The sequence below is a fragment of the Hemitrygon akajei genome, chromosome 7 (genome assembly GCF_048418815.1).
Source record: "Hemitrygon akajei chromosome 7, sHemAka1.3, whole genome shotgun sequence".
Lineage (NCBI taxonomy): Eukaryota > Metazoa > Chordata > Chondrichthyes > Myliobatiformes > Dasyatidae > Hemitrygon > Hemitrygon akajei.
In genome coordinates, this window is record NC_133130.1 from 10,291,693 (window position 1) to 10,435,871 (window position 144,179).

The 144,179-nt window shown below is 46.2% G+C and overlaps 1 protein-coding gene across 1 annotated transcript; it reads right to left on the minus strand.

The window, feature by feature from the left end:
* Window positions 1-26,885: 26,885 nt before the first annotated feature.
* On the minus strand, window positions 26,886-100,908 carry LOC140729955 (uncharacterized). Its single transcript, XM_073050126.1, has 6 exons — window positions 100,573-100,908; window positions 98,350-98,697; window positions 71,506-71,650; window positions 61,816-61,859; window positions 55,907-55,950; window positions 26,886-28,014 (listed from the first exon to the last, which is right to left on the minus strand). Exons 1-6 carry the CDS (start codon window positions 100,838-100,840, stop codon window positions 27,898-27,900), a joined length of 966 nt encoding a protein of 321 aa, XP_072906227.1. The 5' UTR covers window positions 100,841-100,908; the 3' UTR covers window positions 26,886-27,897.
* Window positions 100,909-144,179: the final 43,271 nt, after the last annotated feature.

Here is a 144,179-nt window from a genome sequence, read left to right on the forward strand (position 1 = left end):
TTAGAAAAACAGAGGGCTATGGGTAAAGCCTAGGCAGTTCTGAGGTAGGCACATGTTTGGCACAGCTTTGTGGGCCGAAGGGCCTGTATTGTCATGTATGTTTTCCATGTTTCTATGTAACACTCTCGGGTTGGAGATGAACTCTTCATACTTTGTCTGGGTAGCCTCCACCTGATAGCAGGAACGTCGATTTCCCCAACGTCGGTATTTTGCCCCTCCCCAAAGTCGGTATTTCCCCCCCTTCCCCTTCCCTCTTCTGCACTGCCCCACTCTGACCCATCCCACCCTGCCTTATTTCTTCTCTTCTCCTCATCTGTCTATCACCGTCTCCTGGTGCCCTTCCCCTTCCCTTTCTCCCTTTCTCCATGGTCCATCTCCTGTCATATTAGGTTCCTTCTCCAGCCTTTTGCCTTTTTCCATCTATCAGCTCCCAGCTTCTTACTACAGTGCCCCTCCCCAATAACCTATCACCTTTCAGACTGTCCTCCTTCCTCTCCCCCACCTTTCACCTTTTACTCATGATCTCATTTACTTGATAATTTACTCCACATTATTTTATATACCTATATTTATTTTGAGAATTATGACTATATATTTCCTATTGATAAAGAATTATGGGTAATTATGCAATTCCCGTGTAGAATTCCAGAATTCCTGGAGATATGTTATCATTATTTTCCCTTCAAACAATATTCCTCTGTTTACAATCAACCCATTTTATACCAACACCCTGTACAAGCTGTCCCAGGTATCTGGGGCTGAAATCCTGATCTGCTCCACTTTCAGACTGATTGACTTAAATGTAGTGAACTTCCAGGGGTGGCGCCCCCACGTACAATCGGAAAGATAATAACGGGGGACAAGGAGATGACAACTGAACTAAATGATTATTTTGTATCAGTCTGCACTGTGGAAGGCACGAGCAGTGCGCCGGATGTTGAAGAGTGTGACAGAAGGGAAATGACTACAGTTACTATTATAAGGGAGAAGGTGCTTGAAAAGCTGAAAGTTCTAAAGGATACATAAGTCACCCAGACCAGATGGATTGTAACACTGGTTCCGAAAGAGGTAGCAGTATATATTTTGGAGGCATTAGTAAACATCTTTCAGAAATCACTGGACTCTGGCATGGTGCCAGGGGACTGGAAAACTGGAAACGTCACTCCACTCTTTAAGAAAGGAGGAAGGCAGCAGAAAGGAAATTATAGACCAGTTAGCCTGACCTCAGTGGTTTGGAAGATGTTGGAATCAATCAGTAAGATGAGGTTATGGAGTACTTGGTGACACAGGACAAAATAGGACAAAGTCAGCATGGTTTCTTGAAGGTAAAATCCTGCCTGACGAACTTGTTGGAATTCTTTAGGGAAATTACAAGTAGGGTAAACAAAGAGGATGTAGTGGATGTTGTGCATTTGGACTTTCAGAAGGCCTTTGACAAGGTGCCACACATGGGCTGCTTACCAAGTTAACCCTAATTAGTGGCATGGTTAGAGCATTGTCTGATTGGTAGGAGGCAGCGAGTGGGAATAAATGGATCTGTGGCTGCCAGTGACTTGTGGTGTTCTGCAGGGGTCGGTGTTGGGACCACTTCTTTTTATGCTGTATATCAATGATTTAGATGCTGGAAACTTGGTTGCCGAGTTCGCAGATGATATGAAGATTGGCCAGGAACTGGACAGATTATGAGAGTGGGCAAAAAGGTGGCAAATGAGATGCAATGTTGGAAAGTGCATGGTCATACACTTTGGTAGTAGAAATAAACATGCAGACTAATTTCTAAACAGAGAAAAAAAATCCAAAAATCTGAGATGCAAAGGGACTTGGGAGGTGGAAGGTTAACTAACAGGTGGAGTCAGTGATGTGGAAGGCCAATGCAATGTTGGCATTCATTTCAAGTGATCTAGAATACAAGAACAGGGATGTGATGCTGAGGCTTTATAAGACACTGGTGAGGCCTCACCTTGAGTATTGTGAACAGTTTTGGGCTCCTTATCTGAGAGAAGATGTGCTGGCCCTGACAGGGGTTCAGACAAGGTTCACAAAGATAATTCCAGGAATGAAAGGGTTATCATACAAGGAACGTTTGATGGCTCTGGGTCTGTACTCGCTGGAAGTTAGAAGGATGAGGGGGGATCTCATTGAAACCTTTCGAATGTTGAAAGGCCTAGACGGCATAGATGTGAAAAGGATGTTTCCTATGTTGGGGGAATCTAGGTCAAGAGGGTACAGCCTCTGGATAGAGGGGCATACATTTAAAACAGAGATGCAGAGAAATTTCTTTAGCTACAGGAAGGTAAATTTGTGGAATTTGTTACCACCAGCAGCTCTGGAGGACAGATCATTGGATGTATTTAGCTTGATTAGTTCTTGTTATGTGGCATCAAACATTATGAGGAGTGAGACTGAGGAGGTGAGAAAAGGATCAGCTATGACTGAATGGCAGAGCAGACTTGATGGGCCAAATGGCCTAATTCTGTCCTATAGCTTATGGTCTTATGGTCCTGACACTTCAGAATGCAGATATCGCCCATGACAGAGTGAGATACAACCAGTTTATCATAGTTCCATACATTGCACGGTTCCATATTCTCTCCCTTCTTGCTGGATCTTGCTGTGTGTTAGGTGTTTGTGTTTTTACCAACAGCACTGACTGCACTTCAAAATCCTTTTAGAATCTTCTCATTGGATCTTCCTCTCAAACCATGTTTGTGAACGTTGTGTAGGTCGGGGGATTTGTTTAGTTGGCTATTTGATTACTAATTTATTTGGTTCAGCACAACATTAAGGGCCGAAGAGCCTGTTCCTGTACTGTTTTATGTTCCATTCTCCCATTCAGACTCTTCATTAATATTGTATTCTCTATTCTCACACCGTGAACTACCCATATATTGAAACCAATCTGCTCTGTGAGGAAAGATCTCGACCTGAAACGTCGTCTGTCCATTTCCCTCCCCCGATGCTGCCTGACCCGCTGAGTTCCTGCAGCACTTTGTGTGTGGCTGTGGTGAAGGGAAGTGTTTGTCATGTAGCACCACAACCACCAGAGGTCGCTGCTGGTCCATCATCCCACTGAAACTGGGCGGGAGGATGCATTTCTGCCCCGACAATGGTGGGACCCCTAGACACACTGACCCACAGAAAACCTCAACAGACCAATAGGACAAAGCAGCAGGATCAGAATCTGCTTTAATATCACTGGCTTAGGTTGGGAAATCTTTTGTTATGTGGCAGCAGTGCATGGGAAGCCATAATAATAAAAGTTGTGATTTATAGTTAAATTTAAAAAGTAGTGTAAAAAGAGACAAGAAAATAGTGAGGTAGTGTTTATGGGTTCCATGTCCATTCAGAAATCAGAAGACAGAGGGGAAGAATCTGTTCTTGAATAATTGAGTTGGTGCCTTCAGGCTCCTGGTAGCAATGAGAAGACGGCTCGTCCTGGGTGAGGGTTCTCTTAATAATGGATACTGTCTCTTTGAGGCATCGCTCCTTGAAGATATCCTGGATGCTGGGGAGGCTAGTGAACATGATGGAGATGACTGAATTTACAACTTTCTGCAGCTTATTCTGATCCTGTGCAGTGACATTCCCTCCCCCTCCCCATACCAGACAGTGATGCAGGTGGTTGGAATACTCTCCATAGTACATCTGTTGAAACTTGTGAGAGTATTTGGTGACATTCCAAATCTCCTCAAACTCCTCATGAAATATAGCCACTGTCATGCCTTCTTTGTAACTGCATCGATATGTTGGGTACAGGAGAGTCCCTCAGAGACGTTGACACCCAGCAACTTAAGATTGCTCACTCTTCCCACTTCTGATCCCTCCATGAGGACTGGTGTGTGTTCCCTTGTCCTACCCTATTGGAAATCCACAATCAATTCCTTGCCAGCTAGAAATATTCCAGTGGTTAGCGCTGCTGTTCCACTACATGCTCCTGTTTGATGTATTACTGAAGTTTTGACTTTTACACGTCAGCACTCACAGTGTCAAAGTCCTCAGACTCTCTGAGCCTGATCACACTGACAGCAGAACAAACAGATTCACAGAGTAATACAGCAAATCTGTGAACCTTCAGCCCATCTAGTCCATGCTGACCAGGATGCCCCAATCTACATGAATCACACTGGCCTGAATTTGGCCGATAACTCTCCAAAACATTCCTCTCCATGTACCTGTGTAAATGTTATTTTAATGTAGTAATTCTACCTGTCTGCTATTTGTACAGGGTGTTGGGTTGGAGATATATCTCCATCAAAGGAGGTGAAAGGCACTCCTTCCCTCCACTACCTACAGGTCACCCTTGGGTACGGTGTAGCACCTGCTTTGCCCTCCTCCCCCATCAGGGTCATGTGAACCCATGGGAGCAGGTGGCGGATGGTCGTATGAGCAGTGGTGTATAGCACAAGTCCTGGTTCTGTGACCATTGATGCCAGGCAGATAATCCCTGAAAAGTATTGATCATGGCTGGTGTCACCCGTCTTGCAAAGACACTGCCCAGGAGAAGGTGATGGCAAACCAATTCTGTAGAACAAAATTGCTAAGAGTAATCATGGTCATGGGCCGACAATCACCCATGACATACGACACAGTACATAATGATGATGGTGATGACAATGTCCCAGCAATAGCGTACAAGCTAAATGATCTAATACATCCCGTCCGTGCCCAGGAGTGTTTGATAGAACTTAACCCTGTATAGAATCTGTTTTATCCCGGCCATTTCAGAAGTGAGAGGGGTGTTCAGTCAGCAGGAGCTCCCCCCTTTACGGCCAAAGTCAAAGTTGAGTTTAATGTTGAACACACGAGTACGTGTGTGTACAGGTGTCATGAAAAATTGACTGGAAGCAGCATTGGAATCGATTTATGATTGTCTCATGGATGGAGATTCAGTGAGAAACCTGTCCTACACACTCTTCATTACATGACAATATCATGAACAGAATACAGAATAAAGTGTAACAGCTACAGAGAGAGTGCAGCACAGGCAGACAAAAAGGTCATAGTGAGGGAGATTGGGAGGTCAGGAGTCCATCTTCTCATACCAGAAAACTCCTGGATAACCACATCTGCTCCAGGTGCACCGAGCTGCAGCTCCTCAGAGAACGTGTTAAAGAACTGGAGCTCATCGGGGAAACTGAGGAGATGATAGAGCGGGGTTACAGGGAGGGAGTCACCCCGAGGCAGGTGAATGGGTGACGGTCAGGAGAGGGAATGGAAATGGGCAGCCGGTACAGATCCCCTGTGGCTGTGCCCCTCAATAACAAGTGTACCGTTCTGGATACTGTTGGGAGGGATGACATACCAGGGGTGAGTCACAGTGACCGGGTCTCTGGCCCTGTGTCTGGTGCTGTAGCTCAGAAGGGGAGGGTTCTGAGGAGGAATGCAGTGGCGATAGGAGATTCCATAGTTAGAGGAGCAGATCAGGGAGTCTGTCAATGTGATAGAGAGACACAAATGGCATGTTGCCCCCAGGCACCAGGGTCAGGAATGTCATCAATCATGTCCATGACATTGTAAAGTGGGAGTGAGAGCAGCAGATGACTTGGAACAAATTGGTACCAATGACAGAGGAAAGAGGGAGAGGGTCCGACATTAGAGAATTTAGAGATCTCGGTGGAAAGCTGAAAAGCAGGACCTCTGGATTGCTGCCTGTGCCACGTGCCAGTGAGGGTAAGAAAAGGATGATCTGGCAGATGAATGCATTGCTGAGGAACTGGTGCAATGGGCGCTGTTTCAGATTTCTGGATGATTCAGTGACGTATAAACCTCTATGGAATCATGGGTTACACCCGAACCTGAAGGTGACCAAAATCCGAGCAGGCAGGTTTGCTGGAACCTAATTTGGCAGGAGGATTTGAACTGGAGTGATAGGACTGAGGTTAGGGATGTTGGCTTACAGCAGAACCATTGTATAGTGAGACTGTCAGGAAGGCCAGGCAGATGAATAAGCAACACACACAATGCTGGAGGGATTCAGCAGGCCAGGCAGCAACTATGGAAAAGAGAACAGTTGATGTTTTGGGTTGAGATCCTAGTCCTTCTGAAGTTTCTCTGCCTGAAATATCGACTGGACTCTTCCACAGATGCTGTCTGACCTTCTGAATTCCTCCAGCAGTTTATGCGCGTTGCTTGGATTTCCAACATCTGCAGATTTTCTCTTATTTGTGAGATGATCGGGCCAAACTGCAGCCAGTGGGATGTGTTAAAGTATTACAGGTGGGGCAAAATCAAAAAGTGTGATGAATACAGGTGTGAAGGTGTTATATTTGAATGCAGGTAGCATATGGAATAAGGAGTATGATCTTGCAGCGTAGTTAGAGATTGGCAGGTATGTCATTGTGGACATCACTGAGTTGTGGCTGAAAGAAAATCACAGTAGGAGTTCATCAACAAAACAACAGCAAAATTATCCCCCTTCCTCTCATTCTCACTCTCACAATCACACCCTTACACATGTACACACAATCCTGCAACACCACGACAGCCTGTTTTCAGCCTCCAGTGGACTTGGGGAATCACAGACATTGTGTTGTCACTCCTCCAGCCAACTCCAGGCTGCCATCAGATTTCTGGTTGTCCAATCAACCTTCAGTGTTGACTACAGGACTTGCCGACAATGACGACCGAGGATCCTGGATGAAGACCCAAACACCAAGCCTTGAATTCTGGTCCTCCGGATGACCAACCTGGCTCTCAATGAATTTTAGGAAACCATCAATATCCATGAAACCTCTCACCCAGAAGCTGCTTTCATCATCGCTGGAGACTATAAATACACATAACCGACTAGCTCTTACCTGAAGATCTGCCAACACATTGAGATGAGCACATGGGGAGAAGCATAATCGACCACTGCTACTCTCCCATCTGCAATGCTTACAAAGCACTTCTCTGCCCTCCATTTGGAAAGTCTGATCATTCCTCCATCTTGCCCCTGCCTGCCTACAGGCCAAAACTGAAACAGGGAGCGGCCGTGGTGAAAACCATCCATTGTTGGTCTAACCAATCAGACTCAACGTTACAAGACTGCTTTGATAGCCTAGTCTGGGAGATATTTCAAGTTGAGAACATCTCCGAATACACGGAAGTATTTGGAAGTGCAATGAAGACATTGTTTTCCAAAAATTAGTCACAGTCTACCCAAACCAGAAGCCTTGGATAAATAGTTCAGTGCATTTTGCTCTCAGCGCAAGGGATAAAGCCTTCACCTCAGGAAATTCCACTATGATTTATATAGAGCCATCAAGGTGGCAAAACGGCAACACAGGGACAAATTCCAGTCACAATTCTGTGACAATGACACACACAGTGTTTGGCAAGGACTGCACACCATTGTGGACATCAAGAAGAGACACAGGAGTACAGCCAACATTGATGTCTTGCTCCCGGATGAGGTAAGTATTTTTTATGCTCGATTCAAGGTTGATAGGATTGAACCCCTGAGGAGAGCCATCATTGAAACCTGCTCCTTGGTTATCTCTGAGGCTGAGGTATGTAAAACATTCCAGCCGCGAGGCAACAGGGTCGGACGGCATCCCAGGGCACATCCTCGAAGTGTGTGCAGAACAGCTGGCTGGTGTGTTTACGGACATTGCTAATCTCTCCCTTTCCCAGTGTGTGTGCTTGTCAGGAACGGGGGCCGGATGGACCCAAACGCAGGACACAGACACTGAAGTACTAGGGGGAGGACAGGATGGGGATGCCATGGCATTTAAGGGTTAATGTAGGCGGGGCTGGATCCAAGAGTTCTGACGAGGCGGGCAGGCAGGCTGATCCCACTTCGGGGCGGGCGGGCAGGCAGATCCCACGGTTCGGGGCAGGCGGGCAGGCTGATCCCACAGTTCAGACGAGGCGGGCAGGCTGATCCCACTTCGGGGCGGGCGGGCAGGCTGATCCCACTTCGGGGCGGGCGGGCAGGCTGATTCCTCATGGCGGGTCGCAGGGATCCCGGGCAAGGCCGCCTCCCAGGCGGAAACACAGAGGCCTGGGCCAGTCGCGGACACCTAGGCGCTTAGGGAGCAATAGGTGGAAGGGGCAGAACCCCCGCCGGGCAGCGGCAGTACGGCCGGACCCGCCAAACGGAGGCGACGGGTAGGAGGGGGCAGAACCCCCGCCGGGCAGCGGCAGTCCAGCCGGACCCGCCAAACGGAGGGAAGTTATCAGGAGGAAGCTGGGTCCAGGGTGAGCAGCAGAACTACCGTGATCCACCGGGTACATTGGTAAAGGCAACCGAAAGCGCGGGCAAGACGAATAAGATGGAACAGTGGGGCCAGTGCACCCGAGAGGAGCAGGAAAGGCATGACAAACCAGGTAAAACAGGTACAGAGTGGGTTGCAGAGCAGAATAGAGAGCCGGTTGCAGAACAGGCAAAAGGCAGGATACGGAGCAGGATTCGGAGCAAACGAACCAGGTGTAGAGTAGCTTAAACCGACTTCTGAGCAGACCAGCAGTAGACGAACCAGGTATAGAGCTGGTTAAACCAGCTTCGGAGCTAACAGGACGCAGAACAAAATGTACACCCACCCAGTCTCCGTCCCACGGCCCCTTATAAACACCTGCAGCCGAATTGGCCACAGGTGTGCCTCCTTGATCCAGGATGATCTTAACAGGCTCAAAGGGGCCGGGAGGGACAGCTGCAGGACCCGGAGTCCGGAGCCTTCGGACCGGATCGAGACCCAGAACACGGATTCCGGATCGGACTGCACCCTGACAGTGCTGTCATGTTTCAAATTGTTCATTGTTGCCCCTAACCTAAGAAAACCAAGGTAGCAGGCCTGAAGGATTGACATCCTGTCGCACTCACCTCAATTATAAGCAAATTCTTTGAAAGGCTGGTTAAAGACTACATCTGCAGCATGATACCACCCACAGTGAACCCCTACAATTTGCCTACAGACGCAACTGGTCTAACAATGATGCCACAGCCACAACACTGCACACTGTCCTCACTCACCGGGAGAAGAAGGATGCCTGCATTGGAATGTTGTTCCTGGACTACAGTTCAGCATTCAAAACCTTTATGCCCTCCAGACTTGACAGGAAGTTCAGAAAGTCTGCCTTGTGCAGCTGGATCCTAAACTTCCTAATGGATCATCAACAGATGGTAAGGATGGGCTCCCTCGAGAGTTGTGTTCTGAGTCCCCTCCTCTACTCACAATGCTGCTGCCACACGCAGCTCCAATCTGATGATCAAATTCACAGATGACATGACATTGATTGGCCTTATTTCTAGCAGTGACGAGACAACCTACAGAGGAGAGGTTAACACCCTGACATAGAGGTGCCAAGATAAACTCAAAGTACACTGCAGATGCTGTGGTCAAATCAACATGTACAAACAAGCTGGATGACTCAGCAAGTCGGGCAGCATCCGTTGAAACGAGCAGTCAACATTTCGGGCCGAGACCCTTCGTCAGGACAAGATAATTACCTTTCTCTCAATTTCCAAAAATCAAAAGAGCTGATTGTGGATTACAGGAGGAACTGAAACAGTCTTGCCCTGATCAACATCAATGGGACTGCAGTTGAGAGGGTGAGTAGTTTCAAGTTCCTCGGTATACACATGTGGTGAACTACATATACCTGTCTGGACACGTCCCCCCGCCCGCTGACTGATCCTGTGGCTCCTCCCACAGACCATGGCTCCTCCCACAGACCCCCGCTGACTGCTCCTGTGGCTCCTCCCACAGACCCCTGCTGACAGCTCCTGTGGCTCCTCCCACAGACCCCCTGCTGACTGCTCCTGTGGCTCCTCCCACAGACCCCGGTATAAAGGCGATTGGAGGCACTGCTCCTTCCTCAGTCTCCAGGATGTTGTGTAGTGGTCGCTTGTTGCTTGTGCTTTCTTCCAGCCGACAAAAGCCTACCTTAGCTCACGTCTCCGAGAATTATTGATGGTGCATCAACACATCACCGATAATCTCACCTGGAATGTACGCACCAGCTGTGAGGCAAAAAAAAAAAACTCAACAGTGTCTCTTCCACCTCAGCTGACTGAGGAGAAGCAAATCCTAAAGACAAGGGCACCATTGAGTGCATGCTGACTGGCTCTGTCCCTGCCTGGAATGGGAACAACACCAACTTCGATCGCTGGCCACTGCAGAGAGTGGTACGGACAGCCCAGAACAACTGTGGGTGTGAACTTCCCTCCATTGAGGACATTTACAGCAGCAGGTGCAGACAGAAGGCCTGGAAGATCATCGGGGACACCATCAACCCAACCATGAACTGTTTCAGCTGCTTCTGCCTGGCAAACAGTAACGCAGCAATAAAGCCAGGAGCAACAGGCTACAGGACAGTTTCTTTCTACAAGCCATCAGACTCATATACGCGTACATTGCGATGGAGTCATAACACAAAGATTTTTACTCCGTCGTGTTGTGGGATGGATGTAAGATTAAAATTTAAAATGATGTGGCACTTTACACTGAAAAATTGAGCTCTGGACTTGCCGATGATGTGACCCTGAAAACGAAGTGTTGAACTCAAGACTCGCTGATGATGTGACCACCAACACAAACCCTCGGATGCAGGATTTGCCAACTGATGTGACCCTGAACACAAACCCTCGGATGCAGGATTTGCCAACTGATGTGACCCCGATCATGAAGCCTTGAACTCGAGTACACGATGTGACCACCAACAGAAAGCCTTCCATTCTGGAGTTGATTGAGTGAACACGAAGCCATGAATTCTAGTCTTGACGATGATGAGGGACCAAACACTCAGCCTTCCATTCTGGAGTTGATTGAGTGAACACGAAGCCATGAATTCTAGTCTTGACGATGATGAGGGACCAAACACTCAGCCTTCCATTCTGGAGTTGATTGAGTGAACACGAAGCCATGAATTCTAGTCTTGACGATGATGAGGGACCAAACACTCAGCCTTCCATTCTGGAGTTGATTGAGTGAACACGAAGCCATGAATTCTAGTCTTGACGATGATGAGGGACCAAACACTCAGCCTTCCATTCTGGAGTTGATTGAGTGAACATGAAGCCATGAATTCTAGTCTTGACGATGATGAGGGACCAAACACTCAGCCTTCCATTCTGGAGTTGATTGAGTGAACATGAAGCCATGAATTCTAGTCTTGACGATGATGAGGGACCAAACACTCAGCCTTCCATTCTGGAGTTGATTGAGTGAACATGAAGCCATGAATTCTAGTCTTGATGATGATGAGGGACCAAACACTCAGCCTTCAATTCTGGAGTTGATTGAGTGAACACGAAGCCATGAATTCTAGTCTTGACGATGATGAGGGACCAAACACTCAGCCTTGAACTCTAGACTTGCCAATGAAGTAACCACAAATGTGAAGCCTTGAATTCTGTATTGACGATGATGTGACAATGAACATGAATCCTTGACATATGGACTTGCAGATGATATGACACCTGAACACTGAGCTTTGATTTGTGGACTAATGGATATTGTGACCCTGAACACTAAGCCTTGAATTCTGGACCTGCAGATGACATGAAACCAAACACTAAGCTTTGAACTCTGGATCTGGGGCCTCTTCTGGGGGAGGTATGACCTGTACAAAAAGGACGGGTTACACCTGAACCCAAAGGGGTCCAATATCAGAGCGGGCACATTTAATAGAGCTGTTAGGGAGGGTTTAAACTAATCTGGCAGGGGGATGGGATCCTGAGTGATAGGGCTGAGGAAGGGGAAAACAGAAAGTCAAAGATAGCGTGCAACAGAGATTATAGAAAGAACAAGCAGGAGGTGAGGCTTAATCAAAGCTAGTGGCAAGTGTTACAGGGGCAATAGAGACATAGTGCAGTTAAAACAGAAAGCAACAGATTCTGGACTGACAGTGTTGTATTTGAATGCACGTAGCATAAGAAATGAAATGGACGAGCTTGAAATTCAACTACAGATTGGCAAGTATGACATTGTGGCCATCTCTGAAATTTGACTAAAGGATGGCTGCCATTGGGAACAGAATGTCCAAGGATACAGAGTGTTTTGGAAAGATAGGTGTTATGACCTCGGCCCCCTCCTTTGTGAGAATCGCAAGAGCCCTAGTCAAGGGGGCGTCAACTGACCCAAGAGGGGGAGAGACGTGCTGAATAGACACAGGAAATGGGAGAGAGAGAGAGAGACGTGTGGAAGATCACGTTCTCCCGAGAAGCAGAATAAAGGCGACATTGACTAGTGTCTCATGGAGACCACGTGAAAAGCCCTCGGGCAAAGTGGGCTGGTTGAGAGAGAGATCGCATCACCTGCAACCTGATTGACACCTGCTATCCCGTGAAGAAGTATAAAGGAGGGTCTGAGGGGGGGACAACCCTCAGACGCACCAAGGAGACACCAAGGAAGCACGATACCGATTCTCGTGGGAGCGGGAAGGCATTTTGAAGAAAGCCACGTGCGTTAGATTCCAAATTTTGAATCTGTGGCTAGAACCAACAGAAGACCGCTTTTACCTAACAATGGGGAAGCCTGCTCCCCTGATTCCAAGGATTTGCTCTGTAAAGACAACGGGCAAGTGTTTATCCTTTCTCAACCATCTCTCTCTCTCCACAACGTGAAACCCCAGCGGTTCCCAACAGGGAAAAGCCTGCAGCCTTCTGAGTGACTCTTTATATTTCAATTGGACTCAGTATTACCCCCTAGACAACTATAGAGCTTATTTCTGATTGATTATTATTACACTGGTGTTTTAGATTGAGTTTTGACGATGTATATGATCTGAATGTTTTGTATTAACCATACGTTTGTGCCCCTTTTTGAATAAAACGTTTGAAAATAGTAGCATCCGACTCAGCTGATCCCGCTATCTTCACTGGTAAGTTACCTGGTTATGAGGTTACGTAACATAGGTAAGTAGGCAGAGGGGGTGGTGTGGCCCTGTGTATAAGAAATAATATTAAATCATTGGAAAGAGATGACATAGGATTGGAAGGTGTAGAGTCTCCATGGGTTGAGTTAAGAAATGGCAAGGGTAAAAGGACTCTAATGGCAGTTGTGTACAGGCCTCCAAACAGCAACTGGAATGTGGATTACAAATTACAGCAGGAGGTAGAAAAGGCATACCATACCAGAAAGGCAATGTCATGATAATTGTTGGGGTTTTTAACATGAAAGCAGAGTGGGAAAACCAGGCCAGTACTGGACCTCAAGAGAGAGAACTTGTAGAATGTCTAAGGGATGGCTTTTTAGAACAGCTTGTTGTTGAGCCCACTAGGGGATCGGCTGTGCTGGATTGGGTGTTGTGCAATGATCCGGAGGCGATAAGAGAGCTTAAGGTTAAGGAACCCATAGGGAACAGTGATCACAATATGATCGAGTTTACTTTGAAATCTGAGAGGGAAAAAATAAAATCTAATGTGTTGCTATTTCAGTGGAATAAAGGAAATTACATTGGCATGAGAGGGGAACTAGCCAAAGTTGACTGGAAAGGGACATTTGCAGGAAGGACAGCAGAGCAGCAATGGTTGGAGTTTCTGTGAAAATGAGGGAGGTACAAGACAGATATATTCCAAATAAGAAGAAATTTTCAAAGGGAAGAAGGACACTACCGTGGCTGATAAATGAAGTCAGAGCCAAAGTAAAAGCAAAAGAGAGGGCATACAAGGAAGCCAGAGGTAGTGGAAACCATAGAACCATAGAACATTACAGCACAGAAACAGGCCTTTTGGCCCTTCTTGGCTGTGCTGAATCATTTTTCTGCCTAGTCCATATATGTCAAACTCAAGGCCCGCGGGCCAAATCCGGCCCACGGTGGAATTATCTTTGGCCCGCGAGATAATATCTAATTACTATTAAAGCTGGCCCCAGTAATCGAAGCGCCTATTGCGTATGATATGGCTAATGCTGAGTTTATTCAGGTACCAGGTTTTCAGGGTTTTTAGTGTTTATTCGGCAGTCTTGCTCGGCAGTCTTTTTCATAAGAAACGGAATTTGTAAAGTGAAACACTTTGTAGTTATAGCAGAGACTGAGACACATGAGAGCAGGCTGAAAAAATGGAGGCAATGAAAGCTGCGTTCGCACGCGTCCGACTGATCCGGCCCGCATGAAGCTGCATTTTGCTCAATCCGGCCCGTGACCTAAAATGAGTTTGACACCCCTGGCCTAGTCCCACTGACCTGCACCTGGACCATATCCCTCCATACATCTCTCATCCATGTAACTGTCCAAGTTTTTCTTAAATGTTAAAAGTGAGCCCGCATTTACCACTTCATCTGGCAGCTCATTCCACACTCCCACCACTCTCTGTGTGAAGAAGCCCCCCCCCAATGTTCCCTATCAACTTTTTCCCCTTCGCCCTTAACCCATGTCCTCTTTTTTTTCTCCGCTAACCTCAGTGGAAAAAGCCTGCTTGCATTCACTCTATCTATACCCATCATAATTTTATATACCTCTATCAAATCTCCCCTCATTCTTCTACGCTCCAAGGAATAAAGTCCTAACCTCTTCAGCCTTTCTCTGTAACTCAGTTTCTCAATTCCTGGCAACATCCTTGTAAACCTTCTCTGCACTCTTTCAGCCTTGTTACTATCCTTCCTATAATTCGGTGACCAAAACTGCACACAATATAGAAAATAGAGGATTGGTGAGCTTTTAAGAACTTGCAGAAGGAAACTAAAAAGGACAAGATGCATTATGAGAAGAAGCTGGAGACTAATATCAAAGAAGGTACTAAAAGCCTTTTTTTTAAGTACATAAGCAGACAGACAGACATACGTTATTGATCCCGAGGGAAATTGGGTTTCGTTACAGTCGCACCAACCAAGAATAGTGTAGAAGGGTAAAAGAGAGTTGAAAGTAGATATAAGACCAATAGAAAATGACACTGGAGATATGGTAATGAGAGACGCAGAGATGACAGAGGAACTGAATGCATATTTTGCATCAGTCTTCACTGTGGAAGATTTCTGCAGTATACCGGACATTTAAGAGTGTCAGGGAAGTGAAGTATGTGCAGTAAAAATTACGACTGAGAAGGTGGCCAGGAAGCTTAATTGTCTGAGGGTGGATAAATCTCCTGGATCTGATGGAATGTACCCTCAGGTTCTGAAGGAAGTAGCTGGAGAGATTGCGGAGGCATTAACGGTGATCTTTCAAGAATCGATAGATTCTGGCATTGTACTGGATGACTGGAAAATTGATAATGTTACTCTGCTATTTAAGAAGGGTGGGAGGCAGCAGAAAGGAAGCTATAGACCTGTTAGCCTGACATCAGTGGTTGGGAAGTTGTTAGAATCGATTGTTAAGGATGAGATTACGGAGTACCTGGAGGCACATGACAAGATAGGCCAAAGCAAGAATGGTTTCCTGAAAGGAAGATCCTGCCTGACAAACTTACTGCAATTCTTTGAAGAAATTACAAGCAGGATAGACAAAGGAGGTGTAGTAGACGTGGTGTACTTAGATTTTCAGAAAGCCTTTGAGAAGGTGCCACACATGACGCTGCTTAGCAAGATAAGAGCGCATGGAATTACAAGGAGGTTATTAGCAGCGGTGGAGCATTAGCTGATCGGCATAAAACGCAGAGTGGGAATAAAGGGATCCTATTCTGGCCAGCTGCTGGTTTCCAGTGGAGATCCACAGTGGTCAGTGTTGGGACCACTGCTTTTTACGATGTGTGTCAATGATTTGGACTATGGGATTAATGGATTTGTGACTAAATCTGCTGAAGATACAAAGATAGGTGAAGGAGCAGGTAGTGTTGAGGAAACAGAGATCCTGCAGAGAGACTTGGATAGTTTACGGGAATGGGAAAAGAAGTGGCAAATGAAATACAATCTTGGAAAGTGTATGGTCATGCAATTTGGTGGAAGGAATAAACAGGCAGACTATTATTTAGATGGGGAGAGAATTCAGAATGCAGAGATGAAAAGGGACTTGGGAGTCCTTGTGCAGGATACCCTGAAGGTTAACCTCCAGGTTGAATCGGTGGTGAAGAAGGCGAATGCAATGTTGGCATTCAGTTCGATAGGCATAGAATGTAAGAGCAGGGATGTGATGTTGAGGCACGTGTGAGACCACACTTGGAGCATTTTAGAAAGGGTCTACTGACATTGGAGAGTGTTCGGAGAAGATTCACAAGAATGATTCCAGGAATGAAATTGTTACTGTATGAGGAACATCTGGCAGCTCTTGGGCTGTATTCCCTGGAGCTCAGGAGAATAAGGGGGGATCTCATAGAAACATTCCAAATGTTAAAAGGCCTGAACAGATTAGTTCTTGGTAGGGGAGTCTAGGACAAGAGGGCACGATTTTAGGATTGAAGGACGTCTATATAGAACAGAGATGCAGAAAAATTACTTTCGTCAGAAGATGGTAAATCTGTGGAATTTGTTGCCATGAGTGACTGTGGAGACCAAGGCAGAGATAGTTAGGGTTTTTATTAGCCAGGGCATCAAAGGGCATAAAGAGAAGGCAGGGGAGTGGGGATGACTGGAAGAATTGGACCAGGTCATGATTAAATGGTGGAGCAATCTCACTGGGCCGAATGGCATACTTCTGCTCCCATATCTTATGGTCTTTGAACTCTAAGCTTCTAAGGACTTGCCAATGATGTTACATCAAACTTGAAGCCTTGAAACACGGAGTTGATGATGTGACCACAAACACATACCTCAAAGTCCAGAGCTGCCAGTGACATGTGCTGAACAGTAAGCATTAAATTCTGGACCTAATGATGATATGACTCCGAGCACTACACTTTTAACACTGTACTAGCTGAACATTAGACTCCTTGAAGTCTGGTCTTATTGATGATATGACACTGAACATTCAGCCTTAAAGTCTGGACTTGCTGATGATATGACTCTGAAAACACTGCCTTGAAGTCTGAACTTGTTGATATTATGACACTAAACACTCAGCCTTGAAGTCTGGACTTGATAATCTGACACTTAACACGTTGCCTTGAAGTCTGGATTGCCGATGATGTGAAGCCAAACACTCAGACCTGAACTCTGCCTTTGCCGATGATGTGAAGCCAAACACTCAGACCTGAACTCTGCCTTTGCCGATGATGTGAAGCCAAACACTCAGCCTTGAACTCTAGACTTGCCGATGATGTGACGCTGAACACGAGGCCTCAATCTACTTTCTTTGGAATTTGTGTACCCAGCGGGCCATCATCTCTCGTGCCTCAGTCCTTTGATCTTTACTGGGCACCACAGAGGTGAGGTACATTCTTGACACCCCATGTGTCTTTCTAACTTCGATTCAGATCTCTGTGAGACGTGTTTTGCTCTCTGCCTGTTTCCAAGCAGTGATCACCAGTTACTGAGTGAGAGGGTCTAGAGGGAAATAAATGAATGTTTGAACAGAGCATTTATTAGATCCATCCAGACGTGCTCAAGTACTCTTGTGTGCTTTGCCAGTGCCGGTCTGCTGATGGAGGTCACTGAGTAGGAGAAAGCGTTCTGCGAAAGAGCCGTCACTTTTCCTACCTCAAAACAAGAGCAGATCTCAAACCACACTATGTTCTATGTTCTAGGTACATGGATAGGAGGGGTTCAGACAGCTGTGGTCCAGGTGCAGGTAGATGGAGTTAGGCAGAATCCAGTTTGGCACAGAGTAGATGGACCAAAGGGCCTATTTCATGACTCCATGACACACAATTTCCAACAACAACAATGGCATTTTTATTGAGCTGCGGACAGAGAGGGCTGTTGGAACCTGCAAAGATTTGAGGACACAGCCTCTTTGGTGTGCACATGTGTGCGGGCACACATCTTTTGCTACTAGTGCAGAAAGGAATTTAAACAGCGCACAAAAGGTTGTCACTCTCCATCTCACCGACATGTTAAGTATATTTGAGGATCATACACAATCACATTTCCTTTTCCGGTTTCTGATGAGGACAGTGTGGACAAAATGGAGTTTGCGATGATTTGTCTGCAGATTTTAGAACTGGCTGATTCATGCTGTTTTTATGGAAGAAATGATTGATTCACTATGTCAAATTCCAAAGAAGCAAAGGGCAGGAAGCACAAAATAATGATTATTTCATTAAAAGCTGAGTGGCTTAATGAAAGGTAGAAATTGTTCCATCATAAGCTCAAGAGGTCAGGAATGTGCAGCTACAGTACTGTACAATACAGAAACCGGTGTTGCCTGTGTGTATTGTGTGTGAAAGAGCTTTGACCAGTAGCAAATCTGGACATTGGAAGTTTTGAGAAGAGGGGACTTCAATCAGGTCCATTGCCCGAGTACAAAAGGCAGCAATGGGTTGCTACAGTGAAAAAGAGCTTTGACCAGCGAACAAACATCATTTGCAATTGATTAGCATGAGCAAATTATAAGAAAGGAGGGACAAGCATACAGCAATCGTCTAAGCAGTGATCTTGAGGCTTTAGCTCTTTGAGATTTCGCGCAGAGAGTCTACAGTCAGAGAAAGCAAAGGAAAGGAAAGCTTTAGGTTGACCTAACATAGGGAAGTCACAGTGGTTGGGTCTAGCACTGAGTCTGCCTCTGGGACTATGAAGGGAAGTGGGGAGAAAAGGCACACTATGGTGGTAGGGTATTTGTTAGGGGAACGGACAGGAGGTTCTGTAGGTGAGAATGAGATTCTCGGATGGTATGTTCCCCCGTGTGCCAGAGTCCAGGATATCTTGGATTGAGTCCTCAGCATTCATAAGTGGAGGGTGAACAACCAGAAGGTGTGTCCCATGTAGGTACCAAGAACATGGGTAGAACAAGTGACAAGGTTCTGCAGAAGGAGTTCAGGGAGCTGGGTACTGAGTTAAAGGGCAAGACCTCCAGGGTCATGATCTCAGGATTACTCTCCTTGCCATGTGCCAATGAGACCAGAACTACAAAGATCATACAGTTTAATATATGCCTCAGGAGTTGTTGTAGAAGGGAGGGCATAAAATTTTTGGATCATTGGGCTCTCTTCCAGGGAAAGTGGAACCTTTACAGAAGGGATGGTTTGCACCTGAACTGGAGGGGGTCTAATATCCTAGAGAGAGGGTTTGTTAATGTTGCACGGTGGTGTTTGAAGTAGAGTTGTAGGGAAATGGAATCCAGACTGCCAGAACAGTTTGTGAAGAAGGCCAATGTTGGCAAGACCTCAGACAAAGTTAGGAATTGAAGGATTGAGCTTGGTACAGTTAATGTCCTAAGCATCTTATATTTCAATGCAAGGTATACCGTAGGAAAGGTGGATAATAGTGCTGAAGATGAGGTAATTGGTTTACAATGTTACATACTCTGTGGATATCTTGTGACTGTCTTATGACCATAATGTAATTGAGTATCTGGTGAGCATCATGTAATGGTCTTGTGATGGTGGGATGATGTAATTTCCCACCAGAGTGAGGTCACATGATGTAATTTTCCTGCCAGTGAGAGGTCATGTGATGGCCTGTTCCAACAGGTATAAAACAGGAAAGCTTTGCTGTGACGCAGGTTAGTTCATTGTTTAATTCGTCAGTTACTCCGTTATGTTGCGTATTCATCTCATGACAGAGTTTTGTTTTAAAGTGGGGTTTTACTTTCTATCTTAAGTCTCAAAGGTTATTGCCGGAAGTTTTGCCACAACGCTGCCGGTTTTAGTCCAGTCAGAGAGTGAAAAATTTACCGAAGTACGGAAAACCCAAAGGATCGAGTAAAGCTGGTGTTGTCAGCAGTAAAACAGGATCGAACTTATTGAATCCTCGTTCAATGAGATAGTAACCTGCATCCGAGATAATACCTGCTGTAAGAGCAGAAAGGATTAGGGCAGCATTATTCGCCAAGGAAAAGGTCAGTGCCTTTAAGCCATTTTTATTTCCTTCATCGTAAATCCTTTGGGCAAGGCATATTTTGGCTGTGATCAGCAGTAATGTCACATCGTTGAGGAATTCATTACTTCGGGAAAGTCTCTCCTAATTGACTGTCTAAATCACTTTTGCATTTACCACTTTTAAGAACTGTGTTCGCATTTATCGCTTTAAGAACTGTTCGAGTTGCCGTATAGCAGTTAACTTCCGGATAAGTTAGTTGTTTGTTTACTTTTCATTTTTATTGAGCAGTGTTTAATAAATGTTTTATTTGTTTATAAAATACCTGTCTCAATTCTATATTCATTTTTGCCATATCATAACAACAAACAGAGGTGATGTGTAGTGAGGAGAGGCTGTTGATGGGGCAAAATTACAGTCAACAAGATGAGTTCCAATGTAGAAGCTGGACAAAATTGAAAAGGGTGAATACAGGACTGAAAGTGTTGCATTTGAAAGTGCACAGTTTATGAAATAAGGTAGGCAGGTAAGTTCATTCCTTATTTCTTATTTATTTTTTCTTATTTAACTCTCGAGAGAACAGGAGATTTGTCCTCAGAGCTAGTGTTCCATTCTGGCTGTCAGATGAAGTATTTCCAGGAGACTTTCAGCCTCCCTGATTGCTACATCTACACCAGGTGCATTAAGATACAGCTCCTTAGAGACCGTGTTAGGAGACTGGAGCTGCAGCTCGATGACCTTCAGCATGTTAGAGAAAGTGAAGCAGTGATAGACAGGAGATACAGGAAGATTGTCTCCCCAAGGCTACAGGAGACTGATAAATGGATGACAGTCAGAGAGGGAAGGGAGAACGTCAGATAGTGGAGACTACCCCTGCGCTCATTCCTCCTCAACAATAAGTACTCCATCTTGAGAACGATTAGGGGATGCCTACTGTGGAATCAACAGTGGCCATGCCTCTGGCACTGAGTCTGGCCCTGTGGTTAATAAGGGTAGGGAAAGGAAGAGGATGGCAAGAGTAATAGGGGACTCTATAATTAGGGGGACAGATAGGCTGTGGACACGATAAGGAAATGCAGATGGTAGTTTGCCTCCCAGGTGCCAGGGTCCACGATGTTTCTGAACGTGTCTATAATATCCTGAAAATGGAGGGTGAATTTCCAGAAGTCCTGATACATGTTGGTACCAACGCCATAGGTAGAAAAAGGGAGAAGTTCCTGAAAAAAGAACATGGGGAGTTACGAAGGAAGCTGAGAAGCAAGGCCTCAAGTGTAGTGATCTCAGGATTGCTGCCTGTGCCACGCAACAATTGTGATAGGAATAGAATGAATTGGCAGATAAATGTGTGGCTGAAGAATTGGAGCAGGGGTCAGCGATTCAGATTTCTGGATAATTGGGACATCTTCTGGGGCAGGTGTGACCTGTTCCAGTATTCTTGTGAGCAGGTTTTCTAGAGCTGTTGGGAGTGCTTTAAACTCATATGGCAGGGGGATAGGAACCAGAATAATAGAGCTGAGGATGAGTTAGCAGGTTCACAAGTAGATGATGTAATATGAAATATGAATGTAAGCAAGGACAGGCCAATGACTGGGTACAACTGCAGGTGCAACTGTCTCTATTTCCTGAGGAGACTGAGGTCCTTTAACATCTGCCGGACGATGCTGAGGATGTTCTACGTGGCTGTGGTGGCCAGTGTTATCATGTTTGCTGTTGTGTGCTGGGGCATCAGGCTGAGGGTAACAGACACCAACAGAATCAACAAACTCATTCGTAAGGCCAGTGATGTTGTGGGGGTGGAACTGGACTCTCTGACGGTGGTGTCTGAAATGAGTATGCTGTCCAAGTTGCATGCCATCTTGGACAATGACTCCCATCCAGTCCATAATGTACTGGTTAGGCACAGGAGTACATTCAGCCAAAGACACGTTCCACCGAGAACGTCATAAGAAGTCATTCCTACCTGTGGACATCAAACTTTACAACTCCTCCCTCTGAGTGTCAGACACCCTGAGCCAATAGGCTGGTCCTGGACTTTATTTTCACTTGGCATGATTAACTTATTATTATTTAATCATTTATGGTTTTATATTGCTATATTTCTTCACTATTCTTGGTTGGTGCGGCTGTAACGAAACCCAATTTCCCTCGGGATCAATAAAATATGTCTGTCTGTCTGTCTGTCTGTCTGAACAAAAAGTTAAGTTGTACCACAGAGGCAAAATTCAAAAGGGTGAAGAATGCAGGACTGAAGATGTTGTATTTAAATATGGGTAGCATCCGGAATAGATGGATGATCTTGTAGCACAATTAAGGATTAGTGGGTATGAAATTGCTGACATCACTGAGTCATGGATGAAATAAGGAGCTTAAGATCAAAGGATATACTTTGTATTGTAAAGACAGGCAGGAAGGCATAGATGGTGATTTGGCTATGTTGGTAAGAATTGGTTACAGTTTGGGACCCGTTATCTTAGAAAGAATGTATTGTCATTGGAGAGAGTCCAGAGGAGCTTCACGTGAATGATTCTGGGAATGAAATGGCTAGCATATAAGGAGCGTTTGGCAGCTTTGGGCCTGTACTCACTGGAAGTTGGAAGAATATGTGGGGATCTCATTGAAACCTACTGAATGTTGAAAGGACTAGATTGGGTAGATGTAGAGAGCATGTTTCCTATGATGGGAGTATTCAGAACTAGAGGGCAGAGCCTCAAAATTGAGGGGTGACTTTTTAAAACAGAAGTAAATAGGAATTTTTTTAGCCAGAGAGTAGTGAATCTGTGGAATGCTCTGCCACAGACTGTGGTGGAGGGCAAATCCTTGGGTATATTTAAAGCAAAAAATTGATAGATTCATGATTAGTTGGAGCATCAAAGGATATGGTGAGAGAGCAGGTGTATGGGGGTTGAATGGCATCTGGGATCAGCCGTGATGAAATGGCAGAACAGACACAATTAACTGAATGGTCTATGTCTTGAGGTCTAAAATAGGTTGATATGAGTCTGTTGGGGGCAGTGATGGCAGTCACAGTGTCCCATCATGGAAGGTCATCCCGGGCTCAATCAGCGACAACAGTGTGGCAGAGGAGGCCATTCAGGCCATCATAGTGTCTGTTATCCCCAACACCCCATCACCTCCCAATCTCAACAGCATGTGTGTTTGTTATTCCACTTTTTCTCTGCTCGCAATTATAATTTCCTCTTGCTTTTGATTGTATAGGCTCTACATTTTCCATTGCTGACCATTCCTTCAGGTAAAAGCTGGCTGTGAAACCTTGTATCAGCATGATCCCTTTAAGTTTACTCCAGTATTCAACCCCAATAGATCTCTGAGCCATCAGGATGAGTTTTCAGTCACAGACAATTGAACACAGATGAACACAGCACAGGGACAAGCCATGCTGTTCCCCATGATACCAAATTGTATAATTCTCATTCTGCTGAACTGCTTCTCAACCCTTTCCAAGCCTCCACCTCCTTTCCGTAACGTGGTCTCCAGAAATCCAACTGGCCATCAGCAGGGGAATGGAGGATCACTGAGCCTGGGCAGAATAGCAGTTCATCATGGACTAGATGGGCCAAAGGGCCAGAGTGCTCTACGACTCCCTGGCGTCCTGCAATTGACTGTAAATGGCAGAGCTGCACAACTGTGCATTCCAGTATCAAAATCCCATTGTTTAATTCATAAATACACACAGAACTTTATTTTATCAAGTTAAGATACTTGACAGTAACATGAAAACAGACACTGCTTTTCTTGTCAAAATTAATAAATTGCAATTTTTACACAATACAAATTGAGGGAGTAAACTCTTTTTCTACAAGCAGGATACATGCCTCATTAGTAGGCAGCGTCGATCCCAGGGGTTTGTGCCTCTAGTGGATTGTGTCCTCTCAAGCCTGGGTGGGAAGATTTGAAGAGCCGGCTGTTGCCCATGCAGCGGGCTCCCCCTCTCCACGTCACTGACGTAGTCCAAGGGAAGGGCAAGCGCCAGTACAGCTTAGCACCAATATCGTCGCAGAGGTTGCCAGAGTGAAGTTGTAAACAACATCAAACTGGCTTAGGGACCCTGGCTCTGGATTTCTTCCTCAGGGCTTACTCCCAAAGCCTATCCCATGGGTGGGTATGGCCGCAAGGCAACAGAGATTTAAAATCAGAAGTTTTCGTTGCCCAGGCAGGTTGCTATCCAAGGCTGACGAGCCCCACCTGCCCGAACATTTCAGCAGTAATTGAGCTGAAGCCTCACCCACTTTCTCATAGGATCAGCAGTTGACAAGGTTTCACATTAAAGCAAATTGCAATCTGTTCTGTCTTCAACAAACGCTACCTTTCCACACACCTCCCCATTTCCCTGTAGGATGGAAGTTATCTGTACTTAATTCACAAAATGTCCTAAAAATTAGCAAATGGTATCCATTTTCCCGGGTTCCTTTAAAGTTGTCATAGCCAGGTGAGTGGCAGGGTGGGGTGGTGGTTTAGTGGGGATAAGCTCCCACTCCCTATTAAATGCTCCCAATATTGTGCATCTCAAATGGCCTCTGACAACCAAGTCCAGATTCTGGTCATTACCTGTGGCTTAGCTACTGAGCTCAGTGAAACCATTTCTACTGATAGGAGAAGGGGAAAGGGCAGTTTACTGCCTCCTTAAAACCAATCGCTTCAGGAAGATGGGACTTGTCAGCCATGGTTGACAGTTCATAGAGAAGGAAAACTCTGATCTCAAACCTCTGCTGCCTCACAACTGCACCCACTCATGGGGAGTAAATGTCTCCCTCTACTGAAGATAAAACTCATTACAGTCGACATGAATCTCAATATAATTAAATTGGAAGGAACAGTGTTTTGTTTTGTAGAACAAAACGACCTTCAATTTTAAAAGTAAGCTTCATAATATTAGATAAGGGAAGAAAAACACATCCAAAACAATTCTTGAAATATTTGCATAGAAGAAAAACAATCGCCATCTTTGAATTATCCAATCTATCTTTTGTTATGAAGGATGAACAGCTCTGATGGGCAGAAGGGTCCAGAGTTGCCCCTGTTCCCCCCCCCCCCCCCCCCGGGAGAATCACAAACCGTTACTGTTGCTATGCTGCTCATGAGAGAGAGAGATGTAAGAGAAAACATGCTGGAACTGGAACATCTGCTACAGATAAGAGAGAGATAAAGCAGGGGAGAGAGACTTGTTGATTCACCATATTATGACTTCTGAGAGACTTATGGCTTCTGAGAGGGTTGTTTATCTTAAACCATTCTGATCATTAAAATTCCTCAGTGGACAGCCGGAGTGGGCTGGTTTGATGGACATACCAATTCAAAATTGATTGACACCTGAGACCCCGTGAGTAGGGATAAAAGTGAGGTCTGAGGAGACACCCCTCAGACACACTATTGAGCACAGCTTGAGTGTTGGAATACACGTGAAGGTGTGGGGCATCGGAGACCGAACAAAGGATCAGTCAGTTTAACTCACAGTGTTATAGCAGGGCCGGTGGGGGCTTGTGTGTGTGTCCACTCATGCCAGAGTGACGGGTCCACCACAGAAGGTCGGTCTAGCTGAAGGACAGAGGGGTCATACCTGAATGGCCACAACAACAATGAAACGACGGATCAAGAACGTAAAGGAAGGTTTGCCTGCCTGTAGCTGTTGCTGCTCGCTGGCTCTCTCTCTCTCTCTCTCTCTCCAACGATTACAACACAACAACCAACATCTACCTCAGCACGTATGAACTGAACTGAATTTTATATTCACATATGACAATTCATTATGCCCTAGACATCGATAGAGCTTGTTTATTATTGATTATTATTATACCCACACTTTTAGGTTTATTATTACTAACGTGTATTATCTATATATTTGCATTATTGATACTGATTTGTGTATTTTACTAAAAAGCACTGTTTAAAAATAATACCACCAGACTCCAACGGATTCTTCTTTCTCTGCTGGTTTGACACCCAGTTACGGGGTACGTAACACTTTAAAATGTAAAAAAAAATACAAGCAATTACATAAAAATCTTTACAAAAGCATACGGAACAAAAAAAAAACAGTTAGTTCATTTAAATGCTGCAGAGAAACAAATTCTAGTTCAAAATTCTCTGCAGTCCTTCAACAGTTCTCCCGCTATGTCTTCTGAGGTTAAAACCATCCAAACCAGTCTTCTTCAGAGATAAAAATACATTTTAAGGTAAAGACTTTCTATAACCGTCAAATCTTCCAATTTCACCACTCTTCATGCCACGAGACAACCAAACTGTTGTAGATCATTCAAACTTCAGGCTTCAGATTCGTCATCAGACTCGTCAGACAAAGAGTTAATAAAACACAATGCTTTGGCTGGGTCATCAAAAATACGAGCTCCAGAATTTTTGACAGAAAGCCTTAATTTGGCTGGGTATTCTAACAATGGGAAGAACTTTTTTTGATACGCTAATCTCATAGCTGAGGCGAATCCAGCACGATTCTTGACAATTTTAGGTGGAAAATCTTCAGAAAAGCAAATCTCCGAACCCTGAAGTTGAAAAGAACCTTTGTTTTCTTGCAAGCTTAATAATGTGTTCTTTGTCTCTAAAATGGAGAAGACGCACAACAATATGCCTGTTTTTACCTTCATCCAAAAGATTTAAAGCACCACTTCTGTGAACCGTTTCAGTCTCCGGGAGTTGCGAACAAACCTCCGGAAATAAAGACTGAAACATTTTAGCAAAATAATCCAGTGTGTCAGCAGATTCTGATTTCTCTTTTAATCCAACGATTCGAAAATTATTCCGACGCGACCGAGCTTCCAGGTCCACAATTCCTTGTTGAGCCTTTTCCAAATGAGAAGAAAAGACAGCCACATTTTGACTAACTTCTTTAAAATCAAGGCTCAGGGAATCAATTTTTTCTTCAAATTCCTCTTTTCGTTGAGTTATTTCAGTGCCAATACTGCTGATTTGAGACTCTAATCTCTTCACCCAAGAAGGTTCTTCCAAGAGCTCGTCAGCTTTTTTAGACTTTCCGTTGGCTGGGTCCAGATTTCGCCTGATGCCTCTTAAAGTAGCCATAATTATAACTGCTGCTCTACAGATCCGACTGAATAAAGTTGCAATTTCAAAGTTTAAGTCGGAAAAGGGAGAGATTAAAGGCGGACAGAAAGCGACTGTGAGCAGGAGCAGGAGGTCCGTGAGCAGGAGGTGGCCGGATCAGGACATTTAGAAATTGTTTCAGTCCATTCTTTATGGAAGTAGGAAGCAGGATAAATCTGATCCTGTCTATTCAATGTATTTGGAGTTTCAAAAGCCATTCAATAAGCACAGCTGCAGCACAATTTTAAAGGATTGGCAGGTAGTGGAGACAGACATAAATGGGTCATTTCTGGAGGGAGGAATGTAGGTGTTGAACATTGCCGTTGCCCCATCTGGGCCTGTTCTCAGATGTAGAGGAGGCCCAGGTGCAACCACTAATGCTGGAGGAGTTGCAATAATGCCCACCTCATCGGGGAAGGGCTGTTTCCGGCCCTGGATGGTGGTGAGGGTGGACATGGAAGTGAAGCCACATTTGGAGTTTTGTTTTCAGTTTTGTTGTAGGAAAGGTGTCATTCAATAGAAAAGAGGAGATGGAGGATATTGTCAGGACTCAGGGGACTGAGTTATGGAGAGGGGCTGAGCAGGTTGGGACTTCATTCATTGCAGTAGGAGACTGAGAGGTATATAAAATCACAAGGAGCAGAGATACTCAATGTGCAGAGTCCTTTTCCCAGGATTAGAGAGCACAGGTTTAAGGTTAGAGGGGAGAGATTGAATAGGAACCTGAGGGGCAATGTTTCTATCCAGAGTGGTCAGTATATGAAATGAACTGCCAGAGCAAGTGGTTGAGGCAGGTACATTAATGATATTTAAAAGGGATTGTTTCCATTCCGTTTGACTGTGAATTTGTGACTAGGTTTGGTCTCCAGCAGTTGCAGGGGAAAGTCCCTGGGGATGGGAAGAAATGGGTGGGGAGAGATGGACAGACCAGGAAGTTGTAGACAGAGTGATCCCTGTGGAAAGCAGAAAGGGGTGGGGAGGGGAGGACGTGGTGATTGTAGGATCACGTTGTAGTTGGTGGAAGTAGAGAGGTGTGACATTCCGGAGTCCCGTGTGCTGATTTTTACCAGCAAGAAGCACACACATATTTAATAACCTGCTGCTGCTGAAGAATTATTTTTAGTCACTGGGTGCGTTTGATGATGGCATATTCAGTTGTTTCCTCAGTGACTTCAATTTTTGGAGCTGTCTTCTGCCGTTGGAACTGAATATCAGCATAAAACATCTCTGATTGCTCTGACTGGAACAGAAGAACACAGACGTTTACAGTACTGAAACAATCCACTCACCCCCTGGTTTATATCTGACCCATCCCCACAGGACATTGCTACATTTGGCTACTAAAGACACGGTCTCTGTTGTAACCTCAGGGATCTTAAACACCAGAGATACTGATGATGCAATTAGTTTGAAGCAACACACACACACAATCCTGGAGGAATTCAGTGGATCAGCAGCATCTATGGAGAGGAATAAACAGTCAATGTTTTGGGTTGTGAGCTCTTCATCAGGGCTGGGAAGGAAGAGGGCAGAAGCCAGAATAAAAAGGGTAGAAGGGAGGTGAAGGAACACAAGATGGCAGGTGATAGGTGAGTCCAGGTTCGAGGGGAGGGTGAGAGAGGTGGCAGTGGGGGTTAAGGGATGATGTGAGAAGCTGGAAAGTGATAGGTAGAAGGGGCAAGGGACTGAAGAAGAAGGAATCTGATAGGAAAGGATAGTGATATGAATAAAGGCTGGGGAACCAGGTGTAGGTAATGAGCAGATTATTATGTAATTGACTTCTAGTTCTCTTTGTTCTATTAGGGCTTAATATAACAATCGAAGTAGCAGGTTTGGACCTCATTCCTGATTTCCAAAGGAACTTTGGATTAAAGCATTAGAATCCGAAACCTCCCTTTCATCTCGTACGGTCATCGAGTTGTACGGCAGAGAAATACAGCCATGCTGACCTTTTCCCCATCGACTGAATTCCATTTGTTCCGTATCCCTCTCTGCCTTATCTATTTGAGCGCCTGTTTAAATGTCTCTAAAATTACAGATTGTGTCTGACTCGGGTGTGTTGAAGAACAGAAAGACCTAAGGGTACAAGTACACAATTCCCCGAAGGTGGTGACTCAGGTAGATATGATGGTGAAGAAGGATTTGGCACACCTGCCTTCATTGGTCAGGACATTGAGTGTTTGAGTTGGGCCCTCACAGTTGCTTGGTATAATTGGGAAGGGCTGATGAGGCCAAAGTTGGTGAGTCAAAGTTGCAAAGTTCAAGGGAAATCTATTATCAAAGTACATTTATGTCACCATATACAACCATGAGATTCATTTTTGTGGGCATTCACAGAAAATGCTAAGAAACAAAACAGAGTCAGTGAAAGACCTCACCCAACAGGAAGAAACAAAGAACCAATGTGTAAATTAGAACATGAGGCGAAGAGTCATTGGAAGTGAGTTCATAGCTTGTGGGGACAGTTCAGTGATGGGGCAAGTGACGTTATCCCCATTAGTTCAAGTTTAGAGTTTGAAGGCCCGTAAGATTGAAGATTGAAATCAGTGACTGCAGAGATAGAGGCCCAAAGGTCGAGTCTGTGTATGTGGGATAGGGACTGGAGGTTCAAGTCCTAACATCTGAGAGGTTGAGAGTCTGGGTCAACTGGACACCCAGGGGTTGCCTTTCCTGGGGTTGTCAGTGTGAGAGTCTGGGTCCAAGGACTGGAAGCCTGGGGTTGTTTGCCTGTGTGTGTGAGATGATGAGAGTGTAGATAAGGGGCTTGTTTTGCTGTTGCCTTGCTGCTATTGTGTCATTCAGTGTCTTGTCTGACTGCATCACTGTGTAGTATGGAACCTACAAGGCATCAGACCACAAGACCCTATGGAGGATACTGAAAACTGCCGAGAGGATCACTGGGACCTTCCTCCCCTCTATTTGTGACATTTATCAGGAGTGTTGCAGACAAAGAGCTTGAAGCATTGTTGAGGATCCCCATCACCCCTCCCACAATCTCTTTGACTCTCTACTGTCAGGAAGGAGGTACAGGACAATCAGGACTGGGACTGTCAGACTGGGTATCAGCTTCTTCCCTCAGGCTGTGAGACTAATGAATACCCTGTCACCACTGAGGTCTCGTCACCAGGACAGTGAGCTGTTTATTGTTTACCTGTGCTGTGCTCCACATGCATTCTCAATGATATTTTATTAACGCATTGATCGTAATGTTTGGTTTATGTGCTGTGTGATATATGTGTTGTGGGTGCACCGTGGTCCGGAGGAACAGTGTTTCATTTACTTGTAACAACATACAGTCAGATGACAATAAACTTGAACTTGAACTGAGTTTTGTTGAATGTTGTGGGCTGGTTATGCTGGCGCCGAATATACGGTAATACTTGAGGGCTGCCCCAGCACATCCTTGGTTGTTAATGTATGTTTTGATGCGCATTGATAAATAAATCTGTATGACAAAATATTTCCCTACAAGATTATACCTCATAATAGTTTGGCCCAGAACAGTTTACACGTGGATTTTTAAAAAATTGACATACAGTATGGAATAGGCCCCTGACCCCTCGACCATGAAACTGAGCATGCAGGATTTGTCCAGAATTTTGTGTGTATCATTCAGAGTTCAGTCCCTGTCTCTGTTTACAAAATGATATTAATGTTATGGGAACAGTTCAGAGAAGTTAAACAGGATAAAACTGTGAATGGGCATGTTGTCTCAGCAGGAAAGAGGGGGGCACACTAGGCAAGTTTCAGTTTAGAAGAGAGAAGGATTTTGACAGGCAAGATGTTCCTTTGAATGTGACTCAAAATCACTCAGCCCAACACTGAACAGATTCCATAATCAATAGACACATTTTCAAGGACTCTACAACTCATGTTCTCAATATTTATTGCTTAGTTATTATTATCATTATTATTATTTTCCTCCTCTTATATTATTTCCACTGTTTGCTGTATTTTGGACTTTGGTTGTTTGTCCATCTTGTTGTCTGTGGTTTGTCATCTTTGTATTTACTGTGAATGGCCACCTGAAAGTGAATTTCAGGGCTGTTATGGAACAGATGTGTACTTGGAAAATAAATTAATTTTGAAGGAAATTCTAGAATTAGCATCACTTGTTAAAATAAGAGTAGTCCATTCTGTGAACAGCACACGGACAGTCCCTTTGGCCCATCGAGTCCATGCTGAAACAATTTAAATTGCCTCCACCCACAAACCTGCTCCACACGGGATCATAGCTTTCCATACCCTTGTCATCCATGTACCTATCCAAACTTCTGTGAAACCACCTTCAACAAGTTATGGATCTGTATTCCCAGATCCTTTTGTTCTATCATATTCCTCAGTGCCCGATCATTCAGAGTGCAAGACCCATCCTGGTTGGTCTGACTGAAGTGCAAAACCTCGCTTGTCTGCACAGAATTCCGTCCGCCATTTTTCAGCACATTTTTCCAGCTGACATGGATCCTTCTGCAAGCCAATACAACTTTCCTCACTGTCTACTATACACCCAAACTTGGTGTCAAATTTGCCGATCCAGTTTATCATCCAGATCATTGATACAGATGGCAAACAACAAAGGAACCAGCTCTGATCCCTGCTACACACCACTCGTCACAGGCCTCCAGTCAAAGAGGCAACCATCTGCTACCACTCTCTGGCTTTGATCAGCAGCCAGTTTGGACATTGGAAGTTTGGAGAGGAGGGGACTTCAATTAGATCTGCTGCTCGAGGATAAAAGGCAATAGTGGGTCATAACAGAGAAAAAGAGCGTTAACCAGCAACTATTCAGCATTTGGGATTGATCAGTAAGAGCAATTTAAAGGAAGGCAGGGGAAGCACAGTGGCTGTTGTTGCAGCATCCGCCAGTCAGATTGGGCAGGGTCAGAGTGGTCAGGGTCAGAGTGGGTAGTGTCTGAGTGGGCAGGGTCAGATTGGTCAGGGTCAGAGTGGGCAGTGTCTGAGTGGGCAGAGTCAGATTGGGCAGTGTCTGAGTGGGCAGTGTCTGAGTGGGCAGGGTCAGAGTGGGCAGTGTCTGAGTGGTCAGGGTCAGAGTGGGCAGGGTCAGAGTGGGCAGGGTCGGAGTGGGCAGGGTCAGAGTGGTCAGGGTCAGAGTGGGGCAGGGTCAGAGTGGACAGGGTCAGAGTGGTCAGGGTCAGAGTGGGGCAGGGTCAGAGTGGACAGGGTCTGAGTGGGCAGGGTCAGAGTGGGCAGTGTCTGAGTGGGCAGTGTCTGAATGGGCAGTGTCTGAGTGATCAGGGTCAGAGTGGGCAGGGTCAGAGTGGGCAGGGTCAGAGTGGGTAGTGTCTGAGTGGGCAGGGTCAGATTGGTCAGGGTCAGAGTGGGCAGTGTCTGAGTGGGCAGAGTCAGATTGGGCAGTGTCTGAGTGGGCAGTGTCTGAGTGGGCAGGGTCAGAGTGGGCAGTGTCTGAGTGGTCAGGGTCAGAGTGGGCAGGGTCAGAGTGGGCAGGGTCGGAGTGGGCAGGGTCAGAGTGGTCAGGGTCAGAGTGGGGCAGGGTCAGAGTGGACAGGGTCAGAGTGGTCAGGGTCAGAGTGGGGCAGGGTCAGAGTGGACAGGGTCTGAGTGGGCAGGGTCAGAGTGGGCAGTGTCTGAGTGGGCAGTGTCTGAATGGGCAGTGTCTGAGTGATCAGGGTCAGAGTGGGCAGGGTCAGAGTGGGCAGGGTCTGAGTGGGCAGTGTCTGAGTGGGCAAGGTCAGATTGGGCAGTGTCTGAGTGGGAGGTGTCTGAGTGGGCAGGGTCAGAATGGGCAGGGTCAGAGTGGGCAAGGTCAGCGCGGGAGCCTGTCAAGGTGGGCAGGGTCAGAGTGGTCAGGGTCAGAGTGGACAGGGTCAGAGTGGTCAGGGTCAGAGTGGGCAGGGTCAGAGTGGGCAGGGTCAGAGTGGTCAGGGTCAGAGTGGGCAGTGTCTGAGTGGGCAGTGTCAGAGTGGTCAGGGTCAGAGTGGGCAGGGTCAGAGTGGGCAGGGTCAGAGTGGTCAGGGTCAGAGTGGGCAGGGTCAGAGTGGGCAGGGTCAGAGTGGTCAGGGTCAGAGTGGGGCAGGGTCAGAGTGGACAGGGTCTGAGTGGGCAGGGTCAGAGTGGGGCAGGGTCAGAGTGGACAGGGTCTGAGTGGGCAGGGTCAGAGTGGTCAGGGTCAGAGTGGGCAGTGTCTGAGTGGGCAGTGTCTGAGTGGTCAGGGTCAGAGTGGGCAGGGTCAGAGTGGTCAGGGTCAGAGTGGGCAGGGTCTGAGTGGGCAGGGTCAGAGTGGGCAAGGTCAGCGTGGGAGCCTGTCAGGGTGGGCAGGGTCAGAGTGGGCAGGGGCAGAGTGGGCAAGGTCAGCGTGGGCAAGGTCAGATTGGTCAGGGTCAGAGTGGGTAGGGTCAGAGTGGGGCAGGGTCAGAGTGGGCATGGTCAGAGTGGGCAGGGTCAGAGTGGGCAAGGTCAGTGTGGGAGCCTGTCAGAGTGGGCAGGGTCAGAGTGGGCAGGGACAGAGTGGGCAAGGTCACCGTGGGCAAGGTCAGATTGGTCAGGGTCAGAGTGGGTAGGGTCAGTGTGGGGCAGGGTCAGAGTGGGCATGGTCAGAGTGGGCAGGGTCAGAGTGGGCAAGGTCAGCGTGGTAGCCTGTCAGGGTGGGCAGGGTCAGAGTGGTCAGGGTCTGAGTGGTCAGGGTCAGAGTGGACAGGGTCTGAGTGGGTAGGGTCCGAGTGGGCAGGGTCAGAGTGGGCAGGGTCTGAGTGGTCAGGGTCAGAGTGGGCAGGGTCTGAGTGGGCAGGGTCAGAGTGATCAGGATCTGAGTGGGCAGGGTCAGAGTGGTCAGGGTCAGAGTGGCCAGGGTCAGAGTGGCCAGGGTCAGAGTGGTCTGCGTCTGAGTGGGCAGGGTCTGAGTGCTCAGGGTCTGAGTGGTCTGAGTGGTCAGGGTCTGAGTGGTCAGGGTCAGAGTGGGCTGGGTCAGAGTGGGCAGGGTCAGAGTGGGCAGGGTCAGAGTGGGCAGGATCTGAGTGGGCAGGGTCAGAGTGGACAGGGTCAGAGTGGTCAGGGTCAGAGTGGTCAGGGTCTGAGTGGGCAGGGTCAGAGTGGTCAGGGTCAGAGTGGTCTGAGTGGCCAGAGTCAGAGTGGTCAGGGTCAGAGAGGGCAGGGTCAGAGTGGGCAAGGTCAGCGCGGGAGCCTGTCAGGGTGGGCAGGGTCAGAGTGGTCAGGGTCAGAGTGGGCAGTGTCTGAGTGGTCAGGGTCAGAGTGGGCAGGGTCAGAGTGGGCAGTGTCTGAGTGGTCAAGGTCAGAGTGGGCAGGGTCAGAGTGGGCAGGGTCAGAGTGGTCAGGGTCAGAGTGGGGCAGGGTCAGAGTGGACAGGGTCAGAGTGGTCAGGGTCAGAGTGGGGCAGGGTCAGAGTGGACAGGGTCTGAGTGGTCAGGGTCAGAGTGGTCAGGGTCAGAGTGGGCAGTGTCAGTGGGCAGTGTCTGAGTGGTCAGGGTCTGAGTGGGCAGGGTCAGAGTGGTCAGGGTCAGAGTGGTCTGAGTGGCCAGAGTCAGAGTGGTCAGGGTCAGAGAGGGCAGGGTCAGAGTGGGCAAGGTCAGCGCGGGAGCCTGTCAGGGTGGGCAGGGTCAGAGTGGTCAGGGTCAGAGTGGGCAGTGTCTGAGTGGTCAGGGTCAGAGTGGGCAGGGTCAGAGTGGGCAGTGTCTGAGTGGTCAGGGTCAGAGTGGGCAGGGTCAGAGTGGGCAGGGTCAGAGTGGTCAGGGTCAGAGTGGGGCAGGGTCAGAGTGGACAGGGTCAGAGTGGTCAGGGTCAGAGTGGGCAGGGTCAGAGTGGGCAAGGTCAGCGCGGGAGCCTGTCAGGGTGGGCAGGGTCAGAGTGGTCAGGGTCAGAGTGGGCAGTGTCTGAGTGGTCAGGGTCAGAGTGGGCAGGGTCAGAGTGGGCAGTGTCTGAGTGGTCAGGGTCAGAGTGGGCAGGGTCAGAGTGGGCAGGGTCAGAGTGGTCAGGGTCAGAGTGGGGCAGGGTCAGAGTGGACAGGGTCAGAGTGGTCAGGGTCAGAGTGGGGCAGGGTCAGAGTGGACAGGGTCTGAGTGGTCAGGGTCAGAGTGGTCAGGGTCAGAGTGGGCAGTGTCTGAGTGGGCAGTGTCTGAGTGGTCAGGGTCTGAGTGGGCAGGATCAGAGTGGGCAGGGTCTGAGGGGGCAGGGTCAGAGTGGGCAAGGTCAGCGTGGGAGCCTGTCAGGGTGGGCAGGGTCAGAGTGGGCAGGGGCAGAGTGGGCAAGGTCAGCGTGGGCAAGGTCAGATTGGTCAGGGTCAGAGTGTGTAGGGTCAGAGTGGGGCAGGGTCAGAGTGGGCATGGTCAGAGTGGGCAGGGTCAGAGTGGGCAAGGTCAGCATGATAGCCTGTCAGGATGGGCAGGGTCAGAGTGGTCAGGGTCAGAGTGGGCAGGGTCAGAGTGGGCAGGGTCTGAGTGGTCAGGGTCAGAGTGGGCAGGGTCTGAGTGGGCAGGGTCTGAGTGGGCAGGGTCAGAGTGGGCAAGGTCAGAGTGGTCAGGGTCTGAGTGGGCAGGGTCAGAGTGGGCAGGGTCAGAGTGGGCAAGGTCAGCGTGGGAGCCTGTCAGGGTGGGCAGGGTCAGAGTGGGCAGGGGAAGAGTGGGCAAGGTCAGCGTGGGCAAGGTCAGATTGGTCAGGGTCAGAGTGTGTAGGGTCAGAGTGGGGCAGGGTCAGCGTGGGCATGGTCAGAGTGGGCAGGGTCAGAGTGGGCAAGGTCAGTGTGGGAGCCTGTCAGAGTGGGCAGGGGCAGAGTGGGCAAGGTCAGCGTGGGCAAGGTCAGATTGGTCAGGGTCAGAGTGGGTAGGGTCAGTGTGGGGCAGGGTCAGAGTGGGCATGGTCAGAGTGGGCAAGGTCAGCATGGTAGCCTGTCAGGATGGGCAGGGTCAGAGTGGTCAGGGTCAGAGTGGGCAGGGTCAGAGTGGGCAGGGTCTGAGTGGGCAGGGTCTGAGTGGGCAGGGTCAGAGTGGGCAAGGTCAGAGTGGTCAGGGTCTGAGTGGGCAAGGTCAGAGTGGGCAGGGTCAGAGTGGGCAAGGTCAGCGTGGGAGCCTGTCAGGGTGGGCAGGGTCAGAGTGGGCAGGGGAAGAGTGGGCAAGGTCAGCGTGGGCAAGGTCAGATTGGTCAGGGTCAGAGTGTGTAGGGTCAGAGTGGGGCAGGGTCAGCGTGGGCATGGTCAGAGTGGGCAGGGTCAGAGTGGGCAAGGTCAGTGTGGGAGCCTGTCAGAGTGGGCAGGGGCAGAGTGGGCAAGGTCAGCGTGGGCAAGGTCAGATTGGTCAGGGTCAGAGTGGGTAGGGTCAGTGTGGGGCAGGGTCAGAGTGGGCATTGTCAGAGTGGGCAGGGTCAGAGTGGGCAAGGTCAGAGTGGGCAGGGTCAGAGTGGTCAGGGTCAGAGTGGACAGGGTCAGAGTGGTCAGGGTCAGAGTGGGCAGGGTCAGAGTGGGCAGGGTCAGAGTGGTCAGGGTCAGAGTGGGCAGTGTCTGAGTGGGCAGTGTCAGAGTGGTCAGGGTCAGAGTGGGCAGGGTCAGAGTGGGCAGTGTCTGAGTGGTCAGGGTCAGAGTGGGCAGGGTCAGAGTGGTCAGGGTCAGAGTGGGGCAGGGTCAGAGTGGACAGGGTCTGAGTGGGCAGGGTCAGAGTGGGGCAGGGTCAGAGTGGACAGGGTCTGAGTGGGCAGGGTCAGAGTGGTCAGGGTCAGAGTGGGCAGTGTCTGAGTGGGCAGTGTCTGAGTGGTCAGGGTCAGAGTGGGCAGGGTCTGAGTGGTCAGGGTCTGAGTGGGCAGGGTCAGAGTGGGCAGGGTCTGAGTGGGCAGGGTCAGAGTGGGCAAGGTCAGCGTGGGAGCCTGTCAGGGTGGGCAGGGTCAGAGTGGGCAGGGGCAGAGTGGGCAAGGTCAGCGTGGGCAAGGTCAGAGTGGTCAGGGTCTGAGTGGGCAGGGTCAGAGTGGGCAGGGTCTGAGTGGGAGCCTGTCAGTGTGGGCAGGGTCAGAGTGGGCAGGGACAGAGTGGGCAAGGTCAGCGTGGGCAAGGTCAGATTGGTCAGGGTCAGAGTGGGTAGGGTCAGTGTGGGGCAGGGTCAGAGTGGGCATGGTCAGAGTGGGCAGGGTCAGAGTGGGCAAGGTCAGCGTGGTAGCCTGTCAGGGTGGGCAGGGTCAGAGTGGTCAGGGTCTGAGTGGTCAGGGTCAGAGTGGACAGGGTCTGAGTGGGTAGGGTCCGAGTGGGCAGGGTCAGAGTGGGCAGGGTCTGAGTGGTCAGGGTCAGAGTGGGCAGGGTCTGAGTGGGCAGGGTCAGAGTGATCAGGATCTGAGTGGGCAGGGTCAGAGTGGTCAGGGTCAGAGTGGCCAGGGTCAGAGTGGCCAGGGTCAGAGTGGTCTGCGTCTGAGTGGGCAGGGTCTGAGTGCTCAGGGTCTGAGTGGTCTGAGTGGTCAGGGTCTGAGTGGTCAGGGTCAGAGTGGGCTGGGTCAGAGTGGGCAGGGTCAGAGTGGGCAGGGTCAGAATGGGCAGGATCTGAGTGGGCAGGGTCAGAGTGGACAGGGTCAGAGTGGTCAGGGTCAGAGTGGTCAGGGTCTGAGTGGGCAGGGTCAGAGTGGTCAGGGTCAGAGTGGTCTGAGTGGCCAGAGTCAGAGTGGTCAGGGTCAGAGAGGGCAGGGTCAGAGTGGGCAAGGTCAGCGCGGGAGCCTGTCAGGGTGGGCAGGGTCAGAGTGGTCAGGGTCAGAGTGGGCAGTGTCTGAGTGGTCAGGGTCAGAGTGGGCAGGGTCAGAGTGGGCAGTGTCTGAGTGGTCAAGGTCAGAGTGGGCAGGGTCAGAGTGGGCAGGGTCAGAGTGGTCAGGGTCAGAGTGGGGCAGGGTCAGAGTGGACAGGGTCAGAGTGGTCAGGGTCAGAGTGGGGCAGGGTCAGAGTGGACAGGGTCTGAGTGGTCAGGGTCAGAGTGGTCAGGGTCAGAGTGGGCAGTGTCAGTGGGCAGTGTCTGAGTGGTCAGGGTCTGAGTGGGCAGGATCAGAGTGGGCAGTGTCTGAGTGGTCAGGGTCAGAGTGGGCAAGGTCAGCGTGGGAGCCTGTCAGGGTGGGCAGGGTCAGAGTGGGCAGGGGAAGAGTGGGCAAGGTCAGCGTGGGCAAGGTCAGATTGGTCAGGGTCAGAGTGTGTAGGGTCAGAGTGGGGCAGGGTCAGCGTGGGCATGGTCAGAGTGGGCAGGGTCAGAGTGGGCAAGGTCAGTGTGGGAGCCTGTCAGAGTGGGCAGGGGCAGAGTGGGCAAGGTCAGCGTGGGCAAGGTCAGATTGGTCAGGGTCAGAGTGGGTAGGGTCAGTGTGGGGCAGGGTCAGAGTGGGCATGGTCAGAGTGGGCAAGGTCAGCATGGTAGCCTGTCAGGATGGGCAGTGTCAGAGTGGTCAGGGTCAGAGTGGGCAGGGTCAGAGTGGGCAGGGTCTGAGTGGTCAGGGTCAGAGTGGGCAGGGTCTGAGTGGGCAGGGTCTGAGTGGGCAGGGTCAGAGTGGGCAAGGTCAGAGTGGTCAGGGTCTGAGTGGGCAGGGTCAGAGTGGGCAGGGTCAGAGTGGGCAAGGTCAGCGTGGGAGCCTGTCAGGGTGGGCAGGGTCAGAGTGGGCAGGGGAAGAGTGGGCAAGGTCAGCGTGGGCAAGGTCAGATTGGTCAGGGTCAGAGTGTGTAGGGTCAGAGTGGGGCAGGGTCAGCGTGGGCATGGTCAGAGTGGGCAGGGTCAGAGTGGGCAAGGTCAGTGTGGGAGCCTGTCAGAGTGGGCAGGGGCAGAGTGGGCAAGGTCAGCGTGGGCAAGGTCAGATTGATCAGGGTCAGAGTGGGTAGGGTCAGTGTGGGGCAGGGTCAGAGTGGGCATTGTCAGAGTGGGCAGGGTCAGAGTGGGCAAGGTCAGCGTGGTAGCCTGTCAGGATGGGCAGGGTCAGAGTGGTCAGGGTCAGAGTGGGCAGCGTCAGAGTGGGCAGGGTCTGAGTGGTCAGGGTCAGAGAGGGCAGGGTCTGAGTGGGCAGCGTCTGAGTGGGCAGGGTCAGAGTGGGCAAGGTCAGCGTGAGAGCCTGTCAGGGTGGGCAGGGTCAGAGTGGGCAGGGGCAGAGTGGGCAAGGTCAGCGTGGGCAAGGTCAGATTGGTCAGGGTCAGAGTGTGTAGGGTCAGAGTGGGGCAGGGTCAGCGTGGGCATGGTCAGAGTAGGCAGGGTCAGAGTGGGCAAGGTCAGTGTGGGAGCCTGTCAGAGTGGGCAGGGGCAGAGTGGGCAAGGTCAGCGTGGGCAAGGTCAGATTGGTCAGGGTCAGAGTGGGTAGGGTCAGTGTGGGGCAGGGTCAGAGTGGGCATGGTCAGAGTGGGCAGGGTCAGAGTGGGCAAGGTCAGCGTGGTAGCCTGTCAGGATGGGCAGGGTCAGAGTGGTCAGGGTCAGAGTGGGCAGGGTCAGAGTGGGCAGGGTCTGAGTGGTCAGGGTCAGAGAGGGCAGGGTCTGAGTGGGCAGGGTCAGAGTGGTCAGGGTCAGAGTGGCCAGGGTCAGAGTGGGTAGGGTCAGTGTGGGGCAGGGTCAGAGTGGGCATGGTCAGAGTGGGCAGGGTCTGAGTGGGAGCCTGTCAGAGTGGGCAGGGTCAGAGTGGGCAGGGACAGAGTGGGCAAGGTCAGCGTGGGCAAGGTCAGATTGGTCAGGGTCAGAGTGGGTAGGGTCAGTGTGGGGCAGGGTCAGAGTGGGCATGGTCAGAGTGGGCAGGGTCAGAGTGGGCAAGGTCAGCGTGGTAGCCTGTCAGGGTGGGCAGGGTCAGAGTGGTCAGGGTCTGAGTGGTTAGGGTCAGAGTGGACAGGGTCTGAGTGGGTAGGGTCCGAGTGGGCAGGGTCAGAGTGGGCAGGGTCTGAGTGGTCAGGGTCAGAGTGGGCATGGTCTGAGTGGGCAGGGTCAGAGTGATCAGGATCTGAGTGGGCAGGGTCAGAGTGGTCAGGGTCAGAGTGGCCAGGGTCAGAGTGGCCAGGGTCAGAGTGGTCTGCGTCTGAGTGGGCAGGGTCTGAGTGCTCAGGGTCTGAGTGGTCTGAGTGGTCAGGGTCTGAGTGGTCAGGGTCAGAGTGGGCTGGGTCAGAGTGGGCAGGGTCAGAGCGGGCAGGGTCAGAGTGGGCAGGATCTGAGTGGGCAGGGTCAGAGTGGACAGGGTCAGAGTGGTCAGGGTCAGAGTGGTCAGGGTCTGAGTGGTCTGAGTGGCCAGAGTCAGAGTGGTCAGGGTCAGAGAGGGCAGGGTCAGAGTGGGCAAGGTCAGCGCGGGAGCCTGTCAGGGTGGGCAGGGTCAGAGTGGTCAGGGTCAGAATGGGCAGTGTCTGAGTGGTCAGGGTCAGAGTGGGCAGGGTCAGAGTGGGCAGTGTCTGAGTGGTCAAGGTCAGAGTGGGCAGGGTCAGAGTGGGCAGGGTCAGAGTGGTCAGGGTCAGAGTGGGGCAGGGTCAGAGTGGACAGGGTCAGAGTGGTCAGGGTCAGAGTGGGGCAGGGTCAGAGTGGACAGGGTCTGAGTGGTCAGGGTCAGAGTGGTCAGGGTCAGAGTGGGCAGTGTCAGTGGGCAGTGTCTGAGTGGTCAGGGTCTGAGTGGGCAGGATCAGAGTGGGCAGTGTCTGAGTGGTCAGGGTCAGAGTGGGCAAGGTCAGCGTGGGAGCCTGTCAGGGTGGGCAGGGTCAGAGTGGGCAGGGGAAGAGTGGGCAAGGTCAGCGTGGGCAAGGTCAGATTGGTCAGGGTCAGAGTGTGTAGGGTCAGAGTGGGGCAGGGTCAGCGTGGGCATGGTCAGAGTGGGCAGGGTCAGAGTGGGCAAGGTCAGTGTGGGAGCCTGTCAGAGTGGGCAGGGGCAGAGTGGGCAAGGTCAGCGTGGGCAAGGTCAGATTGGTCAGGGTCAGAGTGGGTAGGGTCAGTGTGGGGCAGGGTCAGAGTGGGCATGGTCAGAGTGGGCAAGGTCAGCATGGTAGCCTGTCAGGATGGGCAGTGTCAGAGTGGTCAGGGTCAGAGTGGGCAGGGTCAGAGTGGGCAGGGTCTGAGTGGTCAGGGTCAGAGTGGGCAGGGTCTGAGTGGGCAGGGTCTGAGTGGGCAGGGTCAGAGTGGGCAAGGTCAGAGTGGTCAGGGTCTGAGTGGGCAGGGTCAGAGTGGGCAGGGTCAGAGTGGGCAAGGTCAGCGTGGGAGCCTGTCAGGGTGGGCAGGGTCAGAGTGGGCAGGGGAAGAGTGGGCAAGGTCAGCGTGGGCAAGGTCAGATTGGTCAGGGTCAGAGTGTGTAGGGTCAGAGTGGGGCAGGGTCAGCGTGGGCATGGTCAGAGTGGGCAGGGTCAGAGTGGGCAAGGTCAGTGTGGGAGCCTGTCAGAGTGGGCAGGGGCAGAGTGGGCAAGGTCAGCGTGGGCAAGGTCAGATTGGTCAGGGTCAGAGTGGGTAGGGTCAGTGTGGGGCAGGGTCAGAGTGGGCATTGTCAGAGTGGGCAGGGTCAGAGTGGGCAAGGTCAGCGTGGTAGCCTGTCAGGATGGGCAGGGTCAGAGTGGTCAGGGTCAGAGAGGGCAGGGTCTGAGTGGTCAGGGTCAGAGAGGGCAGGGTCTGAGTGGGCAGGGTCTGAGTGGGCAGGGTCAGAGTGGGCAAGGTCAGCGTGGGAGCCTGTCAGGGTGGGCAGGGTCAGAGTGGGCAGGGGCAGAGTGGGCAAGGTCAGCGTGGGCAAGGTCAGATTGGTCAGGGTCAGAGTGTGTAGGGTCAGAGTGGGGCAGGGTCAGCGTGGGCATGGTCAGAGTAGGCAGGGTCAGAGTGGGCAAGGTCAGTGTGGGAGCCTGTCAGAGTGGGCAGGGGCAGAGTGGGCAAGGTCAGCGTGGGCAAGGTCAGATTGGTCAGGGTCAGAGTGGGTAGGGTCAGTGTGGGGCAGGGTCAGAGTGGGCATGGTCAGAGTGGGCAGGGTCAGAGTGGGCAAGGTCAGCGTGGTAGCCTGTCAGGATGGGCAGGGTCAGAGTGGTCAGGGTCAGAGTGGGCAGGGTCAGAGTGGGCAGGGTCTGAGTGGTCAGGGTCAGAGAGGGCAGGGTCTGAGTGGGCAGGGTCAGAGTGGTCAGGGTCAGAGTGGCCAGGGTCAGAGTGGGTAGGGTCAGTGTGGGGCAGGGTCAGAGTGGGCATGGTCAGAGTGGGCAAGGTCAGCTTGGTAGCCTGTCAGGATGGGCAGGGTCAGAGTGGGCAGGGTCAGAGTGGGCAAGGTCAGTGTGGGAGCCTGTCAGAGTGGGCAGGGGTAGAGTGGGCAAGGTCAGAGTGGTCAGGGTCTGAGTGGGCAGGGTCAGAGTGGGCAGGGTCAGAGTGGGCAAGGTCAGCGTGGGAGCCTGTCAGGGTGGGCAGGGTCAGAGTGGGCAGGGGAAGAGTGGGCAAGGTCAGCGTGGGCAAGGTCAGATTGGTCAGGGTCAGAGTGTGTAGGGTCAGATTGGGGCAGGGTCAGCGTGGGCATGGTCAGAGAGGGCAGGGTCAGAGTGGGCAAGGTCAGTGTGGGAGCCTGTCAGAGTGGGCAGGGGCAGAGTGGGCAAGGTCAGCGTGGGCAAGGTCAGATTGGTCAGGGTCAGAGTGGGTAGGGTCAGTGTGGGGCAGGGTCAGAGTGGGCATGGTCAGAGTGGGCAAGGTCAGCATGGTAGCCTGTCAGGATGGGCAGGGTCAGAGTGGTCAGGGTCAGAGTGGGCAGGGTCAGAGTGGGCAGGGTCTGAGTGGTCAGGGTCAGAGTGGGCAGGGTCTGAGTGGGCAGGGTCTGAGTGGGCAGGGTCAGAGTGGGCAAGGTCAGAGTGGTCAGGGTCTGAGTGGGCAGGGTCAGAATGGGCAGGGTCAGAGTGGGCAAGGTCAGCGTGGGAGCCTGTCAGGGTGGGCAGGGTCAGAGTGGGCAGGGGAAGAGTGGGCAAGGTCAGCGTGGGCAAGGTCAGATTGGTCAGGGTCAGAGTGTGTAGGGTCAGAGTGGGGCAGGGTCAGCGTGGGCATGGTCAGAGTGGGCAGGGTCAGAGTGGGCAAGGTCAGTGTGGGAGCCTGTCAGAGTGGGCAGGGGCAGAGTGGGCAAGGTCAGCGTGGGCAAGGTCAGATTGGTCAGGGTCAGAGTGGGTAGGGTCAGTGTGGGGCAGGGTCAGAGTGGGCATTGTCAGAGTGGGCAGGGTCAGAGTGGGCAAGGTCAGCGTGGTAGCCTGTCAGGATGGGCAGGGTCAGAGTGGTCAGGGTCAGAGTGGGCAGCGTCAGAGTGGGCAGGGTCTGAGTGGTCAGGGTCAGAGAGTGCAGGGTCTGAGTGGGCAGGGTCTGAGTGGGCAGGGTCAGAGTGGGCAAGGTCAGCGTGGGAGCCTGTCAGGGTGGGCAGGGTCAGAGTGGGCAGGGGCAGAGTGGGCAAGGTCAGCGTGGGCAAGGTCAGATTGGTCAGGGTCAGAGTGTGTAGGGTCAGAGTGGGGCAGGGTCAGCGTGGGCATGGTCAGAGTAGGCAGGGTCAGAGTGGGCAAGGTCAGTGTGGGAGCCTGTCAGAGTGGGCAGGGGCAGAGTGGGCAAGGTCAGCGTGGGCAAGGTCAGATTGGTCAGGGTCAGAGTGGGTAGGGTCAGTGTGGGGCAGGGTCAGAGTGGGCATGGTCAGAGTGGGCAGGGTCAGAGTGGGCAAGGTCAGCGTGGTAGCCTGTCAGGATGGGCAGGGTCAGAGTGGTCAGGGTCAGAGTGGGCAGGGTCTGAGTGGTCAGGGTCAGAGAGGGCAGGGTCTGAGTGGGCAGGGTCAGAGTGGTCAGGGTCAGAGTGGCCAGGGTCAGAGTGGGTAGGGTCAGTGTGGGGCAGGGTCAGAGTGGGCATGGTCAGAGTGGGCATGGTCAGAGTGGGCAGGGTCAGAGTGGGCAAGGTCAGCGTGGTAGCCTGTCAGGGTGGGCAGGGTCAGAGTGGTCAGGGTCTGAGTGGTCAGGGTCAGAGTGGACAGGGTCTGAGTGGGTAGGGTCCGAGTGGGCAGGGTCAGAGTGGGCAGGGTCTGAGTGGTCAGGGTCAGAGTGGGCAGGGTCTGAGTGGGCAGGGTCAGAGTGATCAGGATCTGAGTGGGCAGGGTCAGAGTGGTCAGGGTCAGAGTGGCCAGGGTCAGAGTGGCCAGGGTCAGAGTGGTCTGCGTCTGAGTGGGCAGGGTCTGAGTGCTCAGGGTCTGAGTGGTCTGAGTGGTCAGGGTCTGAGTGGTCAGGGTCAGAGTGGGCTGGGTCAGAGTGGGCAGGGTCAGAGTGGGCAGGGTCAGAATGGGCAGGATCTGAGTGGGCAGGGTCAGAGTGGACAGGGTCAGAGTGGTCAGGGTCAGAGTGGTCAGGGTCTGAGTGGGCAGGGTCAGAGTGGTCAGGGTCAGAGTGGTCTGAGTGGCCAGAGTCAGAGTGGTCAGGGTCAGAGAGGGCAGGGTCAGAGTGGGCAAGGTCAGCGCGGGAGCCTGTCAGGGTGGGCAGGGTCAGAGTGGTCAGGGTCAGAGTGGGCAGTGTCTGAGTGGTCAGGGTCAGAGTGGGCAGGGTCAGAGTGGGCAGTGTCTGAGTGGTCAAGGTCAGAGTGGGCAGGGTCAGAGTGGGCAGGGTCAGAGTGGTCAGGGTCAGAGTGGGGCAGGGTCAGAGTGGACAGGGTCAGAGTGGTCAGGGTCAGAGTGGGGCAGGGTCAGAGTGGACAGGGTCTGAGTGGTCAGGGTCAGAGTGGTCAGGGTCAGAGTGGGCAGTGTCAGTGGGCAGTGTCTGAGTGGTCAGGGTCTGAGTGGGCAGGATCAGAGTGGGCAGTGTCTGAGTGGTCAGGGTCAGAGTGGGCAAGGTCAGCGTGGGAGCCTGTCAGGGTGGGCAGGGTCAGAGTGGGCAGGGGAAGAGTGGGCAAGGTCAGCGTGGGCAAGGTCAGATTGGTCAGGGTCAGAGTGTGTAGGGTCAGAGTGGGGCAGGGTCAGCGTGGGCATGGTCAGAGTGGGCAGGGTCAGAGTGGGCAAGGTCAGTGTGGGAGCCTGTCAGAGTGGGCAGGGGCAGAGTGGGCAAGGTCAGCGTGGGCAAGGTCAGATTGGTCAGGGTCAGAGTGGGTAGGGTCAGTGTGGGGCAGGGTCAGAGTGGGCATGGTCAGAGTGGGCAAGGTCAGCATGGTAGCCTGTCAGGATGGGCAGTGTCAGAGTGGTCAGGGTCAGAGTGGGCAGGGTCAGAGTGGGCAGGGTCTGAGTGGTCAGGGTCAGAGTGGGCAGGGTCTGAGTGGGCAGGGTCTGAGTGGGCAGGGTCAGAGTGGGCAAGGTCAGAGTGGTCAGGGTCTGAGTGGGCAGGGTCAGAGTGGGCAGGGTCAGAGTGGGCAAGGTCAGCGTGGGAGCCTGTCAGGGTGGGCAGGGTCAGAGTGGGCAGGGGAAGAGTGGGCAAGGTCAGCGTGGGCAAGGTCAGATTGGTCAGGGTCAGAGTGTGTAGGGTCAGAGTGGGGCAGGGTCAGCGTGGGCATGGTCAGAGTGGGCAGGGTCAGAGTGGGCAAGGTCAGTGTGGGAGCCTGTCAGAGTGGGCAGGGGCAGAGTGGGCAAGGTCAGCGTGGGCAAGGTCAGATTGATCAGGGTCAGAGTGGGTAGGGTCAGTGTGGGGCAGGGTCAGAGTGGGCATTGTCAGAGTGGGCAGGGTCAGAGTGGGCAAGGTCAGCGTGGTAGCCTGTCAGGATGGGCAGGGTCAGAGTGGTCAGGGTCAGAGTGGGCAGCGTCAGAGTGGGCAGGGTCTGAGTGGTCAGGGTCAGAGAGGGCAGGGTCTGAGTGGGCAGCGTCTGAGTGGGCAGGGTCAGAGTGGGCAAGGTCAGCGTGAGAGCCTGTCAGGGTGGGCAGGGTCAGAGTGGGCAGGGGCAGAGTGGGCAAGGTCAGCGTGGGCAAGGTCAGATTGGTCAGGGTCAGAGTGTGTAGGGTCAGAGTGGGGCAGGGTCAGCGTGGGCATGGTCAGAGTAGGCAGGGTCAGAGTGGGCAAGGTCAGTGTGGGAGCCTGTCAGAGTGGGCAGGGGCAGAGTGGGCAAGGTCAGCGTGGGCAAGGTCAGATTGGTCAGGGTCAGAGTGGGTAGGGTCAGTGTGGGGCAGGGTCAGAGTGGGCATGGTCAGAGTGGGCAGGGTCAGAGTGGGCAAGGTCAGCGTGGTAGCCTGTCAGGATGGGCAGGGTCAGAGTGGTCAGGGTCAGAGTGGGCAGGGTCAGAGTGGGCAGGGTCTGAGTGGTCAGGGTCAGAGAGGGCAGGGTCTGAGTGGGCAGGGTCAGAGTGGTCAGGGTCAGAGTGGCCAGGGTCAGAGTGGGTAGGGTCAGTGTGGGGCAGGGTCAGAGTGGGCATGGTCAGAGTGGGCAGGGTCTGAGTGGGAGCCTGTCAGAGTGGGCAGGGTCAGAGTGGGCAGGGACAGAGTGGGCAAGGTCAGCGTGGGCAAGGTCAGATTGGTCAGGGTCAGAGTGGGTAGGGTCAGTGTGGGGCAGGGTCAGAGTGGGCATGGTCAGAGTGGGCAGGGTCAGAGTGGGCAAGGTCAGCGTGGTAGCCTGTCAGGGTGGGCAGGGTCAGAGTGGTCAGGGTCTGAGTGGTTAGGGTCAGAGTGGACAGGGTCTGAGTGGGTAGGGTCCGAGTGGGCAGGGTCAGAGTGGGCAGGGTCTGAGTGGTCAGGGTCAGAGTGGGCATGGTCTGAGTGGGCAGGGTCAGAGTGATCAGGATCTGAGTGGGCAGGGTCAGAGTGGTCAGGGTCAGAGTGGCCAGGGTCAGAGTGGCCAGGGTCAGAGTGGTCTGCGTCTGAGTGGGCAGGGTCTGAGTGCTCAGGGTCTGAGTGGTCTGAGTGGTCAGGGTCTGAGTGGTCAGGGTCAGAGTGGGCTGGGTCAGAGTGGGCAGGGTCAGAGCGGGCAGGGTCAGAGTGGGCAGGATCTGAGTGGGCAGGGTCAGAGTGGACAGGGTCAGAGTGGTCAGGGTCAGAGTGGTCAGGGTCTGAGTGGTCTGAGTGGCCAGAGTCAGAGTGGTCAGGGTCAGAGAGGGCAGGGTCAGAGTGGGCAAGGTCAGCGCGGGAGCCTGTCAGGGTGGGCAGGGTCAGAGTGGTCAGGGTCAGAATGGGCAGTGTCTGAGTGGTCAGGGTCAGAGTGGGCAGGGTCAGAGTGGGCAGTGTCTGAGTGGTCAAGGTCAGAGTGGGCAGGGTCAGAGTGGGCAGGGTCAGAGTGGTCAGGGTCAGAGTGGGGCAGGGTCAGAGTGGACAGGGTCAGAGTGGTCAGGGTCAGAGTGGGGCAGGGTCAGAGTGGACAGGGTCTGAGTGGTCAGGGTCAGAGTGGTCAGGGTCAGAGTGGGCAGTGTCAGTGGGCAGTGTCTGAGTGGTCAGGGTCTGAGTGGGCAGGATCAGAGTGGGCAGTGTCTGAGTGGTCAGGGTCAGAGTGGGCAAGGTCAGCGTGGGAGCCTGTCAGGGTGGGCAGGGTCAGAGTGGGCAGGGGAAGAGTGGGCAAGGTCAGCGTGGGCAAGGTCAGATTGGTCAGGGTCAGAGTGTGTAGGGTCAGAGTGGGGCAGGGTCAGCGTGGGCATGGTCAGAGTGGGCAGGGTCAGAGTGGGCAAGGTCAGTGTGGGAGCCTGTCAGAGTGGGCAGGGGCAGAGTGGGCAAGGTCAGCGTGGGCAAGGTCAGATTGGTCAGGGTCAGAGTGGGTAGGGTCAGTGTGGGGCAGGGTCAGAGTGGGCATGGTCAGAGTGGGCAAGGTCAGCATGGTAGCCTGTCAGGATGGGCAGTGTCAGAGTGGTCAGGGTCAGAGTGGGCAGGGTCAGAGTGGGCAGGGTCTGAGTGGTCAGGGTCAGAGTGGGCAGGGTCTGAGTGGGCAGGGTCTGAGTGGGCAGGGTCAGAGTGGGCAAGGTCAGAGTGGTCAGGGTCTGAGTGGGCAGGGTCAGAGTGGGCAGGGTCAGAGTGGGCAAGGTCAGCGTGGGAGCCTGTCAGGGTGGGCAGGGTCAGAGTGGGCAGGGGAAGAGTGGGCAAGGTCAGCGTGGGCAAGGTCAGATTGGTCAGGGTCAGAGTGTGTAGGGTCAGAGTGGGGCAGGGTCAGCGTGGGCATGGTCAGAGTGGGCAGGGTCAGAGTGGGCAAGGTCAGTGTGGGAGCCTGTCAGAGTGGGCAGGGGCAGAGTGGGCAAGGTCAGCGTGGGCAAGGTCAGATTGGTCAGGGTCAGAGTGGGTAGGGTCAGTGTGGGGCAGGGTCAGAGTGGGCATTGTCAGAGTGGGCAGGGTCAGAGTGGGCAAGGTCAGCGTGGTAGCCTGTCAGGATGGGCAGGGTCAGAGTGGTCAGGGTCAGAGAGGGCAGGGTCTGAGTGGTCAGGGTCAGAGAGGGCAGGGTCTGAGTGGGCAGGGTCTGAGTGGGCAGGGTCAGAGTGGGCAAGGTCAGCGTGGGAGCCTGTCAGGGTGGGCAGGGTCAGAGTGGGCAGGGGCAGAGTGGGCAAGGTCAGCGTGGGCAAGGTCAGATTGGTCAGGGTCAGAGTGTGTAGGGTCAGAGTGGGGCAGGGTCAGCGTGGGCATGGTCAGAGTAGGCAGGGTCAGAGTGGGCAAGGTCAGTGTGGGAGCCTGTCAGAGTGGGCAGGGGCAGAGTGGGCAAGGTCAGCGTGGGCAAGGTCAGATTGGTCAGGGTCAGAGTGGGTAGGGTCAGTGTGGGGCAGGGTCAGAGTGGGCATGGTCAGAGTGGGCAGGGTCAGAGTGGGCAAGGTCAGCGTGGTAGCCTGTCAGGATGGGCAGGGTCAGAGTGGTCAGGGTCAGAGTGGGCAGGGTCAGAGTGGGCAGGGTCTGAGTGGTCAGGGTCAGAGAGGGCAGGGTCTGAGTGGGCAGGGTCAGAGTGGTCAGGGTCAGAGTGGCCAGGGTCAGAGTGGGTAGGGTCAGTGTGGGGCAGGGTCAGAGTGGGCATGGTCAGAGTGGGCAAGGTCAGCTTGGTAGCCTGTCAGGATGGGCAGGGTCAGAGTGGGCAGGGTCAGAGTGGGCAAGGTCAGTGTGGGAGCCTGTCAGAGTGGGCAGGGGTAGAGTGGGCAAGGTCAGAGTGGTCAGGGTCTGAGTGGGCAGGGTCAGAGTGGGCAGGGTCAGAGTGGGCAAGGTCAGCGTGGGAGCCTGTCAGGGTGGGCAGGGTCAGAGTGGGCAGGGGAAGAGTGGGCAAGGTCAGCGTGGGCAAGGTCAGATTGGTCAGGGTCAGAGTGTGTAGGGTCAGATTGGGGCAGGGTCAGCGTGGGCATGGTCAGAGAGGGCAGGGTCAGAGTGGGCAAGGTCAGTGTGGGAGCCTGTCAGAGTGGGCAGGGGCAGAGTGGGCAAGGTCAGCGTGGGCAAGGTCAGATTGGTCAGGGTCAGAGTGGGTAGGGTCAGTGTGGGGCAGGGTCAGAGTGGGCATGGTCAGAGTGGGCAAGGTCAGCATGGTAGCCTGTCAGGATGGGCAGGGTCAGAGTGGTCAGGGTCAGAGTGGGCAGGGTCAGAGTGGGCAGGGTCTGAGTGGTCAGGGTCAGAGTGGGCAGGGTCTGAGTGGGCAGGGTCTGAGTGGGCAGGGTCAGAGTGGGCAAGGTCAGAGTGGTCAGGGTCTGAGTGGGCAGGGTCAGAATGGGCAGGGTCAGAGTGGGCAAGGTCAGCGTGGGAGCCTGTCAGGGTGGGCAGGGTCAGAGTGGGCAGGGGAAGAGTGGGCAAGGTCAGCGTGGGCAAGGTCAGATTGGTCAGGGTCAGAGTGTGTAGGGTCAGAGTGGGGCAGGGTCAGCGTGGGCATGGTCAGAGTGGGCAGGGTCAGAGTGGGCAAGGTCAGTGTGGGAGCCTGTCAGAGTGGGCAGGGGCAGAGTGGGCAAGGTCAGCGTGGGCAAGGTCAGATTGGTCAGGGTCAGAGTGGGTAGGGTCAGTGTGGGGCAGGGTCAGAGTGGGCATTGTCAGAGTGGGCAGGGTCAGAGTGGGCAAGGTCAGCGTGGTAGCCTGTCAGGATGGGCAGGGTCAGAGTGGTCAGGGTCAGAGTGGGCAGCGTCAGAGTGGGCAGGGTCTGAGTGGTCAGGGTCAGAGAGTGCAGGGTCTGAGTGGGCAGGGTCTGAGTGGGCAGGGTCAGAGTGGGCAAGGTCAGCGTGGGAGCCTGTCAGGGTGGGCAGGGTCAGAGTGGGCAGGGGCAGAGTGGGCAAGGTCAGCGTGGGCAAGGTCAGATTGGTCAGGGTCAGAGTGTGTAGGGTCAGAGTGGGGCAGGGTCAGCGTGGGCATGGTCAGAGTAGGCAGGGTCAGAGTGGGCAAGGTCAGTGTGGGAGCCTGTCAGAGTGGGCAGGGGCAGAGTGGGCAAGGTCAGCGTGGGCAAGGTCAGATTGGTCAGGGTCAGAGTGGGTAGGGTCAGTGTGGGGCAGGGTCAGAGTGGGCATGGTCAGAGTGGGCAGGGTCAGAGTGGGCAAGGTCAGCGTGGTAGCCTGTCAGGATGGGCAGGGTCAGAGTGGTCAGGGTCAGAGTGGGCAGGGTCTGAGTGGTCAGGGTCAGAGAGGGCAGGGTCTGAGTGGGCAGGGTCAGAGTGGTCAGGGTCAGAGTGGCCAGGGTCAGAGTGGGTAGGGTCAGTGTGGGGCAGGGTCAGAGTGGGCATGGTCAGAGTGGGCAAGGTCAGCTTGGTAGCCTGTCAGAATGGGCAGGGTCAGAGTGGGCAAGGTCAGTGTGGGAGCCTGTCAGAGTGGGCAGGGGTAGAGTGGGCAAGGTCAGCGTGGGCAAGGTCAGATTGGTCAGGGTCAGAGTGGGTAGGGTCAGTGTGGGGCAGGGTCAGAGTGGGCATGGTCAGAGTGGGCAGGGTCAGAGTGGGCAAGGTCAGCGTGGTCTGAGTGGTCAGGGTCTGAGTGGTCAGGGTCAGAGTGGGCTGGGTCAGAGTTGTCTGGGTCTGAGTGGGCAGGGTCTGAGTGCTCAGGGTCTGAGTGGTCTGAGTGGTCAGGGTCTGAGTGGTCAGGGTCAGAGTGGGCTGGGTCAGAGTGGGTCAGAGTGGGCAGGGTCAGATTGGTCAGGGTCAGAGTGGTCAGGGTCTGAGTGGGCAGGGTCAGAGTGGTCAGCGTCAGAGTGGTCTGAGTGGCCAGAGTCAGAGTGGTCAGGGTCAGAGTGGGCAGGGTCTGAGTGGTCAGTGGGCAGGGTCTGAGTGGTCAGGGTCAGAGTGGGCAGGATCTGAGTGGGCAGGGTCAGAGTGGTGATGGTCAGAGTGGTCAGTGTCTGAGTGGGCAGGGTCTGAGTGGGCAGGGTCAGAGTGGACAGGGTCTGAGTGGGCTGGGTCTGTGTGGTCAGGGTCAGAGTGGGCAGGGTCAGAGTGGGCAGGGTCTGAGTGGTCAGGGTCAGAGTGGTCATGGTCTGATTGGTCAGGGTTTGAGTGGGCAGGGTCAGTGTGATCAGGATCTGAGTGGGCAGGGTCAGAGTGGTCAGGGTCAGTGTGGCAAGGGTCAGAGTGGCCAGGGTCAGAGTGGTCTCGGTCTGAGTGGGCAGGGTCAGAGTGCTCAGGGTCTGAGTGGTCTGAGTGGGCAGGGTCTGAGTGGTCAGGGTCAGAGTAGTCAGGGTCTGAGTGGTCAGGGTCGGAGTGGGCAGGGTCTGAGTGGGCAGGGTCAGAGTGGTCAGGGTCTGAGTGGGTAGGGTCTGAGTGGGCAGGTTCAGAGTGGGCAGTGTCTGAGTGGGCAGGGTCTGAGTGGTCAGGGTCAGAGTGGTCTGTGTCAGAGTTGGCAGGGTCAGAGTGGTCAGGGTCAGAGTGGTCTGAGTGGGCAGGGTCAGAGTGGTCAGGGTCAGAGTGGTCAGGGTCTGAGTGGGCAGGGTCAGAGTGGTCAGTGTCAGAGTGGTCTGAGTGGGCAGGGTCAGAGTGGTCAGGGTCAGAGTGGTCAGAGTGGGCAGGGTCTGAGTGGTCAGAGTCAGAGTGGTCAGGGTCTGAGTGGGTAGGGTCTGAGTGGTCAGGGTCAGAGTGGGCAGGGTTAGAGTGGTCAGCGTCAGAGTGGGCAGGGTTAGAGTGGTCAGCGTCAGAGTGGGGCAGGGTCAGAGTGGGTAGGGTCTGAGTGGGCAGGGTCTGAGTGGGCAGGGTCAGAGTGGTCAGGGTCAGAGTGGGCAGGGTCAGAGTGGTCTGAGTGGGCAGTGTCTGAGTGGGCAGTGTCAGAGTGGTCAGGGTCTGAGTGGGCAAGGTCAGAGTGGGCAGGGTCAGAGTGGGCAGGGTCTGAGTGGTCAGAATGGTCTGAGTGGGCAGGTTCTGAGTGGGCAGGGTCTGAGTGGTCAGGGTCAGAGTGGGCAGGGTTAGAGTGGTCAGCGTCAGAGTGGGCAGGGTTAGTGTGGTCAGCGTCAGAGTGGGGCAGGGTCAGAGTGGGTAGGGTCTGAGTGGGCAGGGTCTGAGTGGGCAGGGTCAGAGTGGTCAGGGTCAGAGTGGGCAGGGTCAGAGTGGTCTGAGTGGGCAGTGTCTGAGTGGGCAGTGTCAGAGTGGTCAGGGTCTGAGTGGGCAAGGTCAGAGTGGGCAGGGTCAGAGTGGGCAGGGTCTGAGTGGTCAGAATGGTCTGAGTGGGCAGGTTCTGAGTGGGCAGGGTCAGAGTGGTCAGGGTCAGAGTGGGCAGGGTCAGAGTGGTCTGAGTGGGCAGTGTCTGAGTGGGCAGTGTCAGAGTGGTCAGGGTCTGAGTGGGCAAGGTCAGAGTGGGCAGGGTCAGAGTGGTCAGAGTCAGAGTGGTCTGAGTGGGCAGGGTCTGAGTGGTCAGAGTGGGCAGGGTCTGAGTGGTCAGGGTCAGAGTGGTGTTCCTGAGGCTCCAGTGAAGAGAAAGCAAAGGAAAGAACAGATCAATTTTTTTCATTGTCTTCTTTATATCTGCTCAGCTTGGACAGTAGAGATGTCAGGCAGGATAGTGAAATGCTCCTCTTGGTAGATGTGGGAAGGCAGGGGAAGTCCAGATTCCCTGGGGTCTACAATGGTGAGAAGAGCATCCAGATGCAGCTTCTAACAAATGGCATTAATGAGCTGGAGCTGAACTGGATGAAGTCCAGATCATTTGGGAGGCTGATGGGGTGATAGATAGAACATATAGAGAGGTAGTTACACTCAAGGTACTGGACACAGGAAACTGGGTGACAGTCAGGAAAGAGAAGGGGTTAAGGAACCAATGCACAGTACGTCTGTGGCCGTCCCCCTCAACAACATGTATATCACTTTGGATACTGTTGGGAGGGAGGATGCAATAAAAATCTTCAGATACATAAAGTGTAAAAGTGAGGTAAAAGTAGATATTGAACGTCTGGAAAATCATACCAGAGAGGTAGTAATGGGGGACAATGAAATGGCCGACAGACTAAATAAGTATTTTACATCAGTCTTCACTGTGGAAGACACTAGTATGGTCGAAGTTCCAGGTGTCAGTGGTGATGAAGTGTGTAAAGTCACCATTATTGGAGAGAAGATTCTTGGGAAACTGCAAGTTCTGAAGGTAGATAAGTCACCTGGACAAGGTACTGTACACCCAAGTGTTTTGAAAGAGGTGGCTGAAGAGATTGTGGAGGCATTAGTAATGATCTTTCAAGAATCACTAGATTCTGGAATGGTTGGGTAAGGCTGGAAAATTGCCAATGTCACTCCACTTTTCAAGAAGGGAGAGAGACAGTTGAAAGGAACCTCTAGGCCAGTTTGTTTGACCTCAGTGGTTGGGAAGATTGTAAGAGTGAGGTTCCAGGGTACTTGGGGGCAGATGATAAAATAGGCTGTTGTCAGCATGAATTCCTCAAGGAAAAATCATGCCTGACAAATCTGTTGGAATTCTTCGTGAGAAATAACAAGCAGGATAGACAAAGGAGAATCAGTGGATGCTGTGTACTTGGATTTTCAGAAGCCTTTGATAGGTGCCACACATGAGGCTATTTAATAATGGTATTACAGGAAAGATTCTAGCATGTATAAAGCAGTGGCTGATTACAGGAGACAAAGAGTGGGGAAAAAAGGGAGTCTTTATTCGTTCAGTCCTGATCAAGAATCTCAGCCTGATACATTGGCTGTACACTATCTTTCTGCCTGTGACTTGGTGTTCCACAGGGGTCTGAGCTGGGACTGATTCTTTTTATTTCATTTGTCATTGATTTGGAATATGAAATTGGTGGCTTTGTTTCAAAGTTTGCAGGTGATATGAAGGTAAGCAGAGAGGCTGGTAGTTTTCTAAAGGGAAAGAAAATACAAAAAATCCGTGGTGCGAAGGGAGCTGGAAGTCTTTCTGCAGGATTCACTGAAGATGAATTTACAGGTTGAGTCTGTGATGAGGAAGACAAATGCAATGGTAGCATTCATTTCAAAAGCAGTATTGTGAGCAGTTTGGGCCCCATTTGTTAGAGAGGATGTAATGAAACTGGAGAGGGTTCAAAGGAGGTTCACAAAAATGATTCCAGGATTGAATGGCTTGTCCTATGAAAGGCATTTGATAAGCTCTGGGCCTGTATTAACTGGAATGCAGAAGAATGAGGAGGGATCTCATCAAAACCTATCGAATAGTGAAAGGCCTTGACAGAGTGGATGTGGTGAGGATGCTTCCTAAGGTGCGAGAGTCTAACACCTGAGGCTACAGTCTCAGAATAGAGGGGCATCCTTTTAGAACGCAGATAAGGAGGAATTTCTTTTGCCAGAGTGGTGAATCTGTGGAATTCTTTGCCACAGGCACTGTGGAGGCCATGCACAAAGCCATAAAGATAATTCTTAATTAGTTCATGTTTATCCAAAATATTTAAATGTCGGGTCCATTCGAAAACCTTCCAATCACTTTTCAAGTGATGTCTCTCTCACTTGCCTATAATTCCCTTGGTCATGCTTAGAGCTTTTTCATTAAACAGGCAATTCCCCAATCCTCTGGTACCTCTCCTGTCACCAACAAAGTTTCAAATACCTCTGCTAGAGCCCCGGCAACTTCTGCACTTGCCTCCCACAGGGTCTGAGGGAGCATCTTGTAAGGCTCTGGGGATTTATCCACACTAATTTGCCTCAGGATTTGGAGAGGAGTTAATTTTATTATTCTCTGAGCATTGAGTGTTTGGATCTCTCTTACTCAAAGGACACTGAAAGCAGAGCCTTTGAATCTTTAAAACAGTAAGAGATGGTCTCTTGATAATCAAAGGGAAGAGAAGTTACTGGGAGGAGATGGGATCTTGGAGTTGCAGTTACAATTGAACCACTATGACCTTAATAAACAATAGGGCAGGTCTGACGGTAAATTGTTAAATTGGTTTATCATCACCACATGTACTGAGGTAGACTGAAGAACATACACACTGTTCACACAGATCAAATCATTACCATAGTGCACTGATGTAGGACAAAATAAACCAATAACAGAGTGCAGAATAAAGTGTGACAGTCACAGAGAGAGTGCAGTGCAGACAGACAATAGGGTAGAAGGTCATAACGGGTAGATTGTGAGTCAAGGGTCTTATCCTACAGGGGATCCTTTCAAGATTCAAGATTGTTCAATTTCATTTCCATTTTACAAGTTGAGGGAGAACAAAATAATTGTTACTCTGGATTTCATACAGCACAAATACAGAAGAGGACAAAGTAAAATAAATATAAATACTTATATAAATAGATTTTATACATCGATTGATCATATGTCCATAAAGTGTTATTAGGTACAGGACTGTCTGTACATAAGGTGACTGACAGGAAATGATAATCAGTGGTGGTTAGGATGTGGAGGGGTGGTTAGTGGGTGGAGGTGTTGATCAGTCTTTCTGCTTGGGGAAGGTATCTGTTTTCGGATCTGGTGGTCCTGGTGTGGATGCTACATAGCCTGCAGCCTGACGGGTGTGGGACAAACAGTCCATGAGCAGGGTGGGAGGGATTCTTCATGATGTTCCTGGCCCTGTTGCAGCACCTTTCTGTATCTGTGTCCTTGATGGAGGGCAGATGATGCTGGTGATGTGTTGGACAGTTTGGACTGCCTGTTGTAGATCTTTCCTGTCCACAGCAGTGCAGTTTCTGTACCGTGCAGTGATGCAGTTTGTTAGGATGCCCCCTACTGTACATCTGTAGAATGACATGAGTATGGATGTGCAAAGTCCAGCTCTCTTCACCCTCCTCAGAAAGTAGAGGTGAAATAGACGAGTAGAGGAGAGTAGAAATAGTCTTATAACAGCGGGGCAGAAGGGCCTGTTCCTACTGCTGATTCATATTAGTGTCTAAGTAAAAGGGTAAAGAGGAAGTAATGGTGTTTATCTAACAGACTTTCAATACTTGATTTATTAGGAAGTACAAGTGTTCATGGAAAACATTCATCAATGTTATATTAAAGAAAGTTACTTACCACAGTAGCATTTGTAGCTGCCTGTGTATTCACCTTGGTTTCAGCTGAAATAAAATGAGAGTTTGTTTGAGGTTTGCTGCACACAAATAATAACTGAAACAAAATCACATTGTGATGAATGGTCTTCTATCCACCCTTATCAAGCGCATTCAGATAGGGGCAGCAAACTGCAGAACATGCCACGTGAAACATTTCCCATCAGAGCCTCCACAGGGGCATGGCAAGCAAGACTCACACGTGACTCAAAGGACAGAATTGATTGTTTTTGTGTTATTCAGGCTGCATCAAGCCTTATTTGGGGAATGAAGGCCAAAAGTGTAAACCATAAGACAGAGGAACAGAATTAGGCTACTCAAATCATCAGGTCGACTTCACCATTCCATCATGGCTGATTTATTATCCCTTTCAACCCTGTTCATCTGCTTTTCTGCACAATCTTTGATGCTATTATTAATCAGGAACATGTTAACCTTCACTTATCTATACCCAATGACTTGGCCTCCACAGCTATTGTATCTGTGACAATAAATTCTACAGATTCATCATCCTCTGCTGAAGGAATTCCTTCTCTAAGGGATATCCTTATATTCTGAGACTGTGCCCTCTGATCCTAGATTCCCATCACAGAAGGAAACATCCTGTCCACATCCACATTATTGAGGCCCTTCAATAGTTGATAGGTTTCAATGAGATCTCCCCTCATTCTTCCAAACTCCAGCAAAGTCTGGCCCAGAACTATCAAACTCTCCTCATACGTTATTATGTTCATGTTTGGAATCATTCTGGTGAACCTCCTCTGGATCTTCTCCAATGTAGTAATTTCTAAGGTAGGAACATGTTCAGCACAACTTTGTGGGCCAAAGGGCCTGTATTGTGCAGTAGGTTTTCTATCTTTCTATCCTTTCTCAGATAAGGGGCACAAAACCGTTCACAATACTCCAAATGTTTCTGTCCAATACCTCATATAATAGCCCAGCATTACATCCTTGCTTTTATATGCTAGTTCTTGCAAAATGAATGCTAATTCATTATGATCACCCTCTGCCGAATGAATTCCTCCTCTGAAGGGATCTTTCTGATCTAGATAATAATGTGGTAAATTGGATCAGCAAGTTTGCTGATGACACTAAGATTGGAGGCATTGTGGACAGCGAGGAAGGCTTTCAATGCTTGCAGAGGGATCTGGACCAACTGGAAAAATGGGCCAGAAAATGTCAGATGGAATTTAATGCAGACAAGTGTGAGGTGTTGCATTTTGGAAGGACAAATCGAGGTAGGACATACACAGTAAATGGTAGGGCACTGAGGTGTACAGAGGAACAAAGGGGTCTAGGAGTTCAGATACATTATTCCCTGAAAGTGGCATCACAGGTAGACAGGGTTGTAAAGAAGGCTTTTGGCATCCTGGCATTCATAAATCAAAGTATTGAGTATAGGAGTTGGGATGTTATGGTGAGGTTGTATAAGACATTGGTGAGGCCAAATTTGGAGTATTGTGTGCAGTTCTGGTCACCTAACTACAGGAAGGATATCAGTAAGATTGAAAGAGTGCAGAGAAGATTTACAAGGATATTGCCCAGTGTTCAGAAGTTGAGTTATAGGGAATGATTAAACAGATTAGGACCTTATTCCTTGGGGTGCAGAAGAATGAGGGGGGATTTGATAGGGGTTTACAAAATTATGAAGGTATAGACAGAGTAAATGTGAATAGGCTCTTTCCACTTAGATTAGGAGAGATAAATATGAGAGGACATGGGTTTAGGGTGAAAAGGGAAAGGTTTAGGGCATAGGTCGGCAACCCGCGGCTCCGGAGCCACATGTGGCTCTTTCATCTCTGTGCTGCGCCTCCCTGTGGCTTTGGAAAATAAATGATGAGTATTTAATTAGAATGTATTTTATGTTAGTTTGTTAGTTTTTGAAATGTAATTCTAAATTTGAAGATTATGGTGATCTTGTACAATCTAAATAAAACGTGTTTTTGTCGCTATTAATATACGTCACCACTGCCAATGCCTGACACCCGCCAGTGCGCGATTTCTTTAATTTTTCGATCCAAGGTAGCTAACTATGGAGAATTCTAAAAAAACAAAAGAGACTGAAGAAAACAGAACGTTTAATGATACGTGGGCAGATTCATTTGCTTTCACTGCTGACGAGACTGGTTTACCGGTATGCTTAATATGCAATGAGAAACTAGCAAACAACAAAAAGTCAAATGTCGCAAGACATTTCCAGAATAAACATGCAGCCTTTGCTCAAAAATATCCGGATGGAGATGAGAGAAAAAAAGCTGTTTCGGAACTGATGCGGAAGGTTGATCTGAGCAAAAATCATTTCAAGAAGTGGATGAAGTCTGGAAAATCAACTACATATGCTAGTTTTGTTGCTGCTCAGGAAATAGTCAGGCACGGGAAGCAGTTTTACAGATGGTGAATATATAAAAGAATCTTTCATTAAGATTTCAGAACATCTATTCACGGACTTTAAAAACAAGAGTGAAATTGTGCAGAAAATCAGGGATATGCCCCTCTCTGCAAAGACTGTCAAAGACAGAACCATAAAAATGGCAGAAGACATCACAAGACAGCAAATTAAAGACATCAATTCAGCTGTGGCCTACTCGATTGCCTGTGACGAGTCTAAAGACAAAGGTGATATTGAACAAATAGCGCTGTTCTGCCGGTATGTAAACTCTGCCGGGCCACAGGGAGAAATGATTGAGTTGATACCTCTAAAAGGCCAAACACGGGGGGAGGACATCTGTGAGGCTGTCTTGAATTGTTTAAGAGCCAAAGGAATAAAGACCACCCACCTGGTGTCAGTAGCTACTGATGGGGCACCAAGTATGACAGGAGCGCACAAGGGTTTTGTGGCTTTACTGCAGAAGTCGCTGGACAGAAAGCTGCTGACTTTTCACTCCATCTTGCACCAAGAGGCACTGTGTGCTCAACAATTTCCTCCAGAATGCACAGAAGTAATGGTTGTTGTCATTCAGATTGTCAATAAAATAATGGCAAAAAGTTTAAATCACCGTCAATTCCGTTTGTTACTGGACGAGCTGGAAAGCGCATATTCTGATCTCCTGCTGCACAACAAAGTCCGGTGGCTGTCCAGAGGGGAGGTGCTGAAATGCTTTGTCGCGTGTCTGGAAGAAGTGAAAACTTTCCTGGGCAGCAAAGGGCTCACCTTTCCTGAGCTGGAACAGCCAGAGTGGCTGGAAAAGCTACACTTCATGGTAGACATGACAGCGCACCTGAACACGCTGAACACAGCTCTTCAGGGGAAAGGACGCACAGCCCTGCACATGTTGGAGGATGTTTTGGCATTTGAGCGCAAGTTGACAGTGCTTGCCAGAGATTTACAGAAAGGCACATTGTCTCACTTCCCCAATTTGAAAGAGTTCAAACAAGCTCACGTCATGATAAATTCGGAGTATTTACATTCTGCAATCATCGCAATGCAAACATCGTTTGGGAAACGCTTCTGTGAGTTCAGAGAGGAAAAAAACACATTATCCTTCCCGGTCACTCCTCTAAGCATCAATCCATCCCTACTGAATACGACTGCATTGGCAGGTGTGAGTCAACCTGATCTTGAGATGGAACTGGCCGACATAGCCGACAAAGACATATGGGTGTCCAAGTTTAGACGCTTGACAGCAGACCTTGAAGATGTTGCCCGTCAGAAGGCCGTTCTTGCTCAGAATCACAAATGGAGTGATATTGAAAACCTCCCCAAACCGGACAAACTTGTATTCAAAACATGGAATGCTATCCCCGACATTTATGTAAACATTAAAAAGTATGCGCTTGGAGTCCTGTCGATCTTTGGATCCACATATGTATGTGAGCAGGTGTTCTCCAACATGAACTTTATTAAAAACAAACATCGTGCACGCCTCACAGATGACAGCTTGCGATCCTGTGTAAAGATGAAGGTGACGTCATACAGCCCTGATGTGCAGACGCTGTGCGCTGAGGTCCAGGAGCAGAAATCCCATTAACCAAGTATGATAAATATTTTAATTGCCTATTATTTTACGTATATTCATATTTTTTCATTGTTCAGTTAAATAGTCCTTTTATTTTTCAGGTTGACAGCTGGCTGACATTATTTTTGGTTTGCTGCTGGCGGACAATTTAAGTTCGGCGTTTTTCATAAATACAAGAAGGACTCAAATAGACATTGAGTATTTTACTTAAAAGTAACCTTCAACCCAACATCTTTTTTTCGGAGTTCAAAATGTTTTTGTTGCATGCAGAAATGTAATTTTGTTTTCTCTGCAGGAGTTCATCGATTTCATAAATGCAACACATTATAGTTTGTTTATACATAGCATAAAGGCAAAAAAAAACGTTGTATGCAGTGTTATTTCATTTTAAATGTCAAACGGGTTTTGTGGCTCCCAGTGTTTTCTTTTCTGTGGGAAACGGGTCCAAATGGCTCTTTCAATGGTAAAGGTTGCCGACCCCTGGTTTAGGGGAACATGAGGGGGAACTTCTTCAATCAGAGAGTGGTGGGATTGTAGAATGAGCTGCCACCTGATGTGGTAAATGTGGGCTCACTCTTAAGTTTTAAAAATAAATTGGATAGGTACATGGATGGGAGAGGTTATGGACTGAAGGGTTATGGACTGGATGCAGGTCAATGGGATTAACGGAATAATATTTCAGCACAGACTAGAAGGGCTGAATGGCCTGTTTTCCATACAGTAGTGTTCTACGGCTCTATGGTTCTAATATTGCATTTCGCTTCTTCACCATCGACTTAATCTGCAAGTTAACCTTTAGAGTATCCCAAACAAGGACTCCCAAGTCCCTTTGCACCTCTGATTTATGAATTTTCTCCCATTTAGAAAATACTCTATGTCTTTATTTCTTCTACCAAAGTGTATGACCATACATCATGTGTCTAAGTCTTTTTGTAGCCTTCCTGCTTTTTCAACACTACCTGCCCCTCCACCTATCTTTGTATTATTCTCAAACATTATCACAAAACCATCAATTCCATTATCCAAATTGTTGACAAATAGTATCATGTGTAAAGAATCAATCCCAGTACCAACCCCTGTGGAACACTATTCATCACCGGCAGCCAATCAGAAAAGGCCCCCTTTAGTCCCACTCTGCCTTCAGCAGTCAGCCAATGCTCTATCCGTGTCCTGTAAGACCATGGGCTCTTATCTTACTTAGCTTGTGTGCAGCACCTTGCAGACTAATTCTTCTGGGCAAAGCTGATTTCAGTTGTCTTTTCAATTGGGAGTAAAGGATTCGTCGAAGAAATTATTGTATGTCCTTTAGTTTGCTCAGAATCACAGGTGTGAGTTCAACCAAGGTCAAGTGGATGAGAATTTGAAAGTCTTTGCTCGTATTGGTCTTGGTAAAATTCTGCATTAATTCAACCATAAAAATGACCACCTTTAGGCAATTTGAATGAATTGAGAATTTTTTTAAGTCAGCTCAAAACTGATGGTATGCCAGTCTGTGTCAGTAGACAGAATGCACAGTGCACTCTAGCAGACCGTACTCTGGTTTGAAACAGTTGTTGAGTGCTTACATTTCGATTGTTTGGATACAGGATCTGATTGGAATTGAGGCAATAGTGTAGAGATTGTCACTCCATATCTATCGCTCGGTATGGTCTGTGTGTACGGGTGTCCATTATTTAGGACGACGTTGCAATGAATTTTCTTTAATGTGGCTTGTGAATCTTTACCCTTCTCTATTTCAGCGGTTAAGGAATGTTTATTTGTCTGCATATATTAAAGAGAAGTGAAAAGGCAGGACTGGAGTTGACGTTGAGGATGATAAAACAATTGATTACTCCCTTGTCCTGCACTGGGAATCATTGTTGAACATAATTATCATGTGAAGTAATTCCCAATCTGAGAACTGAAATGAACTTTTTACCTGTAACATTGGCATACACTGTGTTCTGATCTTCAATAGAGCACCTGGGGAAACAGTGAAGAAGATAATGTTAATGAATTAGTTATATGACAAATGTTAATGTCTTAAAAACAACTTGACAACTTTATGAGAAGTTAAAGAGGTCAGATTATCTTTTCCTGTATAATGCAGTTTTGTGAAAGTAATGGTTGTCTGTTTCCTGTCAGTTTTAGTACTCCTGATGGAGTTAGACCATAAGACCATAAGATACAGGTGCAGAGGTAGGCCATTTGGCCCATCAAGTCTGCTCCATCATTCAATCATGGGCTGATCAAATTTTCCAGTTATATCCATTCCCCTGCTTTCACCCCATACCCTTTGATGCCTTGCCTAATCAAGAACCTATCTCTGCCTTAAATACACTCAATTACTTGGCCTCCACAGCCACTCATGGCAACAAATTCCACAGATTTAGCATCCTCTGACTAAAGTAATTTCTCCACATCTCAGTTCTAAAAGGACATCCTTCAATCCTGAAGTTGTGCCCTCTTGTCCGAGAACCCCTACCATGGGCAATAACTTTGCCATATCTAATCTGCTCAGGCCTTTTAACATTTGGAATGTTTCTATGAGATGTGCCTTCATTCTCCTGAACTCCACGTAATACAACCCAAGAGCTGCCAGGTATTCCTCATGCAGTAATGCTTTCATTCCTGGAATTATTCTCGTGCATCTTCTCTGAACCCTCTCTAATGTCAGTATAGCCTTTCCAAAATAGAAAGCCCAAAACTGCACACAATGAAGTGTGGTCTCACAAGTGCCTTATAGAACCTCAACATCACATCCCTGTTCTTGTATTCTATACCTCTTGAAATGAATGTCAACATTGCATTTGCTTTCTTCATGACCAGCTCAATCTGGAGGTTAACCTTCAGTGTATCTTGCACAAGGACTCTCAAATCTCTTTGTCAAGTCAAGTCACTTTTATTGTCATTTCAACCATAACTGCTGGTACAGTACATAGTAAAAATGAGACAACGTTTTTCAGGACCATGCTGCTACATGACACAGTACAAAAACTAGACAGAACTATGTAAAAAACAACACAGAGTGAGAAAAAAAACAACTACACTAGACTACAGACCTACCCAGGACTGCATAAAGTGCACAAAAAAGTGCAGGCATTACAATAAAAAATAAGCAGGACAATAGGGCAGTAGGGTGTCAGTCCAGGTCTGGGTATTGAGTAGTCTGATAGCTTGGGGGAAGAAATTGTTACATAGCCTGGTTGTGACAGCCCGAATGCTTTGGTACCCTTTCCCAGACGGCAGGAGGGAGAAGAGATTGTATGAGGGGTACATGGAGTCCTTCATAATGCTGTTCACTTTACGGATGCAGCGTGTAGTGTAAATGTCTGTAATGGCAGGAAGAGAGACCCTGAAGATCTTCTCAGCTGAATTCACTGTCTGCTGCAGGGTCTTGTGATCTGAGATGGTGCAATTTCCGAACCAGGCAGTGATACAGCTGCTCAGGATGCTCTCAATACAACCCCTGTAGAATGTGATGAGGATGGGGAGTGGGAGATGGACTTTCCTCAGCCTTCGCAGAAGGTAGAGACGCTGTTGGGCTTTCTTTGCTATGAAGCTGGTGTTGAGGGACCAGGTGAGATTCTCCACCAGGTGAACACCAAGAAATTTGATGCTCTTAACGATCTCTACCGAGGAGCCATCAATATACAGCAGGGAGTGGTTGCTCCATGCCCTCCTGAAGTCAACAACCATCTCTTTTGTTTTGTTCGCATTCAGAGACAGGTTGTTGGCTCTGCACCAGTCCATTAGCCACTGCACCTCCTCTCTCTGTAAGCTGACTTGTCGTTTTTGCTGATGAGACCCACCACGGTCGTGTCATCAGCGAACTTGATGATATGGTTCGAGCTGTGTTTTGCAGCACAGTCGTGGGTCAGCAGAGTGAACAGCAGTGGACTGAGCACGCAGCCCTGGGGGGTCCCTGTGCTCAGTGTGATGGTGTTGGAGATGCTGCTCCTGATCTGGACTGACTGAGGTCTCCCACTCAGGAAGTCCAGGATCCAGTTGCAGAGGAAGGTGTCCAGAACCAGTAGGCTCAGCTTTCCAATCAGTTTCTGAGGGATGATTGTGTTGAATGCCAAACTGAAGTCTATCAACAGTATCCGAACGTATGTGTCTTTTTTGTCCAGGTGGGTTAGGGCCAGGTGGAGGGTGGTGGCAATGGCGTTGTCTGTTGAGCAGTTGGGACTTCTTTGCCCATTCCCCTAAACTGTCTAAGTCTCTCTGCAGGCTCTCTATTTCCTCAACACTACCTTACATGCCATACATTGTAAAAACATCAGTCCTAACACCGACCCCTGCAGAACTCCACTGGTAACTGCCAGCCAGCCAGAATAGGATCCGTTTATTCCCGCTCTCTGTTTTCTGCCGCCCAGCCAATGCTTCGCCCACACTAGTAACTTCCCTGTAATTCCAAGGGCTCTGATCTTGCTAAGCAGCCTCATGTGTGGCACCTTGTCAAAGCCCTTCTGAAAATCCAAGTACACTGCGTCTGCTGCATCTCCTTTGTCTATCCTGCTTGTAATTTCCTCAAAGAATTGCAGTTTGGTTTGTCAGGCAGGATTTTCCTTTCAGGAAATCATGCTGGCTTAGGCCTATCTTGTCATGTGCCTACAGGTACTCCATAATCTCACCTCTAACAATCGATTCCAAAAATTTCCCAACCACTGATGTCATGCTAACAGGTCTATAGTTTCCTTTCTGCTGCCTCCCACCCTTCTTAAATACTGGAGTAACATTTGCAATTTTCCAGTTATCCAACACAATGCCAGAGTCTATTGGTTCTTGAAAGATCATTGTTAATGCCTCTGCAATCTCTACAACTACTTCCTTCAGAACCCGAGGGTGCATTCCAGCAGGTCCGGATTTATCCACCCTCAGACATTAAGCTTCCTGAGCACCTTCTCATTCGTAATTTTCAGACAGACAGACAGACAAACATCTGCATATACTTCACTTCCTTGACACTCTTGAATGTCCAGACATCTTCCACTGTGAAGACTGATGCAAAATACTGTTACGTACCCGTGACACGTGACAGTGGTACCCTTGTCACGTGACTGGGATTGGAGTTATACTGGACTTGAGGTAATGGTCTTGTGATGGTGGAGTGACGTCATTTTCCCGCCAGTAGAGGTCATGTGACAGGTTTTTTTTACAGGTTATAAAAGGAAGACCCACCCTGTCAGGTGGGGCAGTTCGTGGCTAGATTTGCTAAGCTGACTTCATGTCACTGCGTGATTTAATGTGATGACGCAGTTTAGTTGAAAAATGAAGTTTTATATAATGCCTAAAGTTTAAAAGGTCATTGCCGGCGGTTTCTTTGCTGGTGGAGAGTGAAATAGAATTTGGAAGATAAAGATCAGGAGAATCGATTTTCGAGGTGGATCGGTTTCGACCTTATTTGATCCTCATTCGGAAGGATTTCGTTGACTGTTCTCGTGTTAATCTCCGCTGGGATAGCGGGAGATTGTGGACAGAGTGTGGAAGAAGAGGTTAGTGCCATTAAACCATTACGTTTCATAAAAGTATTCGTGGGAAAGTTCGACGCCGGGAATCGAAGGACAACGACGTGGAAGAGAATTTAAATCACCTTAAAAAGTCTCTCCTTTTAAATGGACTGTGAGCTTTTGAACTTTCGGCATACCGCTTTAAAGAACTGTTTTTTTTCAATACCGCTTTAAAGAACTTTTTTTTCAATACCGCTTTAAAGAACTTTTTTTTCAATACCGCTTTAAGAACTGTTTGAATTGCAACGCTATTAAGAACTGTGAATCTGCTGCACAGCAGCTGAGTTCCGGTTAAGCTAGTGTTTGTTTACTTTTGGGGGGTTTGTTTTCAGTGTTTAATAAATGTGTTATTTGTTATAAAAACCCTTGCCTAACTCATATATATTTATTGTTGCCTGAATACGTAACAATACGCATTCAGTTCCTCTGCCATCTCTGTGTCTCTCATTACAATATCTTCAGAATCATTTTGCATTAGTCCTATATCTACCCTCGACTCTCTTTTACCCTTTATATACTTAAAAAAGTTTTTAATATCTTCTTTGATATTAGTCCCAGCTTCCTCTCATAATTTATCTTTTCATTCCGAATGACCTTCTTAGCTTCCTTCTGCAAGTTTTTAAAATCTCCCCTATCCTCTGTCTTCCCACCAGCTGTGGCTTCCCTGTGTGTCCTCTCTTTGCTTTTACTTTGGCTCCGAGTTCATTTGTCAGCCAAAGTAGTGTCCTCCTTACATTTGAAAATTTCTTCTTATTTGGGTTACTCTCAACCCCAATGCATGATACAGCAGGGTTACCAGGATTAAGATAGGAATGGACTGGATGATTTCAATAAAAGGGGAGATCCTGCAGATGATGGAAATCCAATGTTATACACAAAAAATACTGGAGGAATTCAGAAAGTCAGGCAGCAGCTATGGAGAGGAATGAACTGTTGACATTTCAGGATGAGACATTTCATCAGGACTGGAATGGAATGGGGAAGACACAAGAATAGAGAGATGGGGAGAGCGGAAGGAGGACAAACTGATAGTGGAGGTGAGGTATCAGCTGGTCAACCCATGTACTTGGTCAGCACAGAGGCTGATGTTAATATGGGTATATTGGATAGAGTCTTACTGTACAGAAACAGTTCCTTCAGCCCACCCTGTACATACTGACCCATCTCTTCATCAATTCCATTTCCAGCCCTTTGTTGATGGTCCCAGTAATTCAAACACTCATTGATATTCTTCTCAATGGGAGTGTAGTAGTGAGCACAACACTTTACAATACCATCGACGTCGGTTCAATTCCCGCCATTGCCTGTAAGGAGTTTGTACTTTCTCCCCATGACTGCATGCGAATCATCCAGGTGCTCTGGTTTCCTCCAACTGTCCAAAGACATACTGGTTGGTAGGTTATTTGGTCATTGTAAATTGTCCTGTGATTAGGCCTGGGTGAGATTGGGGATTGAGCGTGGCACAGCTCGAAAGGCCAGAAGGGCCTATTCAGATTCAGATTCAGTTTATTGTCATTTAGAAACCACAAATGCAATGCAGTTAAAAAATGAGACAATGTTCCTCCAGAATGATATCACAAAAGCACGTGACAAAACAGACTACACCAGAAAATCCACGTAACGTTTGGCAATCCCCAATCCAGAGTCTGGAGAGGCTGCTGCATATTAATATCGCACTACCATCTTAGCACGTTCCCCAGAAAGGAGCTCCAAATCCACCAAACAAACAAGACCAAAAACTGAAGCTACAAGACCTGCACAAAACCACATAGTTACAACATATAGTTACAACAGTGCAAACAATAGCATAATTGATTAAAAAAAACAGACCATGGGCACAGTAAAAATAGTCCAAAGATGTTAAAGGACTATAAGTTCAAAAGAAATCACCACACAGTTTCCACAAGTCCCCAGGGTCCTGACAGACTCGCCATCCCACACTGGTGGCAGAAGGGAATACCTCCGCTATGGACTTCCACGGCGCTGCCCGACTCAGCCTCGCAGACGCAGAACACAGTGAAAGCTCCGTCAAACCCAGCCTCGCAGACGCAGCACACACCGAAAGCGACCTGACCGCAGCGGACTCCAAGTCCGTCAAACCTCCAAGCCGACGACCATCTCCTCCGGCACAGCTTCTCCGAGCACCATCCTCTGCCGAGCATTTTAAGATGGCCCCGCCAACAGCCATCGGCAATGAGACCCCGAGGACTGGGGGTCTGTTCTTCCCAGCAGAGTCCCGGACCTCACAGCAGCAGCAGCAACGAAGAAGGTCTTCCTGGAGATTTCCCGATGTTCCTCCATGCTCCCACGTCCGTTTTCAATCGATTATGATTGCGCAATTCTGTTCCGTATCTCAATAAATAAATAAAATGTTGTGAGAGGCTCTTCCTCCACCACTCTCTCAGGCAGAGCATTCCAATCTCCAGCTGCCCTCTGGCTGGAAAGGTTAATTTTATATCCCACTAAAATGTCTCAGCCGGAAAAGTTGATGGTTTATTCCTCTCCATAGATGCTGCCTGACCTGCTAAGATCCTCCAGCATTTTGTGTCCCTTCTTTCTGTCACACAAGTTATTGTCTGTCTCTCAAGGGAAAACAAATCTAGTCTTTCCATTCTTACCCCACAACTGAGGCGATAATATCCTGGTAATATCCTAGTGAACCTTCTCTGTACTTTTTACATCAATGTCCCTCCATTCCTCAATACTTGTTAGTGTCCTCACATTCATTGCGTATGCCCCACCCTTCTCCTGATGTTCCAAAATGAAGCATTCAATTCCATCTACCATGGCACTGCCCAGACGGCCTGCTGATCAACATTCCTTACCTTCCACACTGCCAAATTTGAGTCAAGTGCTAATTCCAGCAGTTTCTGTTCAGCAGAAGATGGCAAAGGTAAAGCAGCATTGATAATGATGGGACTGAGACACACGTGGAGATATTGGAGAAAAGGAGCAAAACAGCCTAACTGACTGGCTTTAGGGAGTGGTGATCCTCACAGGGACACAGGGAGATGGGAGTAGACTCTCACATGGTGGATTGGATAGTGGACTACTTGACAGATAGACCTCAGTATGTGCGGTTGGGAGACTGTAGGTCTGACACGGTGGTCAGTAGCACAGGAGCGCCGCAGGGGACCATGCTCTCTCCGGTCCTGTTCACCCTGTACACATCAGACTTCCGATATAACTCGGAGTCCTGCCATGTGCAGAAGTTCGCTGATGACATGGCCATAGTGGGGTGTGTCAGGAATGGACAGGAGGAGGAGTATAGGAAACTGATACAGGACTTTGTGATATGGTGCAACTCAAACTACCTGCGTCTCAATATCACCAAGACCAAGGAGATGGTGGTGGACTTTAGGAGTTCTAGGCCTCATATGGAGCCAGTGATCATTAATGGAGAATGTGTGGAGCAGGTTAAGACCTACAAGTATCTGGGAGTACAGTTAGACGAGAAGCTAGACTGGACCGCCAACACAGATGCCTTGTGCAGGAAGGCACAGAGTCGACTGTACTTCCTTAGAAGGTTGGCGTCATTCAATGTCTGCAGTGAGATGCTGAAGATGTTCTATAGGTCAGTTGTGGAGAGCGCTCTCTTCTTTGTGGTGGCGTGTTGGGGAGGCAGCATTAAGAAGAGGGACGCCTCACGTCTTAATAAACTGGTAAGGAAGGCGGGCTCTGTCGTGGGCAAAGTACTGGAGAGTATAACATCGGTAGCTGAGCGAAGGGCGCTGAGTAGGCTACGGTCAATTATGGAAAACCCTGAACATCCTCTACATAGCACCATCCAGAGACAGAGAAGCAGTTTCAGCGACAGGTTACTATCGATGCAATGCTCCTCAGACAGGATGAAGAGGTCAATACTCCCCAATGCCATTAGGCTTTACAATTCAACCGCCAGGAGTAAGATATGTTAAAGTGCCGGGGTTGATTGTATTTAATGTATTTAAGTAAACTACTTAAGAACTTTTTAAAAGCTATTATTAATGCTTTTTGAGAGAGTGATTTAGATGCATATCATATTTTTACTGAGTTAAGTATTGTATGTAATTAGTTTTGCTACAACAAGTGTATGGGACATTGGATAAAATGTTGAATTTCCCCATGGGGATGAATAAAGTATCTATCTATCTATCTATCTATCTATCTATCTATCTATCTGACTTTTACTCGTTTTCACCTTGTATCTAAATAAACAAAACGAACAAAAACGTCCTTAAATCAGACATGCCTGTATTAAATATTCATTCTTAGAGACCTAGTGAAGGGAGTTCACTGTCACGTTCAATTGCTACAGTTTGTCCAGTGAACAATTTATTTCATGTGAGGTGATCTGGGGTTCAAAGCCATTGACAATGAAGGAATGACATCGTATCTCCAAGTGAGGGTTGTGTTGGCCCTCTGCTGACATTCCATGTGCTCGATGTCCTTCTGGGTGACAGAGGTCAGGGCTTTACACAAGAGCTTTCAAAGGAAGTGATGAAGGGATCAGCAGTGGAAAGAGTGAGCAGCTTTACGTTCCTCGGTATCAGCATCTCAGAAGGTGGCAGCATGGTAGCACAACACTCTCCCCATGATGGTGTGAGCTTCCTCTGGATGCTCCTGATTCCTCACACAGTCTAAAGACGTACCGGTTGGTAGGGTAATTGGTTCTTGTAAATTATCCCATGAATAGGCTAGGGTTAAATTTGGGGGTTTGCTGGGTGGCATGGCTCAAAGGGCCAGAAAGGCTGATTCCACATGGTAGCTCAATAAATAAAACATCTATCTGTGGCGCAACACATCATGAAGTGGACAGATCAGCAAAAGTAGGAGTTTGAGGAGATTTGGTACATCACTGAAAGCTCTTGCGACTGTCTACAGATGGACGGTGCAGTGCATTGTGACTCGTTGTACAACAGACTGATGAGAGGTTCCAACACACACATTGCAAGAGGGTTGTAGACTCAGCCAGCTGGGGAACAGAACCGTCCCCGTCATCGAGGACTATTAAAGAGGCAGGGCCTCAAGAAGGTGGCATCATCATTCAGGACCCTCACCATCCAGACATCCCCCGGCTTGTGAAATCCATCATTCAGGACCCTCGCCATCCAGACATCCCCCTACTTGTTACCACCGTCAGGGAAAATCAGAATCAGGTGTAATGTCACTGGCATGTGTCATGAAATTTGTTGTGTTGTGGCAGCAGTACATTGTAATATCTAATAATTATAAACTTAATTACAATAAGTATATATATATAAAATTTGAAATTAACTAAGTTGGCAAAAACAGAACAAAAAGAATAGTGAGGTACAATTCATGGGTTCACTGTCCATTCAGAAATCTGATGGCAGAGGAGAAGATGATCCTGAAATGTTGAGTGTGTGGCTTCAGGCTCTTGTACCACCTCCTGTCATGAGTTCTTTGGGCCTGCGTGGTGCTAGAGAGCGTTGGGCTCTGAGGTTTCGTAAGCACTTGAATTGGTTAATTGTTGTTTAATGAAACTCTATAATCACTTCGAGTTCCTTGTGTTTTACTTGAACAAACTGCTCTTTGTAAGACTGTTTCCTGGTTAAAGTTAGGGATTCAGAAATGGTTTCTAAAGTCTGCCATCAGATTTCTGAATGGTCTATGGACACTGTTTTGTTATTCATTGTTTCAACCTTTTTATTTTGAATTTACAGTAATTTTATGTGTTTGCACTGCATGCCAACCAATATTGACCCTTCCATCAGTGACCCAGTTTCAGCCACTCTCTCGGGCAATGTGTTCTGGTACTCCCGCTCTCTGGTTGAAGAGGCCCTGGCATATCCCCTCTGAGTCTCTTCCTCCTCACCTTGTCCATGTTCTCAAATTTTATCTACCCCTGATATGGGGATGAGTTTTCTGCAGTCTATACTCTGTCTATGCTCCTCATAATTTTACACACTTCAATCATCCCCCTTGAGCTCCTGGCCAAGGGAGACTAGACTCGGCTTCTCCTGTCTCTCCTCATAACTGAACTGATTCATCCCAGACAACATCCTAGTGGAACTTCTGTGTTCTATGACTGTTTCATTCAGATTCAATTTGTTTTCCTTTGAATGTTTGATTCAGTATTGTTGAAATAAGATTCATAATAAAATTTTACTTACCCTTCTGGTGTTAATCTCTTTTGAAAACATGCCCATTTTTTCACATAGCATATTACTGTTACTAAGATGCAGAATAAAAGGATGAGTATGAGGATACTGGCGAGAATACTGGCCAAGACTTTCCAAGACCCACCTTCATCTGCTTCTGAAAAATAGCAAAGATTGATGTACAGTTTAACACTGGTAATGTGAATTGTCCTTTGAATGGCAGGTTTAATATGTGAACATTGGAGGCTGATAGTTCTCCCTTAGACATCTCAAAAAAATCAAACAAATGTGGCAAGAAAGATGGGACAGAGAGGGGAAAGGGAGGCATTTATATCAAATACAAAAGAGTGTTACAGGTACTAGGGTAGGCAGTGGATACAGAAGAGAGGAAACTGTGTGAACTAGGTTAAGGCTGGGGCACTGTGCACTAAACAAAACATTGAAAATGATAGGGAAACGGCAGACAGGTTTGTGTGAGGAATGTCAGGAAGAGGAGTCAGTAGAACATGTAATTTTAAGTTGCAGGAAGTATGGGATACAGAGAGAGATGATGAGAATTAATCTAATGGAATTGGAGGTACAGAAATTCACATTAAAAGGGTTACTGGGCATGGGTGAGAGGGTACAGGTCAGGGTACTTTTAGCTTTCTTAAGGGATACAGGGGTTTTTTACAGGATATGATGGATAAGCAGGAATAGGGTATTAGGATGGCTAAAGAAGGAAGGGTAAAGTGTGTGTGTGTGTGTGTGTGTGTGTGTGTGTGTGTGTGTGTGTGTGTGTGTGTGTGTGTGTGTGTGTGTGTGTGTGTGTGTGTGTGTGTGTGTGTGTGTGTGTGTGTGTGTATATATATATATTCAGAATGTAAGTCTATCGTCTGATCCAAACTCCGGAACAGAAAGTGGTGGTAATGCACCATTAAGCTGGGTGCCAACTGCCGTAAAACAAAAAGAAGAAAAAGACACCTCATTTACAGTCAGTAAGGGAGGAGAGCACCGTGCTGAAGGATGGACTTACTGTGCTGCTATTGTAGGGAAGGAAAGAAACATCAAGGTTATTAATAATAATAATAATCTATTTACAGAGCCCTTTTCATACAGACAATGGGACAAAGTACAAACATGACTATAAAAATAAATACATAATCATGAAAATTGATTAGAAGCACTGTTAAATAAATGGATTTTGATCTGATGTTTAAAAGTGTCAACTGAGTCTGCATCCCTTATAGCTTTCGGAGTTGAATTCCACAGTTGAAGGATGTAGTGATAAAAAGATGATCTGCTAATTATCTTTTGAGGGAGATTGTTTACATTTAACAGGCTGGCGGAAGAAGACCAGAGAGCTCGAGCAGGATTATAAAACAAAAACAATTCTGTGATGTACTCTGGTCCCAGACTATTAAGAGCTTTAAAAACAAGTAAGAGAATTTTAAAATAATTTCTAGTAGATACTGGAAGCCAATGCTGAGTAGCTAGGATGGCAGTGATATGCTCTCCCATCCTGGTTTTTGTTTAAAAGCCAGCCGTGGTGTTCTGAATGAGTTGCAGTTTGAACATCAATAACACTGGCTAGTTTCTACAATGACCTCCATCTGCAATGTTAATTTATTTCTCTCATTTTAATCAAAGGTGCAGGTTGTGAAACTCCAAGGGCAGTGATGTTAATGTTTGCCTCACCAATTAATTCCCTGGTGGCCTCCAGCACTGACCAGTATTGAGTGGGTAAAAAGGGACACCATTAGGGAATGTAAAGTCAGTCACAAGTAAATTGGACATGGACCTTGAAGAGTCTAAAGAATAACTTCATTCATGAATAAGGGAAGATGTGGCTCACTAACAGTACGATCACCAGTCTTCCAAAGAGCAATAGTCACCGTCTTTTTTTATACATTAATCCTGTGGAATTTATGGCATTCCACAAAATGTGCAAGACATCAGCCAGGAGATGTGTTGTTATGTCCCACTGCTTTTGTTATTTCCATAATTCACAGAGACAGGTTATTCATCTTGTTTCTACAGCTGTGTTATGCCCTACGGCAATGAGACTAACACTAGGTAGCTGGTTTGTTAATTAAACCAAACTACAGGAGCTAGCAACTCAGATATAAGACCATAAGACATAGGAGTAGAATTAGGCCATTCAGCCCATCAAGTCTGCTCCACCATTCCATCATAGCTAATCCTGGATCCCACTCAACCCCATACACCTGCCTTCTCGCCATATCCGTTGAAACTCTGACCGATCAGGAACAATCAACTTCCACCTTAAATATGCCCATGGACATGGCCTCCTCTGCTGTCTGTGGCAGAGAATTCCACAGATTCACTACCCTCTGTCGAACAAATTTCCTCTTTACTTCTGTTCTAAAAGGTCTTTTTCTCTTCTAGTTCTGGATATCCACACCATAGGAAACATCCTCTTCACATCCACCTTATCTAGTTCTTTCAACATTCAGTAGGTTTCAATGAGATCCCCATGCATTCTTCTAAATTCCAGTGAGTACAGGCCCAAAGCTGCCAAATGCTAATCATATGTTAACCCCTTCTTTCCCAGAATTATCCTCGTGAACTTCCTCTGTACTGTCTCCAATGACAACACATCCTTTCTGAGATACGGGGCCCAAAACTGTTGACAATTCTCCAAGTGTGGCCTGACTAGTGACTTCTAAAGGTTCAGCATTATCTCCTTGCTTTTATTCCCCTTAAATGAATAACGATATTGCATTTGCCTCTTTACCACAGACTCAATTTATGAATTAACCTTCTGGGAGTCCTGCACAAGGGCTCCCAAGTACCTCTGCACCTCTGAGTGCAGAGGTGCAGACAATAGTCTGCACTATTGTTCCTTTTACCAAAATGGATTATCATATATTTCCCAACACTGAATTCCATCTGCCACTTTTTTGGTCAAACTTTTCTAAGTTCTGCAGTCGAATTGTTTCCTCAATACTACCTAACCCTCCACCTAAATTTATACCATCTGAAAACTTTGCCACAAAGCCATCAATTCCATTATCTAAATCATTGACAAACAATGTGAAAAGCAGCGGTCCCAATACTGACCCTGAGGAATACCACTAGTCACTGGCAGCCAACCAGAAAAGGCCCCTTTGTTCCCACTTGCTGCCTCCTGCCTGTCTGCCACTCCTCTATCTGTGCTAGTACCTTTCCTGTAAAGCCATAGGATTTTATTTTGTTAAAAAGCCTCATGTGTGGCACCTTATTAAAATCCGAGTAAATGAGGGAAAACTTCTTCAATCAGAGGGTCATGAGAGTGTGGAATGAGCTGCCAACATAAGTGGTGCATGTGAGCTCGATTTCAATGTTTAAGAGATGTTTGGATAAGTACACAGATATGGAAGCCTCTGGTCCCGGTGCAGCTCAATGGGAGTAAGCAGTTTAAATAGTCTTGGCATCGTCCAGATGGGCTGAAGGGCCTGTTTCTGCACTTTACACATCTATGACTGGAGGAATTCAACATGTCAGGCAGCATCTATGGAAATAATGAAAGAACAGATTCTGCAGATGCTGGAAATCCAGAGCATCACACTCAAAATGCTGGAGAAACTCAGCAGCTTGGCAGCATCCGTGAGAGGGGAATAAGCAGTTGATGTTTCAGACTGAGACCCTTCATCAGGACTGGAAAGGAAGGGGGAAGAGGCCAGAATAAGGAAGTGGGAGGATGGGAATACACAGAACATCATGGAAACAGACCCAGTGAGTCCCAGCATCCATTGCCCACCCCTTCACTAAACCTAGCTTAATCCCATTTATCATCTCCATGTTCCCATCAAGTCACCCGAGGTTTGACAACTCACCCACCAGTGATCTGTCAACCAGCATGTTTTTGGACAGTGAGAGGAAACCATTGTAACCACAGGGAGAGAAAGCAAACGTTACACTGACTGCATTGAAGGTCACGGTTCAAGCCGGGACACTGTAACAGTGAGGCCGCTGTTCTACTCACTGTGACATTGTGTTGGTTTGTGGGTTGTGAGGTGACTGCTGACACTCTGTCACTGATGGGGAGGGGCAAATGGTCAGTTCAGGTTGTGTGTTTCTCCCTCTGTTTACACAGACGTTTGTACACTTCCTCTGCATGGACTGACGGTTCTAATTGTCTCTCTGTCTCCACTTTGACCAGTCAGTCATCTGCCAGTGACTTCCTAGGGGTCAGTGGGGACGCTGCACTTTACCAGGCGGTTTGAGTACATTCTTGATTCTCTGTCCTTTGTTTGCCTGGAATCTTTACCCATTACATAGCTCAAAATGGTTTCTCAGAGTCCAGGATGTTTCAGATTATGTCCAAGATATCCTGTGGTGGGAGGGAGAACAGCCAGAGGTTGTGGTACATATTGGGCTCTGACCAGGTGCATGACATCCTGGTACGAGAGGGAAAGCAAAGTGATACATGTTGGTACCAACGACATAGGCAGGAAGAAGGATGAGGTCCTGAAGTGTGAGTTTCGGGAACTAGGCAGGAGGCTGAAGAACAGGACCTCAAGGGTGGCGTTCTCAGGATTGCTGCCAGTGCTACGTGATAGTGATGGCAAGAATTGGAGGAGATGGCAGTTGAATGCGTGGCTGAGGAGTTGGTGCAGGGTGCAGGGTTTTAGATTTTTGGATCATTGGGATCTCTTCTGGGGAAGGTGGGACCTGTACAGATCAGATGGGTTGCACCTGAACTCAAGGGGGAGCAATATCCTGGCAGGTAGGTTTGCTAGTGTGGTTCGGGAGGGTTTAAACTAATTTGCAAGGGGGATGGGACCTGGAACAATAGAACAGTGAAAGAAGTGCATGGAGTAAAGCCAGATGTAACATATAGAGAGGCTTTGAGGAAGGAGAAGCTGAATAAAGGGTGTAAAGGTAGTAAGGTAGAAGGACTAAAGTGTGTGTACTTCAATGCAAGAAGCACCAGGAACAAAGGTGATGAACTGAGAGCTTGGATAGATACATGGAATTATGATGTAGTGGCCATTACGGAGACTTGGCTGACACCAGGGCAGGAATGGATTCTCAATATTTCTGGATTTCAGTGCTTTAAAAGGGATAAAGAGGGGGGAAAGGGGGAGGAGGGGTGGCATTTCTGGTCAGGAATACTATTACAGCTGCAGAAAGGGTGGGTAATGTAGCAGGATCCTCTTTTGAGTCAGTATGGGTGGAAGTCAGGAACAGGAAGGGAGCAGTTACTCTATTGGGGCTATTCTATAGGCCCCCTGGTAGCAGCAGAGATACTGAGGAGCAGATTGGGAGGCAGATTTTGGAAAGGTGCAAAAATAACAGGGTTGTTATCATAGGTGACTTTAACTTCCCTAATATTGATTGGCACTTGATTAGTTCCAAGGGTTTAGATGGGGCAGAGTTTGTTAAGTGTGTCTAGGATGGATTCCTGTCACAATATGTTGACAGGCCGACTAGGGGGAATGCCATACTAGATCTAATATTAGGTAACGAACTGGGTCAGGTCACAGATCTGTCAGTGGGTGAGCATCTGGGGGACAGTGATCACCGTTCCCTGGTCTTTAGCATTATCATAGAAAAGAATAGAATCAGAGAGGACAGGAAAATTTTTAATTGGGGAAGGGCAAATTATGAGGCTATAAGGCTAGAACTTGCACGTGTGAATTGGGATGATGTTTTTGCAGGGAAAGGTACTATGGACATGTGGTCGATGTTTAAGGATCTTTTGCAGGATGTTAGGGATAAATTTGTCCCGGTGAGGAAGATAAAGGAACCATGAGTGACAAGTGAAATGGAAAATCTAGTCAGGTGGAAAAAGGCAGCATACATGAGGTTTAGGAAGCAAAGATCAGATGGGTCTAATGAGGAATATAGGGTAGCAAGAAAGGAGCTTAAGAAGGGGCTGAGAAGAGCAAGAAGGGGGCATGAGAAGGCCTTGGCGAGTAGGGTAAAGGAAAACCCCAAGACATTCTTCAATTATGTGAAGAACAAAAGGATGACTGGAGTGAAGGTAGGACCGATTAGCGATAAGAGTGGGAAGATGTGCCTGGAGGCTGTGGAAGTGAGCGAGGTCCTCAATGAATACTTCTGTTCGGTATTCACCACTGAGAGGGAACTTGATGATGGTGAGGACAATATGAGTGAGGTTGATGTTCTGGAGCATGTTGATATTAAGGGAGAGGAGGTGTTGGAGTTGTTAAAATATATTAGGATGGATAAGTCCCTGGGGCCTGACGGAATATTCCCCAGGCTCCTCCACGAGGCAAGGGAAGATATTGCTGAACCTCTGGCTAGGATCTTTATGTCCTCGTTGTCCACAGGAATGGTACCAGAGGATTGGAGGGAGGCGAATGTTGTCCCCTTGTTCAAAAAAGGTAGTAGGGATAGTCCAGGTAATTATAGACCAGTGAGCCTTACATCTGTGGTGGGAAAGCTGATGGAGGATCTATGGGCATTGAGAGAATCATGGTCTGATCAGGGACAGTCAGCATGGCTTTGTAAAGGGCAGATCGTGCCTAACAAGCCGGATAGAGTTCTTTGAGGAGGTGACCAGGCATATAGATGAGGGTAGTGCAGTAGATGTGATCTACATGGATTTTAGTAAGGCATTTGACAAGGTTCCACACGGTAGGCTTATTCAGAAAGTCAGAAGGCATGGGATCCAGGGAAGTTTGGCCAAGTGGATTCAGAATTGGCTTGCCTGCAGAAGGCAGAGGGTCATGGTGGAGGGAATACATTCAGATTGGAGGGTTGTGACTAGTGGTGTCCCACAAGGATCTGTTCTGGGACCTCTACTTTTTGCGATTTTTATTAACGACCTGGATGTGGGGGTAGAAGGGTGGGTTGGCAAGTTTGCAGATGACACAAAGGTTGGTGGTGTTGTAGATAGTGTAGAGGATTGTTGGAGGTTGCAGAGAGACATTGATAGGATGCAGAAGTGGGCTGATAAGTGGCAGATCGAGTTCAACCCGGAGAAGTGTGAGGTGGAAGGGCAAAATCCAAGACAGAGTACAAAGTAAATGGCAGGATACTTGGTAGCGTGGAGGAGCAGAGGGATCTGATGGTACATATCCACAGATCCCTGAAAGTTGCCTCACAGGTAGATAGGGTGGTTAAGAAAGCTTATGGGGTGTTAGCTTTCATAAGTCGAGGGATAGGTTTTAAGAGACGTGATGTAATGATGCAGCTCTATAAAACTTTAGTTAGGCCACACTTGGAGTACTGTGTCCAGTTCTGGTCGCCTCACTATAGGAAGGATGTGGAAGCATTGGAAAGGGTACAGAGGAGATTTACCAGGATGCTGCCTGGTTTAGAGAGTATGGATGATGATCAGAGATTAAGGGAGCTAGGGCTTTAGTCTTTGGAGAGAAGCAGGATAAGAGGAGACATGATAGAGGTGTACAAGATATTAAGAGGAATAGATAAAGTGGACAGCCAGTGCCTCTTCCCCAGGGCACCACTGCTCAGTACAAGAGGACATGGCTTTAAGGTAAGGGGAGGGAATTTCAAGGGGGATATTATAGGAAGGTTTTTCACTCAGAGAGTGGTTGGTGCGTGGAATGCACTGCCTGAGTCAGTGGTGGAGGCAGATACACTAGTGAAGTTTAGAAGACTACCAGACAGGTATATGGAGGAATTTAAGGTGGTGGGTTATATGAGAGGCAGGGTTTGAGGGTCGGTCCAACATTGTGGGCCGAAGGGCCTGTAATGTGCTGTACTATTCTATGTTCTATGTTCTAAAGGGAGAAAAGGCAGGTGATAGAGAAAGGATGCGCTCAGACCGAAGGCTTAAGATGTGTCTAGTTTAATGCAAGGAGTGTTGTGAACAAAGCGGATGAGCTTATAGAGTGGATCAGTACTTGGAGATATCATATGGTGGCCACTACAAAGATTTGGATGGCTCAGGGACAGGAATGGTTACTTCAAGGGCCGGGTTTTAGATGTTTTTAGAAAGGAAAGGGAAGGAGGCAAAAAAGGTGGGGGCGTGGCACTGTCGATCAGAGTTAGTGTCACGGCTGCAGCAAAGTTGGACGTGGGGTCTCTTCTGGCAGCTCATGGAGTGAGACGCTTGTTGGCTCTTCTCTGCCCTTTTGCAATCTAATTTCCACTGCTACATTTGTTTGAACTTTGAAAATTTATTACTTTTAGTGAAGGATTTTCGATTTAATTATGATGGCTGGAACCCGAGCTGAAAAGGAATTAAGACGTGACAAAATTGTTTCTGAAACTAAACAAACTGAATTTACAAGGGAGGTAGAAGAAACCTATACTCCTGAAAGAATGTTCTTATTGATGCAAGATACTAATAACAAAATGAAATGGTGGATTCTAAAATCGAAAACTGATGAATGCTAATGAAGAGCTTGGAAAAACAGCTTCTGCTGTGCAGGAATCTCTGGGAAATCTGATATCTCAATATCAAATGCTTAAAATGGATACTAATAAAATTGGAAACCAGGAGACACTACTTCAAGTGATTAAAGAGCAGGAATTAAAGTTCTCTACCATGGAAAAGAGATTTGCTGAGGTTTCATTGGAATTATCAAGAATTAAGAAGAAAGCAGAAGCCGAAAGATGAATTTACGTATACTGGGTTTGCCTGAAATTATGGAATCCGGTGAACCATTAAAGTTTTTATGAGCATGTTATACTTACTTTTTAGTGAGATACTCAAAACCTCTCTGTTAATAGACAGGGCTCACCAAATCCCCCGCATCAAGCCATCTATTGAGATGAAACCGTGTGCAGTGATTCTGTGCCTGCACTACTTTGCTACTAAAGAAGCAATTCTTCGAGATGCCAGGAAGCAGGGGAAGTTAACTTACAACGGTGTGGAGTTTTGTATAGTTGAAGAATTTGCCCCTGAAGTTTATACAGAAAGAATTAAATATCAGGAAGTGATGGCAGAACTGTATAAGAAAAACAGTCGTCCCTCGCTGCGCTATCCTGCCCGGTTGATAATTTTTCGGCCTAACGCTCGTTGAGAACGTCTTGATTCTCCTAAGGAAGCTTGTAAGTTTCTCAATGAGTTTAAGACCGTTATGCAAGCAACTCCAACACTGCTGTTTTGCAAACAACGCCAACATTTAATACTTAGCTGATAATCATGTGTCGTTGAATCGTTGAAAGTTTAATCTATGTTCTATGTCTGTATAGCCATCATTTTGATTCTTGTATTCTTTTCTCTTTAAGATTTGTATAAAGTTAACATAAGTTGTAACATATTACTTGCTCTAATTTATCTTTTCTGAATATATAATCAAATTTTTAAAATAAATTTAAGATGGCCACTGTTAATTACGTGCTAACATCTATTAGGCATAATATTGAATTTAATTTAGCTGAGAATCGTCTACAGCTGAATTGTTGAAAGGTCAATTTATGTTTTTTGTTGGTCCAGACATCGTTTGGCAGTTTTACTTTTTTCTTTCTTCTGGTTTCTTCTAGGATCTGTAAGAGTTTAATATCAGTCATATCATATTATTTGGTTAGATTTTTCTTTTTTGAATGTATGATTAAATTTTATTAAACAAATTTAAGATGGCTGCTGTTAACTGCGTTTTAACCTTTGTTAGCCCTGATGAAGGGACTCGGCCCAAAACGTCGACAGTGCTTCTCCTTATGTTGCCTGGCCTGCTGTGCTCCACCAGCATTTTGTCTGTGTTGTTTGAATTTCCATCATCTGCAGATTTTCTTGTGTTTGCCTCTTAGAGACAAAGGGTTTAGGGTGTTTAGTTTAGCATACTGTCAGCCTATTGGATGGTTTTCATTCTGGCTTTGGAGGGGAAAAGGGATGGGGCTATTAGTATAGGTTTTCTCGACTGTGCAGTACCAAACGTTTTTTCTTTCAATCATGTTGTGTTTTTTCTTTCTGATCGAATCCATAATTTGTTCCTCACTGCGGGTTTGGTTTGTTTCGGCACACTAAGTCATTTTATAAATCCCTAAATTACAGTCTCAGAATGGATGTTAATAAAATTAATATAATTTCCTGGAACCTGCGTGGCTTAAACCAACCTATTAAGCATAGAAAGATCTTTAACCACAAAACCATATAAAACTTACAGCACGGTAACAGGCCATCTCGGCCCTTCTAGTTTGTGCCAAACACTTACGCTCACCTAGTCCCACCTACCTGCACTCAGCCCATAGCCCTCCATTCCTTTCCTGCCCATATATCTTTCCATTTTTTTTTCAAATGGCAATATCAAACATGCCTCTACCACTTCTACTGGAAGCTCATTCCACACAACTACCAGTCTCTGAGTAAAGAATTTCCCCCTCATGTTACCCCTAAACTTTGCCCCTTAACTCTCAACTCATGTCCACTTGTTTGAATCTCCCCTACTCTCAATGGAAAAAGCCTATCCACGTCAACTCTATCTATCCCCCTTATAATTTTAAATACCTCTATCAAGTCTCTCCTCAACCTTCTATGCTCCAAAGAATAAAGACCTAACTTGTTCAACCTTTCTCTGTAACTTAGGTGCTGAAACCCAGGTAACATTCTAGTAAATCTTGTCTGTACTCTGTCTAATTTGTTGACATCTTTCCTATAATTTGGTGACCAAAACTGTACACAATACTCCAGATTCAGCCTTACCAATGCCTTATACAATTTTAACATTACATCCCAACTCCTATACTCTATGCTCTGATTTATAAAGGCCAACATACCAAAAGCTTTCTTCACCGCCCTATCTACATGAGATTCCACCTTCAGGGAACTATGCACCATTATTCCTAGATCAATCTGTTCTACTGCATTCTCCAATGCCCTACCATTTAACATGTATGTCCTATTTTGATTATTCCTACCAAAATGTAGCACCTCACACTTATTGGCATTAAACTCCATCTGCCATCTTTCAGCCCACTCTTCTAACTGGCCTAAATCTCTTTGCAAGCTTTGAAAACCTACTTCATTATCCACAATGCCACCTATCATAGTATCATCTGCATACTTACTGATCCAATCTACAACCCCATCATCCAGATCATTAACACCACTACTCTCTGGCATCTCCCATCCAGCCACTGTTGAATCCATTTTACTACTTCAATATTAATACCTATCGATTGAGCCTTCCTAACCAACCTTCCATGTGGAACCTTGTCAAAGGCCTTACTGAAGTCCATATAGACAACATCCACTGCTTTTTCCTCGTTAACTTTCCTAGTAACCTCTTCAAAAAATTCAATAAGCTTTGTCAAACATGACCTTCCATGCACAAATCCACGTTGAGTGCTCCTAATCACACCCTGTCTATCCAGATAATTATACATACCATCTCTAAGAATACTTTCCATTAATTTACCCATCACTGACATCAAACTTACAAGCCAATAATTGCTAGGTTTATTCTTAGAACTCTTTTTAAACAATAGAACCACATGAGCAATATGCCAATCCATTTGAAATATGTCATTAGGTATTATTTCATTATTTTTGCGCAAGAGACCCTCATCTGTAGGGATGATGAAAACCATTTTTTAAAAAATTTTGGAAGGTTCACATTTTCACTCTTTGACAATATGTAAAAATAGACGGTTGTCTATTTTTATCAGTTTCAAAATCCCTTTTGTACATTTTAATAGTGTTAATGATTAAATTGGAAGATACTTAAATTTTACTGGTTTGTTATGTGGTCAAAAGGAGGCATTGGTGTGTGTGTATGTACATAATGTAGATAGCCCTGAATTTTTTAAGAGGTTATTTTCTGCACTGCCAAATTTAAATGAATATAAGTTCATTATGGGCGGTGATTTTAACTGCTGTCTCAATCTTTTGATTGACAGGTCATCAACCAATCCATGCCTTCCTAATAAGTCTGTGTCCTGCATTAATTCCTTTTTACTAGAATACGGTTTGTTAGATATTTGGAGATTTCTTCATCCTAAAGACAAAGATTTTTCTTTTTTTCACATGTACATCATAAATATTCAAGGATTGATTATTTTCTGTTAGACATGTGATTGGTATCTTTTGTTGCTAATTGTGCGTATGACGCTTTGGCGCTGTTGGATCATGTGCCCATGAGACTTACACTGAAGCTTCCTGATAACACACGGAATGCAGCTCAGTGGAAATATAATGCTGTATTGCTTCATGATTCAACATTTCTAAGTTTTATAAAAGAGCAAATCTCTTTATTTTTTGAAGTAAATACAACTGAGGATATGTCAAATTTGGTTATTTGGCATACAATTTAATCTTTTCTTAGAGGACAGATAATTTCATATTCAGCAGCTTTAAGAAGGAAAACTAAAGCAGAGCTTTTAGTGATTACTAACAGGATTAAAGCAATACATAAAGTTTATTCAGTATTACCTAATGAAGATCTATATAAGGAAAGGGTGAAACTTCAAATGCAGCATGACTTGCTATTGACTTATCCTATTGAGCAGCAACTCTTGAAATGGAAAAGTCAATTTTTTAATATGGAGATAAATCAGGTAGACTGTTAGCTGCTCAACTCAAAGTAACTTTGGCGAGAAGTCAGATTTTGAAAGTATGAAGACCTGATAGAACTGAAACACAATTGATTGTCAGAAAATTAATAAGCTTTTTGGACTTTTACTCTAATCCTTATCAATCTGATTTTCCAGACAATGCTTCTTCTATGAATGAATTTCTGCAAAGATTGAATATACCCCAAATTTCTACCCAAGATATGAATACTTTAGATGCACCCATTAATCAAGAGGAAACAGCAAGAGTTATGTTGTCTTTTCAATCAGGTAAAGCTCCGGGACCAGATGGATTTACAATAGAATTTTTAAAGATGTTTACAGATATTCTTACACCTCATCGATGCCAAATTTTTACTGAACCTATATCTTCTGGGACCCTCCCAAAAACATTTTATGAGGCATCAATTTCATTAATTCCCAAAAAAGGAAAAGATTTATTTGAATGTGCCTCATACAGACAAATTTCCTTATTAAATGTGGTTTCTAAAATCCTTTCTAAGATTTTGGCTAATAGGCTTGAGAATTCTTACTTAAGGTTATTTCTAAGGATCAAATGGATTTATTAAGAATAGATATTCATACTTTAATATTCAGAGATTATTAAACATCTCAATCTAAAGATGTTCCTCTCCATCTAAAGAATTTGAATGTGTTGTTTCTCTTGATGCTGAGAAAGCCTTTGATAGGGTAGAATAGCCTTTTTATTTCAGGTTTTAGAAATATTTAATTTTGGTCCAGGTTTTATTTTGTGGATTAAGCTGATTTATTAAGCCCCTATTGAGGCAGTTATAGCTAATAATCAGAAATCTTCTTATTTTAGGTTCTATAGAAGTACCTGGCAGGGCTGTCCTCTTAGTCCGTTGTTATTTAAACTGGCTCTAGAACCTCTTGCTATTGCTCTTCGGGACTCCAATAAGGTTCTAGGTATTAAGAGAGGAGATAAAGTGCATAAGGTTTTGTTGTATGCAGATGACTTGTTAGTTTATTTTTCAGATCCTAAGAAATCTATTCCTGCTTTGTTATCTATATTTTCTGAATTTAGTAGTTTTCTGGATTTAAATTAAACTTGCACAAAAGTGAGTTATTTCCTATAAACAACTATTTCGATCAATATGACCAATTTCCTTTTTGTATCGCTAAAAATAACTTTACTTATCTTGGTATTAAAATTACCGAAAAATTTTAATGACCTGTATAATTATAACTTTATTCCATTAATTAAGTATATGCAACAAGTAATTTTTAAATGGTCTCCTATGACATTATCATTAATTGGCTGTATTAATGCTACTAAAATGATAGTATTACTGAAGTTTTTATATGTATTCCAAGCAATCCACTCTTTTGTTCCTAAACAGTTTTTTGCTAGAATAGACTCTAAAAAATTATCTTTCATTTGGAATAATAAAAAATCCTAGATTGAGTAAACCTTTATTGCAGAAATTTAAAAAAAGTATGGTGGCTTTGCCAAACTTTAGACTGTACTACTGGCAATTAAGTCTGTTATATCTCTTTTTGGATTCATTTTTCAGATACACATGATTGTTCCTTGTGAGTGGATTTGGAGAAAAACTCAATGAAAGGGTATTCTTTGGCCTCTTTACTGGGAGCTCCTCTTCCTTTTTGCTTTTTATGATTGGTAGTTGAGACCTTAATCCTATTATTAAACATACACCAAGAATTTGGTTTCAATTTCGTAGATCCTTTGCTTTTAATAATTTTGTTCTTTCCAGTAAAATCCATCTTACTTATTTTTTCAAACCTTCAATTTTTGATAAAAACCTTTTCCATTTGGAAATCCAAAGGAATAGTAACTTTTTTAGATTTGTTCATGGGCAATTGTCTAATGTCTTTCACTCAGTTAGTGGATAAATATGACCTATCTAATCTACACTTCTTTAGATATTTACAAATTCGGAATTTTTGACGTAGTTTACTTCCAGATTTTCCTGTGGCTTATTCACCCAATATTATTGATTCTCTTTTTCAGGTCAAACCATTTCAAAAAGGACTGATAGGTATAATTTATAAATGGTGATTGAATTTGTGTATTTTATCTAATGATAATATTAAAGCTGCATGGGAATTGGAGTTTTGAAAGTCACTTTCTGATAATCAATGGGATAAAATTCTTTATTTGATAAATAATTCTTCTATTTGTGCCCATCATTTCTTGATACAGTTCAAGGTAGTGCATCAGGCGCATATGTTAAAGGACAAATTAGCCTGTATTTTTTCTAATAACCCTATTTGTGATAGATGTAATATTGAGGTGGCTACCTTAACACATATGTTCTGGTCTTGTATCAAGTTAGGTAATTTTTGGAAAGAAGTCTTTAAAACTTTATCAAAAGTTTTGAATTTGGATCTATAACCGAATTTACTTAGAGCAATTTTTGGGATCATTCCATCAGAAGTAGGAGATAATCCTCTTTCCACTCAAAAGATGATCGCTTTTACAACTTTATTGACTAGGAGAGCCATTTTGCTTAAATGGAAGGATTCTAATCCACCTACTGCTATTTATTGGCTTACTTCCATTATGTCCTGTTTAAGTTTAGAGAAAATAAGAAGTCGAACATTTGAGACATCCTCTAAATTTGAGGAAACTTGGTGACCTTTTATTCAATAATTTCATATGCTCTGACTTATGGCCCTTCCAGTTACCTTTTTGAAGTTTTGGCTTTGATCAGAAAGTTTTTCCTTTTTTTCTTGTTTTCACCCTCAGTTTGAGCTGCCCAGTTCTTTCTTTTTTTGTTATTTGGTGTTTTGGGTTTTTTTGTGTATGTTTCAATTATAAAAGTTTCTTTATCTTTTTTCTTCTTTTTATGGATAAGAGGAGAATCAATTATCTTTTTTCTTTATTATATACTATTAGATTAATACCATATACGATCTTGATCATGCTTATTTTCCTTTTATTTGAATTGTTAGAGATATAGATATTTGAGATAATCCTCCTCTTGTTTATATATATACATACTCTTTTAGTTAACTAATAAAAAGATTGATAAAGAAAGAAAGAAAGAAAGAAAGAAATAAAGGTGGACGCCATGGAGGGATAGTCTACGGACTATCTGTGGGTGGAGGTTAGAAACAGGGAGGGGTCAATTACTTTACTGGCTGTCTTTTATAGGCCACCTTAAAGTAACAGGGATATCGAGGAGCAGATAGGGAAACAGATCCTGGAAAGGTGTAATAATAACAGAGTTGTCATGATGGGAGATTTTAATTTCCCAAATATCAATTGACATCTCCCTAGAGCAAGGGGTATAGATGGGGTGGAGTTTGTTAGGTGTGCTCAGAAAGGTTTTTTGACACAGTATTTAGATAAGCCTACAAGAGGAGAGGCTGTACTTGATTTGGTATTGGGAAATGAACCTGGTCAGGTGTCAGATCTCTCAGTGGGAGAGCACTTTGGATATAGTGATCATAATTCTATCTCCTTTACAATAGCATTGGAGAGAGATAGGAACAGACAAATTAGAAAAGCGTTTAATTGGAATAAGGGGAATTATTAGGCTATCAGGCAGGAAATTGGAGGCTTAAATTTGAAACAGATGTACTCAAGGAAAAGTACAGAAGAAATGAGGCAAATATTCAGGGGATATTTGTGTACAATTCTGTATAGGTATGTTCCATTGAGACAGGGAAGTTATGGTAGGGTACAGGAACCATTGTGTAGAAAGGCTGTTATAAATCTAGTCAAGAAGAAAAGAAAAGCTTACAAAAAGTTCAGAGAGATAGGTAATGTGAGAGGTCTAGAAGATTAAAAGGCTAACAGGAAGGAGCTTAAGAAGGAAATTAGGAGAGCCAGAAGGGGCCATGAGAAGGCCTTGGTGGTCAGAATTAAGGAAAACCCAAGGCATTCTATGAGTATGTGAAGAGAAAGAGGATAAGACGCCAAAGAATAGGACCTATCAAGTGTGACAGCTGGAAAGTGTGTATGGAACTGAAGGAAATAGCAGCGGTACTTAATGAATACTTTACTTCAGTATTCACTATGGAAAAGGATCTTAGTGATTATAGTGATGACTTGCAGCAGACTGAAAAGCTTGAGCATGTAGATATTAAGAAAGCAGATGTGCTGGAGCTTTTGGAAAGCATCAAGTTGAATAAGTCACTAGGACTGGACGAAATATACCCCAGGCTACTATGGGAGGCAATGGAGGAGATTCCTGAGCATCTGGCAATGATCTTTGCATCATCAATAGGGATGGGAGAGGTTCCAGAAGATTGGAGGATTGCAGATGTTGTTCCTTTATTCAAGATAGGGAGTAGAGATAGCCCAGGAAATTATAAACCAGTGAGTCTAACCTCAGTGGTTGGTATGTTGATTGATAAGATCCTGAGAGGCAGGGTTTAATAACATTCGGAGAAGTATAATATGATTAGGACTAGTCAGCATGGCTTTGTCAAGGGCAGGTCATGCCTTATGAGCCTGATTGAATTTTTTGAGGATGTGACTAAACACATTGATGAAGGAAGAGCAGTAGATGTCGTGTATATGGATTTCAGCAAGGTATTTGATAAGGTACCCCATGCAAGGCTTATTGAGAAAGTAAGGAGGCATGGGATCCAAGGGGACACTGCTTTGTGGATCCAGAACTGGCTTGCCAACAGAAGGCAAAGCATGGTGGTAGACAGGTCTTAATCTGCATGGAGGTCGGTCACCAGTGGAGTGCCTCAGGGATCTGTTCTGGGACACTTACTCTTCGTGATTTTTATAAATGACCTAGAAGTGGAAGTGGAGGGTTGGGCTTGTAAGTTTCCTGATGACACAAAGGTTGGAGATGTTGTGGATAGTGTGGAGAGCTGTCAGAGGTTACAGCAGGACATTGATAGGATGCAAAACTGGGGTGAGATGTGGCAGATGGAGTTCAATCCAGATATGTGTGAAGTGGTTCATTTTGGTAGGTCAAATATGATGGCAGAATATAGTATTAATGGTAAGACTCTTGGCAGTGTGGAGGATCAGAGGGATCTTGAGGTCCGAGTCCATAGGATGCTCAAAGCAGCTATGCAGGTTGACTCCATGGTTAAGACGGTGTAAGGTATATTGGCCTTCATCAATCATGGAATTGAGTTTAGAAGCTGAGAGTTAATGTTGCAGCTATTATAGGACCCTGGTCAGACCCTACTTGGAGTACTGTGCTCAGTTCTGGTTGCCTCACTACCAGAAGGATGTGGAAACCATAGAAAGTGTGCAGATGAGATTTACAAGTATGTTGCCTGGATTTGGGAACATGCCTTATGAGAATAGGCTTGGGGAACTCAGTCTTTTCTACTTGGAGCGAAGGAGGATGAGAAGTGATCTGATAGAGGTGTACAAGATGATGAGAGGCATTGATCATGTTGATAGTCAGAGGCTTTTTCACAGGGCTGAAATGGTCGCTACAAGAGGTTAAGTTGCAGGGGAGTAGGTACAGAGGAGAGGTCAGGGCTAAGTTTTTTACTCAGAGAGTGGTGAGTGCGTGGAATGGGCTGCTGGCAACGGTGGTGGAGGCAGATATGATAGTGTATTTTAAGAAGCTTTTGGATAGGTACATTGAACTTAGTAAAATAGAGGGCTATAAGTAAGCTTAGTAATTTCTGAGGTAAGAACATGTTCAGTACAACTTTATGGGCTGAAGGGCCTGTATTTTGCTGTAGGTTTTCTATGTTTCTAAGTAGAAACACAGGAGATTCTGCAGATGCTGGAGATCCAGAGTAACACACACTACGTGATGGAGGAACTCTGCAGGTCAGACTGTATCTGTGGAAATGATTATGGTCCTGATGAAGGGTCTCAGGCTGAAACATCAACTGTTTATTCATTTTCATAGATGCTGCCTGGCCTGCTGAGATCCTCCAGCGTTTTGTGTGTGTTGTTCAGAATGTTTTCTGATTTGATTACGGTACTGGATTGAAGAGAGAGTCAACAGCAGGATGAAAATAGAAAATGTTGGCCATACTCAGCAGGTCTGTGAGGAGAGACATTTGATGTAGAAGACCGTTTGTCACAATGAGGAAGGAAGCAATGAAGACTGGTGAAGCTGCCATGTGGATAAGGGAAGGGGAGTGTCGGTGACTGTTATGTTGTCAGTTAGTGAGTGGAAGCAGTTTGAGAGTGACAACATAGAGAAGAATCTGTGAGTAGTGAAATAAAAAGCAAAAGGCATGACTGAGAGCTCAGTCTGTAACCCCCTGCACTGTTATAAAATAGATCAGAGCAGTCTTCAGTAAGAACACCACATCTGATGGGCTGGCCATATCCTCCACTCCAGGGGAAAAAAGCCAGACTAAAAGGAAAAGTAAAGCAAAAGCTGAGCATAAAAAGAAGTGGTCCCAATACTGACCCCTGCGGAACACTACCACTCACTGGTAGCCAACAGTAAAATCTCAGTACACCCAAGGGTTCTGAAAGAGGCAGCTGAATAGATTCTGAAATCATTAGTAATGATCGTTCAAGAATCAGTTGATTCTGGAATTGTCAAGAGGGGCCGGATGGACCCAAACGCAGGACGCAGGCACTGAAGTACTAGGGGGAGGACAGGATGGGGATGCCATGGCACTTAAGGGTAGCTGGGGTTCAGGGAGATAGAGTTCAGGCAGGCAGAGCAGAGCGACTCTCGAAGTCCAGGTTCAGGTAGACAGGCTCCCGGGATTCAGGCAGACAGGCTCCCGGAGTTCAGGCAGACAGGCTCGGGGTTCAGGTAGATAGGCTCCCGGGGTTCAGGGTGGCAGGCTCCCGGGGTTCAGGCAGACAGGCTCCCGGGGTTCAGGGTGACAGGCTCCCGGGGTTCAGGCAGACAGGCTCCTGGGGTTCAGGGTGGCAGGCTCCCGGGGTTCAGGCAGACAGGCTCCCGGGGTTCAGGCAGGCAAGCAGACAGACAGGTCTAGGTGGCGATAGGCTAGCAGAGAGCCCTCCCTGGGTGGGCCACATGTATCCCGGGTAGGGGCGCCTCCCAGTCGGAAACACCGGAGGCCTGGGCACGACGTGGACCCCTAGGCGGGTGCGGGCACTATCCCAGAGTTCGGGTGGAAAAGAAGGAGGGGGCAGAACCTCCGCCGGGCCACAGCCCATCGGCCAGAACCGCCCGACGGAGGCATAGGTCCAGGTCAACCAACACAACAGACATGACAACGGGAAATTTGGAAACGGCCGGCAGACAGCACGACCGCGCGAAAAACAAAACCGAGCGGAGAAGCGGGACCAGCGCATGGGAAGAAAGGTGGGGGAGAGGACCAACCTGGTAGTACTGGTATGGGGCAGAGAAGCATAATGAAGATTAGGTCTGAGTCCGGGCGGGATAACAGAATGCAGAGACGAGTTCGGAGCGTGCGGAGAAACAGAACAAAACGACCACCCCTCTGCTCCCAGTCCCAAGCCCCTTATAAACACCTGCAGCTCAATGAGTTAGAGGTGTGTCTCCTTGAACCAGGAGGGTCCTAGCTAGATCATGGATGACGGGAGGGACAACTGCAGGACCCGGAGTCCAGAGCCCCCAGACCAGATCAAAACCCGGAACGCGGTTCCGGATCGGACCCTGACAGGAATGGTTCCGGAAGACTATAAAATGGAAGACTGTCACTCCACTGTTCAAGAAGGGAGAGAGGCCTGACAAATCTGATGGAGTTATTTGAAGAAAAATCAGTAGGATTTACAAAGGAGAATCAGTTGGCGTTGTATAGATTGGTTTTCAGAAGGTCTTTGACAAGGTGCCATACATTAGGCTGCTTAACAAGCTATGGTATTATAGCAAAGATTCTAGCATGGATTGAGCTGTGACTGATTAGCAGGAGGCAAAGAGTGAGAATAAAGGGATCCTTTCTGGTTGGCTGTCAGTGACCATTGGTGTCCACAGGTCAGTGTTAGGAAGGATTTCTTTCACCTTACATGATAATAATTTGGATGATGGAATTGAGGGCTTTGTTGCAACATTCACTGAAAAGATGAAAATATGAAGACAGGTGGAGGAGCAGGTAGTTTTAAGGAAGTAAAGAGGTTACAGAAGGATTTAAACAGATCAGGAGAATGAGTAAAGAAATGACAAATAGAATACAGTGTCAGGAAGTGTATGCTCATGCACTTTGGTAGAAGACCATAAGACAATATGATATAGAAGCAGAAATAGGGGATTCAGACAATGGATTCTGCTCCGACATTCCATCATAGCTGCTCCCAGATCCCATTTAACACCATACAGTTACCTTCCCGCCATATATTTTGATGCCCTGACCGATCAGGAAATGATAAACTTCTGCCTTAAATACACCCACAGACCTGGCTCCACCGCAACCTGTGGCAGAGCATTCCACAGATTCACCACTCAATGGTGAAAAAACTCAACCTCAACTCTGTTTTGAAAGGTCATCCCTCAATCCTGAGCCTTTACCCTCTAACTCTGTATAACTTCACCATAGGAAACACCCTCTCCACATCCACGTTATCTAGTCCTTTCAACATTTAGTAGGTTTCATTGGAAACCCCACACATTTTTCTGAATTCCGGTGAGTACAAGCCTAAAGCTGCCAAATGCTCCTCATATGTTACCCCCCTCATCCTTTAGAACTTCCTCTGGACTCTCTTCAATGACAACACATCCTTTCAGAGATGTGGGGCCCAAAACTGTTGACAATACTCCAAGTACAGGTGCCTAGTGTCTTATAAAGGCTCAGCATTATCTCCTTGCCTTTATATTCTATCTTGCTTGAAATAAATGTTAACATTACATTTGCCTTCTTTACCACAAACTTACCTTCTGGGAGTCTTGCATGAGAACTCTGAAGTCCCATTTGACCTCTGATGAATATTCTCCTCACTTCGATAGTAGCCTGCACTATTGTTCCTTTTACCAAAATGCATTATCGTACATTTCCCAACACTATATTTCATCCTCCACTTTTTTGTCCATTCTTCCAATCTGTCCCAGTCTTGCTGCAATCACATTGCTTCCTCAGCACTACCTACCCCTCCACCTATCTTTGATTCATTCGCAAACTTTGCCACAAAGCCATCAGTTCCATTATCCAAATCACTGATGAACAATGTGAGAAATTGCAGTCCCAGTACTCACTCCTGAGGAACGCCGCTAGTCACAGGCAGCCAATCAGAAAAGGCCTCCTTTGTTCCCACTCACTGCCTCCTACCTATCAGCCATTCCTCTATCCATGCCAGTATCTTTCCTGTAATGGCATAGGATGTTATTTTTGTTAAGTAGCCTCATGTGGAGCACCTTGTCAAGTGCCTTCTGAATATTCAAGTAAATGACATCCACTGCCTTTCCTTTGTCCACGCTGCTTGTTATTTCCTTGAAGAACTCTAACAAATTTGTCAAGAAAGATTTACCTTCACAGAAATCATGCTAACTTTGCCATATGTTATCATTACCATCCAAGTGCCCCAAAACCTCATCCTTAATAATAGACTCTAACACTTCCCCCAAGCACTAGAGGTTAGGCTAACTGACCGATAATTTCCTTTCTTTTGCCTTCCTCCCTTTTTTAAGAGCATGCTAATTTGCAGTTCTCCAGTCCTCCAGGACCTTGCCAGAAACAAGTGATTACTGTAATATCATGACCAATGGATCAGTTATCTCTTCAGCAACCTCGCTCAGGACTCCAGGATGTAGTCCATCTGGTTGTGGTGACTTATCCCCCTTAAGACCTTTCAGTTGCCCTCACAATTTTGCCTTTGTAATTGCAAAGGCACTCACTCCTGCTCCCTGACACTCACGGACCTCTGGCACACTGCTAGTGTCTTCCAGTGAAGACAGATGCAAAGTACCAATTAAGTTCATCTGAGATTTTTTTGTCTCCCATTACTACTTCACCAGCATCATTTTCCAGTGCCCAATATCAACTCTCACCTCCCTGTTACTCTTTAAATAACTGAGGAAAACTTTTTGTATCCTGCGTTAATTTTGTAATCTTGTATAGTTTGCCTGCATATTTCACCTTTTCTCTTCTTAGTTGCCTTTCTTTGGATTTTAAAAGCTTCCCAATCATAACTTCCCACATGCTTTTGCTATCTTATATGCCCTTCCCTTGGCTTTTATGTAGTCCTTAACTTCCTTTGTCAGCCACGGTTATCCCTGCCATTTGAGAACTTTCAGCATGGCTTTGTGAAGGGCAGATCGTCAGGAGGCATGGGATCCAGGGAAGTTTGGCCAGGTGGATTCAGAATTGGCTTGCCTGCAGAAGGCAGAGGGTCATGGTGGAGGGAGTACATTCAGATTGGAAGTTTGTGACTAGTGGTGTCCCACAAGGATCAGTTCTGGGACCTCTACTTTTTGTGATTTTTATTAACGACCTGGATGTGGGGGTAGAAGGGTGGGTTGGCAAGTTTGCAGACAACACAAAGAGTGGTGGTGTTGTAGATAGTGTAGAGGATTGCCAAAGATTGCAGAGAGACATTGACAGGATGCAGAAGTGGGCTGAGAAATGGCAGATGGAGTTCACCCAGAGAAGTGTGAGGTGGTAAACTTTGGAAGGACAAACTCCAAGGCAGAGTACAAAGTAAATGGTAGTGTGGAGGAGCAGAGGGATCTGGGGGTACATGTCCACATATCCCTGAAAGTTGCCTCACAGATAGATAGGGTAGTTAAGAAAGCTTACAGGGTGTTAGCTTTCATAAGTCAAGGGACAGAGTTTAAGAGTCACGAGGTGATGATGCAGCTAAATAAAACTCTGGTTAGGCCACACTTGGAGTACTGTGTCCAGTTCTGGTCACCTTACTATTGGAAGGATGTGGAAGCATTGGAAAGGGTACAGAGGAGATTTACCAGGATGCTGCTTGGTTTAGAGAGTATACATTATGTTCAGAGATTAAGGGAGCTAGGGCTTTACTCTTTGGAGAGAAGGAGGATGAGAGGAGACATCCTAGAGGTGTACAAGATATTAAGAGGAATAGACAGAATGGACAGCCAGCACCTCTTCCCCAGAGCACCATTGCTCAGTACAAGAGGACATAGCTTTAAGGTAAGAGGAGGCAAGTTCAAAGGGGATATTAGAGGAAGGTTTTTCACAGAGAGTAGTTGGTACGTGGAATGCACTGCCTGAGTCAGTGGTAGAGGCAGATACACTAGTGAAGTTTAAAAGACTACTAAACAGGTATATGGAGGAATTTAAGGTGGGGGGTTATATGGGAGGCAGGGTTTGAGGGTAGGCACAACATTGTGGGCCGAAGGGCCTGTAATGTGCTGTACTATTCTTTGTTCTGTGTTCTATGTATGGTCTTATGATCTTATCATCTTAATAGTTGAGGTCTTCATTCCTTAGAATGTAGAAAATAGAAGAGAGATTTGCTAGAGCTATAAAAAATTGCCAGGGGTACAGATATGGTAAATACAAACAGGCTTTTTCAGAAACATAGAAAACATACAGCACAATACAGGCCCTTCGGCCCACAAGGGTTGCGCCAAACATGTCTCTACCTTAGAAATTACTAGGCTTGCCTATAGCCCTCTATTTTTCTAAGCTCCATGTACCTATCCAAAAGTCTCTTAAAAGACCCTATCATATCCGCCTCCACCACCATTGCTACCAGCCCATTATACACACTCACGACTCTCTGAGTAAAAAACTTACCCCTGACATCTCCTCTGTACCTACTCCCCAGCACCTTAAATCTGTGTCATCTTGTGGCAACCATTTAAGCCCTGGGAAAAAGCCTCTGACTATCCACACAATCAATGCCTCTCATCATCTTATACACCTCTATCAGGTCACCTCTCATCCTCCTTCGCTCCAAGGAGAAAAGGCCGAGTTCACTCAACCTAGTCTCATAAGGCATGCTCCCCGATCCAGGCAACAACCTTGTAAATCTCCTCTGCACCCTTTCCATGGCTTCCACATCATTCGTGTTGTGAGGTGACCAAAACTGAGCACAGTTCTCCAAGTGGGGTCTGACCAGGGTCCTATATAGCTCTGACATTACCTCTTGGCTCCTAAATTCAATTCCATGATTGATGAAGGCCAATAGACTGTATGCCTTGTTAACCACAGAGTAAACCTGCGCAACTGCTTCAAGTGTCCTCTGGACTCAGACCCCAAGATCCCTCTGATCCTCCACACTGCCAAGAGTCTTACCATTAATACTATATTCTGTCATCATATTTGGCCTACCAAAATGAACCACTCACAATTATCTGGGTTGAACTACTTCACCGACCAGTTTTGCATCTTATCAATGTCCCACTGTAACCTCTGACAGCCCTCCACACTATCCACAACAGCTCCAACTTTAGTGTTATCAGCAAACTTACTTACTCGTCCCTCCACTTCCTCACCCAGGTCATTTATAAAAATCACGAAGAGTAAGGGTCCCAGAACAGATCCCTGAGACACTCCACTGGTGACGAACTTCCATGCAGAATATGACCCATCTACAACCACTCTTTGCCTTCTGTGGGCAAGCCAGTTCTGGATCCACAAAGTAATGTTCCCTTGGATCCCATGCCTCCTTTCTTTCTCAATAAGCCTTGCATGAGGTACCTTATCAAATACCTTGCTGAAATCCATAAACACTATATCTACTGCTCTTCCTTCATCAATATGTTTAGTCACATTCTCAAAAAATTCAATCAGGCTCGTAAGGCACGACCAGCTCTTGGCAAAGTCATGCTGACTATTCCTAATCATATTATACCTCTCCAAATGATCATAAATCCTGCTTCTCAGGATCTTCTCCATCAACTTATCAACCACTGAAGTAAGACTCACTAGTCTATAATTTCCTGGTCTATCTCTACTCCCTTTCTTGAATAATGGAACAACATTCGAAACCTTCCAATCCTCTGGAACCTCTCCTGTCCCTATTAATGATGCAAAGATCATTGCCAGAGGCTCAGCAATCTCCTCCCTCGCCTCTCACAGTAGCCTGGAGTATATCTCATCTGGACCCGGTGACTTATCTAACCTGATGAATGAACCTCCAGCAAATCCTCTGTCTGAATATCTACATGCTCAAGCTCTTCAATCTGCTGCAAGTCATCACTATTATCACCAAGAGCCTTTTCCATAGTGAATAATGAAGTAAAGTATTCATTAAGTACCTCTGCTATTTCCTCCAGTTCCATACACACTTTCCCACTGTCACATTTGATAAGTCCTATTCTTTCACGTCTTATCCTCCTGCTCTTCACATACTTGTAGAATGCCTTGAGGTTTTCCTTAATCCTGCTCACCAGGGCCTTCTCATGGCCCCTTCTGGATCTCCTAATTTCCTTCTTAAGCTCCTTCCTATTAGCCTTATAATTTTCTAGATCTCTAACATTACCTAGCTCTCTGAACCTTTTGTAAGCTCTTCTTGACCAGATTTATTACAACCTTTGTACATCATGGTTCCTGCACCCTACCATAACTTCCCTGTCTCATTGGAACTTCATGCAGTTCTATGCAGAACTTCACACAAATATTCCCTGAAAATTTGCCACATTTTTCTGTACATTTCCTTGAGAACATTTGTTTCCAATTTAAGCTTCCAATTTCCTGCCTGATAGCTTCATAATTGTCCTTACTCCCATTAAACACTTTTCTAACTTGTCTGTTCCTATCTCTCTCCAATGCTATGGTAAGGGAGATAGAATTATGATCACTATCTCCAAAATGCTCTCCCACTAAGAGATCTGACACATGACCGGGTTCATTTCCCAATACCAAATCAAGTACAGCCTCTCCTCTTGTAGGCTGGTACACAGGGGTTGAGTGGTACTGCCACTGGGTGACATGGACTGAGGATGAAAAGTGAAAAGTTTAAAGGGAACATGAGGAGAATCTTCACTCAGAGGGTGGTGAGAGTTTGGAGTGAACTGCCAGCATAAGTGGTGCATGCAAGCTTGATTTCAACTTTCATGAGAAGTTTGGATAGGTACTTGGATGATCCGGGTGTGGAGGTCTCAGTGCAGGTCGATGGAAGTAAGCAGATAAATGGTTCAGCACAGAATAGATGAGCTGAATGGCCTATTGTACTTTTCTATGACTCGATGACTCTAATAATGTTCCTTCTGTTATAAATTGTATACTCCTCCTTACTTTGGATTTAACGGCCAGTCTATTTCTTTTACACACATCATTTTATCCTCTTCACCTGTCCTCTTGTTCTGAATGTTTTTCCGATTGGTAACATCGTCCAGTTCTGACAATTCACACCCACAGGGCAAACTCTCAGTAAATTGGCTTATTGTCACATGTGCTCAGGTACAGAGAAAAACCTGTTCATCCACAAAATGATTTGCCTAGATTTTCTATATTGTTCCAGAGTTCTTGTAATTTCCCACTTTTCCATTTCCCAACTGTTACCAGTTTACACTCCAGGGAAAACCATCCGACTCTCTGTTCTACTGGGGACATTACAGAACCCCCTGTGTCTGACAGTCATCGTGTGAAGGTTGGATACTGAGATGCTGTTATTGTCAGTGTAAACTGACGTTGACTTACCAGTTACATTGAGCTGCGTTCCTCCTCCGTAGATGTAATTCCACACACTGCAGTTGTACACTGCAGTGTCACTAATAGATGTGTTGCTGATGGTCAGAATGTAACTGTTATTCATGACATTCCTGTAAGACTGAAAACGATCAGAGATACCCCCAGACCTGCTCACTGAGTCATTCACAAAGTGACTCAACGCCCACTCGATCTTGTTCCCAGGCCGTTGGTGGTACCAGTGGACATCGGTGACATTCACACTGGCATTATACAAGGCACAGTGGAGCTGGACAGTTACACCCTCTGGCACCTTGCTGACTGGTGGATACTGCACAAGGACGGGATCATCTGTGCGATCTGTGTGTTGGATATGGATACATTAATGTGTATTTATGGAGCTCAATACAAGGCAGTATATTTCCCCAGCATTTAACAGTTTCTAAAATTTAAATAAATGTTAATCACAAAAATAATTTACAGTCCCTTTACTGAAGTCAGTGATATCTGGCTGGTTCTGATGGTTTGATAGCACTACAGTCATGGGTGCTGTTATAGTTTGCAGAGAGTTCTGAAGACCATGTTGAAACTGTTGATAATATTTCTCACTTTATTCCTGATCAGTCCTACCCTCGGTCTAGCCATTCTCCTATTCCTCAGGTATGTGTAGAATGTCTTGAGGGTTTCCTTATTCCTACTCCCCAAGACCGTCTGGTGGCATAGTGGCATCAGCGCCGGACTTCGGAGCGAAAGAAAGCTCCGGAGTTCGAATCCGGCTGGTTCCAAAAAAACCTGGAGAGGGATGGGCTCCGCCAGGTTTCAGATGCCCAAGACACGGCGTATGATGAGCAATCACCAAAAAGATTGGTGAGAAAAGCTTGTCATGACGGCACCCCGAAGACTCCACCAGAAGTTAAGGGCGCACGCACACAATCCCCAAGAATCCTTCCGGCTCTCCCAACTCCCAAATGAAGATCATTTCTGGTGATATTATAACTCTCAAGAGCCTGTCTGATATTTTAGTACCTAAACTTTAAGTATAGTTCCTCCTTCCTCTTGATTTTCCTTGTCAACCATTGTTCCTTCAACCCCACTCCTTTCCCTGACTCCATGGGACAAAGTTATCTGGAATGCCATGGAAGTGGTTCCAAACAACTTCCACATTTCTGTTCAGTGAGTGGTAGAACTATCAATAAGTTTGAATGAGGAGGGAGAGTTAACATAAAAACATAAGAAATAGGAGCAGGAGTCAGGCATCTAGCCCTCAGAGTCCGCACCACCGTTCAATAAGATCATGGCCGATCCGGCCATGGACTCATCTCCACCTACCCGCCTTTTCCCCATAACCCTCAATTCCCCCACTATGCAAGAATCTATCCAACCTTGTCTTAAATTGAGTTGTTTAATCTAAATCATCACTAGCCAAGGCTTTTAGTCAGGCACCTTGTTACAGTGCTGAGCAATAATAATAACTTATTCAAAGAGCACTTTTCATATAGACAGCATAGTTCAAGGCAATTTAAAAAGAGTGAAAGGGCAAACATGAAAATAAAATGAAAAAATAGAAGTAAACATTTTAATTAAAGACAACAAGATGGATGTGGCCCGGAGAACGTCACCGTGATTCTCTGACACCATCTTGCATCTAGGACCAAGTTGTTACAGCGTTTCATTGATTCTACAATGGTGATTATTCTGTTGTGGATTTGTTGAGTATGCCCGCAAGAAAATGAATCTCAGGGTTGAATATGGTGACAAATCTGGACTTTGACAATAAATTTCCTTTGAACTTTGAAAAGGTGTTAATTGTTAAATAAATAGCTTTTTGAGCTTCTGTTTAAAAGTGTTAACTGATTCTACATCCCTTACTGTTTTAGGTTTTGAATTCCACAGATTTGGAGCTTTTGATGGAGATGGTTTAGATTGAAGAGACCCTGATTGATGAGCCTGAACACTGAACAGTTTCTCCTTTTCTCTCCTGTGATAACACACTCCATATTGATATTTATTTTCAAATATCCAACTGGACACACAAAGCAGACGGTCAGTCACCATGTTGGTGCTCCCCACCCATGAGTTAGGGGCCACAGTGCTCTGGATCATGTCCCAGTGACGGGGCTCCAGTATAACACTGTGTGTTCTTCAGTACAACGTGCCCAGCCACGGGAAGTGACTGGTGGTGGAATAACTCCCAATGCAGGGACACACTGCTGAATAAATAGAACTTGTACTCACCAGTTACGATGAGCTGGGTGCCTTTCCCATTGATGCTTCCCCACACTCTGCAGTAATAGATGGCAGAATCATTGTGCACCACGCCTGTGACTGTCAGGGTGAAGCTGCTGTTGGATGTGTCTCTGTAAGACTGGAACCTCTCAGTGAAACCCCATCCCCTCACTGAGCTGCCATCTTTCCTGTGTGTAAAAACCAGCTTGTCCTGCTGCTGCTTGTCCAGTTTTTGATACCAGTGGAGGTCAGTGTCTTCTGGCCTGGCTTTGCTCATGGTACACCATAACCACGCTGTGTGACCCTCAGTGACACGCTGTATGCTCGGGGAGTGGATAAGGACAGGAGCGTCTGCACCTGTAAGGGAGAATATCGTCACTTCAACCCCAGCTTGAAGCAGTCATCTTTTGTTACATGATGTCTTGTGAAAGTATAAACACTCTATTGCTTTTGATATTAATATAATGTTCCAGCTGTTCCCAAGTTTACAGAGTTCAGGTAAAACCAATGATTGGTGATAAATATGTGCTTCAGATAATCACCACCCACTTTGAATTGAATGTGGAACAGTACAGAACTGGACAGGACATCTGGCCTTGATGTTGTGCCAACATTGATGCTCATTTATGTTAAAAATCCTCTTCCTATGCATCCTCATATCCCTCTATTCCCTTTGTATTCAGATGTATATCTAAAATCCTCTTAAAGTCAAACAAACTTCCTGCTTCCACTACTACCCAGTAACCTGTTTCAGGCAGATGCAGTGGATTCCGGTTCATTGGGCTGCCAGGTAATCAGGCAGCCACTTATTTGGGACATCGGATGAAGGACAAGAACTAATTGAGAAAATAGCGGTAATTCACTTTGTTTATTTGGGACACTCAGTTGTTTAATTGGGACAGGAGGTTGTTGCTGAACAGTTTCTAATGAGTGTCAGTAGTATGCACTTGTAAGGCCATTACACAACACTGCTTTGAGTGAATAGTTTTTAAATAGCATCAAAGCATGTGTTTTTGTTCAAAAAGCAGTGATTTTGTCACTGATAGTTGATGAGAAATAAGCAGTAAGACAATTCAGAACTGTTTTGCTCACTGCATGTTGTTATGCGTGATGAACAGACCTGATGGACAATGGGGTGAAGAGTTAACCATCCCCCCCGAGAAACACGAACTATTACTGTTGTAACGTTCTCGCTCGGGTGTGACGTAACGCCGAGGTAAACGTCGAGATAAACCAGAGTCAATGCAACAAGGCTGCAGTAAGATTAACCATTTACTGTTCACTCTTCACATTAACGTATGGTGAAAACTGTTGAAAAACAATACAAGATTGGTACAGTGTTTGTTTCCTTCTAAATATCACATTTACATTGTGAATACTTGCAAAGGTAAAACTACAATAACTACATTACATTAAAGTGCAGCATAGTCAGAATCTAGCTGCTCCATTGACTGCTTTAGATACACTTCAATACAAACTATCCCGACTCTTTAACTGACGAAAACATAAACCTTATCGACCGTCGTTACTTTCAACAGAATCGGCGTTAACATTTTAACTCAACATATCGATTATCTAATGACTTACAGCGTTGCTTTCACTGTGTCTTTGGTGCATAGAGAAACCCTAGCCGGCGTTATGGTGGCACATGTGAGTGACCCCCACCCTTGCGTGAATCTCAAACCGGTAATTTCCCACAAGACGTGGCGAACCCGGATGTGACGTCATCGCAGCCTCGATGTATTACAGACAAATAAATTGATTTAAACAATCCTAACTTTAACTAAAATAATGCTAACAAATTACTAAGCGAAAATATTATAAACTAAATAACTGCCATAAAGGCAGCACACTCCCCGCTTGACCTTCGTAAGGTCACAATGAACATAATACAAACTTCAGTCTCTAAATCAGTCATTAGGTAGAAGTAGAATGACTTCTGTAACTGGCCTTTGATAAATTTTCACATCGCCTTGGTCGGTAGTTTTCAATTCAACCTTCCTGACATGTCTATCCCTACTAGGGAATGTGGCAGTGATCCTGGCCATTGGCCAGCAGTTGCGGGCGATTTGCTTGTCCCTGAGCAGGACTAAATCTCCAACTTGAAGGTTCCTGCGGGGTTCTGTCCACTTTTGTCTGTGTTGCAACAAAGGTAGATATTCCTGTCTCCAACGAGACCAGAATCGATTTGCCAGGGCCTGGACCTGTCTCCATTGCTTTGTGTACAGATCCTTATCGGAGAAGTCCCCTGGTGGAGGGGCAGCTCCTGCCTTCTGCGTAAGGAGCATTGATGGCGAGAGTATGAAGGGGTTTTCCGGGTCAGAAGACACGGGTAGGAGTGGTCGTGCATTTATAATGGCTGTGACCTCTGCCATTAGTGTGCACAGTACCTCGTGGGTCAGTCGGGTGCTTTGCTGCAGAAACATTGAATCAAGAATTCTTCTGGCGATACCAATTATCCGTTCCCATGCGCCTCCCATGTGAGAGGCGTGTGGTGTGTTGAACTCCCAGTTGCATCCCTGCTGACTGAGGTATTGTTGCACCGTTTTGTCCATCCCGAGCTCCTTTGATGCTCCAACAAAGTTCGTGCCACAATCAGACCTTAACTGTTTTGCAGGGCCTCTTAGTGCGAAGAAGCGCCTGAGAGCGTTAATGCAGCTGGATGCATCCAAAGATTCGATTACCTCAATGTGTACCGCTCTCGAACTCATGCAGCTAAACATAATGGCCCACCGCTTGCTCTCTGCCTGTCCCCCTCTGGTACGCCTCGTAGTGATAGTCCAGGGACCAAATACGTTGAGCCCCACATATGTAAAAGGAGGACAGACCTCGAGGCGTTCTGGTGGGAGGTCCGCCATACGTTGAACTTCCAAACCGCCTCGCAGTTTCCTGCAGGTTACGCATTTATGAAGTACTGAATTGATCAGTGTTTTACCTCCCAAGATCCACAGTCCCGCTGCCCTTATTGCTCCTTCCGTCAGGTGACGGCCCTGATGCCTTACCTGTTCATGGTGATGGCGAGTGAGCAGTAAGGACACGTGGCTGTCTTTGGGCAGGATTACTGGACACTTTTCTGCAGCTGGAAGTTGGGAGTGGATTAACCGACCTCCGATGCAGATGATATCGTTCTTCAGGATCGGGCTGAATTTCCTCAAGGGGCTGTCCTTTGGTATTGGTTTATTAGCTTGGAGAGCTGAAAACTCCTCTGCGAAAGCCGCTCTTTGAGTTGCTTTAGAGATGACGTCCTTTGCCTGGGCCAATTCGTCCGCAGTGCGAGCTAGGTTACATTTGTGCCATCCCCTACATTTACTGTTTCGGGATGAACGTTTGTGTGATCTGGCCATGTGAATGAGGAACGCAAGTCCTCTCACTAAAGAATGCCAAGTGGAGAACCGTTGAAAGCGTTCGTTAGTACGTGTCGATTCTTCGAGGTAGGTGGCTCCTGTTTGTATTTGCGGGCGAATTTCCGAGTCCCTTTCGGGTTCGATCAGTTCAAATGTCTCACTCATTTGAGTCTTTCCCGTTGGTGACTGATACAAAAAGGGGGGTCCGGTGAACCAGGATGTCTGCGCCAGACGGGATGCAGGTAAGGATCTCGATGCATGGTCTGCAGGGTTATCCTCAGTACGTACATAATGCCATTGTTCGGGCTTTGAAGACAGGCGGATACGTTGAACTCTATTATGAACGTACACGTAGAAGCGTTTTGATTCGTTATAAATATACCCAAGCACTACTTTGCTATCTGTGTAGAACTTGATCTCGTCGAACCCTAGGTCTAGCTCGTCCTGGATAAGATCTGCCATTTCCACAGCCAGGACAGCTGCGCACAGTTCAAGTCTTGGAATTGTCGGCTCAGGCTGGGGAGTGAGCTTCGCCTTACCGGTTACAAATCCTATTTCGACTTGACCACCCTGCTTGACCACTTTCAAGTAAGCCACAGCACCGATGGCCTTGGTAGACGCATCCGAGAAAACACACAATTCCGGTGCGCTGCCGCGGTAGGTGAGGTCGCAGTGTATCTACGTTGGATATGAAGCTGTTTTAGGTCTTGAAGTGAATCTCTCCAAGCCTCCCATTTACTGAGCTTGTCTTCTGGTAGGGGAGTATCCCAGTCAGAGAGCTCAGAGGTAAGTTCTCTGAGAAGGACTCTTCCTTGGATTGTAACTGGTGCCAGTAGACCCAAGGGATCGAAAACACTGTTAACAGTGGAGAGAACTCCACGGCGGGTAAATGGCTTGATCGCGGTTGGCACAGAGAAGGTGAAGGAGTCAGTCGTAATCTCCCAGAGGAGACCCAAACTCCTTTGTGTGGGTATGGTTTCTCCGTCTAAATCTAGGTCTTTGATTGCCAGAGCACAGTCATCGTGTGGAAAGGCCTCCATTACTGCCTGACAGTTTGATGCAAACTTATGCAAGCGGAGGTTTGACTCGGCAAGTGAGGCTTGTGCAGATAGATAGATAGATAGATAGATACTTTATTCATCCCCATGGGGAAATTCAACCTTTTTTTCCAATGTCCCATACACTTGTTGTAGCAAAACTAATTACATACAATACTTAACTCAGTAAAAATATGATATGCATCGAAATCACTATCTCAAAAAGCATTAATAATAGCTTTAAAAAAAGTTCTTAAGTCCTGGCGGTTGAATTGTAAAGCCGAATGGCATTGGGGAGTATTGACCTCTTCATCCTGTCTGAGGAGCATTGCATCGATAGTAACCTGTCGCTGAAACTGCTTCTCTGTCTCTGGATGGTGCTATGTAGAGGATGTTCAGGGTTTTCCATAATTGACCGTAGCCTACTCAGCACCCTTCGCTCAGCTACCGATGTTAAACTCTCCAGTACTTTGCCCACGACAGAGCCCGCCTTCCTTACCAGCTTATTAAGACGTGAGGCGTCCCTCTTCTTAATGCTTCCTCCCCAACACGCCACCACAAAGAAGAGGGCGCTCTCCACAACTGACCTATAGAACATCTTCAGCATCTCACTACAGACATTGAATGACGCCAGCCTTCTAAGGAAGTACAGTCGATTCTGTGCCTTCCTGCACAAGGCATCTGTGTTGGCAGTCCAGTCTAGCTTCTCGTCTAACTGTACTCCCAGATACTTGTAGGTCTTAACCTGCTCCACACATTCTCCATTAATGATCACTGGCTCCATATGAGGCCTAGATCTCCTAAAGTCCACCACCATCTCCTTGGTCTTGGTCGGAAGATCGATTGCTTCGTCTTCTTTCTGTGGTGATATCAAGCCGTCGTCGACATAGAAGTGTCTTTCTACAAACCGAACGGTGTTGTCGCCGTGCTCCCGTGCGCCCTCTCTGATGGCTCTTCGCAGCCCATAGATGGCCACAGCGGGCGATGGACTATTGCCGAAAACGTGGACTTTCATCCGATACTCGATGACCTCCTTGTTAATGTCATTGTCCTTGTACCATAAGAAACGGAGGAAGTCGTGGTAGTCCTCCTTTACTAAGAAACAATGGAACATCTGCTGGATGTCCGCTAAGATTGCGACCTTCTCCTTCCGGAAGCGTAGCAGGACCCCGAAAAGGGTATTGTTTAAGTCGGGGCCTGTAAGGAGCACGTCATTAAGGGAGACGCCGGCGCACTGAGCACTGGAGTCAAAGACCACCCTGATCTGATTGGGCTTTTGTGGGTGGTAAACCCCCAACGTTGGGAGGTACCAGCGCTCCCCGCCTTCCCTCAGTGGCGGTGCCACTTCGGCATGTCCATTAGCGAAGATCTTCTCCATAAACGCTACGTATTGTTGCTGCATCTCAGGTTTCCTTTTCAGGGTTTTTTGCAAGGACGTGAACCGCTTGACCGCCTGCTCTTTGTTGTTTGGCAAGCACTGGCGTGGTTCTCTGAAGGGTAGTGGGGCAACCCAATTATTTGCTTCATCCTTGAAGACCTCGGTGTCCATTATTTCTAAGAAAATGGTGTCTTGAGCTGATGGAGCAAGTTTATTATCATGCTCAGTTTGAGCGAAGACTGACTGACCCAGCGTCTTGTCGGTTACTTTACATTTGCTAAAGCCTTGTCGTGCTTCCTTGATACGCATGAAACTTGTGCAGGGTTGAAAAATTGAATGGCGGCCACTCTCTAGCACATTGGTCTTGAGTGTGTTAACTGTTGGTTTATGTACGTCGCCGAGACACACCTCTCCTATCACCACCCAGCCCAGATCCAGGCGTTGCGCAAAGGGGGCGTTGTGTGGTCCATTGACCTGCTGCCTAACCTTGTGTACCCGGAGAACATCTCTCCCTAATAGCAGGAGTATTTCTGCTTCTGGATCCAGCTCTGGGATGTGTTTGGCGATGTGGTGGAGATGGGGCTGGTGTAGCACCGCACTTGGCGTCGGGATCTCGGTGCGGTTGTTCAAGATTTCATTGCACTCTAAGAGTGGAGGGAGACAGATGACGACTTTACCATCCAGGGACTCGATCTGGAAGCCTTCGGCCTTCCTTCCGTAAGTTTCCATGTTGCCTGAGCAAGTTCTAAGGTAGTATGGGAACTGCTCACTCTCGATGTTGAACAAGTTAAAGAACTCTGGACGGACTAGCGAGCGATTGCTCTGATCATCCAGAATTACGTAGGCTTTGATGGCCTTGTCTTTGGCTCCCTTAGGGTACACCTTAGTGAGACAGATCTTTGAACAAGAACGGCTTGCCTGAGCTTGACCGCAAACTTCCGTACAGCTCGAGCTGACAACGATTGTCCTGGAGTGAGCTTCTCCCTCCCCGCCATCCTGTTGTGAGGGTGAAGGAGCGTTGTCGGTTCGCGGTAACGGACCAGGATGCATGGCCCCGTCGTGATTAGTGCTATTACATTCCGGGCACTTCACGGCGATCGTACACTCTCTAGCACAGTGAGAGGTCGAGGAACAGCATCTAAAACATATTCTTTTCTCCTTGAGAAGGGCCTTCCTCTCTTCAAGGGGTTTTTCCCTAAACGTTCTGCATCTTTTGAGGGGGTGGGGTTTGTTATGCAATGGACAATTCTTGCTAGGGTCGTTGTTAGTTGTAAGGACTTCAGTCTTAAGCGCTGAGACTGGTTTAGTAATGTTGGAATTATTCGAAGTGGATTTATCTGGCTTGGTGTAAATTGTACTGCTTCCTGGACCTATGAGGCTAGGATTGTTTCGCTTCTTCGCCTCCTTGCACACAAACCTGGTGAAATACTTGAAGGGAGGAAATCGACCTTCGTGTTCTTCCTTGTAATCTGAGGCAACGGACAACCACCTGTCCTGCAGCCCAAATGGAAGTTTGTCCACGAGTTGTCTAATCCCGGTTGGAGTGTCTAGGTATACTAGACCGGCTGAGTAGCTATCTTCTTTGGCGCCTTGAATCTCCATGAGTAAATCTCCGAATTCTCTTAGCTTGGTGTGGTCCTTGGCTGACACCTTAGGAAAATTTCCCAAACGTTGGCATAGTACCGCCTCAATAATTTCGGGGGCTCCGTAGCCCTCCTGAAGTCTCTCCCATGCTTTCTTCAATGCTAGCTCGGGTTTGTTGATGTAAACTGAACGCATGCGTCTCACCTGTTCGCATGATTCTTTTCCCAGCCATTTTGCCATAAGATCCAACTCCTGGGTTGCTCTGAGCTGGACTCCGTCGATAGCGTTGGTGAATGTGCAGTGCCATGCACGGTAATTTTCAGGTTTATCGTCGAACTGGTATAGTCCTGAAGTGACGAGATCCCGTCGTGCGAAATACCGTGCTACGGATTTGTCTGCAAGTGGCGTGCGGGCTGAGGGAACATGTCCGCGGGTACGCGACTGAGGGCGTACATCCGTTATGGAATTTGCTGGTCTGGACTCGGTCTTTGCCTCTCTTCTCCCCAAATCTGGTAAGTTTGGTGTCGAGAAGTACTGGTCACGAGCCCTTTCATTCCTGGATTCATCGCGGAGTTGCGAGGGTAAATTATCTTCCTCGGATGGACGTGATGCCGTCGGGCCTCTCCGAGACTCCTCATGAAGTGGGACGTTATCGAATAAGTAAGGAGAGGAAGAAAGAGTCTTCCATTCTATTTGAGATTGGACATAGTCGCTTGTGCGTTCCAGTCTGATCTTTTCTGAAGTAGATTTTCCGTCAACCGGATCATGCATTTCTTCGGCATCTTCTATTAACTCTGCTTCCACCCCGGCAGCTTCTGCTTCTCATTCTAGCCTCAGCACTTCTAACCGTGCCTCTACCCTTTTCCTTTCCAACTCATTTTCGGCTTCTCTGGCAGCCTTTTTCCTCTTGTTTTCGGCTTCTCTCCTCTGGTTTTCGGCTTCTCTGGCAGCCTCTTCCAACTCGTTTTCGGCTTCTCTGGCAGCCTCTTCCAACTCGTTTTCGGCTTCTCTGGCAGCCTTTTCCTTTTGGTTTTCGGCTTCTCTGGCAGCCTCTTCGGCTTCTCTGGCAGCCTTTTCCTTCTGGTTTTCGGCTTCTCTGGCAGCCTTTTCCTTCTGGTTTTCGGCTTCTCTGGCAGCCTTTTCCTTCTGGTTTTCGGCTTCTCTGGCAGCCGCTTTCATCTTTACTTCTAATTCTTCTTTGGCAAAGCGCGCTCGCACCTTGGCGGCTTCTGCTTTAGCTCTTGCTTGGGTGGCCTTACTTGATGCCCTACTGCCCCTGTCGCAGGATGGCGACGACTTTGGCAACGACTTGATGCTGGACCAAGTTGACATGGCTGCACTTTAAACACCTGATAATGCCGCTTTTTCACTGTAACGTTCTCGCTCGGGTGTGACGTAACGCCGAGGTAAATGTCGAGATAAACCAGAGTCAATGCAACAAGGCCGCAGTAAGATTAACCATTTACTGTTCACTCTTCACATTAACGTATGGTGAAAACTGTTGAAAAACAATACAAGATTGGTACAGTGTTTGTTTCCTTCTAAATATCACATTTACATTGTGAATACTTGCAAAGGTAAAACTACAATAACTACATTACATTAAAGTGCAACATACAGTCAGAATCTAGCTGCTCCATTGACTGCTTTAGATACACTTCAATACAAACTATCCCGACTCTTTAACTGACGAAAACATAAACCTTATCGATCGTCGTTACTTTCAACAGAATCGGCGTTAACATTTTAACTCAACATATCGATTATCTAATGACTTACAGCATTGCTTTCACTGTGTCTTTGGTGCATAGAGAAACCCTAGCCGGCGTTATGGTGGCACATGTGAGTGACCCCCACCCTTGCGTGAATCTCAAACCGGTAATTTCCCACAAGACGCGGCGAACCCGGATGTGACGTCATCGCAGCCGCGATGAATTACAGACAAATAAATTGATTTAAACAATCCTAACTTTAACTAAAATAATGCTAACAAATTACTAAGCGAAAATATTATAAACTAAATAACTGCCATAAAGGCAGCACAACTGTTACTATGCTAACCATGAGAAAGAGAGATGAAAAACAAGCAAGAATATTTGCGACAGATAAGAGAGAGGGGGAAATTGCTGATTAACTGTATTGTGACTCCTTTTTTGAATTATTTACTGTTTCGCTGCAAGGACAATAGTTTGCTTATAAACATTCTCAGTGGACTGAAGGAGTGGCCTTATTTGATGGACACAGTCATTCAGGAGTGATGGATAGCTGAGTCCCCGTGAGTAGGGATAAAAGACAGGTCTGGAGAGACACACCAGTGGACACTGACTGAGTGTTGGAACCCACAGAAAGGTGGGGGCTTCGGAGACCGAACCAGGAGATCAGTCAGTAAAGCTCACAGTGTTAAAGCAGGGCCAGTGGGGACTTGTGTGTGTGTCTATTCATGCCAGAGTGATGAGTCCACCACAGAAGAACGGTCTAGCAGAAGGACAGAGAGGTCATAACAGAATGACCGCACCGATACAACGGATTAAGAAAGCAAAGGAAGGTTTGCCTGACTGTAGCTGTTACATCTCGCTCGCTCTCTCTCTCTCTCTCTCGCTCTCTCTCTCTCCAACGATTACAATACAACAACCATAACTACATCAGCACACATGAACTGAACTTTATACTTTCCTATGACAATTTATTTACCCCTAGACATCGACAGAGCTTGTTTATTATTGATTATTATTATTCCTACACTTTTAGGTTTATTACTGCTAACTTGTTTTATATGTATATTTGCATTATTGACATAGTTTTGCTTATTTTTTCTTAATAAACACCTTTAGTATAGTACCACCAGACTCCAACGAATTCTTCTTTCTCTGCTGGTTAGACACCCAGTTACGGGGTAAGTAACAAATTGGGGCCTCATCTCGAGATTTGATTACCAAATTAGGGGGCCAGTGAATCGGGATAAAAGTCCCTTATCTGATCTGGTTGTGAGATTAACTAGATGGGAAACCAGCAGAGATAGACATTGTCAAATTTTTAAAAGACCTGACTGCGGGGGCATTAGAGGTTGCCAGGAAGGCTGAATTGGTGATTGTTGTGAAACGATTAGATCTCCCAGAGGTGAAATCGTCGATGAGAAAGGTGGATATACAGAGAGAAATATCTATGCATTGTGTATCCAAGGGTGTGTTCACACCAGATGTATTGGACCTGTTCCCTGAGAGGAAACCAGCCGAGGGGGAGGTTCAGTTAGAGATAGAAAAATTAAGGTTGGCTGAGGAAGAGAAGAAGAGGCAGCATGATCTTCGGATAAGGCAGCTGGAAGCAGAGAGAGAAGCTGCAGGGCGAAGAGAGGATGCTGAGAGGCAAAAAGGGGATGCTGAAAGGAGGAGAGAGGAGGAAGAAAGGAAGGCTGAAAGGGAGAAGGAAGAAGCTGAAAGGCAGATGGAGGAAAGGGAGAAAGAGAGGCAGCATACGCTGGAAATAGAGAGGTTAAAGGTACAGCAGGGAAGAGACCCGGCGGCAGACCCAAATGAGGGGTTCAAGATTAGTCAGAAGATCCAGTTGGTACCTCCATTTGAGGAGATGGATGTCGATAAGTTCTTCCTCCATTTTGAGAAAGTGGCTGTGAATCAGAACTGGCCTGAGAGAAAATGGGCTGTTCTGGTGCAAAGCGTACTTAGGGGGAAGGCTCAGCAAGCGTATTCGGCATTGTCTATGGAAGAGTCTAGGAATTATGAGGAAGTAAAAAGGGCTGTACTGAGGAGTTACGAGTTGGTGCCAGAGGCATACCGGCAGAAGTTCCGGAACTTGAGAAAGCCGTGGAACCACACGTATTTAGAGTTTGCCCGTGAGATGCAAATATATTGTGAGCGTTGGTGCGCCTCAAAAGGGGTTGATGAAGATTATGATAACCTGTTACAGTTAATACTGATAGAGCAGTTCAAAAGTTGTATCCCTGAGAGTATGAAGACGTACTTGGATGAGAAGGAGACACAGACTCTGTCTGCGCCTGCCAAGTTAGCAGACGAGTACGCCTTAACCCACAAGTCAAAGTTTTCCTCAAATAAGAGCTACCAGAGAGGCAGTAGGGACGGTAGAGAAAGCCCACCGGCTAAGGTAGAGAATAAGCCGGGAGCTAGTGGAAAAGGGAAGGAGGAAAAGCAGGCTGGCAGGAAGGTTCCTAGCTTTACCTGTTATAATTGTGGGAAAGCTGGTCATATCACATCTAAGTGTGTTGCTCCGAAAGAAGGAGACAGGAAATGGGGAAAACGGCAGTCCCTACAGGTTGCATTGAGTCGGTCAGTAGATCGATGGGGAAGGCAAAGGTAGATAGAGCACAAGAGGGGCGTGAGAAGTTTATCTCGGAGGGGATGGTGTTTGTGAAGGAAGGAGAAACCCCAGTTCAGTGTGGATCTGGAGAGATACTGGGGCTGGTCGGTCATTGATTTTAAGGAAGGTATTAAATTTTGGTTTTGAGACTGAGACTGAGGAGGTTGTGTTAAGAGGTATCAGAAAAGGGACAGAGGCTGTACCTTTGCACAGGATATTTCTGAAATGTGACTTGGTATCTGGACCAGTCGAAATAGGGGTGAGGTAGAAACTACCGATGGATGGCGTGGACGTCCTTCTTGGTAATGATCTGACAGGTGGTGATGTGTATTCAGCAGTGAAATTAACAAGCAAGCCTGTGAGTGCTGAGGACCCGCCCATAGATTCCAAGATTTATCCCGCCTGCGCAATCACTCGCTGCATGTCTAGAAAGGCAGCTGAGACAGGAACCAGTTTAAATGAGTCCAGTGTTGATTTGGCAAAGACGTTTTTACCGACCCTGTACCAAGAGGGTGGTAAAATGGAGGATAGTGGGGTGAAAGAGAGTAAAGATGAGAAACAGATATGGCAGTTAGAAGGTCCAGGGTTGGACACGGATGATCTGTCTGGTTTGACAGAGCAGTTTGCAGTTGAAGAATTTAAATGTGTTCCCGACAATGATGTAAGGGCTGTCCTAAATGAAAAGGATGCCGTTACCTTGAGGGAGTCTGCTGGGTTAGCAGACAAAGTTGTTTTAACCCGCAAGGTTGAGTTTACTCTGGATGGGAGTTGCCCAGAGAGTAACTGGGAGGATCAGGGGAACTTAGAATTTGAAAAGGGGACTGGTATTGGAAGCCTGAAAGAGGTAGATGTCCCGTTTGAGTGTGTTCAGGGTGTGAAGGGTGTGGATGCACAGGGTACTGAACCTAGTATTGAAACTCTGGAAAACTCTGAGGTATCTGATTCAGTTGAAATGGAATGCAGTTCTTTTGGGTCAGATGGACTTGGTTCAGTGAAGAAAGGGTTAACCTTGGTACCAGTGGAAAGTGAGAATTCTCTGTTGTTTGTGTTAAAAGGTGTGTTAAAAGTTAATGATGAGATGAAAGCTGGTGATGTGAATATTATTGAAGGAGAAGGGAAAGGTGTTGTTCCTAAATTGAATAAAGAAAATTTAAAGTCTGAATTGGTTTTAGAAGGATTGACAAAAGGGAAGGGACCGTTAACTGAACAATGGCTTGTTAACAAGGTGCCTGTGAATCAATTACAGTTTGTTTGGAAATTCAAAGATAAACAACTTGCTGATGTTATTCAAGTAGTGATTTGGAGAGGCAAAACTTGAAATGTTGTTTTGACCAAGAGGGATCATCTGTCACTGTTAAACTGAAAACAAATGGAATGAAAGATCCTGAAGATAAAATTAATGACTTGCTTAAAATTAATGAATTGTGTGGAAGTTCAGTAAATGGGCTTAGTTTGGAAAACATTGGTGATAAGATAACTCCTGTGAAAGGAGTCTGTGAAGGCCTATTCCACACTGGTGAGCAAGCTAACCACGTGAGAGTTAAGTGGAAAAGGGACAAAGGTTGACCAAATGCCACTTTGAATAACAGGATCTGGTTTTGAGGGAATTTGACAAAGCATGTGAAAGATTTAAAAAACCATGAAAGATTGACTGTTTGAATGTTAAGTTTAAAAGTAAAATAGAAATTAGTTTTTTTTGCTAACAATAAAAGTAGGCGGTTATTAAATTGGAGTCTATTGTTTCAGGAATTTGATATTAAAATACAACATGTAAAGGGGAGTGATAATGTAATTGCTGATTGTTTATCTAGATGTTAATTTGAACGTGTATCTGTATTATTCTTGTAGTTAAGACAACTACTGTATTTTGTTAAACTCTGTAATTCAGTGTTTTATTAGTTAATTTTCCCCTGGTGAAAATTCCCAGAAGGATGGGGGTGTTATGGATGATGAACAGTCCTGATGGAAAGTGGGGTGAAGAGTTAACCATCCCACCCCGAAAAACATAAACTATTACTGTTGCTATGCTGACCATGAGAAAGAGATGAAAAACAAGCAAGAACATCTGCGACAGTTATGAGAGAGGGGGAAATTGCTAATTAACCATATTGTGACTCCTTTTTTGAATTATTTACTGTTTTGCTGCAGGGACAATAGTTTGCTCAATAACATTCCTCAGTGGACTGAAGGAGTGGCCTTATTTGATGGACACAGTCATTCAGGAGTGATGGATAGCTGAGTCCCCGTGAGTAGGGATAAAAGACAGGTCTGGAGAGACACCCTTCAGACACGCCAGTGGACACTGATTGAGTGTTGGAACCCACAGAAAGGTGGGGGCTTCGGAGACTGAACCAGGAGATCAGTCAGTAAAGCTCACAGTGTTAAAGCAGGGCCGGCGGGGTCTTGTGTGTGTGTCCACTCATGCCAGACTGACGAGTCCACCACAGAAGAACGGTCTAGCAGAAGGACGGAGAGGTCATAACTGAATGACCGCACCGATACGACGGATTAAGAAAGCAAAGGAAGGTTTGCCTGACTGTAGCTGTTACATCTCGCTCTCTCTCTCTCTCTCTCCAATGATTACAATACAACAACCATAACTACATCAGCACGCATGAACTGAACTGAACTTTATACTTTTCTATGACAATTTATTTACCCCTAGACATTGACAGAGCTTGTTTATTATTGATTATTATTACTTCTACACTTTTAGGTTTATTACTGCTAACTTGTTTTATATGTATATTTGCATTATTGATATAGTTTTGCTTATTTTTTCTTAATAAACACCTTTAGTATAGTACCACCAGACTCCAACAAATTCTTCTTTCTCTGCTGGTTAGACACCCAGTTACGGGGTACATAACAATATGTACATATAATCTTGCCCTCACATGACGTTTAAACTGTCCCCTGCTCAAAACTTAAAATCATGTCTGGTGTTTGACATTTCTACCACAAGGGAGAACAACCCAAGATTGACCGAGTCAATACTCCCCAATGCCATTAGGCTTTACAATTCAACTGCCAGGACTTAAGAACTTTTTTTTAAAGCTATTATTAATGCTTTTTGAGTTAGTGATTTAGATGCATATCATATTATTACTGAGTTAAGTATTGTATGTAATGAGTTTTTGCTACAACAAGTGTATGGGACATTGGAAAAAATGTTGAATTTCCCCATGGGGATGAATAAAGTATCTATCTATCTATCTATCTATTTATCTTTCCTTGTATTTCATTCCCTCTAATCCAGGCAGCATTGCAGTGAACCTCGTCTCAGTCTTTCTATAGTCTCTGCATCCTCTCTACAACAGGGCAATGGGAATTGTGTGCAATTCTCCAGGTGGGTCTGACTAAACTTTTATACATCTGCAACATGACTTGGAGTCATGGAGCACGACAGCACAGAAGCAGCCAACCTATTCAACCATTCTCTCTCCTTCAGTTCTCCTGTCCTGGCAACGTGCATGTGAATTTTCTCTGCACCCCTTCAGCTTTATTAATATCTTTCCTGTGAGTAGGTGGCCAGAACGGCACACAATACTTGGTCAAAGGATGCAATACTGAGGCTGTATAGGGCACTGGTCAAACTGCTCTCAGAATATGGTGAGCAGTTTACCGCCCTTATTTATGAAAGGATGTGCTGGCATCAGAGAGGTGGTTCATGAAAATTATCCCAGGAATGGAAAGGTATGAGGAATATTTGATGGGCTGGGCCTGTATTCACAGGAATTTAGAAGAATGAGGGGGGGACTTACAGTAATATGGCGATAGTTTAGTCGCTTAAAAGTATCGCTCCATTTCACTTCTTACCTTCTCACTCCTTATCTCCTTTTTTTTACTACAGACTGTTAACTTTTTTGCCCTCCTACCTGACTGCGAATATACCTTTCCTACAATGGCCACCAAGTTCCCTAAATCTGGGAAAAAGCAGTCTCTATGACTGCGACTGTCTCTGGTTCCTCTGCCGAGATTATTTCCATTTTGGAACAGCACCGACAAGAGATTATATATGAATTTAAGTCTGAATATGTCTTCTTTCAGTTCATTGGAGTCAAAATTGGTTCAAATTAATTCCAAAGTACAGGATCACGCCGAATGTCTACCTCAATTCGAGTCAACTACAGAAGATTTTAAATGTCATGCACAGCAGCTGGAAGCCATCTGTTCCAATTTGAGTGAGCATAACACCAAATTAACATCCAAAATAACTGATCTCGAAGGTCAGAGCAGACATCATAATTTTCGAATCATCAGTCTGCTAGAGGCTATCGAAAGTGGATCTCCTGTTGAATTTTTTTCTTCTTTACATTGGGAGATTTTTAGGAAGGATATTCTTCCTACCCCACCTGAGTTAAACAGAGCTCACCGTACATTTCTGGCCGAGCCCGAGTTGGGCTCTAGGCCACGCCTAGTAATTCTGTGTTTTCATCGATATCAGGTGAGAAACCTTTTGATTATGGAAGCACATCTGAGAGGGAAATAGGATTTCAAGGGTCATTTTATCTGTATTGTTGAGGATTATGCTCCTCAAGTTCTGAAGCTGCGGGCCGAGTATAAAGAAGTTATGAAAGAATTTTACAATCGTGGATTCAGGCTCTCTGTGTGTTATCCAGCCCATCTCTGAATAACTCTTAGTACTGGACACAAAAAGTGGTTTAACTCGGTTACAGAAGCTCAGAAATTTATTGAAAATCTCCCTGCCATTTTGACTCCATCAGACTCAGTCTGATTTTTAAAATGGCCGATAAGTACCTTTAAAAAAAATTTTTCTTTCTGTTTTTTTAAATTACTGTATTTTTTTCATAGTTTCTCACAGGTAGGCTACTCTGGATTATTATTTTGAGTTAAGTTTAATACTCTTTGATGGAACTGTTTTGCTTTTCTTTATGTATAATTTTAATTCGTAATGCAAGAGTTCTCTGGTTTTTGAATTGGTAGTTAAATGGATGATGTTAAGAAACTGGAAGTTGGTTTTTGGGGTTTTTTTTGTCTGAAGAGCTTGCTGCTGTTTTTTGGTAGCTTTCTTGTTCTGCGATGTGGGGGGTGGCGCTCTCTAGAGCCAACACCATACATTGAACCTTTAGTTATTCTTTGTTACTCAGGATATCTTTTTGTCCTGATTCTCTTGTCTTCTAGTTTTTGCCCCAGAGCTGTTATTTTAATGTTTGATTTTGTTTATGCCTACTACCTTTATGTTTTTTTTAATGACAATGTTTAGCCAGTTGAATCTTATAAGACCATAAGACAAAGGAGCAAAAGTTGGCCATTTGGCCCATCATTCCTGCTCTGCCATTTTATCATGAGCTGATCCATTCTCCCATTTAGTCCCATTCCCCCGCCTTCTCACCATAACCTTTGATGCTCTGGCTACTCAGATACCTATCAATCTCTGCCTTAAATATACCCAATAACTTGGCCTCCACTGTTGCCCATGGCAACAAATTCCACAGATTCACCACCTTCTGGTTTAAAAAATGTCTTTGCATTTCTGTTCTGAATGGGTGCCCTTCAATCCTCAATTCATGCCTGCTAGTACTAGGCTCCCCCACCACGAGAAACAACTTTTCCATATCCACTCTGTCCATGCCTTTTAATATTTGAACATTTAACATGCCTTATAAACTAGAATGTTAAGGGATTGAACTATCATATTAAAAGAAGGAAGGTGTTTTCACATCTTAAGCAGCTCAAAGCTGACATTGCTTTTTTGCAAGAAACACATATTCGTAGTTTTGATAATACTCATCTTATGTCAAGTTGGGTGGGACAGCACTTCAATTCTGCCTTCCTGGCTAAAGCCGGGGGGGGGGGGTTCTCAATCCTTATTAATCAAAATGTCCCTTTTGAGCTTCACAACAAAGTATCTGATACAAATGGTTGTTTAATTATTGTCTCTGGGAAATTGTATATACTAGGGTAGTCTTGGCTAACCCGTAAGCTCCCAATTTGGATGATGTGAACTTTTTTGATTGTTTTTTTTTTCTCTTTATTACCTGACTTGAGTTTATATTCTCTTATATTGGGTGGTGATTTTAATTCTTGGTTAGATCGAGTTTCGGATCAATCATCCTCCGTTCCTAGACTAGCTAGTAAATCTGCTTTATCTATTCACTCTTTTCTTTCTAATTATGGTATCTCTGATGTGTGGCGTTTTTTTCCATCCTACTGAGAGAGATTATTCCTTTTTTTCACATGTCCATCATACTTTTACTGGAATTGATTATTTTCTTAATGAATAGCCAGCTGATTCCACCTGTTCGTTCTTGTGATTATTAGAGCATATTGATTACAGATCATGCCCCAGTTACCCTGTCTATAAATTTTCCTGGTCACCCTCAAATGAATAAACATTAGCGTTTTAACCCAACCTTGTTGTTGGATAATGATTTTGTAAAATTTATGAAGGACCAGATAACTTTTGTTTAAATACTAACATGTCATCTGAACTCTCATCCCAGGTTGTCTGGGATGCCATGAAAGCATATTTGAGGGGTCAAATAATTTCATATGCTGCAAATTTGAAAAGAGAGACCTAATTAGACCGATTAGATTCGATCAGTCAGATGAAAGCAACAGGCCAACTATATGCCCAGACCAAAAATCCCAAACTGTACAAGAAGCAAGAAGAACTTCAAACTAAGTTTGACCTTATTTCCACTCAACCAGGTGAATGTTAACGTCTTGAAAGCAAGAGCCGATTTTTGTAAATAATTTTCCTCACTATATTCATCTCAACTATTCCTAGTTCTGTCTGATTAGTTTAAACATGGTAAATTGCCAGCATCATTTAACGAGGCATGTATCATTCTATTAGCCAAAAAATGTAACGATCCAACAGAGTGTTCTTCGCATAGGCCAATTTCTTTGTTAAATGTCGATGTTAAAATTTGGTTAAAGTTTTGGCTTGTAAATTGGAGAGCTTGAAACTTCTATTATTATTGAAGATCAAACTGGTTTTATTAAAAATTGCCTTCCCTTTCTTAATATACAACATCTATTTAATATCTTACGTAATGCTCATGCAATCGCTGGTGTATGTGTAGGGGACAATTCGTCCACCCGCCAAACCCGGCCTCCTGTATATGTGGATGCTGTGAAATGCACACTAGTACAATCTCGCACACACACTATCAAACTGTACACCATGTATGTTTACAGAATACACTTTATAAATTTTACTAGAACTAAGTGATTAATAGCGATACAATATATACGAAAGAAAATAAAGGAAAGAAAAGGAGCCAGAACTTAACAGGGTTCAGTCAATTAGTGTGCAATTGTTGGAGCTCAACCATCAAGTCTTCGGTCCACTATTCGATCTTCTCCTACCTCCATGACCCACATGCCTGGGACAACCCTTGGTGATCGACCAGAGCACCTCCAGCACCATCCACCTTCCTCACCATCTCCTCTCCAACTCCCCAAAAGCCCTGTGCAACAACAGGAGCTGTCGCACAAGAGAAGAGTTAGACCCACCAGAAGGGCCGCGCCACCTATTTCCACCGGGTCTGGACAAACCAACACCAACATCTCAATAGCTTCAGATTCCCACATCACCCTCCGAGAATTCCAAGCTCACTGACAGGTACCTATCGTATGGATAATCACCCTTACTTACACCCCAAATCTCCAGTGTGTCAAATGGTGTTACTGGCAAGTGCTTTAGATATTTATTGTAGAATGACTGGTACAATAAGGTAACCTGTGATCCTGTGTCGAGAATGGCTTTTGCATAAACTCACTCTATCCGTAGGCACACACTGGAACAAGCCAGAATAAAAGCTTAGGCTTTCGGTGGTTCCCTGGCTGATTTCTGGGAACATGTTCCTCCAGAGACTCCAGTCCGTTCCCTCACAGAATCTCTCCTAAGTTTCCCGACACCTCTCCCTTCTTAATCGCCCAGGGGCTTGCCTTCTGTGGGACGCCTTGTCTCTCACAATCCCTTTGAAAGTGTCCCTCTTCCCCACAGCTGTAGCACAACCTTGACTGCTCACATTTCCGCCGGAAATGCCCCTCTTTCCCACAGTTATAGCACATGCTACCCGCCACCCCTCCTCTCCTGGGACACCTGCCACTCCCAGCCTACTGCGCTGATTACCCCCGAAGGAGGTACTCTCCCTGTCCATCACCCAGTACCAGGAGGTCCCTACTCACCTGGGACCCCTTGGGTTTCTCTGTCCTCAACCCGGCCACAACTTCCTGTACCACTGAGGATTGCCCCTGGTGGCCCGAGCCCCTTCTTTGGCCCAACGCGCTCTCTTCCTCCTGCACCTCTCTAATCAGCTGCCTGAATGATGGAGGTGGGTTCTTTGTATAGGATTTCTGGAGACTCCAGGCCACCTTGTCGTCCTCCAGGGAACAACTAAATATCTGACTTATCCTCATCCTCGCCACTTCATCTGCCTTCACTACCCCCCCCCCCCGTGCCACAACCCAGTAAGCATTCTCTCCAGCTGAAATATGTACTCTGAGAGCTTTTGCCCCCCTCCCTCGCTCCATGTGTTGAAACTCCACTAAAAGCAGCCAGGGATCCCCTGACATTCCAAACGTTCCCTCCAAAGCTTCTAAATACTCTGCCAATGAAGCCGAGGGCTGTTCAGCTTTCAGCTCCTGGACTACTCCGGATTTCGCACCCCTCAAACTTCTCATCAATTGCTATCTCTTCTCCTCATCCAAGCCTGGCCATGCCTCTAACAACAGAGATGTGTTTTCAATCCAAGTATCATAGCCAACCTCCCTGACCAAAGTAGGCATGGCTCCCGAGAAAACCCCCAGCTTCAGCCGTGGCCTCTTGGCCACTCCCACCAGGGAGTTAAGGGTGGCTGCAGCTCAGAGGCCTCCCCTCTGGCTGGGGGTGGGGCCTGGTCAAGCCTTCCCATTTCGAGCCCCCCTTACTGGTCACTGGCACTTCCCCTGGGTTCACATCTATCTCCTCCTTCGGTGTCTCCTCACCTTCGTCCTCCGGGAGGGTGTGGAGGCCCCACGGCCCCGCCTCACCCGGGAAGCTGACTTTCGCTGGCAGTTCCAACATCATGATGTCAGCACTCATCCGAACCAACACCCAGCTCACATCCACTTCATTACCGCACCTTCTAGCCACCAGTTCAATCTGTCCCATACCTTTGACCAAACTCAAACTCTGCACTAATGCACCTTCTGAAATGCAGAAATCCACCCCGCATAACACACACGCATAATTCATCAGTACATCCTCTAACTCACACCAGTTTACAATCTTATCTCAATCCATCTCCGCACTACTGAACGTGGCGATTTACACTGCTTACCAAAAATTCAATCCCAGATGAGCCCCCACAAATGTAATGCTCACGCAATCACTGGTGTATGTCTAGGGGGAAATTCGTCCACCCACCAAACCCCGCCTCCCATATACATGGATGCTGTGAAATGCACACTAGTACAATCTCGCACACACAATATCAAACCGTACACCATGTACGTTTACAGAATACACTTTATAAATCTTACTAGAACTAAGTGATTAATAGCCATACAATATATATGAAAGAAAAGAAAGGAAAGAAAAGGCACCAGAACTTATCAGGGTTCAGTCAATTAGTGCACAATTGTTGGAGCTCAACCATCAAAGTCTTTGGTCCACTATTCGATCTTCTCCGACCTCCACGACCCGCGGACCTGGGACCACCCTTGGTGATCAACCAGAGCGCCTCCAGAACCGTTCACCTTCCTCACCATCTCCTCTCCAGCTCCCCAAAAGCCCCATGCAACAACAGCTCACAGATCCACAAGAAAAAATAACATCCATCCCATTGGTTAACAAATGAATACAATTCTCATTATCAGTAATTATTACCCAAACAAGCTGTGAGAGAAAGCAAACAAAGAAGCATTTTTACTTTTATCATAACAAAGAAGCCATTTTGTTAGCCTTAACAGTAACATAAGAAACCCTCTACGCTTATGTTCACCCTCTATTGGGACTTCTGAATGTGTCATTTCTCTTGATGTGGAGGAGGTGTTCAATCACATGGAGCAGAATTACCTTTCTGCGGTTTTAGAAATCTTTAATTTTGAACAAAGTTTTATTTCATGGATTAAATTGTTATATTCATGTCCCACCACTTCTGTTTTGACCAACTCTCAACAATCCCAGTCTTTTAGCCTTAAACGTGGCACCCAACAGGCATGCCCTTTAAGTCCCCTAGTTTTTGATTTGGCCAGAGAGCCACTGGCGATTGCATTTCGTAGCTGTGCTGAATTGATGGGGATTTGGAGGGGAGGTGTTGAGCATACAGTTTCCCTTTCTGCTGATGATCTTTTACTTTTTATATCAAATCCATCTACCTCCTTATCTTCAATGTTTTTACTTCATAATCAATTTAGTCAGCTTTCCAGTTACAAACTTAATTTGCACAAGAGCAAACTCTTCCCAATCAATGCACAAGCATTAGTATTTCATGACTTCCTTTTTAAAGTAGTTAATAATCAATTCATTTACATTGGTATTACAGTAACAAGGAACTTCAAGAATCTTTTTTCAAGAAAATTTTGCTAATTTTTTAAATTCTACAAAACAGAGTTTAACACAGTGGTCACCCTTGTCCATGTCTCTAGTAGGTCGAATTAATGTTATTAAAATGTATGGTCTTCCTAAATTTTTATACTTACTTCAGTCTTTACCAATTTTTATTTCTAAAGCCTTTTTTGATTCATTAGATTCTATTATTTTGTCAAACATTCCAGATTTAATAAAGTTCACCTTCAAAAATCTAAAAAGGAAGGCAGTATGGCCTTGCCTACTTCCGTTTATATTATTGGACAGCCAATATTTGCTGTCTTACTTTTTGGTCCTTCTTTCATACTCAGTCTGACTGCCCAAAATGGGTGGCAATGGAGTTGAACTCTAGTAAGGATCTCTCCATCTCTTCACTTCTTTGATCCGCACTTCCTTGTCACTTGCCTAGACTAATTGTTAATCCTCTTATTAGACATATTCTGAGAATATGGGCTCCGTCCAGAAAATATAATGGCCTTCATGGTCTCTCTCTCTCTAGTCCTATTTTATGCAACCATTCTTTCCTACCTTCTATGCAAGACACAACATTTCATGATTGGTATAGAAAGGACATTAGGCGCTTTGAAGATCTTCTCATAGATAATCGTTTTGCAACATTTCAACAACTTTCTGTGAAGTTTAACCTACCTAATACTCACTTCTTCAGTTATCTTCAAATTAGACATTTCATTAACCCTTTAATATCAAATTTTCCTGAGATGCCCGAGAAAAACGTTGTGGATCTGTTTCTTTGTATTAATCCATTGGGTAAAGATTAAATATCCACTATTTGTGATAAGTTAGTGACCTTGAGGTGTGCCCACTTTGATAAAATTAGAACTGCCTGGGAGCATGATTTAAATATTTCTTTATCTGTTGCGGTTTGGGATTCAATTCTTAAGTCAGTTAACTCAACTTCTTTATGTGCTTGCCACTGTCCTTTACAGTTTAAGGTTGTACATACAGCTCATATGTCTGAAACTAAATTATCACGGTTTTATCCTGACATTAGTCCCATTTGTGACAAGTGTAGAGGGGGTGAGGCTTCCCTTATTCATATGTACTGGGCTTGTCCTAGTCTAGAGAAATTCTGGAGAGAAGTTTTTTTTCATCTTTATCCCATATTCTTAATTGAACTGGATGGATTCATCTGGCAAAATGTCTCATCGCCAGACCTCACCAACAGGCACCAAGACCTTGCCTGGCTGGCGGTGAGAGGGGCCCTCCCAGTCCGATCCCTCCTGTATGCCTGGAACTTCACCTCCACACCCCTCTGCCCACGGAAGGACTGCAGTGAGGAGGAGTCAGTGACCCACCTCTTTGCACACTGTGTGTTTGTGGAGGAGGATGGTAGGGCCAGTGTCGAGGTTCATCCCCAGCAGCTGCGTAACAGAGGACCTTCTGAACTACGAGCTGTTCCCGGGGATGCATACGGAGACCAACATCCGGTGCTGCTGGCAGATCATCAGCTCGGTGAAAGGCGCTCTTTGGTTGGCCCGAAAGTTGATGGTGTACCAGCACATCGAGATGTCCGTGGGGGAATGCTGCCAACTGGCACATTCTCGGCTGCGGGAGTACATGCTGAGGGACGCACTCAAACTTGGTGCAGCCACCGCAAGGTCCCGGTGGGGAAGGACCACAGTCTAGGGTCTTTCTCCCGCGGGAGTTGAGGGGTGGGGGGCATGGTGTATACCCCTGAACAAGTGTATGTAAATATGAAGTAACAGAGTGCTACCTGGGTGGCTAAAGTGTGGGAATGTAAAGACCGTAATGGAAACATTTGTAAAGGACTGAGAGTCATTGAATGGTTTATTGTACATAATTTTTTTTGTGAATAAAGTATTTTAAAAAAAAAAAAACCCATATTCTTAACTGCCACTTAGAACCTAACCCTCTGATTGCTCTTTTTGGCACCTTGGGTGAAGTAGACATGCATCTGAGTCCGACTAAATGTCGAACATTATCTTTTGCCTATCTTTTGGCCAGACGGTTAGTTCTTCTCAGGTGGAGAGATGTTGCCCCACCCACTCATGCTCAATGGCTTAGTGATATTATGTCCTGTTTAGACCTTGAAAAGATTCATTATTCACTTCTCAATTCAGACATAAAGTTTCATAAGGTTTGGGGACCTTTTCTTGAATACTTTCATAACTCCTCTTTAGATTAAGTTTTTTTTGTACTATAATCCCTTACTTTCAGCTTTTTTCTGTAAGTTTTGCAGTTTTTTATGTGAATTATATTATAGTTTTGGTAGTAGGCATTATATTTTCTTTATTTTATATATAGTTACAGCTCTGTGGGGTCGAACGCTCTGATTAGTTTTTCTTTTATACATTGAAATGGTTGGCCCGGAGTTTTGTAGTGGGAAGGTGGGAAGGATACCAATTTTATATGATTTTATTTTGGGTGCTTTTTCCTTATTGTTATGAATTATATATTAGACACATTTGACTTGCACTGTACAAATCTCCATTTTGTTGATTTTTTTTGTAGCTGTATTGTAGAAATTCATAAAAAAATTAATAAAAAAAGAAGAAAGAAGGGGAATCTCATTGTAGCCCATCAAATACTGAAAGGTCTAGATAGGGTGGGCATGGAAAAGATGTCTCCTGTAGTGCAGGAAGTCAAGGACCAGCACAGCCTCAGGAACAAAGGATGTTCCTTTAGAACAGAGATGAAGAGAAATTTCTTCAGCCAGAGGGTGGTGAATCTATGGAATCCATCACCACCGACAGCTGTGGAGACCAAGTCATTGGGTATATTTAAAGCCAAAGTTGAAGGGTTCTTGATTAGTAAGGGTGTCAAAGGTCATGGTGCGAAGACAGGAGAATGGGGTTGAGAGGTATGATAATGATGGAATGGTGGAGGGGACTTGATGGATCAAATGGCCTATATCTGCAAATATGTCTTATGGTCTTATGGTTTACTCCATATTTGGATTTGAGGTGACCTTCAGGAAGCAGTGCCTCAGCATGTGGTATCCATCACTAAGGACCCTCACCATGCCCTCTTCTTGTTACTACCTTCAGTGAGGAAGAACAGGAGCCTGCAGACCCTCACTCAACATGTTACAAACAGCTTCTTCAGCTCATCACATTGTTGAGTGTCCATGAACCCTCATTATTCCTCTTCCGTACTATTTATCTTTTAACTTACATTAATGTTTACACCTTGCACTGTACTGTTGCAGCTAAACAAAAATTTTCCTGACATGTCAGCGACAGTAAACCTGATTCTGATTCTGACAGGCTGTTTCAGTAATAATCATAGAAGTGTGACTTGGGAGGGACTGCTTCATCCTAAAGCCTCAGTGGTGAGCCGTAGGAAATAACCATGAGTTTAATATCAATTTTGCCTTAGTGTTTACTAAGGACTAAAGGTGTTTGCTCAGTGTTTACAATCATGACAGAGAAATGAGGGTAATAATTAGTGAGGTCTTGGAATGTATGCACATTACAAGGAAGGAGCTGTTGCTGCCTCGAAGAGTATTAATGTGGGACAATCCCCAGGACCTGATCATGAACATTCCCGACCTACTGTGAGGCCTGGACAGAAATCAGGGAAGCCCTTGTAGAGACATTTGCTTTATTTTTAGCTAGTGGTGACGTTCCATAAGACTGGAGGGTGGCTAGAGTTGTTCCAATGTTCAAGAAGGCCAGTAAGGCTGGTCAGGGAACTACAGGCTGGTGAGCCTGAATTCTGTAATAGGGAAGTTACAGGAGGAAATTCTGAGGGTCAACACACACTTTGCTGGAGGAACTCAGCAGGTAAGGGAACATCTACAGAGAGGAATAAACAGTCAATATTTCAGACCGAGACCCTTTGGCAAAACTGGAGAAAAAGGGGGAAGAAATCAGAAAAGGAAGGTGGAAGGGGAAGCAGATGATAAATGAGGCCAGGTGAGAGGGAAGTTGGGAGTGATATGAGAATCTGGGAGATGGTGGGAGGAAGAGTTAAAGAGTTGAGGAAAAATTACTCTGATAGAAGAGGAGAGTAAGGCATACTATCACTTGGATAGTCAAAGCCAGATCAGGAAATAGATCAGCTATGAGCAGAACTGATTGGCTGAATGGCCTAATTCATGGTTTTATGGTCTGATCAGAAATAGTTAGCATGGTTCTTGTGCATGGGAGGTCATGCTTTAAGAAAACTTTTGTCGTTTCTCAAAGAAGTAACTAAAGGTGTAGATGAAGGTAGGACAGTGGATGTTGTCTATATGGAGTTTAGTAAGGTCTTTGACAAGCTCCTGCAAATCAGGATGGCATGAAAGGTAGGGTTGCATGGGATACAGGGGGAGCTAGTGAGGTGGATTCAGAACTGGCGTAATGATAGGAAACAGAGGGTGATGGTTGCAGGTCGATTCTCCGACTGAATTCTGATTAACAAAGTTACTAATGATACTAAATTAAGGGAACTTGTTAATAGTGAAGCAAATTCCAATGAATTACTGTTAGAGATTTTAGTACTGATTAAACACAAAGTAGGCAAAGACCTAATGCCTTTAATTTGTTAATTTAAGGGGAGCCGTTCCTCATAATATCTCCACCAACATAAGGTTACAATTCAAATTTATACAGTAAATCTAATCACAGTCGGCCAGCTGGTCTCCAGACACTGTTTCTGCAATTTACACAACATTAGCACCTATACAATTGGTTCCTCATTGAGTGCAAGGAGATCTGGATCATCAGCGATGGGATGAGGAATGACGATAAACCCAGTGTTTTTAAAGCACTGGGCTGAATCGGAAAGGTTGTGTACAGGCCGAATCGAGATGTCGTGGTCCAGGTACTGGAGCATACTGAAATGACTGAAATTGATGTTTGGATGATGATTTAGGTGCCAGGGCACATTGCAATGGTCAGTCTGTCGGTGCTCGAGGTGAGAGTTGGGCAGGTTCAGCTCGTTGCTCTACTCTGTGCTGAACTAAGGGTCTATGAACAAGCTCTGTTTGTGGACCAGTTCAGGACACTATTTGCTTGCATTTATTGTTTGCATGATATTTCTTGTTTTCTCTGCACACTGGGTGTTTGACGATCTTTTTTAATTTTTTTTTGGGTTTCTTTGTTTAGTGGCTGCCTGTTGGGAGACGAATCTCAAGGTTGTATAATGTATACATACTTTGATAATAAATGTACTTGAGCTTTGAACATATGATTTCAGCTAAGATGAGGTGATGTATTTTGGAAAGTGACACCAGCAGAGGACTTGCACTATGAATGGTAGAGCACCAGGGAGTGTAATGGAACAGAGGGCTTGTAATATGAACAGTAGAGCACCAGGGAGTGTAATGGAACAGAGGGCTTGTAATATGAACAGTAGAGCACCAGGGAGTGTAATGGAACAGAGGGCTTGTAATATGAACAGTAGAGAACCAAGGAGTGTAATGGAACAGAAGACTTGTAATATGAGCAGTAGAGCACCAGGGAGAGTAATGGAACAGAGGATTGTACTGTGTACAGTAGAGAACCAGGGAGGGTAATGGGACAGAGGATTGTACTATGAATGGTAGAGCACCAGGAAGTGTAATGGAATAGAGGGCTTGTATTATCAATGGTAGAGAACCAGGGAGTGTAATGGGTCAGAGGATTGTACTATGAATGGTAGAGAACCAGGGAGTGTAATGGAACAGAGGGCTTGTATTATCAATGGTAGAGAAACAGGGAGTGTAATGGAACAGAGGACTAGTACTGTGAACAGTAGAACATCAGGGAGTGTAATGGAACAGAGTATTGTACTCTGAACTGTGGAGTACCTGGTAGAGTAGTAGAACAGATGGACCTCACAGTACAAGTGTATAGTTTGTTGAAAGTGATATCACAGGTAGACTGCTTTGTGAAGAAAGTGTTTAGCCATTAGTCAGGACATTGAGTGCAAGAGTTGGGAGAGTATGGTCCACTGGTGTAAATTATTGATGAGACTTGGAGTATTGTGCACAGTTTTGGTCACTCTGCTAGCAGAAGGACATGTCAAGCTGGAGACAGTGCTAAAGAGATTTATGAGGATGCTGCCTGGACTAGAGGGCCTGAGTTATAGGGAGAGGTTGGCCACACTTGATCTTTGTTCCCTGGGAAACTAGAGAATGAGAGGTGATCTCACAGAATTTATAAAATCATGAGGAGTGTGGATAATGTGGGCAGTCACAGTCTTTTCCCCAGAATTGGGAGTCCAAACCTCAGAAAGACAGGCACAAGAAAAAAGGCATTAAAAGAAACCAGAGGCATAACTTCTTTACACTAAGGGTGCTTAGTACCTGCAACATGCCATCAGAGGAAGAGGTCAAGGTGGATCCAATTACAACTTCTGTGTAATTTCAATAGGTGGTTGGAGGTTTATGGTCCAAACACAGGTAACTAGGACCAGCAGGAAGGATGCTGTAGTCAGCATTGACCAGTCAGGCTGAAGGGTCTGTGTCTGTGCTGTATTACTCTGAGACTAATGCCACAGACCCTAGTGAATGAAACCTTGCTTTTCAAGAGGTATTGAGGGCTTGGTTCAGAGAAAAGAGGAGTATAGCAGGTATCAGCAGGGAGGAACAAATGAGGTGCTTATTGTCATGGGGATGAATAAAGTATCTATCTATCTATCTATCTATCTATCTAAAAGAAAGCGTGAAGTTTCAGACAAGCTGAAGGAGAATCCTAAAGGATTCTACAGGTATGTTAAGAGCAAATGGATTCCAAGTGACAATATTGGACCTCTGGAAGTCCAGAAAGTTAATTCATGCGGGAGATCTTAAATGCACCTGTACTTACTTGGGAGACAGATGCAGAGAAGTGAAACAAAATGGCATCACCTTCACAGAACCTCTACAGATTACAGAAGAAGTGTGTTTGCTGCCCTGAAGAAAATGAGGGTGGATATATCCCCAGGGCCTGACAAGGAGTTTCCTTGGACCCTACAGGAGACAAGTGCTGAAGTTGCTGGGGCCCGAGTAGAGATATTTAAAACATCCTTAGCAACAGAAGAGCTACCAGAGGTTTGGAGGATAGCAAATGTTGTTCTGTTAGTTCCAAAAGGCTCGAAACAAAAACAGGAAATTATAGGCTGGTGAGTCTGACATCAGTTGTGGGAAAGTTATTGGAAGATATTCTCAGGGACCTGAAAGGATAGTGCCAATATTAAGCAATCACCCCTGCCACCTTGGAAAGTTGAATCACAGAGGATTTAATTTGGCTTCTCTAACACTGATCAACAGAAAAGACCTTTTTGTGTCAAAGTGAAACAAAAATCAACAAATTGCTCTAAATTTATTGCAGTTATTAAACACAAAATAACTGATTGCATAATTACTCATCTCTTCAAGTTAGTATTCAGCAGATTGTGAGTGAACATCTCTTTTCAAGTCCAGCCACAAATTCTCAACTGGTCTGAGGTCTGGACCCTGACTTGGCCACTCCAGGACATCAACTTTGTTGTTTTTTAAGCCATTCCAATGTAGCTTTGGTTTTATGCTTAGTGTCATTTTCTTGCTGGAAAACTAGACTTCTCCCAAGTTACAGTTCCCTTGTATCATGTTTTCCTCCAGGGTTTGCCTGTACTTTGCTGCATTCATTTTACCCTCTACCTTCACGAGCTTTCCAGGGCCTGCTGTAGTGAAGCATTCCCACAGCATGATGCAGCATAGGAGGAATGAATCATAGAAAACATACAACACAATATAGGCCCTTCAGCCCACAAAGATGTGCCAAACATGTACTTATTTTAGAACTTACCAAGGGTTACCCATAGCCCTTCATTTTTCTAAGCTCCATGTATCCGTCCAGGAGTCTCTTAAAATACCCCATTGTTTTTGCATCCACCACCGTCGCCGACAGCCCATTCCATGCACTCACCACTCTGTGTAAAAAACTTACCCCTGACATCTCCTTTGTACCTACTTGCAAGCACCTTAGTACTATGCCCTCACGGGCTAGAAATTTCAACCCTGGGAAAAAGCCGCTGACTATCCACACGATCAATACCTTTCATTATCTTGTACACCTCTATCAGGTCACATCTCTCCATGTTCTCTCAACCTATTTTCATAAGGCATACTCCCCAATCCAGGCAACATCCTTGTAAATCTCCTCTGCACCCTTTCTATGGTTTCCTCGTCCTTCCTGTAGTGTGGCGACCAGAACTGAGCACAGTACCCCAAGTGCGGTCCGATCAGGGTCCTCTTGGCTCTTAAACTCAATCCCACAGTTGACGAAGGCCAATGCACCGTATGCCTTCTTAAGCACAGAGTCAAACTGTGTAGCAGCTTTGAGTGTCCTGTGGACTTGGACGCCAAGATCCCTCTGATCCTCCACACTACCAAGAATCTTGCGAGTAATGCTATATCCTACCATCATATTTGACCTACCAAAATGAACCACCTCACACTTATCTGTATTGAACTCTATCTGCCACTTCTCAGCCTAGTATTGCATCCTATCAATGTTCCACTGTAACCTCCGACAGCCCTCCACACTATCCACAACACTCCCAACCTTTGTGTCATCAGCATATTTACTAACCCATCCCTCCACTTACTCATCCAGGTCATTTATAAAAATCACAAAGAGTAGGGGTCCCAGAAAGATTCCTGTGGCACACTACTGGTCACTGGCTTCCATGCAGAATATGACCTGTCTACAACCACTCTTTGCCTTTTGTGGGCAGGCCAGTTCTGGATCCACAAAGCAATGTCCCATTGTATTTCATGCCTCCTTACTTTCTCAATAAGTCTTGCATGGGGTACCTTATCAAAAGCCTTGCTAAAATCCATGTGCTCTATACCTACGGCTCTACATTCATCAATATGTTTAGTCACATCCTCAAAAAATTCAATCAGGGTCGTGAGGCACGTCCTGCCTTTGACAAAGCCATGCTGACTGTTCCTAATCATATTATGGCTGTCCAATTGTTCATAAATCCTGACTCTCAGGATCTTCTTCATCAACTTACCAACCACTGAAGTAAGACTCACTGGTCTATAATTTCCTGGGCTATCCCTACTCCCTTTCTTGAATAAGGGAACAACATCCGCAACCCTCCAATCCTCCGGAACCTCTCCCATCCTCATTGATGATGTAGAGATCATCACCAGAGGATCAGCAATCTCCTCCCTCACTTCCCATACGGTCCTGGTGAATTATCCTTCTTAATGCTTTCCAAAAGCTCCAGCACATCCTGTTCATTAATATCTACATGCTCAAGCTTTTGAGTCAACTGCAAGTCATCCCTACAATCACCAATATCCTTTTCCGTAGTGAATACTGAAGCAAAGTATTCATCAAGTACCTCTGCCATCTCCTCCAGTTCCATACACACTTTTCCTTTGTCACACTTGATTGGTCCTATTCTCTCACGTATTACCCAAATGTTCATAAATCCTGCCTCTCAGCATCTTTTCCACCAACTGAGCAACCAACCAGTGACTGGAGACCAGTGAATTGTGGTTTGCCATGGAGATCAGTATTGAGTCCTTTGTTGACTGTCATCTATATCAACGATCAGGATGATAATGTGGTTAAGTGGATCAGCAAATTTGTGGATGACACCAAGATTGGGGGTACAGTGGACAGCGAAGAAAGTTATCATAAGACCATAAGACATGGGAGCAGAATTGGGCCATCTGGCCCATCAAATCTGCTCCACCATTCAATCATAGCTGATCCTATCTTTTTATCGCCTCCTCAACCCCAGTTCCTAGCCTTCTCCCCATAACCTTTGATGCCGTGTCCAATCAAGAACCTGTCAATCTCTGCCTGTAATACCATGGCCTCTTAATGTGGTAAGAGCCTCATGTGTGGCAACTTGTCAAAGGCCTTCTGAAAGTCCAAATATACAACATCTACTACATCCCCTTTATCTATCCTACTTGTAATCTCCTCAGAGAATTCCAACTGGTTCGTTTGGCAGGATTTTCTCTGAAGGAAACCATCCTGACTTTGTACTATCTTGTCATGTGTCACCAAGTAATCTATCACCTCATCCTTAACAATCATCTCCAACATCTTCCCAACCACTGAGGTCAGGCTAACTGGACCATAATTTCTTTTCAGCCGCCTTCCTCCTTTCTTAAAGAGTGGAGTAACATTTGCAATTTTCCAGTCCTCTGGCACCATGCACGAGTCCAATGATTTTTAAAAGATCATTTCTAATGCCACCACAATCTCTCACGCTACCTCTGTCAGAACCCTAGGGTGCAGGTCATCTGGTCTGGGTGACTTATGACCTTTAGGCCTTTCAGCTTTTTGAGCACCTTCTCTCTTGTAACAGTAACTGCACCCACTTCACTTCCTTCACACACTACAACATCAGGCTTATTACTGGTGTCCTTCACAGTGAGACTGATGTAAAATACTCAGTTAGTTCATCAGCCATCCCCTTGTCCTTCGTTATTATTTCTCCTGCATCATTTTCAAGTGGTCATATATTCCACTCTCATTTCTCCTTTAATATGAACATACTTGAAAATACTTTTACTATCCACTTTGATACTATTTGCTGGCTTGCTGTCACATTTCATCTTTACCCTTACAATGATTTTTTTCAGTAGCTCTGTGTAGGTTTTTAAAGACTTCCCAAAAACCTATCATCCAACTAATTTTTGCTTTGTTTCTTTTACTTTTATGATAGCTTTGAGTTCCCTTTTCAGCCACGGTTGTACTATTTTACCATTTGAGTATTTCTTCATTTTTCGAATACTCATGTCTGCACCTTCCTCATTTTTCCCAGAAATGCCCATCATTGATTGAATTTTTTGAGGATGTGATGAAACACATTGATAAAGGAAGAGTAGTAGATGTAGTGTATATGGATTTCAGCAAGGCATTTGATAAGGTATCCCATGCAAGGATTATTGAGAAAGAAAAGAGGCAAAGGATCCAAGGGGACATTGCTTTGTGAATCCAGAACTGGCTTACCCACAGAAAGCAAAGAATGGTTGTAGACGGGTAATATTCTGCATGGAGGTTGGTCACCAGCAGAGTGCCTCAGGGACCTGGTCTGGGGCCCTTACTCTTTGCGATTTTTATAAATGACCTGGATGAGGAAATGGAGGGATGGGTTAGTAAGTTTGCTGATGACGCAAAGGTTGAAGGAGTTGTGGATAGTGTGGAGGACCATCAGAGGTTACAGTGGGACATTGATAGGATACAAAACTGGGCTGAGAAGTGGCAGATGGAGTTCAACCCAGATAAGTGTGAGGTGGTTCATTTTGGTAGGTCAAATATGATGGCAGAATATAGTATTAATGGTAAGACTCTTGACAGTGCGGAGGATCAGAGGGATCTTGGGGTCCGAGTCCATAGGACGCCCAAAGCAGCTGCACAGGTTGACTCTGTAGTTAAGAAGGCGTATGGTGTATTGACCTTCATCAATCATGGAATTGAATTTAGGAGCCGAGAGGTAATGTTGCAGCTATATAGGATGCTGGTCAGACCTCACTTGGAAAACTGTGCTGAGTTCTGGTTGTCTCACTACAGGAAGGGTGCAGAGGAGATTTACAAGGATGTTGCCTGGATTGGGGAGCATGCTTTATGAGAATAGGTTGAGTGAACTCAGCCTTTTCTCATTGGAGTGAATGAGGATGAACGGTGACCTGATAGAGATGTACTAGATGATGAGAGGCATTGATCGTGTGGATAGTCAGAGGCTTTTTCCCAGGGCTGAACTGGTTGCCACAAGAGGACACAGGTTTAAGGTGCTATGGAGTAGGTGCAAAGGAGATGACAAGGGTAAATGTTTTACTCAGAGAATTGTGAGTGCGTGGAATGGGCTGCCAGCAACGGTGGTGGAGGCAGATACGGTAGGGTCTTTTTAGAGGCTTTTAGATAGGTACATGGAGCTTAGTAAAATAGAGGGCCATAGGTAAGCCTAGTAACTTCTGAGGTAGGGACATGTTTGGTACAACTTTGTTGGCCGAAGGGCCTGTATTGTGCTGTAGGTTTTTTATGTTTCTATGTTTCTATTGTTCTATTGCTGCTCTGCTGATATCTCTGCCAGCAGCTCCTTCCAATTTACTTTGGCCAACTCCTCTCTCATGCCACTGTATTTTCCCTTAATCCATTGAAATTCTGCTGCATTAGAATTTACTTTCTCCCTGTCAAATTTCAAGTTAAACACAATCATATTGTGATCATTGGTTCCTCAGAGTTCTTTCACCTTAAGCTCCCTAATGGCCTCTGGTTTATTGCATAACACCCAATCCCGTATAACTGATCCCCTAGTAGGCTCAACGACAAACTGCTCTCAAAAGCTATCTCGTAGGCATTCAACAAACTCACTCACTTGAGATCCATTACCAACTTGATTTTCCCAATCGACCTGCATGTTAAAATCTCCCATCACTACAATAATATTGCCCTTATGACTTGCTTTTTCTATTTCCCATTTTAATCTGTGTTCCACCTCCCAGCTACTGTTGGGAGGCCTGTATATAACTGCCGTCAATATTCTTTTACCCTTGCAGTTTCTTAACTCAACCCACAAGGATTCAACATCTTCCAATCCTATGTCACGCCTTTCTACTGATTTGATGCCATTCTTTACCAGTAGAGCCACACCACCCATCTGCCTACCTTCCTATTCCTCCGATATAATGTGTAACCTTTAACATGCAGTTCCCAACTACAACCATCCTTCAGCCACAATTCAGTGATGGCCACAACATCATCCTTGGCAATGTGTAATATTGCAACAAGATCATCCACCTTATTTCTTATACTACACACATTTAGATACAAGGCTATCAAAGGTTGCAAAGAGATCCACATCAGCTAGAAAAGTGGCCGATGAAATTTAATGCAGACAAGTGTGAGGTTTTGCACTTCAGTAGGACTGTCCAGGTAGATCTTACACAGTGAAAGGTAGGGCACGAGAAAACTTGTGGAAGAAAGTGATCTGGGAATACAGGTCTATAATTCATTGAATGGGGCATCACATGTAGATATGGTCATAAAGAAAGCTTTTGGCACATTAGCCTTCATTAATGTATTGAATACAGGAGATGGGATGTTCTGTTGAAGTTGTATAAGATGTTTGTGAGGCCTAATTTGGAGTATTGTGTGCAGTTTTGGTCACCTAACCTATGAAGAAGATGTTAATAAGTTTGAAAGAGTACAGAGAAAATTTACAAATATGTTGCTGGGAATGGAGGACCTGAGTTACAAGGAAAGATTGAATAGGTTTGGACTGCATCTTTAGAACATAGAAGATTGAGAGAAGATTGGATGGAGGCATACAAAGTTATGAGGGGTACAGAGAGGGTAAATCAAAGCAGGCTTTTTCTACTGAGATGATGGAATTACAACCAGATATCATGGGCTAAGGGTGATAGGTGAAAATTTTAATGGGAATATTAGGGGAAACTTCTCTCTCAGAAGTTCATGAGCGTGTGGAATGAGCTGGCAGCACAAGTGGTGACTGCAAGCTAGATTTCAAGCTGTAAGAGAAGTTTGGACATACATGCTAGTCAGGATATGGATGTCTATGATCCCAGTGCAGGATGTCGAGATTCAGCAGTATAAATGGTTTTGACATAGTCTAGATGGGCCAAAGGGCCTCTTTCTATGTGGTACTTCTCTATGATTCTATGACTCTAATCAGATATAGAGCCTCAGCATAATCTGTTGGTTGTTTTGACCTGAGGTTAACTATCTTTCATAAGGGCTAGTGAATGTGGTATTCTCTACCTAGGAGACAGGGGTATGAGGAAAGGGTGTACAGGGATTCCCAACCTTTTTATGCCATACAGCCTCCTATTAACCAATAGGTCTGTGGACCCCGGTTGGGAACCCCTGATTTTGGTCACGTTGATATTAAGGAGGAAGAGACGTCAGGTCTCTTGAGGAACATTAAGCTGGGTAAGTTGCTGGGGATCTATCTCAGGTTATTCAGACAGAGGAGAGAGGAGATCTCTGTATCTTCTTTAGCCACAGGTGAGATCCCATGTGACTGAAGAGAGGACAATTTGCTCCTCTTTTTAAGAAGGGCATCAGAGGAAAACAAGGAAATTATAGGCTGGTGATCCTCCATTCTGATCAAAAAGGTGCAACAGAGCCTTTATTTCCTGCGGACCATCAAGAAAGCTCATCTCTGTCCCAGGACACTGACGGACTTTTACCACTGTGCCATTGAGAGCATACTCACCAACTGCATGTGTGATATGGCAATTGTCCCGTGTCAGACCACAAGGCACTCCAGCGTGTGATGAAAACTGCCCAGTGGATTATCAGCACCCAATTGCCACCATTGGGAACATCTACCATAAACGCTGCCTGGGGAGGGCGAAAAGCATTATCAAGGTTGCATCTCACCCTAACCATGGATTTTCTACTCGCCTCCCATCCGATAGGCACTGCAGGAGCCTTTGCTCCCGCACCAGCAGGCACAGGAAGAGCTTCTTCCCTGAGGCTGTGACCCTGCTGAACCTCACATCACAGCACTAAGCCATATTGCACCCATATTGTACTGTCTCGATACATTTGTATGCTGTAGCACTTACTTTTTATTCGCAGTTGTTTTGTAAATAACACTATTCTTTAGCACTTCTGGTTAGAAGCTAATTGTATTTCATTGGCTTTGTATCTGTACTCAGCACAATGACAATAAAGTTGAATCTAATATAATCTAATCTAATCTTTGTCAGAAATCAACCTGCCCCTTTCCACACTTGCCACATCTTTAATGATACCATCAACATTGCCTTTTATCCAACTTAGAATCTCAACCCATTGACCAGACTTATCCTTTTCCATAATTATCTTGAAAATACTGGAAATATAATCACATAATGCAAAGTGATCCCTTACACACACCTCTGTCACCTGCCCTGTCTCGTTCCCATCCAGACCATGCTCTCTTCTCACTGCTGCTATCAGGAAAGAGGTACAAGAGCCTCAGACCCACACCACCAGATTTAGGAACAGTTATCACTACTCAACCATCAGGCTCTTCAACTAGAGGGGATAACTTCAGTCAACTTCACTCACCCCAACACTGAACTGTTCCCACAACTTTCAAAGACTCTTAATCTCATGTTCTTGATATTTATTGTTTTCTTTTTTGTTTTTTTTTAAATCTTTTTGTATTTGCACAGTTTGTTGTATTTTGTTGGTCTTGTTGTGTGTGATTTTTCAGTGATTGTATTGTGTTTCTTTGCACTTATTGTGAATATGCGCAGGAAAATGAATCGCAAGGTAGTATATGGTGACATATAAGTACTGTGAATAAGACATATACTTTGAACTTTAATGAGAGATGCAGTATCACTCCCTCTATGTAGAACCTCTATATATTAATGAAGGAAACTTCCCTGAACACATTTGACACACTCTATCCCATCCAGCCCTTTTAAAGGATGGGACCCCCTACCAAAATGTGAAAAGTTAATATCATCTGCTATCACAATCTTATGTTTCTTGCAACAGTCTGTGATTTCTCTGAAAATATTCTTCTCTAAATCTCTCTAACAATTGAGTGGTCTATAATATAATCCCATTAATGTGATCATCCATTCCATATTTGTCTTTCCACCCATATAACCTCAGTAGATGAGTTTTCACATCTGTCCTGATTGAGCAATGCTGTGAAATTTTACATTGCTAGTAATATTAACCCTCCCTCTTTAATCTCTCCCACTCTGTCACATCTAAAACAACAGAACCCCAGAACACTGAGCTGCCAGTCCTGCCCCTCCTGCAACAATCTCACTAATGGTCACAATATCACAATTCCACACACTGATCCATGCCCTGAGCTCATCTGCCTTTCCTACAATACTCCTTGCATTGGAATATGTGCAGCTCAGAACATTAGTCCCACCATGCTTGAAAATTTGACTCCTTACTTTGTATGCAGGCTTCATGATATCATTCTTGACAATCACTCCACCAGATGCCCTGGCAGTAGGTTCCCATGCCCCTGCAACTCTAGGTTAGATTCAAAACTGGCTTAGTCTTACAAGACAGGGAAGTGGTGAAGGGCTGTTACTCTGCCAGTTACTTTGACTAGTGGTTTCCGAAAGGAACCATATGTGACTTCTGTTTTTTGTGATATTAGTTGAAGAAGTATGTGGGCTGATATGTTAGTTTGCAGATAACGCAAAGATAGAAATATGTGGCATTATGGGTTGTTTAGAAGAGTGTCAATGTGTACTGAAGGGTTCATGTTGCATATATGGGCTGAAGAATGGGCAAGAGAAATTAATCTGGATAAGTGTAATGTGCTACAATTTGGAAGGTTAACTATACGCGACAGCATTCTGACAGGCTGCATCACTCTCTGTATGGAGGGGCTGCTGCACAGGATCGACAGAAGCTGCAGAGGGTTGTAAATCTAGTCAGCTCCATCTTGGGCACTAGCCTACAAAGTACCAAGGACATTTTAGGGAGCGGTGTTTCAGAAAGGCAGTGTCCATTATTAAAGACCTCCAGCACCCAGGGCATGCCCTTTTCTCACTGTTACCATCAGTAGGAGATATAGAATCCTGAAGGCACACACTCAGCAATTCAGGAACAGCTTCTTCCCCTCTGCTATCTGATTCCTAAATGGACTTTGAAGCTTTGGACACTACCTTACTGTTTTTAATATACAGTATTTCTGTTATTGTACATTTTTAATCATCTATTCAATATACATAATTGATTTACTTGTTTCTTTATTATTATGCTTTATTTTTTTCTCTATCTGCTAGATTATGTATCTCATTGAACTGCTGCTGCTAAGTTAACAAATTTTACATCGCATGCCAGGGATAATAAACCTTATTCTGATTCTGATAACTGGATGGACTATTTGGAGCATTGGTGTATGGGAGATCTTGTGGTACAAGTCCATTGTTAACTGAAAGTGGCAATGCAGTCCTGAAGAAGGGTCTCAGCCTGAAACATTGACTATTCCTCTCCATAGACGCTGTTTGACCTGCTGAGTCCCTCCAGCATTATGTGTTGCTCTGGATTTCCATTATCTGCAGAATCTCTTGTGTTTATGATTGCAAATAAAGAATGCATAAGGCTTGTTTGCCTCATTGTCAGGGTGCTGATCATGGAGTCATGCAGCAGCTGGGTAAAGTTCTGCTTTGGGAAACATTTCCTGTTCAGTTCTGGTTGCCTCATTACAGGAAGGATGTGGAGCCTTTGGAGAGGAGGCAGAAGGGTTTCACCACAATGTGGCCTGGATTGCAGAACTTTAGTTATATGGGAGTTTAGACTGACTTGGTTTGCTTTCTCAGGAAAACTGGAGGCTGAGCTGTGACTCTGTATTTAAGTAAGACATAGAAAGGGTCGATAGAGACACAAAGGATTCTGCAGACCATAAGCTTGAGAAAGCCTGCAGATAATGGAAATTTAGAGTAACATACAAAATGCTGAAGGAACTCAGCAGGTCAGGCAGCATCTATGGAAATGAGTGAACAGTTAGTGTTTCGTGCTGAGTCCCTTCATCAGAACTGACAAGGAAGGACAAAGATGCCGGAATAAAAATGTGGGGGGAGGGGAGGGAAGATGTAGAATGTGAGACGTGAAGCTAGATGGGTGGAAAAGATAAAGGTCTGGAGAAGAAGGAATCAGTTAGGAAAGGAGCGTGGATCATAGGAGAAAGGAAAGGGGGAGGGGACTCAGGTGGAGGTGATAGGCAGGTGAGAAGAGGTAAGAGGCCAGAGTGCAAAATAGAAGAGGGGGGTAACATCCTGCAGACATTGAGAAAATAGTGTAAAATACTCTATTCAGTAGGTCAGGCAGCATCTGGTTGGGAAGATGTTGGATTCAGTTGTTAAGTGTGTAGATATAGTTTCAGGGTACTTGGAGGCACATGATAAAATAGGCAAAGTTGGAAGGGTTTCCTGTAGAGAAAATCTTGCCTGAGAAATCTATTGCAGTTCATTGAAGAAATAACAAGCAGGATGGATAAAGGAGAATCGGTGGATGTTGTGTACAAGGATTTTTGAAGACTTTGACAAGATGGCACTCATGAGGATGCGTAACAAGTTTAGAGCCCATGGTATTACAGGAAAGATACTAGCATGGACAGAGCATTGGCAAGGGGAACAGAATGGGAATGTCGGCTGCCGCTGACTAGTGGTGTTCCACAGGGGTTGGTGCTGGGATCAAATTCTTTTTATGTTATATGTCAATGACGTGGAAGATGGATTTGATGTCTTTGTTGCAAAGGTTGCAGATAGTAAGAAAGGTGGAGAGGTAGGTAGTTTTGAGGAAGTAGAGAGGCTACAGAAGGATGAGCAGATTATGAGAATGGGCAAAGAAGTGGCAGATGAAATACAATGTCACAAAGTGTATGATCAAACACTTTGGTAGAAGAAACAAAAGGGTGGACCTTTTCCTAAACGGAGAGAAAATTCTAAATCTGAGCTGCAAAGGGACTTGGGAGTCCTCATGCAGGATTCCGTAAAGGTTACTTTGGAAGATGAGTTGCTGATTAGGAAGGCCAAGGAAATGTTAGCCTTCATTTCAAGAGGAGCAGAATATAAATGCAGGGACTGATAAAGTGCTGGTGAGGCTTCACTTGGAGTATTGTGAGCAGTTTTGAGCCCTCTATCTTGGAAAGGATGTGTTAATGTTGGAGAGTCTTCAAAGGGGATTCCTGAAAATGATTCTGAAATTGAATGGCTTATCATATGAAGAGTGATGTTTTTGTCCCTGTATTCAGTAGAATGAAGGGACACTTCATTGAAACATATTGAAAGTTGAAAGGCCACAAAAGAGTAAATGTGTAGAGGATGTTTTGTATAGTGGGAGCGTCAAAGATCAGAAGACACAGCCTCAGAATAGAGGGGCAGCTTTTTAGAATAGAGGTATGGAGGAATTTCTTTAGGCAGAGAATAGTGAATTGTGGAATTCGTTATCATCACTCGTAGCTGTGGAGGCCATCTTTATGTGTATTTATGGCAGACATTGATAGATTCTTGATTAGTCAGGGCTTGAAGCGATAAGGGGAGAAAGCAGGAGATTTGGCAGGAGAGTCGAGACAAGGTAGTTCCTTGTGTAGAATACAGACAGAAAGAATGCGTGTGAGGCTGGTGTTCTGTACTGTGTGTCAGATGTGGGATGTCTGGGAGACTCAAGGCCTCCCAGACGGCCACATCTACACCAGATGCGCCAAGATGCAGCTCTGTAGGGACCTTGTTAGGGAACTGGAGATGCAGCTTGATGACCTTCGGCTGGTCAGGGAGAGTGAAGAGTTGATAGAGAGGAGCTATAGGCAGGTAGTCACACCAAGGCCTTGGGAGACAGATAAGTGGGTCACAGGCAGGAGAGGAAAGTGCAAGAGTCAGATACTAGAGAATACCCCTGTGGCTATGCCCCTTAACAAGAAGTACTCCTGTTTGAGTACTGTTGGGGGGCGATGACTTAACTGAGGAAAGCAACAGTGGCTGTGTCTCTGGCACAGAGTCTGGCCCTGTGGCACAGAAGAGTAGGAAAAGAAAGAGGATGGCATCAGTGATAGGGTCTCTATAATTAGTGGGTCAGACAGGCGATTCTGAGGATGCAGAAAAGAAACACGGATAGTAGTTTGCCTCTGAGGTGCCAGGGTCCGGGAAGTTTCTGGTCGCATCCACGAGATCCTGAAGTGGGAAGGACAACAACCAGAGGTCGTGGTACATATTGGTACCAACAACATAAGTAGGAAAAGGGAGGAGGTCCTGAAAACGGACAGCAAGGAGTTTGGAAGGAGGTTGAGAAGCAGGTCCTCAAAGGTAGCAATCTCAGAAATACGGCCTGTGTCACGGTCCAGTCTGTGGGTTCCTCATTCCAGTTATTTCTTTTTCCCCATGTTCTGTTGAGCACCTTGATTAAGGCATCTGATCTTCATTTTGAACCGGCAGCATAAAAGGCTCCGGGGTACAGCTACTCAATGCTGGACCGTTACCAGAAGTTTATCACCAGAAACCAGTCACTGGAAGCCAGTCATCTCACCGTAGCCACTGCAGTTATGCTCATCCTGGGACCACTGCAAATCGTGCACTCTAGTCACCTCGGTGCCTGTGGCTGCTTAGCGAATTCCGTCATTTTCGTGTCCAGCTGAGTTGCTGGCTGTTTTGCCGCTGCTCCAAGTAAGGTAAGAATTCTGTCGATTCCATGGCCTGCTGACACTTGTTGGATGTTTGCTGCCACTCCGAGCAAAGATACAAATGGACTGTCATTGTGTGGTTTGGTTGTCTCGTTTCCAGCTGAGTGGGTCCGGCTGTTTTTCTGCTGCTCTGAGTTGGGAATCCTGTCTCTTAGATAGATAGATAGATAGATAGATACTTTATTCATCCCCATGGGGAAATTCAACATTTTTTCCAATGTCCCATACACTTGTTGTAGCAAAAACTCATTACATACAATACTTAACTCAGTAATAATATGATATGCATCTAAATCACTAACTCAAAAAGCATAATAATAGCTTTAAAAAAAGTTCTTAAGTCCTGGCAGTTGAATTGTAAAGCCTAATGGCATTGGGGAGTATTGACCTCTTCATCCTGTCTGAGGAGCATTGCATCGATAGTAACCTGTCGCTGAAACTGCTTCTCTGTCTCTGGATGGTGCTATGTAGAGGATGTTCAGGGTTTTCCATAATTGACCGTAGCCTACTCAGCGCCCTTCGCTCAGCTACCGATGTTAAACTCTCCAGTACTTTGCCCACGACAGAGCCCGCCTTCCTTACCAGCTTATTAAGACGTGAGGCGTCCTTCTTCTTAATGCTTCCTCCCCAACACGCCACCACAAAGAAGAGGGCGCTCTCAACAACTGACCTATAGAACATCTTCAGCATCTCACTGCAGACATTGAATGACGCCAACCTTCTAAGGAAGTACAGTCGACTCTGTGCCTTCCTGCACAAGGCATCTGTGTTGGCAGTCCAGTCTAGCTTCTCGTCTAACTGTACTCCCAGATACTTGTAGGTCTTAACCTGCTCCACACATTCTCCATTAATGATCACTGGCTCCATATGAGGCCTAGATCTCCTAGATCTTGGTTGTCCAAGTCCAGTCAAGTCCAGACTCGTTGTCCAAGTCCTTCCAGCTGAGTAGGCCCGGCTGTTTCTCACTACTCCGAGTTGGGTATTCTGTCTCTTCGTTGTCCGTCTTTCTGGCTGAGTAGGTCTGTTCGTCTGCTGCTCCTCTGAGTTGGGTGTTCTGTGTTTTCATTGTCCAAGTCCAGTCCAAGTTCAGGCTCATGGTCCAAGTCTAGGCTTTGTAGTCAAAATCCAATTTCCAAGTCCAGGTCAAGATCCAAGTTCTGAGTCCAAGTCATAATCCAAATTCCGAGTCGAATTTGAGTCCAAATCCAAGTCCTAGTCCAGTGTTTACCAGTTTGTTATCCAATGTTTATGTACATGTTGACATTTTCATCCTCACTCTCTGGCCTTCCTAATAACCATCAATAAACACTGTTCTGTTTATACTACTTCTGTTGTCTGTG

Bases quoted from the DNA above. Each gene is read 5' to 3' on its own strand.
- LOC140729955 (XM_073050126.1), bottom strand. From the start codon at position 100,840: ATGAGCAAAGCCAGGCCAGAAGACACTGACCTCCACTGGTATCAAAAA. The intron at 98,698-100,572 runs GTGAGTACAAGT...TCCAACACACAG, and splicing joins CACCCAGCTCATCGTAACTG to ATCGCACAGATGATCCCGTC. The intron at 28,015-55,906 runs GTAAGTAACTTT...CTTCTGTTCCAG, and splicing joins CAGCTACAAATGCTACTGTG to TCAGAGCAATCAGAGATGTT.